At 40.2% G+C, this 144,179-nt stretch overlaps 5 protein-coding genes across 11 annotated transcripts in view; 3 read left to right on the plus strand and 2 right to left on the minus strand.

The window, feature by feature from the left end:
* The first annotated feature begins 14,199 nt into the window (after positions 1-14,199).
* On the plus strand, positions 14,200-92,540 carry FGD5 (FYVE, RhoGEF and PH domain containing 5). The gene is made up of 21 exons (XM_038148920.1): positions 14,200-14,363; positions 21,902-24,845; positions 41,972-42,101; positions 45,073-45,131; positions 45,243-45,273; positions 57,560-57,714; positions 59,554-59,710; positions 60,136-60,223; positions 62,824-62,874; positions 64,391-64,449; positions 68,602-68,673; positions 70,022-70,090; positions 75,439-75,522; positions 77,050-77,129; positions 81,374-81,473; positions 83,533-83,670; positions 84,767-84,869; positions 86,873-87,003; positions 88,686-88,814; positions 90,445-90,593; positions 91,315-92,540. Exons 1-21 carry the CDS (start codon positions 14,351-14,353, stop codon positions 91,349-91,351), a joined length of 4,779 nt encoding a protein of 1,592 aa, XP_038004848.1. The 5' UTR covers positions 14,200-14,350; the 3' UTR covers positions 91,352-92,540.
* A 5,941-nt stretch (positions 92,541-98,481) lies between these two features.
* Positions 98,482-135,146, plus strand: NR2C2 (nuclear receptor subfamily 2 group C member 2). 6 transcript variants are annotated; one of them, XM_038149078.1, is made up of 18 exons: positions 98,482-98,847; positions 99,063-99,180; positions 100,302-100,515; positions 101,964-102,047; positions 103,305-103,404; positions 109,859-109,969; positions 110,817-111,017; positions 112,209-112,311; positions 113,345-113,524; positions 115,265-115,412; positions 117,077-117,170; positions 117,585-117,718; positions 120,334-120,511; positions 120,783-120,904; positions 121,428-121,567; positions 122,885-123,022; positions 124,533-124,638; positions 126,771-135,146. In XM_038149078.1, the coding sequence occupies exons 6-18, from the start codon at positions 109,898-109,900 to the stop codon at positions 126,943-126,945; spliced, it is 1,791 nt and encodes a 596-aa protein (XP_038005006.1). In that variant the 5' UTR covers positions 98,482-98,847; positions 99,063-99,180; positions 100,302-100,515; positions 101,964-102,047; positions 103,305-103,404; positions 109,859-109,897; the 3' UTR covers positions 126,946-135,146. The 6 variants fall into 6 exon arrangements, with proteins under 6 accessions (XP_038005006.1, XP_038005007.1, XP_038005004.1 ...); XM_038149079.1 differs by lacking the exon at positions 100,302-100,515; XM_038149076.1 differs by lacking the exon at positions 99,063-99,180.
* LOC119706020 (atherin-like) lies at positions 99,051-100,294 on the minus strand. 2 transcript variants are annotated; one of them, XM_038149082.1, is made up of 2 exons: positions 99,384-100,294; positions 99,051-99,191 (listed from the first exon to the last, which is right to left on the minus strand). In XM_038149082.1, exon 1 carries the CDS (start codon positions 99,983-99,985, stop codon positions 99,395-99,397), a length of 591 nt encoding a protein of 196 aa, XP_038005010.1. In that variant the 5' UTR covers positions 99,986-100,294; the 3' UTR covers positions 99,051-99,191; positions 99,384-99,394. The 2 variants fall into 2 exon arrangements, with proteins under 2 accessions (XP_038005010.1, XP_038005011.1); XM_038149083.1 differs by having other exon boundaries at positions 99,054-99,194.
* Positions 135,147-135,659: 513 nt separating the features above from the next.
* MRPS25 (mitochondrial ribosomal protein S25) lies at positions 135,660-137,135 on the plus strand. Its single transcript, XM_038149314.1, has 4 exons — positions 135,660-135,839; positions 135,951-136,057; positions 136,369-136,456; positions 136,682-137,135. The coding sequence occupies exons 1-4, from the start codon at positions 135,706-135,708 to the stop codon at positions 136,866-136,868; spliced, it is 516 nt and encodes a 171-aa protein (XP_038005242.1). The 5' UTR covers positions 135,660-135,705; the 3' UTR covers positions 136,869-137,135.
* A 588-nt stretch (positions 137,136-137,723) lies between these two features.
* RBSN (rabenosyn, RAB effector) overlaps positions 137,724-144,179 on the minus strand; it is a 14,384-nt gene continuing 7,928 nt past the window's right edge. Inside the window, exons 8-11 of the mRNA XM_038149313.1 lie at positions 143,105-143,191; positions 142,571-142,673; positions 142,057-142,131; positions 137,724-141,184 (exon numbers count right to left, since the gene is read on the minus strand). Of these exons, the coding sequence (XP_038005241.1) occupies positions 140,102-141,184; positions 142,057-142,131; positions 142,571-142,673; positions 143,105-143,191 (1,348 nt within the window). The 3' untranslated portion in view covers positions 137,724-140,101. The remainder of the gene's footprint in view (positions 141,185-142,056; positions 142,132-142,570; positions 142,674-143,104; positions 143,192-144,179) is intronic.

Here is a 144,179-nt window from a genome sequence, read left to right on the forward strand (position 1 = left end):
CTAACAGAATGCAGGAATTGTAAGGTTGCCTGGTGGCCAGGGCACACCAAATATCATAAGATGCATTACCTATCAGCTACCATGATCAGTCACTTCAGCTGACTTGACCCATCAGGAGTTTAACTGAGGTTGATTACATAGTACAAAATAATGCAATTGTAGGAGCATGGTCCTTGGAGACAGCTGGAAGACAAACACAAAGCCAAATTATCTTACACTGCAATCCTGGCGAAGCCAATGTAAATCTGCTGAGGATATGCATGTCCTATTAGGACACAAGAGCTGTGTGCTTGCTTGGTGGCAGTCATTCATCCCTCTGTAGGGTACCAGTTTATACTCTTGATCTTTCCAGGACTTTTAGGGAAGAATTTCTGTGAAAGTCAGGGCAGATGATACCCAATTTGTCCATTAAACCTCAATCCATAGTCCTAATGGGCAGATACCATGGTTTCATTACTGTGGTAGCAAACCTTGCAGGACTACACAGCACTTGCTACAGACAGAACAGTTCTGTCTCTGTCCCTGGCTTATGCTGCAAAGGACACCTTTAGTAGCTAGGCTGTTAAAAGAAAAAGCTGCATAATTCTTTTGAGGAAGTGTCTTTTTGTCATTCTGCCTTCTGGGAACAGAGTCCACTCTAGGATCAACTACACTGTGTCATTTTACAGTTGTTCTGCTCAAAGGGTGCTTAAAACTGAGCCAATGGCAACAGAAGTAAAACAAACAAACAAAAAACAAAGAACAAACTAGCAGGGTGGGGAGGAGGATGAGGGGAGGTGAGGGGCAGTCACGAAGTGAGGGACGGGATGCCCAACAGTGTTTATCTGCTTTTGCAGTCTGTTTTGCTTTTGTTTAAGATGTCTGCGCTTTGGGCAGGAAAAGTATATTTTTCCTTGGCATGTATAACAAATAATAACAGCAAATTTCCAAGAAGGTTGGCAGGACACACTGCATCTTTATATATGTTCATACTTTGTTCTCCCAGAGATCCTACTTGTGGGTTTAAAAAGGACAGAAGTAAATTCTTGTCTTGGTAATTAAATCCACATAGGGACCTGTGCTATACAAGATTACATTTTAATTGGCTATTTTATCACTTTTTGCATTATATCTGAAAAGCGAGTTTCATGCTAGATTAGTACAGATTGAGCAGATTAGTGTCTACGTATGTGTGGGCAGTGTATGTGATTAAGGGATGTGGATGGATAAATTTGCACATATTTTTCCCTAGAATTGGATTTTTTGCAATTCACTTTCCTAAATTCTCCTTGCTGTCCATCAAAGAAAATTATTAATTTATTCATCTACATCTGGCCTGCAAGGAATCTAGAGGTTGCTGAAAACAATTTGGCAGTTTACCCCTGAAGATGGAATATGCAAATTGTCCGGGAAGTCAGGTGAGCGAGGGAGTTTTATAGGTAGGTAGATCATGTACGTCAAGTGACTTGCAAGTAGGAGTAAACCATGCAGTGAAAAAGTATTCATAGAAAAAAGACAGAAAAAGGAGTGTTGAATCGATGTGAAGCAGAAGATAATGAATGAATGAATTTGAAGAAAATAGGAGATAAGCAAGATTACCGGCTTGGTTTCATGTAGGCTGCAATGGGAAAACATGACTGTTACTAAATCTGAAAATGAAGAGGGTACAGTAACCAACAGAAAAGGTACTAGGGTCTGGGTGACTTTTCTGTCTGAAGAAAAACTAAAAAAAAAGGGACAGTTAAATAACAATCTTAGACACTAAAATTGTTCTGCAAAACCAAGTGACAATTCCCTTGTAGCATTCAGAAATAGTCTAAATTTTGTTTTAAGTTATAGTTTGTATTTGATGGAGTTACTGCCAAAGAGATTAGCAAATCCTTTCAGTTCAGAGACATTTAAATTTAGCAGCAGGAAAAAGAAGTTTGTTGAGTGTGGAATCCACCCCTGCTGCTCCAAAACAATCAGAAACAGGAAAAAGTAATCAAAAGGGAGTTTTAATGAGTTATAGAGCTATTGTTTACTGGGGAGGGCTAAAGCCCAAGCCTGGAGGACCTCTGTGACCCTGCACTGCCTCTCGGTGGCAAAATATTTGCTTGAAATTACGTCAAAACAACACAATGTGTGTGTCTGAAGGCCAAGGGGGTGGGGGGGGCCCTGAGAAAAATAGTGGAAATTCCCTGCGTCTCTGAATGTACTGAAGGCCTTCCCCGAAAAACAAGGCAATAAACAGCAGCTGTATTTGTACATTCAAGCAATATGCCACAGGCAGTGTCTCTTTTGGCTGTACCAAACCCAAGGCTTGCCCTGTCATACAGTCCCAGAAACGGCTGGACCCCTCTTTGCTCCACAGCTGCTGAGCAGGCGTGGGCTGTGGGGCTGATGGTCCCAGGCACAATCCTGAAGGGCCTCTGTGGCAGCCAGGGTAAAGCAATACTGCCATGGGCTCCTGAGACTGCCAAAGTCAAAGCTTCACGGGGGAATCTGGAAGCTCTTCTGGAGAGGGGCTGAAAATGGGCAGCTAATTTTTCCAAGGAAATAATTATATAGAAGTGCTGGGGTTCTGAGGGACGAGACTCCTGTTGCTTTCCCAGAACCCTCCCCCAGGTAAAAAAGCAGGAAATTAGGTTAGTGCACAAAGGCAACAGTTACATTACTGTCGTGCTCACCAGCAGTTATTTATTCAGTAGCATGTGCCTGAGAGCAGCACCTACATGGTCAGGGAAAGACCATGCGCCTCTCTGCCTGTCCCTATCGACTTCTTGGGTAGAAAAAGCTCTGCCAAAATGTTTGTATCTTGCATTTAATGCAAGTCATGTACCATGGTATTGGTATAGACCCCTCCAGCCCTTCCAAAAGCACCCCAAAGTAAGAGGAAGACAAGAAGAATGAAAATAAGCAAAAAGATGCAATGTTTCCCATGGAAAATGGACGCACTAAAATGAACAGCAGACCTTCATCTCAAGAAATAGCACTGATCTCTGTGAGCTCTGCTCAGACAGCCGTCAGTGATAGCAGAGGTGCAGCATGTAGTCTTGCATTATGTAAAATAACAGATGACCTGCCCAGCCACATACTGCATAATCCAAAGAATTCGTCTACCTGTCCATCGCAGTAATACTCCCAACAGAAGAAACTGACCAGGGTATAAGTCAGATCCTTGGCAAAAGTACAATATGTGTGATGGTCACCAGCTAGCTGGCCCATCTAGGCATTCCTCTCCTGTGTTTTACAAACTGCCTTAATTCCATTCAGTGGCACCATGCACAGTTATGTAGCATCCCAAGAGATTCCCTTGGCAGCTGGAAGAAACACATTTTGCAATATGGAGCTGGACAGGAAGCAACTCACAGCAGCTTCCAGGTTATCAGTCCCCATGAAAATTTTGGTTCTTCCAACACCCTATTGAAAGAAGGCTTTCCCTATGTATAGCACACACTAGCCAGCATGATGTCACTGACAACACCTAAATTTTGTCATTTTTGGCACAAGCAATCACACGGAGAAGACAGATGACAGTTACGTTCCCTACAGGTAACAGGGAATGAGACAGTACTCAATGTTTAATACAGATTGGAAGTGCTGTTGACAAACTGTCAAGCCAGACCAAATATTTTTATTTCACCAACAGCTACTACACTATCAACAGGTTTATTAAGCCCCCAGATTTTATTTCACTTTCACCTTTGTTAAAATGCAAAATAGCCATATTTTATCTGCCCAAGATCCCATGTGGTCATATGGCTTTCCAGGAAAATGTAAAACAACAGCTCTGTCTAGAGTTATGTCATTTTCTTTTCACTCATATCACTCCACCAAGAAGCTGAAGTATTTTAATTAGATAATATGTAAATTCAAGTAAGAATTTAAAAGCAGAAAAACCCCATAAAGAGACTTTTTAAGTGGCCTCTAAAATGCAGATTGTTAATTTTTTGCAAGACAAATTAAAGATTTTTAGTCCGTGAACATTCACAGCACCTACAGCTGCCACTACAGCTGTAAGACAGCATTTCTGCAGCTCAGGATGGAAGAAAATTGAAGCATTCAGGCCCACTAACTGCACCTGAAAATTTCATGCGCACTCAATAAGATATGCTTGTACATTTACATACTGGTTTTCAGGGAATGTGCGGTCATGAGCAGTACTTAAGACCCAATAAGGTCTTACACTGATAGAATTAGCATGTCTAATTATAATTGCATTTGGTATATCTATGTCATATATATAGTCATATAAATTAATAAAAAGCTCACCTTGATGTTATACATGTGTTTAATAAGAACCAAGGTGTTTGTGATAAGACACTCTGTTACAATTGTAATCTACAATAACTGCAATAGAAGTGAGCCAATAGTACACAGTTTTTCAGCTTTTACCATGCTGAAAACTTTAGGTCAAAATTTTGAATTCAGAATCAGATTGTGGATTTGCACAGACCTACCAGTACCTGGAAGAACATTGTGTTTTCATACATACAACAGACGCCTAGCTACAATCATTCTGAGTAATTTTTGTCACTTATTCTTCAAACTCACAAGCCCTCACAAGCACTTGTTCCACTGTCAAACTGAAAAGTGCCAGCAGGTCTCAAAATGTTACTTACAATTTAAATGAAAGAAATCAGTTTGACTTTTGGAGCAGGTAGGGTGGGGGCAGGAATTTTTTTTTTCTTTTAAAAGTCAGCAGCAAAATAAAATTTACTTTCTTGATGAAGAAAAAGATGTTTTGCCATGTCTTAGATCTGTTAACAAAACTGGATGTGGGAAAAAAAAGACATATAGTACTAGGCACAACTACCCCCACCTTCCTCACTGCTCAGTCTCTCTCCTGCAATTGTGTAAAGCAAGGAAGTAAAAGGCTGGTAGAGACAGAAAAACATGTTTTTCTTTGAAAGCCCATCTGCAGAAATATTTGTCAGCTGTTGGCAAAATGCATACAAAATAATATTCTTTTTTTAAAAGCCAGGAGCAAATAGGTCCTTTTTTCACTGAAAAATGGAGGACATTTGAAGTCCCAGTTGTTGGAAAATGACAAAACATGTTTTTCATTTGCTGATTTTGTGGAGATTTTTACTGCTCCCTAAAAGTTGACTAGGTCTTTGGCCAATCAGATATGCAGTATTATCTGCTGTATTTTTGCCCCTTGGTCAGTTTATCCCACAGTCCAGGCCACTGTGAAAAATGTTTCTATCTTCTGATCACGCCACTTTTGTATTACCTCTCCTCATGCAGCATAACATCACCTTTTAAGAGCTAGGTTTAAGTTTTTTCCTCCAAAGAACAAAGAAACACCCATGAACTGGGATGACCATAGCAACAAGCTTGTGTCTCAGTACATTCTTCTCACATTTGTGACTAGGCTAAAGCAAGAAAAGTTACATACAGCTTGTATTTAGCTTAAAACGTACTGGTTTCTCCCCTAGTTTGGTGAGAGGACTGAAGGAGAGCTTGTCTGCCTTATGACCCCATCAGTCAGCTTATCAAGATAAATTGCTTCTCTCGGCGAACTTTGCTTCTCCCTTTAAAATTCACTTGCAGTGAAAGGACAGGCTTCTGTGTGTATGAAAATCACTAGAAACAATGAGAAACCCTTCTGTAAGACATCTCTATCCACTATTGACAATTCAGGTAGCTTGGATTACAGCAGGCATGAGCCACAAGTACGTAACAGCTTCCCCCGTTACCCGCTGATTACCAGGGGTAGAGTCGTAGGCAAAATAATTAGTCTAGATTTTGAAGGCAGCCACTCTAGGATTAACAGCATAGCTTGCTGGCAGGAAATCAGACAGTTTGAGGGGAATCCTCCATTGTAGCACTCTACTGTCAGGAAGTATTTGGTGAGAAAGTAGCTGAATGCAAAGGAAAGGGTGACTTCTTAATGTTGCTATATCCTACTGCTCTGTTTCCTTAAGCCTAACACCAGGAAAATTGCTCAGACATCCAAATTGCTCAGCTTCATGGGTGGAGCTGACTGGGGCTTTGCATTTGCTGTGAAAACATGATCATGTAGGTAGAATTTATGTCCAAACCCAATAATAAGAACAAAGATTTCTCACTGTTTATAATTTTCATCTACTGCATTTGTTTTTATGCTCTGAAGTGCCCTTTAACCCCCTATCAGATACAGCTGGCCGACAGGCTCTTATAAAAGTACCCACCAAATCAGAGCTCTAGGGTAAAGTTTTTGACACTCTCTATGAATGCAGAATTACAGAAGTTTATGCTAATTTCAGCTATGCTTCACTGGCACTGCTAGTAACAGGCCTTCAGTGATGCAAACTGCAAACTGTAAGCATGCACCTAGTTTTCTCCACAACTAAAATGGACTGCATTCAAGCTGCAGTGATTTGCTGAAAGCTCCACTTCCGACTACTAAAGGAGGCTTGATCATAAGTGGGAAACCACTCAAAGAGCAAAGCATGAGATATTAATACTTTTTAGTCAAATGATACTTGTACTGTCATTAAAAAAATTGAAAAGAGAGAGTGGCAATGTTGCCGTGTTCCGTAACCTCTCCAATGCAAAGTCAGAGGGGCAATATTACAAATTTATATTCCAGAGATTGGTGGCACAAGATCAATATTTAATCATGAAGATGAAAAGTGTTTACAAATGCTTCCAGTGGATAGGATTATCATCTGTTGCTTAACATCCAGACTGTTTAATGAGGCAGCAATGTAAGCAGAGAGGTGGGAGCAGTGGTGCATAGAGAGGCACTTTCCAAGCTTTCGGGGTAGGTTATGGCTTGAATTATGAACTCCCACTATATCTGTTATGGCACCCCACTAGTTAATATGAGTCTTTGTCAATGGGTTGCTTCGGAGACGGTTCCTGTATCTCAGGAAGCAGGGAGAAGAGAAGTTTCCTGTTTTGAAGAAGGTTTAAGAACTACTTTCCTCCAATCAGGCAGCAGATGCCTGGGCAGGAAATGGAGAATGCAGCTGCCAACCCCACTCTGGGTCAGTGGTTGTGCTAATCAATGCAGCCAAGGTCTACCACAGCCAAAAAAGGTCCTAGTGATAAGTAGGTTGCACAGTAAAAGTGAGGATTTGTGGTGGAAGGTGCCTGGACTGAGACTTTCACTGGCGCGAGACCAAAACAAATCCAAATACTGAGAGGAAATGGGCGTTTGTCTTCCTCCCTATATGTAGCTCTCATACAACAGACTGCACCCAGTACATAGCCATGATAAAATGAGGTGTGTAATTATTGCTGTGGTTCAAAACAATGCTCAGAGTAACCATCATTGCTCTAACCTTTTCTCTCATTGATGACCCGCTGCCGCTGCATTTATCGGGGGGTATCAAATGCACGGTCCCATCACACACAGGAAACCAGTCAAAATTTCTCCAGTTGGGCGAGGTTTTTTCTCCCCTTTTTGAAATGAAATTTAGTGAGAGTGTTTACTGACTTCAAGAACTGAAATTCAGCTCTTGCAGGTCCCCAGTGCTGATGAGTTTCTTCAAGCCAAGTCTCAGCCTTTTTGACTTGGTGACCAATTTTTATTTCACTGACATCAACTTTACACCTACATAACATTTGACTCTCAATGGTATTGCTCCTCCCTTACACTTGGTTATTTTGAGTGATGTCTGAAGCACCTGTCTGCCCTCCTTCAGCTCACATCTCATCATTTGATTCTTTTTGATGCTATTTCCTCTCGTGCTTTGTACAGCGGAGAGCATCTGCAAGGGTGTGAAAGTCTGGAGAAAAACTGCAGTAGGCCAGTCCATCAAAATGTACTTTCAGCTACTTCTCTGTTTGTTGCCAGTAGAGCTCTATTGACATTTTCTAAATACAGGCACCAAGTGCTTTGGAGCGCAGAACAGTCACATGCCATTAAGCAAAGATAGACATGTTTCTGGACACATCCTTGCCCAAGCTAAGTTACATTGAACAAAGTCATACCTGGGTAAGACACTGGCAAAAAGTAATCCAGGACACAAGAATTAGGTATCTGGGCAGTTGAGTGGCAAAGAAAATTTCCTTGGCAGTGAGCAATGAGTAGACACAAATGTGGGGTTTCTCAGATTTTGCACAATTGACTACAATTATTCTTTTCTTACAATTATACTCAGCAGTAAAAAGCTCATAAACTTGATGCATCAGAGGAACCTTGATGGCACTGTGAACCTAAATGGAAACACGTAAATCTCCATCCTGAGAGGACCGGTGCTCTTGCTAGGGGCCCTCCACTGAAAATGATGAGTGAAGCAATCACATGTTCATTTGATCAAGTGACAGTCAAAGATACATTTGGAGTATTTCAGAATTGTATTCCTTTGTAAGGAATAAAAACACAGACTAGTTTTCCAGGAACTGACACCACTATCCTTGTAGCCTCCCTCTCCTACGGCATGCTGGGGTCTGTACACATCAACCATCTTTCAAAATCTAGTATCTCCTGAAGTCTGAAATGAGCTCTGTAAACTATGTAATGGACAACATGTTTGCAGTATTAGTCATTAATAACTGGTAACTGTAATCCCTTACCTTTTATTGCGAAATAGTGCTGTGAACAAATGTATGCTGCCAAGTAACAAACTGCTTGTATGGGACAGAATACTCATCGTGTAGCTATAACTTTCCCATACTGCTTTTCCTCTCCACTTCCTTGCGTGTTTGTCTTCATTCAGCTTCTCTTGCCTTTAATGAGGACGTAAAATCAGGGGCCAAGGCTATTGTGGATACGGACAGTGTAGTCAGAAGGAGACAGTCAGATAAACTTTCACAGGCATTGCCCTGGGAAGTTTTGAGAAAATTCAGAGAAAGCATTAAAGTAATCCCTTATCTTTGCAGCTGGTGATTTGAACATGTTAATTAATTGTAAGATGTTTACAAGAAAAATGTTGCTCCTAATGAACCAATGATGTGAGGGGTGTTGATTGAGGACCAGACAGGTCAAGCTTTATCAGAAAAGTCTATACAAAGAAATTGATGTCTAATAATCTCAGCATTTTACCTTCTGAGACCTTAGAGTCCATATGCCACTTTATTCACCCGTCTCAATACAACAGCGACAGGCTATTACATATACACAACACATTCTTTGCAATCAGTTCTGATGTTAAGAAGAACACAAATGTAGAGTGAAGGCAGCAAGCAAACTGTCATAAAAGGTATATTGGTACTCAAAAATAGGAAAAAATTACTGTTATATGCCAGGAAGTATTGAATTGTGCTGAGATGAGCAGCTAACGCTGTCAAATTTTGATATGAATAAGCTTTGCTTTCAGACACTTCTGTTCTAGCCAGGCAATATGGGCTCCTGCAGGGTGAAGGATTTCATCTCAGTCTCCAATGGACATGGCAACATTTGTTTTCATTTCTGTCTTTCAAAGAAATTTTCACCAATAATCTTTGAGATCTCATCTGAGCGATGGTCCTTCAACTTCCTTCCCTACCAAGAACTCTCAAGAGAATATTAACTTTGCACTGAAGAAACTTGGAGTACTACATAACTACAAATTTAAGACACATCCTGCCAAAGCAACTCCAATTCTAATACAGCACATCTCCTGTGGCTCGCCAGGCCACTGAGGGGTACGTACTGGTCAGTACTCTCACTACAGCATTGCTTACTATTCTGTCTCTGAGTCTGACTTCGTGTCAGTCAGGCTTTTGAGCAGAGAGGAAAAAGAAACTAAGAAAGTCTGAGAAATTACATGCCAGTCACTGAAGGATATAAAGTTCCATAGACACAGGTAGCAAAGACATCTGGCTCTAGTGCCACATCACAGAAAAGAGAAATGACTGAAAAGTGTTTTCCAACCAGTATTTATCGTATTTACCTATTACTATGCTCAGCTCATCCCAGCCGCCCCTATTTTACATTTAAATTTATCTGACATACCAAAGAATGCTTGCAGTTATTAAAAGACCTACAGTTTTTTTCGTCCTGCTTTAGTAAATTATTTCACTTTTTGTGACTTGCAGCACCACTTTACTGCAATAATTGAAATGCTTTTGTAGAATCACGTTAAAGTAGGCCAAATCGGCATGAATCCATGCCAATATAACAATTTTCCCCTACACATTCAGCCTTTCAAATGTCCCAAGCACACTTACAAAGAGAAACACAAGGGATTAGCTACCCTATGTATCCTGTGCTATAGATCTACACTCTTGGGTTTGCTAGGTCACCAAGAGAGATGTGCTGTTGAACCACTTCTCTCTGTCTTGTGGTTTCTTGGGTGGCATACTACCAGCTAGAATGTACCAGGTAATATCAAAATAATATGAAAATAGGTGATTTTTTCAGGCAAAAAAGACCAGATGCATATAAAAATTTATAAAGCAATGTTGGTTTCTGAAATTCTACCTACTAGGAACTAAGAAGTTTAGCCCAATGTCATTTTGAGGTCAAACACATCCTCCCCCCTCACCTCCAGTATTTTTAGTTCAATGCCAGAAAATTTCTTTTAGTAAGGCCACTGACACCGAAATAGTGATAAAGTAACTCCAAATCCTGAAATCCAAACCTATGAACCATAGAGAAAAAGAGACAGAAGAGTGAAAGGTCATGAAAAATGCCCTGAAAGACTGCTTATAAAGAAGCGGACCTCCTCTTGGCAAACACCTCTATGGAATAACATAATGAGGCTTAAAAATAACAATTAGGATGCTTAGGTAGTGTATTATGATAGACAGTCTCTATAGAGCTCCATTAAAATGCCAAAAACAGTGCTAGCTTATATTACAATGATAAAAGAAATAAGACTCCATAGCTCTGATCTAACAGGGCACTTAAGCATAGAGAGTAACCCTACTTAAAACAGATTATATTCACTTGCTAATATAAACATGTACTTAAAAGATCTGCTGGATGGGGACCTATAAACCTGGAACATTCATCTGAGTTTTAAATTAATAAAATTTCTCAAATGGGTAGTTGTGTTATGTTAATCCCTTTTATGTTATGCAATCTTTTGTTAAAAGACATCTCAGTATTAAAAATTAGTCAAAATTATTTTTTAAATATATGCTTCATTGATTGCAATAGATGACTTAAGAAATTAGATGAGTCAATTCCACCTCCCATCAATTAAGTCATGGGTTCTCCCTGAGGAAAATGATTTTTCTGTTCTGAACTCTGCTTACTTCAAGGAATGTGTTATGTGGTGTGGACTCCACCCTTTAAAATCTTAATTGCAGGATATGCTTGCAAAAGCAGAGACTCCTCTTCTGGCTGCAAAAACTTGATTTGACCCTTAAGCATCTCCTGAACGTGTTCACATGCATTTACCTTCCCATTCTTCATTTGTAATACAGATCATTCCCCATTATTTTTCAAGAGGATTACAGAGTAAACGGACACATTTCAAGCAGTTATTTTAGGGTTCTTACTTGCTTTTAGCTACAAAATTCTCACAACTTTTCAGCATTTCAGTGCAGGAAATTGCACCCTGGATTGTCTTTTCGGCTAATAATAAAAAGCATATAAGGCTTTTGCTTGCTAAGTATACTTTAGTTGCACAGTTTTCCAGGGGTTTTCCCTGTTGAATCCAAATTGTAGTCTAATTGCCCATGCAGCAGTTCTCAGAGCCCAAAATTCGTCTGAACTGTTCAAGAACACATTCCTTGGTGAAGAGTACAATATCTTGTAGCAATGCATTGGTTACATTTTTAACCACCACGAATCAGTTCAAAGTTCAAACCAATCAGATCTGACAAAAGAAAGGAGTCAGCAACTCTTGGAGGTACCCTGGCACCATGCTCTTCACATTAGGAAGCAGATTTGAGCACAGGCAGTCAGAAACTTGTGAGAAGCACTCAGCCTGTACAGAGCTAGGTCCCAAAATTAATCTCGGGCAATGTCTGCCCCTTAGCCAGGCTTTGAGCTAATGGCATGGTGTTAGGAACGGGAGTTGTCTCCTTGTCATTAAGTATAGGGTTCCACTGGAGTGTTCAGCTACTTCCACAGAAAAAGTGAACTTTTTCAGAAATCAATTGTTTGGCTCAAAACCTATAAAATATCATGGTTCTTTGTCCTACAGCAGAAAAGATTTTGTGTGAAGGGCACTATAGAAATACTATATTAATTACAACACCATCTAGTCTATTTTACAATGGCTTTGTTTAGATAGTAACATATTTAACCATTCTTCCATTATGTATTTAGGTACGAGGAAACTTTGCAGTCTAGACTATGTTTTTCATTTTATTAGGAAATTCCCCCAAATTTTGCAGCCAGCATTCTCAATTCTTCTGTAAAAACATGTTTCTTGCCTTCCAGCTGTCCCTTTCCAAACTGTTCAGTTTTTTGCAGCTGTTTAACCAAAAAGTTATTCTCCTGGAAAACATATTCAAGGAATTTTCCCCAAATCACTCTTACTGTGCTTGATTTTTTAAATTGTGCATTCTTTTTCCATTGTGTCCCATGAACTTTTCCCCAGCATTTGCAAGATCTTAAATCTGTATTCTCAAAGCTATTTCACATGCTGCTTTCTATTGACATCTTATTTATGTTGCTTGACACAGACATCAAGGCTGCAGGTGGCAAGAATAAAATCAGGGACCAATACATGAAGATGGGAGAAGGTTGCATGACAGCTGGTCATAGGTGGACCAGGGCAACCCATTTTGTTCCCTGCACCAGGGCACAGACCAGACACGTGATGCTGTGAGGGACTATCTAGGCCTTTATGTCAGTCAGAGTAGCAAGAAGAGAGCTTCTACTGTAAATTTATCCATCTCCAAAACCATACAGCACTGTAAATGCATACTTAGAGCCGTAGTGATACAACCAGGTCCTCTAGAGAATCAAAACCCAGCATTCCTGGATACCAGCCTCAGTTGCAGACACTCAAGTCTATGCAAAGAATTCCCATTTCTGTCACTGCTTGCTTTCTGTCTTGAGAGGTCTGTGCACTACAGTGCAAGGCACCCTGCACCTCGTCAGTCACAATGAGACAGCTTTGAAAGGTCAAGAAAAAGAACTTTGCCCGTACTACAGAGCACCTGCCAGCAGGATGATGTTAGTTATTAGGCCCTTTGCAAAAACACAACAGCATTTAAAATTAAGTTTCTCTGGATGGTGTTAGCAATTGTCATGGTTCCTGGGGGATTCAAAATGTCAAAGTAAGAACTGACAGCTTCATACCCTTACTTGGACACTGGGCAGGTACAATGTGCTACTTCTCCCCACAGCCAGCCTGCTGGCCTGCAGGACTCTGGGCTTGCTGCAAACAACCGTCCTGCTCCAGGAAGGAAGGGTCTGTCCCCGACTAGGGAAGCGAATCTTGAGGTCAGCTCAGCCCTCCTGAGATTTCTTTGCCGGCGAGGGAAATCTGCCAAGTTGTGCTTACTTGCGTGAGCAATACCAGCCCCACTGGGAAGCGCAGCAAGGCAATATAATGCCTCCATTGAGAGGAAGAGGGTGATCCAATTTTGTTTGGGTGTTAATGCTGCTACCAGCCCGAAAACTAGGTGCCTGCATTAACCTCTTTCAGCCAGATGCTGGCTTATGGGAGAGGGCTGAGACAGCGTCCTGCAGCTGCCTGAAACTGCTCTGAGCAAGTGTGGTTTGTATGCGAGGGACCGTGCCTGGCTCCTCTGCACTCAGATCCCGCTTCCAGCAGCAGGTGCTGTCGGCTCTGCAGGGATGCTCCCGGTTACGGAAAAACGCCTGGGGCGGGGCGGGGGCCTCCCCGAGCCTCGTTACCTGGAGGGTCCTAGACTGGGGCGGTCGTGTTCCTCAGGGGAATGGAGTGGGGGGGTGTGTATGTGTGAATGAATAGATTGAGGAGGAAAAGGACGGAGAGAGGGAAAAAGATGTAAGAAGAGCGGGGGGCAGATGGAAGCGATATGGAGGGAGGAGAGAAAGCGGGAGAGGGGATGGAGAAGAGGCTGAAAGGGACCACGTAGAGCGCACAGGGGGACCAAGGGCGGTGGAAAGGGAGTGGGGACACGAAGGGGGGGGGGAGGGGAGGATGGGGGGCACGCGAAACGGAGGCCGAAGGACCCCGCCGCGCCTTTAAATATTCGCGCGCTTGGGCACCCGTGCCGCATCCATGTCCTCCACTCCCCGCGGGGACCCCCGGACTCGCCCCGCGGCGGGCGCTGCCTGCACGCAGTCGGTCCTGCCCCGCCCGGTCCGGCCCCGCGCGCCGCCGGCCGTGCGGGGCCCCGGCGCCGCCACCGCCCCCCGACGGGCCGCGCGCGGGGCAGGGCGGAGGCGCGCGGCGCTGACCGCCCCCGGCCGGCACCGCCACCCGCCCAGCCCGCCGTCCGCGTCCGGCCGTCCCGCTGCGCTCCCGTGCCCCCGCAGGGGCTGTAGCGCCGGGCGCGGCCTCGAGGGGCGAGGGCGGCGGGGCCCCGGGGCCATGCGCTGAGCGCCCGGAGCTGCCGGCGAGCGAAGTTGAGGTGGAAAATGAACAACGCCGGTAAGTGCGCGGGCCCGCCGGGAAAGGTCTCTGCTTCTGGACATCTTTTCCCCCGGGGCCGGCAAACGCCGGGCGGGCTTCCTTCCTCCGGCACTCTCCTTCCCTCGGGCCGGCACATCCCATCACCAGGATAGACCCCCTGCCCAGGCACAGCTCCTCCGGGGCTCGCGTCCCCCTTCGTCCCGGCATCCCTCCTTCGGGGCCGGCAGGTTCTGGGCCGTGCCGCTGGGGCTGACACCTCTCCCCCGGGCACCCTCCGTCCAGGGCCGGCCCACCTTTTCCCCGCGATCCAGCAGGTGCTCAATGGCTCCCCGAGGCTGTGAGTGCCCCATTGGCTGCCCAGCCATTGAGGGATCAAGGGTGGGCGAGCTTGGGTGTTCCAGGGACAAACAGGCTGGCTGACCGGCAAGGCTGCGCTTGCTAAGGGACGGGGCTCTGCGCCCATTACTCCCTCGGATACACTCAACCGTTCACGAAGTTCCTAGGGAATCTGCCGTGACTTTCTTTCCAGGAGTATATTTTTGGGTGAAGGTAATGTTTTTTGTAGAATTTGGTCTCTAAGGCAAACCCAAACCCTTCCTCCTCCTTTCTGTTAACTTTTCAGATTTTTCCTTAATGGAAGCTGGGAAAGTGAAAGAGACAGAATAAGGGAACAGGCATTCAACAATCAAAACATAAAAAGAAGCCGCTGGAAAATTGAGGCAAACTTTAAACTGTTCGCCAAGACTTTCTGATTTTCAGGGATGAGGCATGTGTGTGAAAAGCGTAACGATACAGGAAACAATTATTGCTGACTGGAATTACTGAGAAAAATTTAAAGCTGCTTCTAGAATCAAAGATTAAGAGCAACAGATCTTTTTTGTTCGCCCTAAAAATTGCCTTTGTGTTTCCTTGCTCCAGGTAAATATTGCTGGGCACCTCACTTGCAATGTATGGGTACATCCCATACATCGTAGGTTGGACTCGATGATCTTAGCGGTCGCTTCCAACCTCATTATTCTGTGTTCCTGTGATCCTGAAGCCCAGAGATTTTACCGCTACATACCTTGCCCTACAACTGTTCTGTGTTAGGAAAGTGTGAATCATTGTTTGCCAAAGCATAGTAACATAGGATTGGAAAAGCTCTTTTCTGTCAAACCCAGCACTCCATTGTTGTATCACTGTGTTATACCACTCCTCTGAATTTAAAGCAAAAAGGTTCTCCTTCTTCTAGTAGTCCTAAAATCTGGTGATATTTCCATTCTGTTTTCTGATCCTGGTCTGGATTCTGTCCCTCCCAGGAGACAAACTCATTTGAAAATGAAGCCAGCCAAAAATAACTTCAGCAATGATGCTCCTACCTCTCTTTCTTCATGTCTCCATTATTTAAAACAGGCCAGCTTTAATCTACTCCTGTTGTCAATGGAAGTGCAGGATAAGGAATATTAGATGTATCCATTTGTAAAGACTTAAACTTTATTAGCAGTTTTTATTTTTGAGGAATGTAGGACCAAATGGGACTGCCTTCATTATCAAAAGCGGCACCCATGGTTACTACTGCTTTTAATAACTCCTCTAATTATATCCTAAACAAAAACTTTTCAGGTAGCTCTCCTACTACTCCTGGTTTCCAGACCAGATTCAACACCATTTATTCTTGTGATTACATTGTCCTTTTGCTTAAAAATAGTTCTTTTCCTCTTCTGGTGTTTACCTCCAGGTTGTATTTATAGAGTGCTCATATCCCTTCTCAGCCTTTGTTTTGTATGTTTGCACAATGCAAGGAATGTCTCCCCCATCAGCGCAAAGCAGAACTTCCTACTGAATCTGAAGGAGAGGGATATTTATTAACTGGTACAGCCTGGGCACCAGCGTTAGGCTATCGTCGTATTATACTAGGTAATGCATAGCACCAGTAAGCAGAGTCATATGTGCAGGCATATATGGCAGCCTTGATCCCACAGAACTTAAAATAATGACAGACTCAGAACAGGAAGGGAGATATGGATTATCCTCAGAGATGCAAAACTGATATGAAAAGATGAAGCAATCCACCCAAGGCCACAGGAAATCTGTGGTACGAGACAAGAGACCAGACCAGCTTCATATATAGGAATTACTAGCCTCTAGTAATTTTTTTTGCCAGGTGCTGAGATGATGTAAAATGAAAAGTGTACAGACATTAGACTCCAGATTGTTCAGAGATACAAGCAGACTGTATATTCTCTCAGCTGCTACTGAAAGTGATATAGGAAAATATGCTATATGGACCTGTCAGAGAATTTTAAACATCTTCTTTGGCTCCTAGGAAGCAACATATGAAACAACAGGTTGTCTGCCTCAGTGTTAAGTTACTATTGTGAAAACAGAGCCAAACATCGCAAACGCTTACAATTACATTAAAAATAAATGTATGGTAGTGGTTTAGAACCAAGATTATTTGTCATGTACATGTGGGTTTTCATTGCTGAGTTCACCAGCAAGACTTACATGTACAGTCTGCTAGAGACAGTGAAAACACTGGAGAATTTCTAGGATTAAGATGGTTTTGGTATTGAAACATACCACTTCCTGATTTTATTGCCTTTTGATTTTTTCTCCTTCTCAACACTGTTTCACTGTGGAATATTATGCTGTTGTATTATATTTATAGATGACTGCGGTAAAGCTATATAGTAACAGAAATTTGTAAGGTATTGATCTATATCCCTGCATCATAATGCATTGATCTAATCGTAGAGGATGTGTTCCTGTAACTGTACATAGCAGCATTTTAGTTCTGCAGAGTGGGGTGGGCTTTGACAGCCCAGCTGTTAATATTGCAGCTATGACTTTTAAGATGATAAAATTCCTATGGGAATTGTGGGGACAGTTACTAGTGACTGTAGGTCTATCTTCACACTGTGGAGCCCCCTCTTGCTATATGCAGAGTACCTTTGATCACAAGAACACATACCGATAAGACAGATGCTTCTCAAAGGTATCAGACTTACAAAGAACATGAAATACCATTTTCGTAAATATCTGAGGCATTTAGGGGCCTGCTGATTTTGACCTTGTGTTTCAAGTTCCTGAAGTCCAAATTCACAAAAGCCATGTAAGTATCTAGTACCTGTTCAAGTCAAACTAGTACCTGAATCCGGACCGAAACCCTAATTAATATTAAGACTTGCAGTCCTGTATCGTTTGAAAATCCTAGTCTGAGTACCTTTTCCATTCCAAGTGACTCCCATGCAACTGTTTCCACTTCTTATGTAATTTTTGTAATCTCAGACTTTTCTCCAGTAGTGTGAAATAAGTGATGCACTTATATGCTGTAAAACAAAGACAACTATTTCTGCATCAAATATTGCACAATTAATAATATAGAAGAAACAATAACAAATTGAATGTTTCAATGGAAGAAGCAATATTAAGTGCTGGAAATACAAGCTAGAGATATAAGCAAGGCAGCACTAACTGGAAATAAGGGCTTAATTTTTTGAATGAACAATTAATTACAGGATTAAAATATGGTGATACTAAGGTGTATAGTCTACCTTTTGCTGACTTTAGACCAAAATCTTCTAGAAAATCTGTTTTAACTTCATTCTGATATAGCTGTGTGAAATTATAAAGCTCCTGATCAGAGCTGAACAGGACTTTCTCGTGTCCTTGTCTGGATAGTCTCCCTCTACCTCTTGTTTCTCAGACACTTTCCTGCTGTGGATTTCAATCCCTTCTTCCTGGGCAGAAGCAGTGGCAGACAAGACTTGGTTTCTACCGGGATTCTCAGTTTGGTGCAGTCCCATCCCGCTGTTGCAGTACTGTCCCTTCACCTGTCCTGTCACTTCCACCCAAGAGCTCTGCAAATCCCTGAACAATGCATTTCTGCCCTCTGTCCTCAGTGCCTTTACCATTTTAACAAGTGTCTGAGTTAATTAGTGCCAAAGGCATGGAGGAAGCACAGGTCCACAAAAGTTTGTTGGTCAGAAAAAGCTACTTTCAGCATCTTAAAAGAGGCCTGAACCGGATTGCAGCACCAGTCAAGGCTGGAACCGGTATCTGCACTCTGGAGCTGTGTACTTTCTTGAGCCACTAGCAAAGACCATGGCCCCGGGACATGTCTACATATATCCAGGCAAATGTGAAACCTCAGTGTTTAGTTAGTTCTCGGTGGTGATGTTTTGTAGGTATGGTCCCTTATAAATCCTAATTAAATTCTAGGCTAAATTTGAAATCCGAAATTAGAAAATATTTGAAAGCGGGTAGTTGTGGTATTTCTGGTAATATACTACAAAATGTACTACAAAACATAGTAACATACTACAAAACATATATTGTTTCAAAGAAACACTTGAACAGTGAAGGCTGCCTGGGTTGCTTGCTGTTCCAGGAGAGCTGTACCAGGTGACCTGCTAGACTGCTGTTGACTGCTTAGAAACTTGGATGGGAGGAGACCAATGTAATGTAATTTCATATGGATCATGGCAGGAGTAGAATTATGCAGGGTTGCCTGAAGGAAGGTGGGTAAGGAGAGGAAGCGGTCCTTGTCAGTACAAGGAAGCACTGAACAATAAGGGGAGGAGCAGGCTAAAGGAATTTGTATTCCCCAAGAGTTTCCTTTTAAGCACAAGGTGGGTGTGTCTCCCTCCAACATAAAATACATCCTAAAATAAACATGCACAATTATTTGGGGGCATACACATTACTTATGGTGCAATGTTGTATTTAGAAGTTACAGCCAGAACCTTGCTCAGACAGCAAAGGAAGCAGAAATTGAAGCAGAATGAAATTGTGATAAAAAGCAAGAAGCTGTGGTTTCTTTTGTTTGGGTTATTTTTTAAACAAATGCTTGCACTCCTCCTGCTACCTCTTCCTCACACTGCCACCAAAGAACAAGGAAAATTGTTTAAGGAGACTCACAAAAGGCAAGATCAATGCACAATGCAGCTAGGAAAAAAACTGTGTAAGGAAACACTAGTGACCAGTAGCTGGCACAAGTGGGTAGAAGGAGGACATGACAATGCCTATTACCATACTGTGAACAGGGTCCATTACCATAAGTTCTCTTCCAACAGAAGTGTTACTGAAGGTAGCAGAAGGAAAAACTCAAGATTATTTGATCCTTTTGCTGTAGAAAATTATCACTGGAGGGAAGGTGGGTAATTGTTTAAGTTGTGTTTCTTTTAAGTGGATGTCTCCATAGTTATCTTACTCAAAGGAAATGAGTTCCTGTCATTATTTTATTTCAAATTTGTTTATACGACAAAGCTTGGAAGGTCCCGGCATTCCCTAAAGTCTAGTCTTTTCCTCATTATTCACTGTTTCAGTACAGACACTCTCTGAAAAGAACAAGGATGAGAATGGAGAAAGTTCAAGATTTGTCACATTCCAGGAACAGACTAATATTTGTATCCTACTCTTGGATATGTATTCCTAGGAAGGGCCGGGCACTGCAGAAAGTGGTGTAGTACCTCCAAAATGATGGGTTTTTTCTTGGAGTTAGTCCTAAAAATGTCTTATTGTGGTGGTAAAGGTGTAAAGACTAAGTTTTAGCTAATAACAAATTCATTCATTTTGCTACCAGAAAGTTAGTTTAGGATGTTCCATGATTTCAGTAACTAATTTAAAAATGCAAAAGGTGGCTCTCGCTGGGCCACCAGGCTTATGAGATACTAAACCCACTTCTATTGCCTCCCTGTTTTTAACTGGCAAGAGTCTCCAGTACTCTACAACCTTCAACTGCTGCCTGCAAAAGAAGCAATGTTACTTCAGCAAAGGTGGAGTGTTCAGCACGTAAAGTTTCTGACTTAATGGGCAGGGAAAAACGAGTTACCCGTTCTGTGATTAGACAGACACCCGGCAGCCTAAACCAGCAGTGGATATTGTGAAACACCACAGTAACTGCAGACTGGTGAATACACAGTTCTCTCTCCCTCTTTTTTCATGAGTTAAGTCTCCCACATGCAGCTGGATAGGATAAAGCTCCAGATACAGAATAATTCTTAAGCGGTATATGCTATAAGGCACCTGCTTGTAACAGACTTTTTATTCCTTCTGGGCTGAGATCACTGATTCAGTTTTTAACTTAGATAAAATCTCTCTGGTGTCTCATAACTCTAGAAAGACTGTTTTCTGATTACATCAGAATGCCAAATTGTCAGCTTCTTTCTGTGTGTCAGAAGAAATTTCAGGAAGGTTAAGAAGATCAGAAGAAACAGGCTTTTATGTTTCCCAGAGTCTAACCAAACAAATAGGCCAGTATTATTTCAGTACAAATTACTCCAATTATACTAGGATAACAATAAGAAAAGTACCGTGCCACCAAATATCGGGACAATCAGAGAATCTTTTCCAAGCGGTTTGCATTCAGTATTCCTTTATTCTCAGTACAGTGCCCAGCTCAGTTCTAACTGTCTGCACTTCTACGTATCCAAAGTCTGCATTTCAAAATGCTCTAAATGCAACAGCACAGTAGCTACACTTTCTGAAGCTCATACTATGATTTTGGATAGGATTACACATAGGAGCAGTGTCCCAGCTTTTGTCTTTTGAGATGCTGTTCTTTCTTGTGAGTTGTGCATGAAGATTATCCACAAAGAACTGTTTCTATCTTTGTAATGATGAAATAGTTTGTCCTGTGCTTTTCTTTACAACGGAGAGCTCTCCTTTTTCCACCACAATGTGTAAATTAAAATTATAATTAGAGATTTCTGATTGCTTAACTATGTAATTATCTGTTGATGGCTAGGAAGCAGCAATAGGAGGAAGCCACTTCTCCCTACTTCTTACCATCTGTAACCATTTGTTACGCTGGCTTCTTCACACTACCTATTTGATCTCATAAAAAATCTCACAAGGGAGGATCCCTATTGCTGCCTATTTATGCAGTCTTTCAGCATTTCGTTTAGTGTTTGAAGAATAATAATTTCAGGACCAAGACAGCTGGAAATGGCTGTGCCAGGCAAGCTACTGAGTAAAATGGTGATATAGATATGATTTAATTCACATAGCTTCAATCTAGTTTATTGCCAGTCTGCTTGATTTCCCCTACATATGTGTCAGCACTACCAGTAGAAATACAAGGCTGGCATTATGTTAAATACATAACAATAAATGTATTTACATAAATACATTTAAAGTACATTTTGATGTTTAGAGAAGTTTGTATCTGCAAGGGATCCTGGCATTTACAAGAGGAATGGAGGATCTTTTGACTAAAGGGCTGAAGAAGCTATACACTGAAAACATAACTTGAGTTTAAGCCAGTAACTCTGTTCATGTTTTGGGTTAAAGTATGATATATCCTTGGCTGCGCAGCTGTACATCTTTCCCCAAGTGTGTTAGGGCTGCATATAGTTCAGTTCAGATTTGACCTTAAACTATGCTTACTGGAATAGCTACAGTGTCATGTGAAGAGACAATCCATATGCTTTGCTCCTTAAGTTCTCTTTTCAGCTTTTTGTTGACTGGACTACTGCATTACGAGTCACTGATAAAGTGTATTGCAGGATATAGTCTGCTGACTTTAATAAGAAACAAAGATGACTAACGTGACCTTTGTCTCTTTTCTCCAGAAATCTCAAAACCACCATTAGCACCAAAACCAAAGATTATTGGTCATCTTTCTCCAGCACCTGTCTCCAAATTTTCTCCTTCACTGCCAAGAGCTGATATTCTTCATCACCCGAACTCTGTGTCTAGGGGTCCCAAACCACCTATTGCTCCCAAGCCAAAATTCTCAGCTGACACGGAGGGCAAATCCGGTGTTTCTAACAGCAATAATTTAAATAAATGTGCAAATGGGAAACTGGTGTGTCTTGATGGAGAGCTGTGTGCAGGAAGCCAGTGCAGTGCTGATTGCCTAGGATCTGAGGCAGATGACGAATACATTGTAGTTCCTGAAGCTCAGCTGCCCAGCAAAGACTCTAATGATTTGGAACATGAGCATGATCAAAACCTAGATTCCTCTGTGGAAAATGAAGTCTCAGAAACTCCAGAAAAGGTAGAGAAGGAAGAAGATAACATTGCTTGTGATGAGAATACCAGTAATCGAGAAGTCATCAAAGATGAGCACCATAACTCTTCAGATACGTCTGAACCAAGGGAACCGGACTCTGAGAAGTCATCCAGAGACTGTGACCAGTCCAAAGCGCTTTGTGAGGAGTCCTTAGATGCCCCAGATAGGGATAACAATGCTACCAAGAATGTAGATGAAGACGAGGATGTTGTAGGTGATTGTACTGAAACCAAAAACAGCCAAGAAACTTCTTACAACCTGGAACTGGTCAAGAACAGTAGTGATTGTGAGACTGACAGTGATAACATTTTGAATAGACATGAGAATCTAATGGGTGATACTTGTAGAGATATTGCAATGCCACTGCCTGCAGATGAATCAATCCCAGCTTGTGAGAAGGTAGGGCAAGAGGAGGAGGAGGGACTGCCAGAGATTTTAGAAATGGCAGATGGGTGTCTAGCACAAAATGATGACCGCAGTGTGCATGCAGAGCTTGATTTGAACATGGAAGGGGACTTAGAAAATGATGACTGTGCAAGCCCTGACATGCTGCCTGAGGAGGCCAGTGAAGAAACAGGTCCTGACTTAGAACTGTGTGGAGATGAACCCGGTGCCAAAAGTGGTTTAGCAGAGTTCATCCATCAAGCAGCAGCTGAAGAGGAGGAAGTAGACCCAAATGAGCACAATAATACAAACACAGGAAATGCCAGTGATGGCTGCCGGATCACTGAGAGGAAAAGTGAGAAGACATCAGAGGTAGCCTTTGAAGCAAGCAAAGACTCTGGGAAAGAGGAAGAAGAAACTGTGAATGCAGAGAATATGGATGACGGGTGTCAGGTTGCACCTTGTGAGAATGAATGTCACAAGGAAATATCTGTGGAACATTCAGATGAGAAACTTCAAACAGAAGAAGCCTCTCTGCATGAAGATGGCATGATTTCTGATAGTCTGCCTTGTAGTCTGGGGATGGAGCCAGAGCTAGAAGCTGTAACTGTTGAAGAGCATAGTGAATATACTGTGGAAGCCTCTAAGTCAGATGAGTTGCAACTCAAAGACAATGAGGTGGAAGCAAACAGCCTCAGCCAAAGTGTCCCAAGTTCGCCTCAAGAGGTCCCACTTGAGGACGACTTAGAAATCTGTAAGCACAGCAAAATGAATGTAGAATGTGGGACCAAACGTGTTTTGCATGAAAATCTAGCAGTCCCTGAAGTGGTAATTGTGACTGATGAATCGGAGGAAAGAGAAACTAGCAGTGATTCCCTAGATGATCCTTATGTGCTTCCTGAAGAAAATGAAATTGTCCATGATGTGCAGACTGATTTAGGAGCTGATCACAGTAAAAGGGGTGAATTAGGCATGGATGGTGAAAACAACTTGCTGCCCATTGATCGTAAAAGTATTGTCACTAGAACACGATCTCTCTCCGGAAGAATGCCAGGCTATGTCCCAGAAACTGTTCCAGAAGAAACTGGACCTGACACTGATTTACCTTCTTCGCGAAATGGCTCTGGGACAGAAGACTTGAGCAATAATTCCTTTTCATTGGAAGGAAAACCAGTGGAAGCCAAAAGGGCTTTACCAACCAAGTCAAGACGCTTTCTTTTATATCCTCGATCTTATTCTGTTGAAGGGAGAGAGATACCTATTTCTGTTTACAGAGAAAGTGATGCCTGTGTACTGGACGGTGTTAAAATGAAAAGGACAGAAGACAACTTGTCCTTGCCTTGTGTCAATGGTTCCTCAGGTAGTTTTTCCCAGCAAAATCATCTCTCATCATGTGGCATATCTACTCCATCCTCAGTTGTTGATATACCACCTCCATTTGAACTTGCCTACATCACCAAAAAGCCAATCACTAAAAGTTCACCTTCACTTTTGATTGAGAATGACTCACCTACTAAGTATTCCAAGAAAAAGAAATCTTCTTTTAAGAGGTTTCTTACTCTAAAGTTCAAGAAGAAAAGTGAAAATAAAGTTCATGTAGATGTTAATGTTTCTTCTTCAAGGTCCTCATCAGAGTCCAGCTATCATGGGCCTCCTAGGCTGATGGAGCTGGAAGGAAGGAGCCTAAGTAGCTCGCCTCAACTAAAATCGCATGTGGGTAAGCTCCGTGCATCTGAGTCACCCTCAGCTGTTCTTTTCTATAAGGATGGTAAAAGAAAAGGAACGCCCAAGTCCTTCAGCAGGAGTGTATCAAGGGTGGAGTCCTTCGAGGACCGGTCCAGACCTCCTTTCATGCCACTGCCACTAACGAAACCTAGGTCTATTTCTTTTCCCAATGCCGACACATCTGACTATGAGAACATTCCTGCTATGAGCTCGGACTATGAAAACATACAAATTCCTCCTCGGAGATCCACCAGAGCAGGAACTTTTACCGAATTTTTTGAAGATCCCAGCAGGGCATTATCTGCTGCTAATGAGAATGATGGCTATGTGGATATGAGCAGCTTCACAGGCTTTGAGAACAAGCAGCAAACCACAGACCAGGAAACAGAAAGGTACTGTAATAAATTATTATGTAAGACCTGCTAGCCTTGGCCAAACGAGCAAGGCCTTCCCTGTTAGGTATCATAGGCAGATTCTCCATGTTGGCTGACTTACACCCCTCTCAGGAAATGCTTACAAGAAAGATTGGAAGAATACAAGATAAGCCTTTATCAGTGAAAAAAATAAAAGACATCAAATTAACTCCTTACTTTGTAAATGAATACTGGATCTGGATCCTATGATTTGCAGGCAGAAACCAAAGAATATTCAAAAATGTTTGGTTTATCCAGTGGATCTAATTTTTGTGTCTGGCAGGGGAAATGGGGAGAGTGTGCTTTGTTCTTCAGTAAGAAAGGTTTCTGACTTTTTGACTGAATGAAAAGAGAGCCTATGTGCTGGAAGGGGTCCTGCTTATATTTTTAATTCCTGTCAATTTCTCAAAACAATAATATATAATAATTTATGTTTCAAAGTACATCAGCTAAATATAGACCAGAAAATCCCAAATCATGAACTAATCAGACTAGACAGTGAATTTTAGAAGTTGCTTTAAGGGCTATCATGGCCCTTGGACAGAGCTGCTAACTTAAAAGTTATTTAAATAGTTCTGAAGTCATATGCACTGCTAACATTAATAACAATCTTTCACCCCATCGCATTAGGTTATTTGCAAACACAAAAATGGTTTTTTTCAAAGGAACATAGGAGCAATGCATTCAACACCTTTGAATTTGAACTTGCTGTCAAATTATAACATACAATTAGCGGAATGCAGAGATGTAAATAAGAAGAGTGTTTTCTGTTAAGTCCATGTTTAACAGGTAATGAGGTAACAAGGTGCAAAGCAAATGAATGAAAAGGAATGTCTTTAATGCAGTTGCATTTTGTTAGAGCTGTATGAAAAAGATAAAAAATCTTAGAAGTAAGGTTTTCATGCCCATTTGCATCCATCATTCTCTAAAATATTTAATATTCGTGTTTCTTTGCAACATTTATTTTTTCTGGTCGTCTCTCTTGTCATTGTGGATGGAACAAACCATGGGCATTTCACAAACCCCCCTTAGGGTGTAAAAGAACTTTTCTTTAACACCTCTGAATGAGTCTTGCAAACCATTTATAAGACACAAATGATGTGGGGTAGTAAGACATGGGAAAAGAGAGTACATCAATGCTTAAGCAGTGGATCCAAATGCACCTGAAGCTGAGGGATGTAGAACACAGGCCTGTGGTTTAGCTCTTTGGAGACAATGGCTACCTGCAGTATTGGGAGCTCCAGTGATGCTGACACAGGGACATGGTGGAGTGCAGTGCAGCTTCACAGCACACACCACCACATCCCCAGAGCAGCAAAAGCTACATTACTCACTTGCTTTCAGTGGTTTGCATTTTACCCAGCACACTGACATTTGCTTTTGAAAAAGCCAGACAGCTCTTTGTGTCCATAAAACACCACCCATTGTAGGTAGTTCTTGAAGAACCAAGTTAAAAATATTAGGACTACGTCAATTGCTGTGACTTGGGCCCATTTATGAACTTCCTGTGGAAGCCTGTAGTTTCAAAGGGAGAGCCAATCCAAACTGGTTCAGGAAGTCTCGAGGTCAAGGCATGAACATAATCTTCAGCTTGCTGCTTGTTTTGTGCATGCAGTTTTTGCCACTGGAGGTGAAATGAAGGCTAGGCTCCTGTACAGCTCCTTTATCAAGATAACCAGGGTGGAGGGGAAGAGCACCAGGCAGACATAATTACTGCTGAGATAGCTATTATTTGCTGTATTTTGTCAGCATGTTTTGGACAAAGACATGCCTGAAAAGCTTTGATGAAATGTAAATACACATCCCGTGTACATAGACATGCAGTGGCATAACAGACTTGAAGAAACAGCGTAAGGCCTAGTTGTAAAGCAAAGCAAATTGTACAAGCAGGCGCACCTATTTACACATGCATACATGATGCATGGACATGGATGTTTTATTTGTTGCTAAAGTAATTTGGCCTAAAATGCCTTGCCATGGATTTTAAGATTTCTACTAAGAATATCTATCAAACATACCTCTACCAAAATGGGATAAAAATTTCTTAGAACTGCAGCTTGCTCGTATCCAGAGGCTTTTTTCAACTGATTGAGAGTACAAGTGTGTTGGATTAAACATTTGCAATACATGGGTTTTGAGCCCATGAACTTCTTTTTTGTGCATTCACCTGTAGAGCACTTGTGTTAAACATCTGGTGATACCTTACAGAATTGCTACGTTTTTGATGAATAACCAAGTTCAAGTCTTCTATCACTCTTCAGAGAACAGTGTTAAAAAAGAGTGTTACAAAAGATTATTATAAACCAGGAACCTTCCTTACTGTGTATGACTGGGGAACAGCAGGGCAGGAGGGGAGTTCACAGAAACTCTCTGATTTCACAGAAACTTCTCTGAGAAGATTCACCGTTTAAGTTTCTTGCTTAAAAGGACAGACATCTGAAGTGTGCTGCTATGCAGCCATCAGGAGAATCCTAACAGCAATACCAAGATTTTAATCAGCTCTGAGAAATACAGTTGTGGTATTACAGAATCACAGGGTTGGAAGAGACCTTTGAGATCATTGAGTCCAACCCGTTCCCTAACACCTCAACTAAACCATGGTACCGAGTGCCACATCCAGTCTTTTTTAAACACATCCAGGGATGGTTACTCCACCACCTCCCCAGGCAGACTATTCCAGTACTTTATCACCCTCTATGTAAAAAACCTTTTCCTGATATCCAGCCTATATTTCCCTTGATGCAGCTTGAGACTGTGACCTCTCGTTCTGCCAGTTGCTGCCTGGAGAAAGAGACCGACCCCCACCTGACTACAACTACCCTTCAGGAAGTTGTAGAGAGTGGTAAGGTCACCTCTGAGTCTCCTTTCCTCCAGGCTAAACAACCCCAGCTCCCTCAGCCATTCCTCATAGGGCTTGTGTTCCAAGCCTCTCACCAGCCTCGTTGCCCTCCTCTGGACGCGGTCCAGCATCTCAACGTCCCTCCCAAACTGAGGGGCCAGAGCTGGACACAGCACTCGAGGTTTGGCCTCACCAGTGCCGAGAACAGGGGAAGGATGACCTCCCTGCTCCTGCTGGCCACACTATTCCTGACACAGGCCAGGAGCCATTGGCCTTCTTGGCCACCAAGGCACACTGCTGGCTCATGTTCTGTTGGCTGTTGACCAGTACCCCAAGGTCCCTTTCTGCCCAACCACACAGTCCCCAGCCTATTAACACCACAGGGGGTTATTGTGGTAAAAATGCAGGACTTGGCACATGGACTTATTAAACTTCATGTTGTTAGTCTCTGCCCATCTATCCAACCTGCCAGGTCTCTCTGCAGAGCCATCCTACCTTTCAACAGATCAACACACATTCCCAGCTTGCATACACTATCATGCATACATAGCACAGCCTCAGAGAACTGCCTCTACTCAGACACGACGTGCTGGATCTCACCCTGGCTTTGTTTATGAGAAATCACAGTCTCATATACCTCCCAGGAAATGGTCCAAAGACCTCAGCAGATGTTGGCTTTATTAGCAGATGTTGGCTTTATTAGGAGATGGACTCCATTGTGGTGTCTATTTTAATTATCAAATTACAGTGCAGAAAAGAAGGAATGTGTACTGATCGCCCTCTTCATGTCCTGAGGGCTTTTATGCCTGGGTTGACTTCTCTGTCTTCACTGATTTCATTAAACGAACCAGAAACACATTTCAGTGGGGTTACACAAGAGGAGAGAGTCTGCTGTGCAGAATTGTCCTGGATGATGATTATGAAGCTAGAAATGCTATTGGTGTGATTTAAGTGATGCTAGCATCATTCAGAAAGAAAGCACGTGCTGCAGACAGGGTGATAAAATGTTTGCAATGGTCAGACCTTTCCCTGTCAATAACATGACATGCTATTGCATGCCTTGTTCTATGCATACCTTCCTCCTATCCCACCCCCACTTGGAGCCTCCCTGAGAAGATTAATTGAAGGAGAGATTGCACATTAGAATGCTGTAGCCTTTCCAGAATCCACTGCTCCGTGACATGGGGTATATCTCTAAATTAGATTTGTAGCAAAAGCAACAGAATGCTATTGCATTTTAAATGCAAATCCAGTCTAGTAGTTTATGTTTTGTTGTACCACCCAGCAAAGTTATTTATAGTGCACAACACATTCTTAGTTATCCTACAAGAATTCTTCTTTTAAAGAACCCAAAGAGGGGTCAATGTAAAAACTCCCTCTAAAAATTTGGTGTTCCATGGCATACAACAATTAATTTTACTTCAGTCGACCAATTAGAGTTAATGGATGGAAGAACATATTTAAGAGGCACTGTTTGTTTTGCCAAGAACCCTCTTCAAGAGCTTATAAAAGGATCCTTTCACTTGAGTAATTGGCTGGATTAATTAGATGCTATCCATTAAAAGCCTAGAGCAAACAGATTTAGACCTATTGTTACTGAGCACTTTTTGGTGCTCTGTCTGACTCGTGCTACACCAGCTTTATCAGTAACACAGGGATACTCAAACTTCTTTTTCTCAAAAGAAATACAGCTAGGTACTGATGAGCTGAGACAAGAGATAGTTGCATATATCTGCTGCACAGTCTCCATCCAGCTATTCTCAGCTATTCTCCCAAATTAAGTATCTCTTCAGTCTCTTGGTAGTTTGTCCCTATGCCTTGAATATGTTCACTAAACTTGGATATTAACCCACTGCATCCCCCTGATGGGCCCTCAGGGCAGGTGGACCTCATCAAGGATAGCTAGTTTGGTGTTTCTGATGAGAGTTTCTTATCCTCTTACATTTCAGGTCTCAATCTGCATTCTTAGTTCTGAGAGTTGGCTAGAAGAACTCAGAAAAGACTCTTCTTTAGCACACATGTCTACAGAAGTAATGGACTGCATACAGTACAACACAACTTTGAAGTCAAATCTTCTGGTCCTTAAATAGAAAAGGGCAGTATTTGAGGTAAAACTGGGCACCTCAAAAATCTTTCCTTCACTCTTTCTACTTTCACATTGCTAGCCTTAAAAAATCCAGACACTGGCAGTGAGATAAAACTACATCACAGTGAATACATCCAGGGTGAAGAGCCTCAGTGAGAGTGACATATATTAGGTTGTCAGGACAAGTAATTTATCTTGCCACTTGATTGCAGTTTTAAGAAAAAGCATTGCTTCAGTGGCTAAAAGAGAGATAAAATATGCGTGCCTAATTGAAAAGTCCGGGGAAAAAGCCCCAGCAAAATAAAGGAATTCTGTAGTTCATGACATTTTTCTGATTGTTTCATTTGCAAGTAAAAAAAAATAGATACTGAAGTAAATTCTGAACTAAACCATATTTTTGAATTGCAGAATTAGGATGGTTTTGATTTTCCACAATTATTTGGATTTGGGAGAGGGGGCAGAAGTACTTAATGGATTCATCCCAGCCAAATATTTTTACAATTACAAATCTATGTCATTTTTAATCATTCCAAAGCTGATTTTCCAATTTAAAAAAAACCTCAGCCAAAAAGTACAGCCAACTCTAATTTTAATCTGAGAAATGAACCTGACCTCTTAGAAGACAAAGGAGAGCACTTTCCTTCAGCCCTACAGATTAGCAGTTAAGCTCTGTTTCTCTCCTTCTGGAAGTACTGTTTTAACAACGGGGTGAATCTCTGAAATGCAAGAAAACTGAGTTCACTTGATCCTAGCTTCACTGCTTTTTTTCCCCTGGTTTGTCCTCACATTTGGCTGCATGGTGTTGATAAAGCAATTGATCCTGGTGGCAAAGGGAAATAACAACTTGCCTTCCATCTTAAGAGTCCTGGAGGACTGAATGTCCTCCAGGGCAGAATGGTGTTCATTATGTTGAACTTACTGTGAGTATTTTCCATGGAAAGTATGGAATAACGAACTGGCAACAGAATGAAAAGAGAACATAAAGACTCTGGTACCAAGTTTTAGTGTCTAAATTACACTGCCAAAAAATAAACAAAGTAATAATAATCAGGAGCATATCCCTAATCGCCAGTCTGTGATATGTGCCATGTTAACAGTTTCATTTTGTGAAATGTATCATCTTTTTCTAAGAGGATCCAGGACTCATAGTCAGAAGAACATTAGTAAACGTGTCATAGGTGGAAAAGTGACTATATAAGTGGAATCTGGATGATAAATGATACTATGTCAAATACTCATGTGGGGTACATTTGTACCTCTGAGGATGTGAACAGCAATTTGTGATTTGACTGCTTTGATGATTTGTGCTAGAACCTGAAATTAGAATGAGCTGAAACATTTTCCAAAAGGGAAACATTCACAAAAGAGTTGTATGTGAACCATACATCTGTTTTGACAGAATTTAAAGGAACTCCTATATGCTGTAGCCTAAGATATAGAAAACCTAGTCTCCGCTTCTCACACGTCTGCTTTTCCAGACCACTTTGAATGAGTCAGCAGTGGTAGTTAGATTATGAGTTTCTCACAACCCAATGCCTAAAACACCAGCCACAGGGAGAAGGAAATACCTACAGGTTTTGGTCACAAGACCCAAAAATGGACACAGTCCTGTTTCATTTCTAGAACATCTGAAATAATTTCTTTTCAGTTGTCCGAGGTACAGAAATAAATTCCTACACCTCAGATGTTGCAGCAAAGAAAAACAGTGCCTGGTCAAGTTCTGTATGAACTGAGCTAACACTTCAGACTTTGCAGTAATCAGAGTTTTGCATTCTACATTCTGCCCTCTTGGGCACTCTTCTTCTGCTGGATCTGAGAGACAGGTATTGTTACTGCATTGAAAGGAATCTCTTGAAGCAATACATTACAAGTGTCATTTCCATTTTGGAAATGGCAATTACAAACCAAGGGTGTCCTCCCATTCCTAATGTCAGTCTTGAAATTCCATGTTCTGCCCTTATTCTGCTATGTGCATAACCAGCTGTTATTCTACTTATGCATGAATGAAATTTAATTCAGTAATACTATAACAATGATTAGAGATAATTCTTATATTAGGACTCATTATTGTACAAGGTGATTGTAACTTCACTTCTAAGCAAGGTACTATTTGTAAGAAATTAGTATTTTGTTTATCATAGCAGATTCCGACTTCGTAAAAAGTATTGTTGCCATGTTACTGCTACTTTTCCTAATTTTGGAAAAAAGTATGCTTTTTTGAAAAGAAAGAAAAAACCCCTGAAAACTGTTATTACCTGCTTTGTAGCATCATTTTCTCTGAAGTCTAAAAGGCTCTAGAAATACTAATTTGTAGCCCAATACAACTCTAAAAAGCTTTTTAAAAAGGCAAGGTTCTCTACCACAAAAAACCAACGTGCTTCTGTCTTCCACCAGTTCTGATGTCTTTTGGAATCAGATGCCAAGAATTCAAATTTCTGTTAATAAACAGGTCACTAAAAAGTCTGTCTGCAGCAAATGATGATTGATTCAAGTTCAGTTTTGTGTTTGTGTTTCACTGACACAATTTCCAAGCTGGCATCCTCCTCTGAGTTTTCACAACTGTTATCACTTATAATTATGTTAAACTGGATATTCTGAAAGGATTATAATGAGTTACATCCATTTGCTGCTATGATGATCACATTTGCCTGACACCTAATCACATCTCATCCAGACTAGATTCCAGAATCAACAATGTAATCCTGGCTGTACTCTGAGTTTCAGGACTATTTGTGCAAAAGTACAGAGCAACTGCTGTAGTGTACAAACCTAGATTCACTGAGGAGGAGGACTCTTGAAAAGATATTCTAGTTCTTTGTAGCTCACTGTAGGCAATAAGCTCCTTGTGCAGGTATGAAACATATCTGGATGAGATTCTTAGCCATATAAAATTTTAAACCTGTTTATTATGCTTGTTGGATAGCAGAACTGTCCACCAACACAGAACATCTCCAGGGGATCCCTGTGTGGGACAAACGTGCCTTAGTTCTGCTTGGCTCCATTTGTGAAACTCCCACACGGTGATTGATGCAGATCTTTTTCTGAATTGTCCATCTGCAACGTTTTTATGAATTCTAATTCTTTGGGCAAGTAGTACTGCTTATATCTTTCATTACTGGTGTTCTTCTCCAGTGCGTGCCTTTGTGCAGAAATCACCGACTTGGCTGCCTGAAAGCCACTGACAGCCTATATATAACTCAAGAACCCTCACCGCCAGCAGAAAACAGCAATACTAGCAAGCATGACTGTTAAATAGTTCCAGGTAGATTTCTGCATCTCAGCGTGGCCATAAGAATGAAATCACTACTCTGTGCCTTAAGCATGGGCATAATCCTGGGGTACCCATCCCCCTCTCTTAAGGACAAAGTGAAATCCCTTTTAGTTTGCCGTAAACAGAAAGAAGTAAAACTGTGCCTCAAGGGAGATGGACAAAGCTCTGGTTTAGACCCTGTCAGGGATCCACAGTGTCCAAAGCCTTCAGTCGAACCTGTGCTCTAAACATGACATTGCTCTGGGATTACCCACCTTACACAACTAACTGCCAAAGCACAAAGTTAAGAAACATGCCAAAAATCAAAACAAATCATTTGTAGTAGAGCAATGGTTTCAGCTTTTCTTCCCAGACAGTGGTCTCCCCAGAGAGGCTGTACTCCTCATATTTTAGAGATGACTGTCGTGTGACCAGCTGAAAGTCACTTCTAACTTATATTTTTTCCTTCACTTTATTACTGAAGTTCTAGGTGGTTGGCTTATTCTGTCACTGATTTATAGAGAGGAGTAAGTCTTACAGAGGGTTGTGTGAAATCACAGGTGAAATGCTGCTTGCTCAAAGATCACAAACACAAAGTGAGTCCACTGAAGTCAGGGTGAATCCTCCCCAGTTTTACATCATTGTGACCAAAGTCAGACTGTCACTGAGATAAGTCATTTTATAGAGGAGAATACGGCAAAAGTGTTGGGTGGTTTCACAGTCAGAGGCCATTTGTACTGTGACTAGGGATTACTCAGCAAATAATTTGAAACCTATCCTGATAATTGGTGGATGTGTTCCTTGTTAGCTTCTGTCCCTTGACAGAAACGCAGAATGGAATTTCAACATAACGCAGATATATGGTGTGCATGGTCTGGGAAGGAAAAAGAGTTTCACAGCACAGTAATTCTGTCACTGCCAAGCACTCAGGTCTTCATTATGCCCACCTCCCTTGCATTGCAAGGATTCAACATAGCAAAAGGTTACCTCAGAAAGGGAATGATAGGGTGATGATTTAGCAAGGGAAAGAAGGAAAAGAGAAGCATAAAAAGAATCTTAAGGGAAACCTCTCCTGGGGCTGTTGGATATAAAAGCTCTGGGATGTCTGTGAAGCTAATGATTTATTGAAAGTAAAAGCTCAGTGGTGGCTGACATGTGATGTGATTAATACATTCAAAGGAGTCTCTAAAGGGTAGAGCTGCCTTTAATAATATATTATGTATTATCGGCTGCCCCATTGTACCTTCTGGCACGGTGGGGTGCTGGGTGTGGTGCAGCTCAGCGTCAGCCCTTGCTAGTTCATTGCCAGGTCATCTCTGGGGAGGAACTGTTCCCTGTTTACAGGAAATGCAGGACAAGGGCCGAAGGGCTGGGCTGAGCACAAGCTGAGGCCACCACAGCTCACTGCCTCTCTCTCATGCCTGGGAGAGCAGGAAGGGGGCATGCCACTAGTCCGAGGCCCGAGGACACTGTGTTTTGTTTCCAGGCATGTCCAGCATTTACTGCTGCTTTGTTTTACCTAGTGTTTTAAAACCACGGGACTGGGGAGAGTAATGGTGCTCACAGACAGCAGTGCACCCCAGGGTACGTCACTGAACCCGAAGTGTGGATTGGCTACACAGGTGCCTCTAAGCAAAAGCCTCAAATCTATCCATCCTGGCACATCTGGGACATGGCTAGTGAAACCTCACTCTCACGCTTTCTTTTATCCCTTCTCTACTGATAGCACCCCAGGCTGGGCCAGAGGACATTCCCTAAGATGAAGCCCAAACACCTTTTGCTCCTCACTTCCTGCATTCCCTTCCAAAACTAGACCTGCACCAGCACTGTGGTTCTCCAGGAGCAATGTTTGAAGCTGGGAGAGTTTTGTCCCTAAAGTTGTCTGGAAAACAGCAAAAGCCTTATGCACCTGACCAAAAATCCTCTTCCCCTCTCCTGTATTCTGTAACACAACAGTGCAAGAAAGAGCAATATTGAAATTGAAATGCTTGTGGAATTAGAAGGAGCACCTTTCTGGCCTTGGCAGGCAAACAGCATATGCCTCAGAGTGTGAAATGTGATTATCCCTGTGTTACCTTGCCTTGACAGGCGTGTATGTTATTAGCAGGCATCATGTCTTTCTTGACCTTTTCAGACTTCAGATACAATATTTGCCTCGATGATCTGCCATAGGGAAGTGACTGGCTAAACATATGCTGCACTAACAGGCATTTCCTTTTATTTGCTTTAAATGCATTTGGACTTTATTTTCCTTTATTAATAAGCCTTCCTTTTGCAGAATGAATTAAAACAATCATTTACAAATTGATACAGGGAAATAAATAATCAGTTTCAATACAACAGGGTACTTCAGCACCCCATTGCATCTCCCAAATTACTCAATCACTGCATTGAGTTCATATTATTTTAGTTTTTTTGCAATAAGAATGTCACTGCCTGAGAGTTTGAACTAGTAACTACTAGGCTTGGGACTTGAGATAGGGATAGGGATACTGCATGCAGAAAAAAAGTGGGATTCAATCCTCTTGGCCCAACAGTGGAGGACTGGGGTCTTTGCTAGTGTTGATTATTTTTCCTTCCCACTGGATGATATCAGTTTTTATATGTGGGTTTTGCATAACCCATCTGTGTCCAGGTGAGATTCTGGTCTTGCATCCAGTACATTATAATTAGTTACGAGCTAAGATTTCTGTGACAGGGGAGTTTAAATGTGCACAGGGTGGGGTCTGTGGATGGAAAGGTTATGGCAGCAATTTAGTAGTCATTTGTAAATTTAGCATGCGCAATCTGAGTTTAAGTGTCAAGCTCATCACCACTCAGCTGGCTTTAGGCAAGATCCACTTGTAGAGGATGTGCTCTACAGAGAAAGAATAAGTGTACCTTCCAAGGCAGTTCATATAAGCTTGCTTTGCTGACTCAGGTCAAATAATTGCTAATGCAAACACCAATACACACAGAAAAACATTTAGGGTCATAACTGTCGTTCATTTCAGAGCTTTGGTGGATCTAGGTCTAAATGAACTCAACACTGCAGCCATTCTCTCTTAGGCAAATATTTGAAAGGATTATCTTTTAGCAGTCCAGAAACACAGTTTCGCTAATGAATGGATGAAACATCCTAGACAAAAAGACATTCTGTTACCCCACAACAGGCAGAGCAGAAGTCAGTGCTTACCTCAGAAACCCAGACAGTTCACTTTCTTCCTGTTGCCACTGTGTGTAAACATTGAATATGGGGAGCCCTGTGGTGATAATTACTGACAAAAGCACCTTTAATATACTGGTTCCACTGTAGAAATGGAACCAGAGATGTGATTTCTAGCCTCTTCTACTGCGTTCTTCATCTTGTGGTGAAATCTTTGGCCAAATACTGTTATGATCTTTACTTTCAGACACTTTTGAAACCATAAGAAATTTTCAGAAAATACATTGTGGGCTCTTTGGCCTTCAAGTATATTGGTGGTAATTAATTTGCATCATCAAATTTGCAGTTTGCAACACACACAAAGAAAACAACTATTCTCTCTTTCCCTGTCCTGACACTGACTGGGAAGATAGAGTGAAAGACCACAGGGAGGCAGCAAGGAGGTAATCCAGGTAGTCTTGGTGTCTGAATGCTGAACAGATACCTGTTAACCAAATGATGTCACAGCGGTTGAAACATCAGCACAGCCTGGACACTGTTTTTGGGACACATTAAGCAAGGTATCCTTTGCTGACCTCTTGAGTTTTATGAGTTGGGATCATCCTTTAAGCAGTATGTACCTTATGGAGACGAATTATTAGTTCATTTGAAATATGAACACAGCAAAGCTTCCTTAAGTGCTGCACTTGTTCATACCCTTCTTTAGGCTGAAATACATTGAAACTTACTTCCAAAAGAAATTAATTTAGTCCAGGGAAAGTAATTCAGGTTGACTGGTGATGATAATTATTGATAAGCCACCCAGTGTCTTTCCTCTCCAGAAATTACATTTTGTAAAATGGAAATCCAATTTTAGAAGTCCCCTGTCCTGGGACAGACACAAGAAAATGCTGGAAGTGCTCGTGAGCTGTAATGGGGTAATCTGGGTGTCCTCACTGGCCACATCACACTTGTTTTGATCTGAGATGAGTTCAGTCACAGGAGTTTCCCGCTGACCTGCTCCCTCTCCTATGATTAACATGGAGGGAATCTCCCCCTCTACTCTGTCCTCCTGAGACTCCAGCTAGAGTACTGCATACAGGTCTGGAGTTTTCAGCAAAAGAAAGGCATGGATCTGTTAAAATGGGTCCAGAGGAGTGAAAAAAAAAAATGCTCAGAGGGCTGGAGCACCTCTGCTATGGACACAGGCTGAGAGAGCTGGGGATTTTCAGCCTGGAGAAGAGAAGCTTTTGAGGAGATCTCATTATGGCCTTCCAATACTTAAAGGGGGCTTTTAAATAAGAGTGAGGGTGTCTTTTTACATGGGTGGATAGTGATAGGACAAGGGGGAGTGGTTAATGGTTTTAAACTAAAAGAAGAGAGATTTAGATTAGACATTAGGAAGAAATTCTTTAGCTAGAGAGTGGTGGGTTGCTTACTTTCCACCCAGCTGGAAAGCTGTGAAGCCCTCATCCTTGGGAGTGCTCAAGGCTGGGTTGGATGAGGCCCTGAGCAACTTGATCTAGTGGAAGATGTCCCTGCCTGTGACAGGGGGATGGAATGAGATGATCTTTAAGGTTCCTTCCAATCCGAGCCATCCTATAATTCTGTTCTATGATTCTGTGATCACTGTGGCACTAAAACTGCATGACATCTGAACCCTGCACAAATGCTTACTGCTTCAAGGAGATGCTGTATTGCTCTTGACTGATAAGCAAATTTCTAGCACACTTCCACTGTCAGCTGCAGAATCCATTGCCAGGTAGAAATAGGCTATAACTCTGTCCCAACACACATGATGATACCTTATAGGCACTAGGGTGGATCTACTGCTCTAGCATTTGAAGGGACATTGCCAGCATATTTCAACAGCCTAACCAGCTGCACTTCAGATGTACAAGAAGCCACTTGGTGGAAAGGATGAATACTCCACAGGTATCATAAAGCATAGCTGAGTGGTACTCTGCAAGAAAGAGGACTCCCCTTCTCCCCTCATTATTGCTGCTGGGGCATAGACCATGAAGCAGAAGGCAAGTGAGATTTATGAGCCTTTCTTTAGGATGCGTGACTTAATTCATTGAAAGCAAACTGCAAGCAGTCTGATCATTACTGATACAGAGAACTTATATCACCCCAGTGGAAGTCACAGGCCTTAAGTTTAGATTTTCACCAACTCAGATTGTTTTGTTTGGTTTTCTTTGTTTGTCTGGTTTGGTTTTTTTTTGTTTTGTTTTTTTCATGCAGTTGGTGACTCTAAAGAAGGAAACAAAACATCACTCAGGAGCGTGGCCAAGAGATGAACATGCAGCCAAGTGCATTTGTATTGTTTTGCAAACAAGAACACATGCTGTTCATAGGCATTTATTATAATAACCTTGGCTGGGTACTTTTGCCACTGTTAAACCACCCACTTAAATCCTCGTATCTCATTAAAGCTGACTGTATAACTTCTAAAAATTGTAAAAAATTGATGTGATCATTGCTGAGGAATGGGCTAGAATTTGCAAGGTCATTTGAAGGACAGATGTGAAATTAAAAGACAGGTATGCATCTCTTTTAGAATTGTACAATCAAGCAAGAGAAAATACAGTATTTGTCAATTTGTGAATCATGTTCTGTGAGCTCATACCGATTGTGTATCTCAGCAATGCTTTCTCATGCATGCACCATCTGTGCTCAAACTTCCCAGCCTGAGTTCTGCGCGGCTCACAGGTAGTAGAGACTTGTGTCTGGACTTTATTTAAAAAGCTCTAGTACAATGATTAGTTCAGCTTCCCTCTCTGTGATGGCTTCACCTTCCCCTCAGTCACTGAGGTCACTTGAGGTCAAATGCAAGCATACTACAGGGGCAGGATAACCAGAGAGTCTGTAGACTCCAGAACACTTTTTCTGATGTAGCAATACCTGTGCAGAGGCAAAAGTACACAAATAACTAACAGGGTGCATCCATACAGCTTCTCCCTGCTCTGTACCTATCAGAAGCTCTAGTAATTATAATGTAACTGGTGCTAACTACAAAGACTTTTGCTGCACTGTATCCTCCTGCATTTATTCAGTCAATTGAATGTCAGACTGTCCTCGAAGGCCCATTGCTCCCTTTATTGTGATGGCTTACTCTTGGAATGATGACAGACAATGGCTGAAGGAGCAGTAGATAATGTTCTACCAATCTGTTCTCATCCAGCCAAATCATTGCTACAAGGAAGAGAATTAGTTTGGGATTGCTGTGTCTATTGAGATACTGCAAACTCTTGGACTATCTCTTCCCTTATTCTTCACACCCACACTTTTATTTGCATCTTCCATTGCATTTAAGTTTATCACTTCCAGTAAGCTCAGTTAGCAGTGCTTTTAATGAACTAAAGAAAAGTATCACTTAGCCATTCCTTGGCACAATTCAAGCCTTCAGAAGCTAGGTGTGCCAGGAGATCACAGGAGTATAGACATAAAAGATGGATGATGACATGTGAGTTCATTGGATTAAGTGCGTGCATGGTATCAGGAAAGGTGTACTTCCCAGGAGCTCCTGTGACAATACAGAACAGTCTCAGAAGTTAAGACCTGAGTGCTATTGGAGTGGTCAGAGAAGAGGAGAATGGAGATGGTGGCACAAATATACCCATGTCCAGGTGAGATCTATAACATTTTGAGACTTCTCTTTAAACTTTCATTGGTGCCACTGGGATGCAGGTCTGTTGCAAACAAAGCCCATGTAATAGTTTAGCAATATTGCAAGTTCTGCTACTGTATGAACCTTTAATAATGCCATTCATAATGATTACAACACTGATATCCTGAGGCATTCTTCCCAAATTATAATGTGTTCTTATATCAACATAATGCAGTCATTTATCAGAGAGAGAGAAAAGGAAGGAATACCTTAATTTCATGTCCTCATGGGACAAACAATTACAAACTGCAGGAGGACTGTGTGAGTAAGGACTGAGACTGGCTAAATTATTAATAAGTCTCCTGAGCTGTTCCTGTATTTTTCTTGCTCTTGTGCTGAGGTCCCTTTGCTGCTGAAGCTCGATAGGTTTTCAAAAGTGTGGTGATGCCACCCACACTGAAAACCTGCAGATACGAGTAGACAATGGTGAGGAACAGCGTTACTGCTTGGCCCTTTGCCCAGCCATGACAAATGCACTGGGTGGCCTGTGAGAGCTCCTGGACTCTGCGCGTGAGGGGAAAGCGGGAGGCAGAACAGAAAGGCTGAGAGCCACACCTGCATGGGAGACACATAGCCCTGTTTGCAGCTTAGAGGTAAATGCAGATATGTAGGGAGTTTCCTTTCTGAAAGGAAATAAGAACCTGGTCAGTGACCTTGGGAGTCTCATCATTGTCCTCTCACATTAGCTCGTCTTTGCCCAGCCTTCTGTTACTCTAGTATTGGCTTTGATGCCTAGGGTTTGTTCACATCTAGGATCTCCAAGCAGATTAAAGAAGAATAAAGGGATGAAGCAGCAGTGTGAAAGGAAGTTAGTGTTTCAGAGGAAATGAGAAGCATAGAAATAATATAAACTGAGTAATCCAGGCCCTCATTACAGACTGACCCAGCTGGCCAACATGTCTATTAGAAAATATGGCAATGTCAGATTTTGTTTCTCAAGACAAAAGTCTCACCCTCTTGGCTGAACACAGGAACCTTGCCCTAGAAATGTAAAAAGCTTGGGGCCACTGTGGTGTATAAGCTGTATATAAACTCCTAGAATGACCCTGAGGTCAAAAAACCAAATCTGATCCTTGAATGTGAATACTCAGTAAAGTCAGGTAGGAATAGCTGGGTGTTACAGCTCATATATACAGCTTGGTATCCATCTTTTGCCAGTGCCGAAGTAATGAGTTATGTGTTGCAGTACCAAGAGCAGTATCAAAACTGGATGGCAGCAGAAGCTGATGCTGAAATGATTGGTAGATTGAATAATGCTAATGCAGAATTGGATGAAGTTCAGAGATTTTAGAAGTATTAAATCATAAATGGCATGACATAGTAAGACACCAAAATCTTCACCTATTTCATATAAAAGTAAGAATTAAGGGACAACTTGAATACAGCGTGAGAGTACACAGTAACAAAATCTGAAAGACTGGCCACCACTTCAGCAAAGGTTTAAAAAGATCCAGCAACTGGAATTTGGAGCTAGGCATATGCAGATCAGCTTTAGTCATGCTTTGTGGAGGTTTTGAGATCACTGGCAGTTTTAATTGAATTTTTTTTTTTAATAAAATGCTGTGAAGCCACAGGCCTGTATTACACTGGCCTAAGTTTCACACCAGGTCCAGTACTCTTACTGCACACCTTTCTCTGGGTTTCTGGAGCTGAATTTATGTTCCCTTGAAACAATCCAAGGATTCTGGAACCTGAGTATCTTGTAGTTTAATTGATGACGTTGGTATTACCATTATACTTTTCTTGTCCTTTTGATGTTTTCCCAGAAAACCCATTGCCACAGTATTTAACTTCCACTTAAAAATGTTAGTGTAATTTTACTGAATCTGTTTTGAGGGGTTGACTAGGGAGGAACAAAGCAGTTCTGCTTCCAGCTAAGCATGAAGTTTTTACTCCAAACTGGGCCAGAACACTGATCTCTTGGGGAAGCTTGAACAAGTTCATTTAACTTCCCATTGCTCTTTTCAGAGTCTTCTGCTTGCCTAAATGGTTGCCTTTGAACGCAGCAGCCAAAAAAACCTCTGCTTGATAAATCTTTCTTTCCAAGCCCTGCAGTTCTGCAGGGGTTCTATATGTCTGAGCAACAATGAGTCTGGGAATAACACCATTGAGCTAATCTGTTCTGTTTTTCTGCAGTGCCTATACTGAGCCCTACAAGGTGTGCCCAGTCTCTGTGACACCAATGGAAGTAGTCACATCAGATGAGGAACAAAAGAGTTCAGAAGATGATGACAGCAGCCTTGGTGATCCCAGTCTCACCAACAAGGTAAAAAACCCTAAAAGTGGTTAATGCACAAAACCTGGAGAGGGCAAAGCAATTTGCAGAAGATCCTGGATTCTTAGCTCTCTGCTTTTTGTCTGGTGCTCATTTAGAAATGGCAGAGCCATCAGTCCTTTATTCCCCCACTGCACTAGGATTAATTTACCTCTACAGCACATGACAAAGGCAAAGAATGTAGTCAGAAGATGGACAGTGGAGGCAACATAAACAGCAAGAAAGGCCTGACTTGAATGTCAGGATAAAAGTCTCACTCCAAAGCATTTAGTTTCCATCTCGAGAATTTAAAATTACATTGAATCAAAAAAAGACATATGGAGATGACCTGCACTGTGCACAAACAGGGACCAGTAAGCAGAATATCAAAGGTCTCAAAACAATCAGGGCAGCTACTGACTCAAAAGCAGCAGGACATAAGAATGTCTTTGCTGCCCCTTACACATTTCCACTGGTTTCCAGACTCCAGGAATCATTCTGTTTTGCAAACCTTTTACATATTAAAATATGCACTTGTGCACATACACAAAACTGAAATGTGCTGCAGTTGGGAACTACAGATTTGTGTGCCTTGAGGAAGTACCCACTTCAGATGCCTTTCAAGGGACAGCTCTTGATTTATATAATTATGCTGATCCTCCAGGACAGCTGGAATCTAGCTCTTCAAGGATGGATCTGGAAGACAAATATTAACTACTTTTCCTTCAGTCACACTGATTCACAGAGCTAACCTGAAAAAGGGAATTGTTCTTGTAATGTCTAAGTTTACTTTCCACTGGCACTACCATAAAGTGCTACATAGTGCATAACAATTACAAATGAAGCATTATGAAGTCACTCAGATACCAAAGCTTATAAAATTGCTATGAGCCTCTGATTGTGACAGTAGCACTCTTGTCTGAGTACAATCAAGCTACAGTACACTCTGAAGTACAACACACACGTAGTAAAATGCACGAGGAGATGCAATTTATCCATGGCAAGTTAGTGGCACACACAGCGATGGAGCTTCTGCTTCCATGTTTTCACAAGCTGCCCTGCTTTGAAATGCAGAGGGTACTCTAAAAGAATACTCCACAGAAGTGGCTTGCACAATGCTTCTGGTTGATAAAATTGTTCTATGATCTACTTGTGCAGCTTTTAGGCCAAACAACTCCATCCTAGCCCCATGGAGGCAGTTTTGCCCCAAGCCCCACAATTTTTTTAAGCTGGCTCTGTTTAGTTTAGTTTTTAAAGGAGACCAGTGTGGTTCTGATCAAGGTCATGCAAACAGCTGGGTCAGCACAACTGAGAGCTGGCACTATGCTCAGAGGGGAGTGACTGGCACTGTCACCAAATGCCATGAATCTTTATGATAATATGTCATAGGCAAAATTCAAGGACTTCAGTGTCATATGGTCTGTCTAGAGCAAGTCTGAGAGTGTCTCTATGCATTGTCTCTCTTAGGTTATTTAATTGCTGTTTGTTTAACCAGGAAATTAACTCTGAGATACACAACAGTGTCTGTAGACAGATTTCTGGGAACAGGGGATAGAGGGGGTATAGGTCCCTCAACTATTCACGCTCTGAAACAAAGTCCAAGTGATTATTATAAGACTGCCAAGCTACCAGCATTTTAGAAATCTATAGTCCCTGCAGCCAGTCATGTGCCTAGTCCTGTGGTATAGCTCTCTCCCAGCTCCCTCTTCAGAAGCTGCTCTCTGGGCCTCACTCCAAGCCTTTGCTTAGCAGATGGAGGCCATGGCAGCCATGTAGGGACCCCTGACTTTCTGCTTCACTGAGTCTTCTTACCGGCATACTTGGTCTGGCAAGCAATGTCACGAAGACTTGATACTGCACTCATTTCCCCTGAGTCCACTTTAGGTCACTGGGGGCTGCATTTCTTTGCGACTACTAGACCACTGTTTTAGCTCCTTCATCACTGCTGAAAAAGTCAAACTTTCCCAGTACATTCCTTTCAGTACATATTTCTATGCTTTGGCCATCTCTTACCATAAGGATCAATCATGAATTAGGAGCAAAATACTATTAGCCACTTGCACCTCAGAGCCATACAGTTTGCTTCTTTGACAGTTATCTGTGTCTTCCAAGATGCCTACCAGTTAAATAGATGCCTCTGATAGGTCGAACAATGTTGTCTGGTGAAGTACTGAATTAATTCTGGAGATATTTATGGCCATTTAGTTTAGACACTTTTTTTGGTACACAATAAAGCCCTTTGTCCCATTTGGTCCACAGGTCTCACTGACGGCAGTCAGAACAGTTTGGAATATGACCATTTTGATAAAGAACTACCCTTTCCAAGTGGTATATCCTCAACAGCTGTGAAGCTAGCCTGTTCAAAGTTAAGCACTTTCTGCTTCTTTGACAAATTTTGAACCTGTAAAAATCCACAGAAGATTTCACTCCTCCTTCAATAACAGGACATTTTTCAAACTTGCCATCTGTATTAGCAGCTATTACATTGTACTGTATTACTAGTATTTGAATTGAGGGAAATGGCCTGTCTTGGAAAGTCCAGGATGCCAGACACTGAACAACAAAGAATAAAGTCTGGTCACTATTTTTACTATAGAAATATGTCAGTTTAAAGTGCTCTCTTGTCACTATAGGACATGAAAGAACACAAATGCACACTGTTGTTCTCAAGGTGAAGAAAAAAGGGAACGCTTATATTCTGACTCCAACACTTATAGTTTTCCAAAAGTGACAGTGGATTGGATTGTGACAGCGCCACCTCTCCAATGACACTGGACAAACCAACAATCCATCAAATTTCTCCTCCTCTATAAAGGAATGCAAAAAAAGGAGTTATTTACAGAAAGTATGTGAGAAAGTTTGTTACAAGAATGTAAGCATCAGAAGGCTTAGAAAATCTTAAAAAATCAGGGTGACACTCTCTAACACTGCTTTACTTTGCAGAATGAGAAATCTCTTAATTGCCTCTGACTTCTGTTGACAGAAAGAAGGCCAGTCGAGAGCTTACCTCATTGCCCAGGAACTAATGTCTTCAGAAAAAGTGTGAGTTTTTTTTTTATAATCTACCTGTCACGCTTCTAAAATTAAAGCTATGCAGTCCACCCTTCAGTATTCATTTGATGGCAGTTAATAAAAGTTTGTCTCTCTCCCCAGATATGTGGAAATGCTCCAGTTGTTACGTATGGTAAGTAAATAATTTTAATCACTGAAACCTAGATACCCTTTTATTTAGCACCAACTTTAAAGACATAAAAGCACTGAAGGGATTTAAGTGAATTTGAGGAAGAATGGCTTACTGTGAACCATTCAAATCTATTATTTGTCATCTAGAGGGAAAAGCATTGGCCAACAGCTGGGGCTTCTTGAGGCTGAGACTAGTGTAAGATGCATAACAAGACTAGTGCAGAGAAGGAGATGGTGATAAACAGGGGTGAAAACTCTCCCTTCACAGTGAGACAGATAGGAATAGAGCTGTGAAGCATGGGGATTTGGTTTCAATGGACTCACTCTGCTTGCATTTAAGATTCTTTTTTCCTAATCAGTATTGGTAATAGCCAGTGTGCCCTGGGTATCCACACTGTGTCACAGTGTTTTGGTTTAAGACAATTTTAAGAGGCAGATACTCTAAAATGAGTTACCTCCCCATTGATTTAACAAATCCTTTTCCACCAATAAGGAGAAAGGAACAGGAGTGGATGTAAGTGAAAAAATAGCAGTCTATAAAAAAGAAACAGCAACAGACAAAAAATAACAGTAATCCTCACTAGTTACAAAGTTGCTGAGCTCTCACGGACTATGGGAAGCAAACATAAACTCCAAAGGGCAGAGTAACCCCTCCCTCAAGACCGTGCCCTCCGCAGCCCAGAGCGGAGACAAAAGGAAAATGTCAGACAAACCCCTAAGACGGCGCCCTCCTCAGACAACTGCATGTGGGGAGACAAAGATGGCAGCAGCCCTCCCTTCCTCATCTCTCCAGCAGCAGCAGCAGCTCCATTGACAAAGGTGGCCAGCACCCTCAGGCATCTGGAGCTTGGGAACTGAAGAACTCGGTGAATCTGCAGTGCCAGCCTCTCTGCCTGTCCCTAGGCTGGCGGTATCCAACCAGCATCAGCATTGCATCCTCCAAGCCACTGGTGCTGGTGCTGTACTGCTCTCTCGGGTCCCTGTTCTGATGGGGGCTAGGGAGAAAATGAACTCTCAAGAGCAGAAAGATCAGTGGCTCAACCCCAACCAGTGCCGGCCTTCCGCTGCAGATAGATGTTATAAAATTCACTCTGAAAGCTTTTCATTTTGAAATGCAGCCCAGAAGCAACTTTCTCCTAAGGCCAGAGGGAAACAAAAACAAACCAAAGCCTCTACCTACACTGCCTCAACTATCTTGCCCTGCAAGAACAAAAGGGAAAAGAGCAAGAGGCAAGGGAAAGAGAGCCCTGCCTGGGTAATGTTAACATGAAAAAGACAGGCACCCTCTGGTTCTGCTTCTGGCTGCACCATGAGGTGTTAATGAGACAGTAACAACTTTGGTCTCAGGTAGGTATGGAATACCAAAACATTTTGGGTTAGCCAAGACACACAGCTAATCACCATGGGGAAAATACAAATTCTGGTCTCAGAAACATGTGAGAGAACACCCAGAAATAATCACTTTCAGTCCCTGATAGAGAATTCTTGCATGGCATAAACTGACTGGTAACTTTGTCCTGGAATACTCTGTGTCCCTTTAACAGATCTTCCTTTGCTTCCCTAGAGACAGGTACACAGCTTAGATGGCCTTGTTGTCAGTATCTTTCTTGGCTGTTAGTTGAAAGGTAGTAAGGAATAATAGCCACTACACAAAGCATACTGCTGCTATTTCCCCTGCTGCTTGGAAAGAAATTTCCTGAGAAGGAAAAAAGTAACGCCAAGTTGTCCTTGGCGGACACCTCAAACACTAGCAGTGGAACAGGAACCCTGATGGGGACATAAGTAATGAGGTTAGAACTCAAAGGATGCTTAGTGTGACAATGTCACTGAATTGGGAGAAGCTGTTGGTTCCCTGAAGGGCAGAAAGGCCTTGCAGACAGGCCTTGACAAATTAGATAGATGGGCCATCATCAACCACAGGAAGTTTGACAAGGACAAGTGCCACATTCTGTGCCTGGGGCAGGGCAACCCTGGCTGTATATATAGACTGGGGAACATGAGACTGAGAGCAGCACTGTGGAAAGGGACCTGGAGGTTCTTCTCGGTGGTCAGTTGGATCTGTGTTAGGTGTGCCCTGGCAGCCAGGAAAGCCAACTGTGTCCTGGGGGGCATTAGGCACAGCAGGACCATCATTGTCCTGCTCTGCTCTGGTATGACGTCACCTCGTGTCCTGGGGGCAGTTTTGGGGACCACATTATAAAAAAGACATTAAGCTATTAGAGAGTGTCCAAAGGAGGCCATGAGGATGGGACATGTTTGGAGGGGAAGCCTTATGAGGAGTAGCCAAAGACACTTGGTTTCTTCAGCCTGGAGAAGGAGAGACTGAAGTCAGACCTCACTGAGATCTTCAACATCCTCTTGAGGGGCAGCAGAGGGGCAGGTCCAATCTCTTCACTCTCATGACTCAAGAGAATAGCTGGAGCAGAATCAGCAGAGGTTGAGGTTGAGTATTAGAAAAAGGATTTTCACCCAAAAGGTGGTTGAATACTGAAACTGGTTCCCCAGGGAAGTGGTCTCAGCACCGAGTCTGAGTCTAAGAAGCATTTGGACAATGCTCTCGACCACAGTGTGGAATTCTTGGAATGTCCTATAAAGGCCCAGGAGTTGGACTTGACAATCCTGATTGTCCCCTTGCGACTCAGCATATTCTATGATTCTGTGATATTGCTTCCTGCTCATTGTGCCTCTCAAGCAATCTACCAAAGCAGCAGAACCAGACACTTTAAGGGACTTAGATGCTTAGCTAATTAATTTGCTAGTACTTTGATAAATTGGTGATAATCTCCCTAGCCATTTTCCTCTTCTATCCTGGCTTTCCTCTGATTTCTGCACACTAAACACATTATTTGACACCAGTGAGACAAAGCTGTAGTTATCTGCTGTTCCCTGGGGAAGTCAGAGTGCTTTCTTCACCTGTGGGATACAGGGCTTCTGACCATTGAGAACATTCAAGGAACTCCTTACTGAAATTAATTATTTCCTAAAGTATCACCAAGAAGAAGAAAAGGCTCTGCCAGCTTCAGAGAAGATAAATATCTATACAGGAAATTACCTTGCACAGAAAGTATTAGTCACTTTGCACCTTAATTGAAATAGTCTTCATCTATTTCATTTTCCATTTCCAAATACATTTGTACTTCGGTACATTATAGACAGCATGTAAAAGGAGACCTGTAAAAGCATATATACAGTGGAGGGAGAGTATTTAGTGGAGGTGTCTAGGAGAGGCCTCTCATTTGCATTACATCTGGCATTTTCCATACACCTCTAGGAGATAAAAGTGACTTACTAATGCCAGAAAACTTCTCAATATATATATCCGAACTTGAAATGCCTTTCAGTGCCTTTATCCACAGTATAAATGGCTGCACACCCTCATGGCTGCTATAGCACCAGTCTGCATTGCCTATGCTATTACTGGGTCAGGGAAGAAATACTTCAGGACTTTCCCCATCCCTTCCCTTTTCTGCTTCCTCGGGTAAATCCCTGTGTAGTGAAATTTGTTTCCCTGCCTGCCCATCCCACTGGATTAAAGGGATCTTATGAATATTTAGCATGTTCTCATTATTTCCCTAGTTATGAAAGAAATTAAGGAAAAGAGAAAGAGGGGGAAAAAAGGCAAGTTAATATGTCAAATGAAAGTAAGAAACGGACCAAAGCAAACCTTTTAATGAATATACTGGTGGGCAAAGTTAAGCCACTTATTGGTTGTGAAGTGTCAGAATAACTGTAACCATGCACTGTGACATCCCCTGTCCCAATTCCCTGGGTTAGAAAGTTTAATGAAATCTCCTCGATTTTAGAACTGGAAGGAGCCATCAGACAGATGAGCAGTCACCAACCGTATGAAGTTTAAGAAGGGCAAAATCACAATTTTGATTAATTATTTCCTTATACAGTGGAAAAGTTCTTACGAGTCTTTACCCATACATTCCTTTAGGGGTTACAGGAGGCATTCTTCAGCAGAGCCAACAAGCAAGTTTCTCAGATAAGATTTAATTGTTTTTATGAGTTGGCTTTCTAACTAGTGAAGATGTATGAATGGAACCTGTGTCAGAGAATGAGGGAGAAGAGAGAAACAGGCAGCCTGTTTTCACACTTGTCTGCTAGTTCAGGCAGTCTTTGTTTTAGAAGTCAAAAATCTTTATGGGAAAAGGCTCAGAGGGTATGTTTCTGAGTTTCATTGATTGTCTCTCACCCTGGCATACCCCTTCTCTACTGGTATAAGCTATCTGTACGATACCTAACTACTGCGGTGGCATTCAGAAATAATCTGCAGGTTGCTCCAAATGTTTGCGAACACATTCAATCTAGAAAACACTGTCACTTTCTCCATCCCAACTAATGTTGGATCTTTCTATTCACCTGCTGTCCAGTGTATTTTTCAGAATATCTAGAGAAACTGTTACCAATATTACAACATGCAAGTCCCTTAGAATGTAGGGGTAATGTTGGTTATTGCCTAACCAAGGCAATATTTTCAATACTGCCATAACACTAAAAGTTACAATAATCTAATTGTTCCTTTTTCCATATTTGAATAGTTTTAAGAATAGTCACATCAGCAAAAAATCATGCTTTCCTGTGCACTTGCTGTTGACACAAGTTCCACTGGCAGATTTCGGAAGCAACCAAGAGTGCCCACAGTCACCAAATTGCTCTCAAGGTACAACACACCATTCATGGCCAGTTAGGACCTTCCTTGACAACATTCCTCAAGCCAGGCATGCATTTCTGTTTCCCATCACCAACTTTATCAAGAAAACAGTTTCTAAATGCTTAGCATCAAGTCTCAAGTTTCATCTTCTCATGTAAACCCACGTATTGGTAAGAAAGGCAAAAAACTAAACCACACCCTAGCTGCTTTCAGAAAGGAAAAAAAAGGCTTTTCTTAAGCCTGCAGCAAGAGCAATTTTGCATCTCATTTCCAGGCTTGGCTAGTGCTGCTGTTCATTCAGCATAACAGATTCTGTTTGGCCTTTCACTGGAGACTTTAATAAACTGATTGATTGCCAAAATGATGACATTTCCATACACCCACTCTGCTATTGAACTGAAAGACTGGAAACATTGTGTTAGCTCACAAACTTGGTATCCGTTGGTGTGGTAGTAGTGATAACAATCTAAAAGGTTAGCTGTTACTTGCCCTACTCAAAGGTAATGCAGTTCTCTGGAGCAGTCAGTTCAGGACCCATTCTGGTCTGAGCAGGTGGAACTGGCAGGGTCTTCTAGTCCAAGTTCATGGCCTCTTGGTACTCACAGTTTTTCCAAAGTCGATTAGTCTTTGAATTTTCTTCAGGATCGTTTAATCTTCAAGCTTTATCATTCTGTCTCCTGTTATGCTTCCCCAGCAGTGCAGGCTGCACTTCACATCCTTTTCTTAGCACTTGCTCCTGAACAAAATGCCGCAGGTGGCTTTCTCAGCGTAAAATTTCACACATCACCAAGATGGTTTATTTGCTTCCCCTCAGCTGGTCTGTTTCAAATGGCTTTACAAGTTGAACACAAATGAAACCTAGTGTGACTCAGATTGCTTCAGGATCCCAGTCTGTATGGGACCAAGCATTTGCTTGATAGTGTATCATGACCACGTTTATTTTGCCTTTCATTTTTAATAGTGCGCCATGTTCATGCTTATTTTGCCTTTGGCTGTTGTACATAAAATCTTTGTGTGTGCATAAACCCCTTTGAAGTTATTGCTTCCCTCCAAGATATTTACTGAATTAAGGACAGCTCTGCACTGAAAAGACATCAGCCCCAACATCTCCTTTGAAAAAGAAAATTGACCCTGTTTCCTGGTTTGCATTTTCCTTATAACAATGGACCACAATTGTTAGAAACAAAGATGCCCAGATTTATGCTTCCTAAGCATTTGTAGATATAACTATGAATATGATAAAGATCGATATGTGCTGGTACTCCAGCCTTCAGAGCAGTTTGGAATTCAACCCTGCACTGGACATTCCAGTGTTCATGACTGCAAAATAAATCTTAAGACAAAAAAAACCAACAAAATAATCTTAGTGCTCAAGCCTCTAACTTAAGATTAAGCCTCATTGATTAAACTCTGCTTTCAGAATTATTGTATGTGGCACATTCTCAAAACCAAAAATTAACTGCCTAATTTAGGAACCACTGCTACATGTTAGACAAAACAGAATTCCATCTTTCTAATTATTTACACTTCCAGTGAATGATTTGCTGAGCCTTTTTTACAACTCTGAATTTCTTGGATGATGTTCAAAGTTCTGCTGGACCAATCAAGTCATTACTTTCCTAATAAAATGTTTTAGTGAATGCAATGTGCTGGCTAAGCAAAGAGCTAGCTTGCTATTAGGCCCTCTGAAGCTCTTATAACAGCTTAAGGACACACTGTTACAAAAGAATAGCCTGCCCTCACACTAGGCTGATTTTTTTTCCTCATTTCTTTATTCATTGTTGTGTTCATCAGCAGTGGGAAAATAACTATGTATTGGCCGGAGAGCTTCCACAGTGGGAATGCTGAGCCAAAATAGCTTTCAGATAATCTGTATATCTCTTAAAAGGAGAAGGAAGCCATAGCAGCACATCTGGACCAGGACAATTCCCTGGTAAAAAGCTGCACTGATACAGTATTCTCAGTGCATACTGTACAGTCTGCTGGTTCTGAAATTCATTTGCAGTGTTTTGGATGAATGTGTCTATTTGGCTGCATGTGAGTGTGTGCTGAGGTCAGGGTTCCTGACCTAGATTGTACCCTGTATGGCAGGATAAGGGACTAATTGTGGCTGCTGCAATGCTGTTCATCTAGCATTGTTTCTGCTGAGTCCAGTAGTGAGAAATGTGAGATCACTGCTCCATGCAGATCAGGGGTCATTCAGTCTGCTGCAGGAGATGTGCCACTTTTTAATTCAGGAGTGCCAGTTACATCATTCGGAGATGGGCTGCTGACTGTGATACAGATACCCCCAAGAACCTCCATGAGTCAGACTCGGTTCATAGGGTGCTGTATAGCACCTTGTCTGCACTTGGCTTTAATATGGAGGCTGTCTTTTCCCCCTTTGAACTCTTCACCCTCCCCTCATGTATAATGCCTGCATGTCCAAAGGAGCTTTGGATTCTGCAATATGCAGAATCAATTAAATCCACCTTCATTCTAGAAGTGAGAGTGGTTGTAAAATCCTGCCCCATTTTATGCAATTAGTGTAGACTTAAATAATTTGGGCTGCAACAAGATTTCCTGTTATCCTCCCTAGCCGCCTTATCAAGTGTCAAATATGATGACTTCCCATTAGTATCAGTCCATTAAAACACCAGCTTGACTAGGGAAGCAATTGCCATTCTAGATACACATGTTAAATTATTTTGTATGCATGTATGTTGATATATGTATGTATTTTGCTGAAAAGCATAAAAGTCTGGATGCCAGGTGGGTGTTGTGGTGTGAACAAGGTAAAAACACACTGTGTGCAGACATGATTTCTGTAGCTGAAGTGCCGGTATCCCCATATGAAGACAAAGGCAGAAAAATAGCTGCAGTTTTCCACTAATGCATCTGCTCTGTACACTCACTCCCTTTTCTTTTCTTTTTTTTTTTTTTCAGTGTTATTCCCTAATGGAAACTCACACATCTATTTTAAAATTTGTAGAAATATCCCAGGGCGATTTATTCACCCGTCAGACCACTCCCTTTTCTCTAATACAAACTAGAGATATATGCAGAAAAGCTGATTCAGCCATGACAGCAGTAGAGGTCAGACCTCTGCTTCATATAAATTTACATAGCTTTTCTCTGGCAAGAACAGCAGATGATTAACGTCTTCAAAGCATTGCATTGCATCCTTTTGAGTTAAGATTTCTTTACGTTGTTAACAACAACATAAAGCTAATTCAAAATTTGGGAAGCAGTTCTGCTCTAGTTTGCTTAGTATGACCTTTGTTCCTCCCAGTGAGACAATGTAATAAAGAGCAAATTGAGACTTTGTTTTCAAGACCTGGAGTCAAGGTCACCCGTAACCCTTAGACTGCAGACATCAGAGCTTTTCTAATTCAGCCACAATCTAGCAATCTGTTCCTTCTAGTACAATGTGCGCTTTTTGTTCACAAAAATGCTATTTGTTTCAGATATTTCTCTTGGCCTATTAAAGAGTGGCTTTGCTCTACAATCACCATTTTCTACTAGAACGTCACAGTTTCAAGCTCAAATGCAGGCCTGATGCTAGAAACACAATGCTGTGAGCCAGTGAGAAGGAACCTCAATCCCCACCTGCAGACAAACTGCTGGTCAAACCATAGGACTAAAAATTACTATTGGCAAAGACAGCATTAATGGTGGTGTACTCCCTTCTCATTCTGTTCTCCTGCCATTGTGGTCAATATGCAAAGACTAGGATTTTCATTATGACTAGACTAGAATTGTCTATCCTAGTGCTTTAGAAGATGAAAAATAAGAAACCCAAGCAAATCTGGCAACTGATCAGCATTTCTTGGACAATTCTTAAAGGCCTTTCAAATAGAGCTGTCTGTTTAGCTACACCTGTAAGTCAAAATCCCAACTTTCTTTTCTTTCATGTACTCAGCTTTCTAATATTCATAGTTGCTTTCAACCCATTGCAGATGGCAGAACCATTAGCTTTTTACAGTAAAGGTAGAAAATAACTTCAGTCCTATCATTTTCTGACTATCTCTACTAGACTGGTTGTAATAGTCCCCAGTTCCCAGGGATTCATTCATCTCTATTGGATGAACTGATCTAATTTGGCCTGTTCTATTATATACAGAAAAAAAGAAACAGACATTCTGATTCCAGAATGAATTATTGCACTCCAAGTTATTTTCAAGTAGAAGTTGAAGAAAAGGAGTCACCCAACATAACATATACTTACATGTATGTATATATGTACAGAGAGGCAGTTTTTTTCTCCAGTAACCTACCTGCCTAATAAGTCATTTAGCTGACAAGAGGTTGGTTTTCCTTCCTTTCACTAGGGTCCTGCAAGGTTAAATGTTCTCATTTAACTAATTTAGCTAATAAGGCTAACACGTATACAGGATTGCTACAGTTGAAATTTGCAGGTGGACTCCAAAGCACATTCCACCCCCATTGTTGGAGAGAAACGATACACAAACTCACTGTTTCTGCATCTGTTCATAAAATCCTGGAAGCTAAACCCAAAATTAACTCTTGTCCAATTAACTACACCTCTTGCCCTTTTATTAGAATATCACATTTCATATAGATGTTGAATCTTGTACAGAACTTTCTTGATAAGTGCTCTACAAAAAACCTCTGGTTGCAGTCATTGCTGACTTCTTTGAAAGAGTACCTGGAAATAACTACCTGCTACCAAAGTATCAAGGTTGCTGATCCTAGGTAAATTGGGCTACTTTTCTGTAGCCTAGAGCCACACACCTGACTTTTTTTAGCCCAAAACCTCACACCCTGTTTCCTGCTAGTGTCAGCCAGCACTCCCAACATCAGTAAAGCATCTCATATCCCAGCATCCTGCAGGGAGGCTCATCACCTCAAAGAGGGCGTCAGATTCTCTTCCAAGAGCCAATCGTGTGCCAGTTAGGCAGAACTCCATATAAACCATAGGATATTGTTGAAACCCTGCATTCCTCCTGGTCTCATACCCTTATAACAAACTCCAGGCTACAGTCCCCATTTACAGCAGAGAACAAAATTCTTCAGAGGCATCTCTGGAGGGAAAAGATGTAACTGGTGTGTATTAGTGATGTTCACAAACAAAAGAAAAAAACCCCAAGCCAACAACCTTTGTGGCTGTGGGGTTTGATCCTCTTTTTTTCACTTCATTATTTGTAGGGTTTATATCAAGGATGTTAAGGATACGGCCATTTGATGGCTATGAAGGGCTTATTTATGGATGCCCAAAATGTAATTAAAAGGTTTATTTTTCAGAAATGTATTGTCGTAGCTGAGTTGCTAACCTTCTGTGTCACTAGGCAGCTTGGGTTATGCATTCCTATGCTCATGCAGGTACAGGCATAAGACTGGTGTGAGATCTGTAGGCTCATCCAACCCTGGATGAGATTGAGCTTTGTAGCTATCACACCAGAGCCCTGAACTGAACAACTTCTGTTCATGAAGCTGTTTTAAGAAAGTTTTAATCCATCAGGGAATTATATAGACTCAGTGTTTAGTACCTCCTGTACTTATACATTGGGCTTTTGGGAGAAACTTGGAGACATTCAGGTGCCATGACTGATTACAGTTAGTGAGACTAGAAATGCACTTTGCGTTTGATTAATGGCCTCACAGACACTCAGCATATTCAACAGTGACATAATTATTTTTAATGGATGTTTATAGTGATTACTGTTATGCTGCAGGGTTTTTGTTAATCATTAGAAAGCTGGCTATCCAGGCAACTGGAATTTAATTATTTGTCTGAGAATTCATTATAATCAAGGGGACAGACAATTAATAACTAATTAAATCTAGTGAGATGCTGTGGGAAAGGAGTGTTAATCCTGTTGCTTGTTGTGGTGGAAAGTGGACAGATACAGAGCTGTTTGATGTTAATTTGGAAAAGATGACATCTTTGTAATGTAATGGATTACTTAAGCACATCACTAGTGAACTACAAGCTATTCACTTGTCCAGGCACAATAAGCTGAGAGAACCCTCTAGATTCTTTCCCTTTTCCTGGTCTGGTTTAATTATGATGACTGAGGACTTTGAAAGGTTGCAGATTCCTTTGAGTTAGTAAAAGCATCCAGAAGAGAGATTGATTGGTTTAGTTGCTTGAAAAACTTCTGGATTATACACTGGCTGAAACATGAACTTAGATAGGCCAAGTCGCATCAGAAAAAATTGGAAATTTAATAGCACAACATAGGGATTATTTATGGTACTGGGGCAGGACATGTTGCAGAAATTAGACCCAGATAATTAGGAACCATAGTAATACTTTTTCAGAAATCTTTATGGTATTGTTTTGTCCAGGGTATAGTTAAACAATAAGAAAACTGTCATCATGATCTTTTTTTTTACCTCGTTCTAGTGGCTTTTCAGAAAACAAATGTTTCAGCTGTTATAGTTGCTAAAAAACCCCAACATTGTCTTTGTGTGACTCTTGGCTATTATCAATTAGATAATCCAGTCATCCCAGTTCATAGAGAGCCAGTGTGGACATTGCAGTTGACAGTAACAACAGAAAAGCCAGGAATTAATCAGAGGTAATGAAAACCTGATCTTGCCGGGAGTCACTCCCTGTTCTCGAGAGAGGAATTTTGAAGTTCTTTAACTAGATTCTCTCCTATTCTGTAAGACCAGAATCTTTCAGCAGGATCACAGTCATACCAACCAGATCTCACCCTGCTGAAGTCAGTACAGCAACCTTGATTTAATCAGTCCAAAGTGGACAATCCAACATAAAGTATAGATTCACAGTGAAGCATACTCTGATGTGTTGCTCATACCTGGACATTCACAAGTTTTATGGAAGTCTGTTCTTTTTAGACTCCTCAATAATTCTATCTACTTAAAAAAAAATTAACTAGACAGAAGCCAGAGTCGTGAGAAATGCCGTGATAAATCCCACTATGGCCCAGGGAAGTTCATAAGATTGTCCCTAAAAGTTCAGGGGACAGAATTTCATTTCTTGGCAACTCAAACTTGGGAAAGTATTTTGCTATGTGCTCTGAAATAGGTGCCCTATTATGTACTAGAGTGAGCTGTATTTTAATATAGAGAAAATTGCCCCTGTGCCTACATAATTTATAAACCACTTCATGATGAAAACCATTGCTAAGATGAGGAAGAAAGACTCAGGTTTCATAGGGAAAATTATTTGTTCCATACTTTAAATTTTAAGTTCACAAGTGTAGCTAGTGCAATTTCTAGCACAAGGCATGTAGTTGTTAATATTTTTTCCTGTCAAGATGTTGGATCCAATGAGGTGAGAATCTCACCCTTCATTTTCAAAAATTATGTTCCAGGTTAAAAAACACTGTAAAAATGAGACAAACCAGACCCAGGAAAGCAGGGGGAAAAGGAAATAAAAAGATACAATATCATTGCATGCATAAGGGTCTTATAGCTTGATCTGGTGAAATGTTCCATTTTAGGTTGATAGCATTGTGGAATTCAGCTGAAACAGTGTATGAACTAATGGATGAAAGAAAACATTCTATGATCTCCTTGCTGTACTGAACACTATTGCTGTTGATAGCATATCTTTTAATTCTTAGAAAGCATAGTTTAGGAGTTAAGAAATTGTAATAATATTTTCAGAAAAGATATTTTAAGTCAGTTTGCCTCATTTCAATGCTGTTGTTCACAGGATTTCTATGAAGGTATCTTGAAAGTGCTCAGAGATGATGATGATGAAAATGAAAAAGAGGAAGTTACACTCAAGCAAGGTTTAAGTGAACTCCCTGAAATTTATGAATTACACCAAGACATCCTGGAAGAACTGGAAGAGAGAGTCCTCAAATGGCAAGTACAGAATGGCATAGTTTGATGGCCTTAACATACCCTCAACAGCAGGTGGGTGAACTCATTGATGTTCCCTTGACCATCCCAGCAGAAATGAAAATAATAGAATCTGAAGCACTTTGGCAGATTTTGCTTACAGACAGGAAGGAAGTAAATGTAGAGGCTGTCAGGCTAAGAAATCAAGTACTGAAATATGTGTGCAGTGAACAGCCCATGACTTTGAAATGGCCCCATCAGTCAGTGTGAGAACAGCCAGCTTCATATGTATTATCTCCTGCCACTTCTCAGACATCACCAAGTGGCTTCACACCCATGGCCTGAAGGTTACAGACTCATGCTGTGGAAAGCAGGAACAACTTACATCAGAACTGATCCTAAAGATCATCTGCTTAAAGAAATCTACATAGCAGTTGTGTAGGTCTCAGTTAAGGGACAGCCCCTTGCTCCTAGCACCAAGGCCGAGATCTGCTGCCCTAGGCTTCCAAGCCAAATGGACTCTGGCAGCCTGTTAATGAGACTCCATCAAACATCCCTACAGGAAAAAGTCTTTCCATGAGAGAATAAGACCATGAATAGGACAGACAATGCTGCAAAATTCATTCAGCTGAGGAGGTCCCTGACTTAAGCCAGGCTGCCAGGTTCTGTTGAATGATGGACCATGATACCCCACACCTCCAACTTGCCCAACTCCAGGAGGCACTGGTCACTGAGAGTGGATGATCCTATTTCTGCACAGCCACTGAGCAATTAAGGAAATCAGTTAAACTAGTAGAATTTTTCAGTAACAATCCTAAATGTAGGGCACAGGCCTCATTGCAGTCCTGCTCTTCCCAATCAAAGCATACAACAAGGAAAGGAGAGGCTAAAGGGAACTGTATTTTGGTTTGTGCCCGCCAAGGGACTGTTGAGAGAAAGACTTAAAAAGTGTCACCGAGTCACCGATGATTTATGATTTATACACTTAGAACGCATACAGACACAGTGTTTCTGGGATCTAAAATATCTTGGGTACTAAAGAAGCCACAACCCTACTCTAACAGCATGCTGCCAATTCCCTAAGACAAAAGGAATGCAACCATAAATACCCTGAGAGTTCTGTCCAGAACTGCTCTGTGGCTGGGGGATAATGCTGCCAGCACAACAGATATACATATGTTATATGCCTGCACTCAAATAGGTTCCTAGGTCATTACGACACCTGAAGTTTCCAGTAAGCCCTTCCCTGTGCCTGCACTCCCTGAGACACTCTGTTGCTCTGGACATCCCCAGGAACTCATGTACCTCTTTTAAGTATGATTCCTCTTTTGTGAACTCAGATTTTGTTCTGCTTTGTCCTTGTACATGCTTTATAAATATTTCAACACTGTGCACCTGAATACTGAGACAGATGACAGTGAGGCAGTGCTGAGAAGCAGGCAGTGAAGGAGAGCTGAAGATCTGATATTACAACAAATGTTATATTCTCCCCCACAAACAATGCTCAAAGCACTGCAGCAATTGGAAGGTCTATTTACAGGAGCAGGAGCCATGCATGTCCTGAAAGGAAGCCTCAGAGGCTTCCTTTCAAGACATGCTATAGCAGAGGCACAGCCTCTGCTGTATGTGCTATAGCAGAGGCACAGCCAAAGGACCAGCCCCCATGGTGCCCATGCTACAGCAGCCTGTGGTGTTGTCAATCTGTCCTGAAGCACTCCTCCTTTCCTCCTGTTCAGCCTAGGCTTTAAGTGCACAGTGTATAGAGCCCCTGTGGGTCCAATACAATAAGCAAGAAGTGTGGCTCTACTTCTTTACTTTTATTTATTTGTTTATTTGCTGCTTCTTTTCTTTCTGTGGACTTAGGGATGAACACCAGAAAGTTGCTGATGTTTTTCTCTCCAGAAAATCAAGGCTGCATCACCACACATCATACATTATGCAGTTTGACAGGAATTTGGCTTTGCTAGATGAAATGTGCGTTAAATATTCCCAACTGGCTACCATGATTCAGGAGTTTGAGGTAAGGCTCACATGGTTTTTTACATGCACTAATGCATGGATTTGCAATGGGGATTACTCAAGGATTTATTTTTTTCTGGAAGTCCACCAGTGTTCACACATGGGGTAGAATGGAAGAATAGTCTTTTTTCACAGACCTGGTGCTAAAACTGAAGTGAGAAGTTCACTTGTACACGATGTGTTTGTTTCTGTCTCTGTTGCCCACACGCTCCTGTGTGTGCATACAGAATTTATGTTGGTGAATCTACAGATCCATGAGTATATTTTGCTGAAACATATTGGAGTGATTTCTCAGTCACTAATTAACTTATCAAGCTCTTGAGGATGTGTTAGAGTTAATAACTAGGATTAAAACTAAGATGACAATTTGCTGCTGAGCTTGCATTCCCCCTGATGTCTGTGTTTCTTCCCTTCTGCTGAGGACAGCAAAGCTCCAGTGACAGCCCTTACAGTGTGAAACACCAGCTTCTGAAAGTGGTACACCGTGTCTTCCAGTATCGTGTGATGCTCACAGGTCAGTAAAATCACTCTCAAAAGAACCCAAGAGAAACACTGCCCTGATGTTCTGTGCCTCCACTGTGCTACATATGGATGCCATAACAGCTAAAATAGGGCTAAAGCAGTATGGGATTTCCTGGGAACTTCAATATGCTTAGTTCAGGATTCAGGGAAGTGTCAGGCAACCTGGGAAGATGCAGGCACTTCTACAGGACAGCCATGTTGAAAGGTCACAAAAAAGCATAGTCAGATGCTTTTAGCCATTCCTTCTTGGCATTCTCCTTCTGTGAATCAGGAGAGGCAGAGTTCAGCCTCACTACCAACAAACAGGTTTGATTTCTTATTATGTCGAGGGTAGTTGTCAGAGACACTAGAAGACAGGCGACCTTGCCAAGGAGTCTCCTGCACTTCATCCTCTATGACAGTGGCAAGCACCATCTTCTTATCAACAAAGCGGTTGTACCCAGCACTGCACCATAAGTCCTATGCACAGTATACCGAAAGCTAGTGATTAGTAAAAAAAAAACCAAAAAACCAGTCCAATTTTGCTGCATTATAGGAGGCAGAGATATAAATTCACATTAACAATACACTTACAGATTTTACATTTACAGTTATACCTTCCCTTTACATTCAGGATCATATGTATAACTACTACCTGAGTCTCTCCAAGGGGGGTTATGTTCCTTCTCTGTAAGCCACCCCAAATCTAGTAAGTCTGAGCCTGTTAGGAGAGTAGGCTTTCTGAAGCAGAATGTGGCCCCTAGAAAGATTTGCGAAGTTTAGAACTGGCTAGGGAAGGAAATGGTGAAATGTAACAATGAAACTCAGTGTTGTCACGTAATTTAGTCAGAACACAGAAGAGCAAGGTTCCATTGACATAAAGATAGAGAAATATTTTGGAAGTATGCATATGTGTGGGTGGACAAGGCTGCAGATAAGTTATGCATGCGACAGTAAAAGGAAGCCATAAACCCTGCCCATACAGCCAATGAAGGGCACAGTGTACTAGAAGGGGCTTCTACAAAAACAGCAGAACAAAGTGACCATATGAAAACTTTAAAGTAGCCCTTCTATCCTCTGTTTTCCCATTTCTGTGGTCCACAAGATAAATTGCAAACATGCAGCATGGTATTTTGTGAGAAAGCTGGAAGGGCTTCAGTGAAGCTCCAGTGATTGGATTCTATCTATGCTTGAAACAACTTGAGCTCCTCCTTGTCCCATGTACTGACACTAACTGGCAAAATGAAAGCTTTTGTGTATACTGAGATGAAGTCTACTGGATTAAGATACTACACAAACTAGTTTTACTACTTTAGTTCTTCACCTCAAGAAACCAAGCCCCTCTTTGACTGCTAGGACAGAATGAATCTGGAACAGTGCAGTCCTTTAGATTCTCAGGTGTACTTGTGCGATAACTGGCTGCTTCTACCAGATAAGGAAGGGTATTTATGAGGATATTTGTTACCACTTCTGGCACCACAACTGAAAGGATTTGTCCACTCAGTCTATAGCTGAGGACAGAGCTTACAGTGGTGAAAAGGAACACAAAATATTGCCTGATGACATCCTACGACCCCTTCCTGCCTGCCCCTGAGTACAGGCAGATGCTTTCCAGAATGCAGGTAAAAGCCAGGTGAAGTTCAGGATGCCAGGGAAGGCATAGCACTAGAAAGAGAAATGTGTAGGGATAAGACATTCAAGGGAACAGACATCCATGCCCAGCACCATTCTCAGCACAGAGGTCTAGTTCTTTGATGCAGAATTTAGGAATCTGGACTAATTAGCAAGATAAGAATGAAGTATTTCCAGGCTAGGGTCTTTAAACTGTAGCACTTACATACTACAGCCTTTAAAAGCATAAAGACCCAGACACAGAATAAGCAGGAGGTCCAAGAAAAGTAGTCCAAAATAACACTGGTTAAAGGTTTGTATATAATGCAAATATAATTGCTGTCACACTAAGCACTATTGTATCTATCTTACAGAACCTCTTTTCAGATTATGATTGAGTTCAGTAGTAATTATTTGAACCCTGCTTGTACAGAACTAGTGTCTCCTTCCTGTGCCCATAAAAAGCACATGATTCATTTAGTCTAACTGCAAGCATAGCCAACAGCATTCATTCAGATGGGAAATCAGAATTAATTAGAATAAGAGTTATTTGTAAAGTGGTGCTACTCAACAATTCTCTTGAGAAATGTTTTTGACACAGTTTATTTATACCTGCCAAGTTATGTGAGCCCAAATCGGTATCAATGCTCTTGCATTGATTCTCTAAGTAAAATGCCATCAAAGATGAATTTTGCTTTGGAAAGAGGCTATATATACACTTAATGATTTGGGAATAAAGCACTGTGGGACATTACTGTGGATGCCCCATTCCTGGAAGCATTCAAGGCCCAGGTTGGATGGGGCTTGGGGTAACCTGGTCTGCTGGAAGGTGTTCCTGCCCATGGCAGAGGGATTAGAACAAGGTGATACTTCATGTCCCTTCCAACCCCAAACAGTGTCTGATTTTGTGATTAGGATTTAATGTTTTAGCTAACACTACAAATTATGTTGATCTGAATTCTGATTGTTGGATGCCTGTGTTTGTTTGATCATTTACTACAGATTACTTGAATAATCTTTGTCCAGATTCTACAGAGTATGAAGCCACACAAGGTAAAATGAAATTGGTAGAAGAAAACTTCTGTTTTGCTAACATTGCTTCTAAAGAGGTGCAAGATTTCTATACTGGTAGTATATATAAGATGATTCTTTTCAAGATTTTACGTTAATGGGTTAGATGTAAGATCTATAAGAATTGATTACTAATTTAGACAAATTATTTAGGACAAGAATGGTATATTTTTATTTTTAATTGATACATATGGGTTTCCTATAGTTTTGGCATGATGGAACTTAGGGAAGAAGAAAACATCTATACAGGCATAGTGCCGACACTGTAGTTTTGCCCCAGTCATTGAGGAAATCTTAGTCCGCTTTGGCTTTGTAAATATTTGGCCTGGTCATTGTAAAATCAATTCAGATGGCTCCCCCTCCCTGATTGTGTACCATTAGCTACGGTATGCCTGCTGTGCTCTGTGAACTTGGGAGAAACCAAGGAGATTTGAATTGCACATCTGTATTCTGGATTCCTTAATGCTACATAAAGTTGAAAGACTGCATAAAAAGCAGTTCTGCAAAATCAGGAACAAATCCACTGCTAACATCATCCTTTACAACACACGAGATAGATAAAGCAGAAGTCTCTTACTCCCACTGAAATCATAGCAAGGTTTAGTTGTGATGGCTGTAGGAGTATTTTCCAGGCTTGAGTAAGCAGCAGTAACATTGTATTAATGAAATCAATTCAGCCCTCTTACACTGATTATAAATTCAAACCAACTCATAGCAATAAAGTCAGTGGTTGACTGAAAGTCAGTTTATTCTGCCCAAGAGCAGAGACTCATTCAAGATTTAGGACCCTAGACACTGACGGTAGAACAACAGCTATACCAGTAATTTAAACAGTAGCAGGGCAGACGCTCAAGCCCTCTGACCACAATTGCCTATCTCATTTTGGTTACTTGTGCCATTCCTAGCCAGCATGCTCCCAAGTTATGGCCAGATATTGATAGAAAGCCCTGTGCCACAGGGGAAGGGATGTGAAATAGGGACCTGAGCCATGTTATGCCACTCTTCTCAGTGCCAGCAAACATGTCCTAGCCCAGGTTATTTGCCAGTGGAGTATCCAAGAATTAATTCATGTCACCACTTCATACACATTTCTATCAGAAAGGGATTACATGTCCTCTCTCTCGGCAGTAAGAGGTACAGTTTAGACTGCCATGCTATTTGGTGGCTAAAGTGGGGTTACATTCATCTCTCTATATAACAAGACATGGACAAAAATCTGCAACTAGAAAACATTACAAAAAAGACTTAGTGCCATCCTTGGTGCTTAAAAGGGGCCTCATAAGCTCTCTGGATCAGCACAAGCATGATGCAGTTTCACACAAGACAATGATGAAGGGAGGAAGGGGAGACAGCACCATGTGCCATGTCAGAATTGCTAGGCTGTTGCATTATGAAAATGACAAAGAAGCCAAAGGATGCCCTTGCAATCAAGAGGGACTTGAGTTATATTTCTACTCTTTTGTGTGATGTATGGTGTTTGTTTTCCTTCATCCCTCAGCTGCCTTATTCATTGTTTCTGAAATCACGGACCAAGCCAATGACAGCATGCTCCAGGCGGTGAGTCCTACCATGAGGCATGCTTCCCTGATCAATAGTGTGTTTTTTGCACATCTGTTAAAGTGAATACATATGTCTGCTAGATTCTGAAGCCTCCTCCAAGGTGAGACTCAAGGGCTTATACAGATCTGGTTTACAATACTGCAGATGTGGAGTTGGTCTGTGCCCTTTAGTGTGGCTGTGCAAGATGTAAGACACTATAGCAAAAAGCACAGAGGAAGTTTTTTCCCTCTTGGGTTTCAATTCACTTCTATATTATTTCATTTTCTGATCAATGAGAGGGTTGTTAATAATCATTCAGGCATCAGAACATGAAATTCAAGAGACAAAGAGAAAAGGCATCACATTAAGATGATGTAGATGAAGGAAAGGAGTGAAATATCAATCTTCTTACTAAGAGCTTGTTTTCAGGTAGGCTTTTAAGGCTGAAAAAATGAATGCACTTGAATTGTTAGGGAAAAACACAATAATCGGTTATGAAGATGAAAGAACAGATGTAGGTTGCATGGAGGGTGTCTAACAAGCGTAGAGTTTTATCATAAAAAGTAATGTAATCTGACCCCTCTGTAAACTAGACTCTGAAACTACAGAATTAGTAAGCAAAGTTTTCAACTGGTTTGATTCTGATTTTCCTTCTCCTCAGGCAAAGAATTTATAATCTTATTTTCCCATTACTAAAGCAGTCTTTGTACCAAAATAAATATTTCATCCAAAACCTGAGATCTCATGCAAACCTTTCAGAAAAAATCTCAGAGCTGTAGAGATATCTGTATTAGAGGTTCAGAACTCTTAGAGCTCAGTTCCTAACAGATCAAGGTCACACATTCCTGGCACCTCTGCTTCCTTAGATTTCACTCAGGTATATGGGATATTTATAGAAATACTTTTCTGAAGTCTGAAGTATATGTAAGTGGCCAAAATCAAATTTGGGTTGCATTGCCATGAAATCATTTTGTCTCTACTAAGCCATGCTTCAGCTTGAAGAACATCATTGTATCATCTGAGTCTTACACATGTCACAGACTGTGTAATAATTGCTATTAATAATGTCTGTTATGGAATAATTTCATCACAAATTCCAAATATATTTTTACACTTATTTTTTATCCTATCACCAGAGAACATCTATTATTTTTCAAAACTTTGGTATGGAAGAGATTAAACAAAATTTTCTTCTTTTCCTTTTGTGTGAATGTAGGGGTTTTTATGAAAGCACAGGTTCAAGAGAAACAAAGTTCAATTTTCTGCTAAATCAGAGGTTATCCTCCTGAATTAACATCCCAGACACAAAAGCCACAACCAGCACTTCTTTTCTTTCTCTCAGTTTAAAAAAAACAGAAAACATAAAAGCAAATAATATTCCAATTACATAAGAAAGTGAACAATGCCACTTATTTTAGAGCATTAATAAATTGTCATGTACCTGGCTGAATTTCTAAGAAATAATTTAGACTTGGCATATACCTAGAAGGAAGATGATTTCTGTACCCACATACCAGCTCATCAAACAACACTCCAAAAATCTCATAGGAGCACTGAATTAGGATCTACATTTTCTACAGAATATCAATGACCCATTATTAGGTTTTTTTTGTTGTTTTATGATAAGACTCTAGCAGTTTTTCCTGGGGGCTATTAACCCAGGATTTTCAAGCAAGTAATGACCATAACTTTCTCCACAGCATTTTCACCATGCAGGAAAATATTACTTTCAATTTACAGATGTACAAAAAGAAGTACGAGGCACACCATCACCACAGAGTATTATGTCTATCTGTAATTCCAGGAGATGAACTAAGCAGGGTTTGTACTGCTCTCTGAATGTCTACAATCTGTTAGAGGCCCTGAGATGCTAAGAGCTATAAATCACTGCTGCCATTAACAGCTGGCGAATTCCCTGGGGAGGTGTTCCTGCTGCATAGACATCATGATAAAATTATGGAAGCTACAGTTCACTGCTAAAATGGCCACAGCAGCATTTCTGACACCCAATTCTGCAGTACTGTCTGGGTGGAGCTTTGCTTTTATTCCTTAATTGTAGGATTGTGAAGAATCTTAGAAAGAAAAATAGTGATAATTTTAAGACCAATGAAGAAAGCTATATAAACTCAGAATTTTGGGGAACTGACAGGAAACTATGGCCCTCCCTCAGCTGTCCACATTCCCAGATAAACCACTATCCTTCACATGTGATGGGTGTTTGACTTCCTTCAGGAAATGAGTTCAATACTTCTCTGTCTGTTTCCTGGTGAACATGTGTCCATATTGCAAACATCAGCATTTCAAGAGGTTCCTCTGCCAGCAGTCTGCAGCAGAGAAAAGCTGGGCTGCTGCAACTTCTCTCGCTCTGATAGAAACACAGATGAGTAGTCCTAGCGCTGGCATGAGTGTGCTCACAGGAGAACACTGATTTTTCTGCAGATGAAAATGAGGTTTTCATTGTGGAAGCTGTCAATTGGACAGGTTTTGCCAGGCTAAGGTACCCTTCAGTAACAGGAAAGTCCTTTGCAAATACCTTTTGCAAAAGTCAGCTATCCCATGATCCCTGATATTTCTTATGCTGTTGCTTTATATGTTGCTTCTATTTTATTTGCCTTAAGTATTTTAGAAGTGACCTGGAAAAATCGATTTGTGAATTCCTACATTGTAAAAGAGATACCTGACATCTCAAATTCTTGAAAATGTGTCAACTGTCAATTATGTTCCATGGGCACAGTGAAACCCTGTGCTGGTCAAGCCTTGTAGGTATTTCCATGTATTTGACATCCATTTGCTGATTAAGAACTAAGTATCATGCTAAACAAGTGCAATATTTCACTAGGGCAGTAAGATAGGGAGATTTCAGGCTTATTCAAAAAGCAAGCCTGGATAGGTATGTGAATTGTGTTAGCTGAAATCCAGAGTAAATTAGCCTTGACATATCATCATGTTAACTTGGATATGCTCCTTCTGGTATCTGTGATAACTTTCTTAATTAGCTGATCCTGTAGACATGACTGATTTGTATCAGGCAGATACAGTGTATGATCTAATGAAGTCTCACTAATCCCAGAGATATATTAATGCCAGTCAATGGAGCAAAGGAAAGCATTGCCTGTTGAAGCAGAAGACTGTTCTAAAAGGCTGTCAGGTCACAAAGCTGTATCAAGTATGGTCCTTAGTCTGTAGTTATCTGGGTGCATAACTGAAGATACAGGATACAGTGGCTGTATAGTATAGGAGACTTAGGTAGGAGACTCCTAATTTTTAGGCATATTCCAGTGAGGACTCACTGCTGCTGGGTAGCCCATTCTACTGTACTGATCAGATAAAAACCACAGCTGAATCCCATGCACAAGCCTATGTTTTAATGGCCTCATCTGCTAAACAGAAGGAGATTTGAAAATATTAGCAATATTGCAAAGGTACAGACATCCCTTCTTCCTTCTTACATTCATCTGGTTTTCTTTATGGGAGCACAGACTTATCTAGGTTAATCTTATTTACCATCTTTGTGGATAAGTTCATGCCTTGTTCAGGCCAGGTAACTAGGTAATAGTATCAGAGTTGAATCATAAACTTCCTGGTTTTTGCAAAGCATCCAAACAGAAATGCAGCTTCATTGCCTACTTACTAGCGTACCCTCTAAATCCCCTATTGCAAAGGCATTAATCCATTATCGCAGAATGTAAATCTTCAGATAATTCTACCAACAGTCTGAAAGTATCAAAGCATGCTTTGGATTATCAGTGTCATGGCTCTTACACACAGGCCTTTGGAGCAGATAATGTATTTTGTCCCTATTTTATTAGTTCACAGAGCCAGAAAGTCGGCAAAGAAGCCAATGCATAAATACCATATGAAGTTAGCAGTTCCTTTGGAAGGTACACTGGGGAATCACAGGTAAAAGAACTGTAGAGGGTCACAGCAGATGTGAATGCAGGTGATGAGGTTTTGTAAAATCCATAAGGCAGGAAGAAGACTTTCTGGGTGTAAATCTTTGGTCTCAGTTCTCTCTGAAATCTAATTCTAATAATATCAGTTCTATCAGCATAATATCTAGTAATATCAGTTCTAAAGAAATAAAATGGTGAGGAGGGGTGAGGGAAAATTTGCCTGTTTGTATAAAAACAGTCTCCATGCAGCCTTCTAAATGCTGTTTTTCTCTCCCAGGAAAACTTGCAGAAGCTAGTACACATAGAGCACAGTGTGAGAGGGCAGAGCGGCCTCGTCCAGCCGGGAAGGGTGAGTGCTGCAGGCAGACCTATGCTGGTAAGGGCATTCTTTCTGGCCAGCAATATCTCTGTGTGGATGGCCATGGTTCAGTTGCCTACAGGTGTTGTTTATTGAGCTATTGTGATACAAGTTGGAGCACTGGTTTGTGTAAAAAACATTATTCTGACAGTGCACAAGAAGAAGATCGTGCTGAGAAAGACGTGCATTGTCTCTGCTTTTACACAGAGCAGCCTTTTGGCTTTTCACTTCAGTCCTCAGACACCCCAAGTGTAGTGTATTTTGATGGAGCAACTGCTTTCGTCCTTATATACTCCTGTCAAAAGGCTGCAACTCTAGCAGGAATTGCTTTGAGCTTGAAAAGCCTCTGTCCTTTATATAGCTGGCTAAGAACCTTAAATTAGGGCAATTAATTTTTTTCAACTTTATATTTTCACCATTCCCCCATGGTGCTTTTAATAGAAGATGCTGTTTTTAAGCAACGTATCAACAGAAACATGAGAGTGTACAGCTGTCTTGCTATCCACATCAAATGCAAATTTCTTCTTCTGACTTTCAAACTCGTCCAGATCTCTCAGCTCCAACCTGCTTCTACGTTTCAAAAGATTTCTTTCTTGAATTCTGCAACTCTGAATTTCCCTTCAGTCCACCAATATATTTAACAAAATTCATGAATCAATTTTCAAAGCATGCCTACTCATAGCATAAGAATACTCATCAGCCAAATATTGCAAATATTTGTTTTTCTCTCTAACATCAGTATTCTCATATGCCCTTACCAGGTAATGCTTTAATAAATTCTGCAAAGCCCAGCATACAGATTTTACAGGATTTGTATCTCTGATTATAAACTATTCTAGAGTGGAGAAGTACACTAGATTCTGTTCTCCATCTGAAAAGAGCAGATGACTGTTAATCCACTGATGTAGTTCCATTAGTTATGGCAGACTTTTTCAAACATTACTGCAATGAAGTTCTAGTGTGCTGGTTTAGCTGCTTTTACATACACAGTCCTACGTACATACTTAGTAACAAGATGGACTGAAAAAGTATTGTGCTTGCAAAATTATGCAAATTATATATGGAGGTATAGTTAAGATGGTGTGGCATACTAAAACCCAAGGTTTCCAACCCATTTTGTACTGACACAAATGCAAGCCATGAAGGGTAGCAGAGCTAACCCCGGCAAAGACTAAGCCAGATCATAGGGAATAAGGCTAGAAACAAGTGCTGAGGTTCTCTCTCTCTTCTTGTGCTGATGAATGGCATTGGAGTAGCTCCTTCCCCAGGAGAAATACTCTTTTCTCAGTAAGATTCAGAATGAAATCTCAGGATTACAATCTGTTGTCTTCTCCTTCAGATCTTTGTTAAAGAGGGAACACTGATGAAAGTCTCTGGCAAAAACAGGCGTCCTCGACATTTGTTCTTGGTAAGATTTTTTTTATTTTTTTACTGTTTCTCTGATATCTTTACATCCATTTATGCAACCCTAAAGCCTGGGAGATTTTAGGCTGCAAGTCATTTTACCATCAACAGTGATGTAGTGAGTTAGTTCCCATTTCTAACAGGGCTGTAGTCCTTTCATGCATCCCATTGGCCCCACATACAGGAATACGTGCTGTGCAACCCTCCAGTTGTGCCACAGTTACATACAGCCTTCACCAGGATGGAATTCTGCAAAGTGCAAGTTTTCAAGGGGATGAGGAAGATGAGAACTCCCGAAAACCTTCAGGAATTAAGCTACACACTTGAAAGTCCTAAGACCTTTGAATATTTAATCAGGAGCAAGAGAGAATGCCCTACTGCTAAAGTAGCTGAAAACTTCCTTTGGTCACACTTGGGAGGGATCTTTGAAACTGAAGAACTTGCATTTAGCTCCCACTGTCTACATATATGTAAATTACCTGATAATTTTGTGCATTGCCTCAGTGTAGTTCCTCTAAACACACACCTCCAGCTTACTGTGGATTAGAACAACAGTTTTCAGTGACAGTTTGCAACATTCTTCTAGGATAATTAGGAAAAATGGACGTTTCATCACTTGGCTGGAATACTCCTTACAAGGATCCACAGCCCTACTGCAAGTATTTGCAAATCAAAACAGATGAAACCCCACTGTTTTGGAGACATGCTATAAAAACTTATGCTTTCTATTTTGCATCACACGCTCCATTGAGCAGGTAGAGAGTTTCTAAGACCCCAGGCTCCTGAGCTCTGTTCTCAGCTTTTCAGGTAGCGTATTTTGTAACCACACGTATTTGTATGCACTTTTCAATATTAAGGGGATTATGATACTTGCCCATGTCTTAGGACTTTGTTACCTGCTTACCTGTTAATGTTTGAAAAATTCTTTAGAGCTCCCTCACAGAAAAAAGCCATAAAGAACTGAGAATTACTGCTGCTCTTAACATTACAATATTGCTTGCAGATTTGATTTTAAAATAAATTAATTATATGCCAGGAACACATATTTGCTGTTGCCTTTAAGTGCTGACAGCTTTTCACCATGGGATCAATGTAAGGAGAAGAGATGGCTTATTACAGAAGCCATATATTTTGCATAAATCCTTTATACTTCTCCCTCTTACTTCTAACTCCTATTTATGCATGAGTTTACGCACAAGCTTCTTTCCCTCCTTACTCACATATTGCTATCATAATCAAAGATCAGATGGGATGGGATGAAGTGCTGGTGCTGCACTTTTTTGATGGTTTCAGTGGTTTCTGTGAAAATTCAGACTTTCATGTACTGAAAACTATGGATTTCACGCAAATCTTCAAATGTGAGAGAGCTGCAGTTCTGTTTTACAGAGTCAGCATCAATGGACTGTAACAAGTGCAATAAATGTCAAAACCATGACTTTGTTGCAGTTACAGGAAAAAGGCTATGCCAGAAACTCCAGGAGCTGGCCTTAAGAAACAGCGTTCTCAGCAGCAGTAACTCTGAAGTCTAGTGATGACCACTTAATAACAGAGGATAATTACATCCCTACTGATCTCTCTTCTGAAACACTTGCCTTTGCTAGTCTTCAGAATTACTTTGGAATTGTGGCTAAAGCTGGGACAAAATTCCAGGACATCGCTACCCTTTAGTCTTCCAATGTGTTTGTTGCTGCCATCATAACCCATTACTATAGCAAAACCTGTAAGTGCTACAAACTTAGCTGTTGTAACTGACACAGAGAATTTTAAATGAAGATCAGAAATCAAGTTGATAATAAATGCTGAGAGGAAAGTAATTTAAACATGGGATAAACTTATATAAATTTCAAGTCATCCAAAATGGTTTTATCAGTTGAAGGTCATAAGTCACAAGAGGCCAAAATTACTGGGAACCAAACAAGCACAGAAATTACTTTCTGGCATTCTCTAGTTTAGCAACTTTTTCCTGGGGAAAGTTCAGATGCTCAAAGTCAGATGTTGACTGCAGAGAGAGAAGTGTCTCTTGACAGCTGGAGACATTGCAGTAGCTAGCCAATGTCTTGTTAATATAGACGCTCTCACTATCCAGAAACAGTGGTTTTTTTCTTCCTTTCAGTCAGCAAGGCAAATTGTTACCAAATGTGCTGTCATGCAAAGAATAGGGTGGAGCTAGCCATAATGGTCACTTTCAAGAACCAAGAGACACATAAACCTGTCTTCTTTCCTGGTCTAACACACTGAAGTTGCAATTACTTCAGGCTTCCTGTATTGTATCTCCAGTAGGGTCAGGGAGAGGGTGACTGGATCATTGAAACTACTTGAAACTTATTGGCAAGTATCTACCTTCGGGTTCAGAGATTTCTGTGGAAGAAAAACCCATTACAAAACCCTAAGACTAGAATAATTTCCTAAACATTGTCTCTTAAAACTGACATTTATTTATAACCTTTAACTTCTAAGGGCCATATTATAATCCTTTGAAGCCCCTTGCAAAATTCAGGTTTGCGTATTAACAAAAACACCTTTCAGAATTTCTTTTTAATGCTTCACATGTTAGCAGTGACTCAAAAAGATCACCAGAAGATAACATGTAATAGATATAGTTTGGCTTATCTTTGATGGAGTGAGTGTATTTACCTTCACTATCCCAAGGAGATTTTTACATGAGTAGCATTTTCTGAAGTTCTTAGTAGCGAAGCTGCTCTATCTGAAGCTAAATCAGGACCAGGAACTGGAGAGAATTTCAGAGCAAGAGTACGCACTGAATGATAACCCTGACCCTAACTTCATCCCTACACATCCCAGGAGATGAGTCCATCAAACTGAAGTTGTAGCTAGAATAGGCTGTAAAATTTGGGTGTGTGCCAGACTTCTACTTGGCCTGTGCTTTCAAAGTGTGCTTTAGTGGTGTGCTCTGAATATATCTCTGCCCATAAGGAGCGCTGTATGTCTGTGCACAGCACATATATGCATGACAGTGTAAAGATAAATTTCAAATGTTTCTGCAGGTATATGTTGCCTGTATCAAAATGTTACTTGAGCTGGCTGTTTTGTGCAGGCTGATGGTATTGTTGAATCTGGTGTTTCCTGGCAGGATGTTTTGTGAGTTTTGCTGTGTGTCTGTTTCCTGAGTCCAGTCTCTGTTTACAAGGATGTTGTGGCCTCTGTGCAGCACAGTATGGGCTGCTGAAACTGGCAGGTCCCCTAACTGCCCCTCAGCCACAGGACTTTGCAACTCAGAGCCTGTCTCTTATCTCACCCTTCTAAGAATTTCTCTACAAAGACCACTTGTTTTGAAAATGGATTGCAGGAAGCTGCTATCAAATGGGAGACTGTTTAATGCTGTATCTGGCAGGGTTGGAGTATAGGAGATTTTTGGAGTCACAGCTTGAAAAACACAGTTACATTCAGACTGGTCCATTGACACTCAGGGCATATTTAACTCAGACTTGAATAGAAGAAGGCTGGGTTCATAATTAGCTAGCCTTTAAAACATTCAGAAAAACCAAACGTGGTAGAAGCTTTTAGACAGAGAGTATATTACATATGGATGCAAGCAGTTCAGCAGGGCTTAAATTTGTTTGGATCAATCAACTTGAACACTAAGTTAGAAGACTTGCATTGACTCTAATGTTACTGGGTACCTGTCATAAGAGAGAGAATTATAAAAAGAAGGTGGGGGAAAGGAAAGCAGTGACAGAAAAAAGGGAATAAAGGATGAGACATATCCTTCTTTCTCTGTGCAGAAAAAGGATATGTGCTCCAATATCAAATTCTGAGCAGTCTGGGAATCCCAGTTATCAAAAGTATTCTGGCAAACAAGAAGTGTGTCTGAAGCTCAAAGACTTGTGGGAACTTCCCACAGGGTTCTAGCAGTCCATCTCCTCTACTGCAGATTTCTGAGGGGCTGCAAGATCAGCTTTTATCATCAGCCAGTCCTCACTGCTTGAGGGAGCAGTGGACAGTTGAAGCAGGAGAATGCATGAAACCACTGGTACTAATACTAGTTCTGTCCATACCATTCATATGGCCATCACTAAGGTCAAAGTGTTTCCTTTGCAAAGGAAACAGCAGTGAGTGCAAACCCTTTCTTTCTTCATGAATATATTTGCCTTGCTTCACAAGCTTTGAAATATTTGTCATGGTTTCACTGTGTCAAGTTGTAGCTAGTGAGACCTCCAAATCACAGCCTACTGCTAAATAGGGGAGAAAAAAAGGAGGGAAAAAAATAATGGGCAATTAAAAGCAAAGTAACGTTTAGTAAAATCTTGGGATATTAATCAAGGTTGTCATGCTAATGGTGTGCACCATAGTGTCATCCTTTATCAAGAGTACTAAAAAATAAGCAGGTTTTTTAAGAGATATAAAACTTTTAAAATAAATTTTAAAAATTTAGTTTGCTATTCAAGAAGCCTCATAGCAGGCTCTGTCAGGATCCTGAAAATATCTCTCAGGAGTTCACTTCCTTGGGTTTAGTGCCCAGGTGCTGCAGGGCCCATTTTAGAGCCAGTGCTCTTTATTATCTTCAGGAACAACAGGGATGCAGGACTCAAAGGGATAAGAAGTAAGTTTGCTGATCATGCTGAAATGGGAGGAGCTGTTGACTTCCTCAAGGGCAGAGAGGCCTTGCAGAGAAACTTTGACGAATTGGAAAGATGAGCAACCACCAACCGTATGAAGTTTAACAAGGACTAGTGTTGGGAAGGGGCAAACCTTTAGTGTAGACTAAGCAATGAGATGCTGCAGAGCAGCACTGTGCAAAGGGACCTGTGAGTCCTGGTGAGCAGAAGTTGAATATGAGTCAGCTGTGCCCTGGCAGCCAAGAGGGCCAGCCCTGTCCAGGGGCGCATCAGGGTCAGCATCACCAGTTGGGTGAGAGCGGGGATTTTCCTGCTCTGCTCTGCACTGGGGCAGCCTCACCTGGAGTACTGTGAGCAGTTTTGGGCACCACAGAATAAGGAGCTAAAACTGTTAGCGAGCATCCAAAGGAGGTACACAGAGATGGGTAAGGATCTGAAGGAGAAGCCATACAAGGAGTGGCTGAGGCCACTTGAATTGTTCAGCCTGGAGAAGAGGGACTGAGGTCAGATCCAATCATGGTCTGGAACTCCCTCAGGAGGGGCAGTAGAGGAGCAGCACCAGTCTCTGCTCTCTGTGACAGGATCCAAGGGAACAGCATGAAGCTCTCAGGAGAGGGTTAGACTGGATATTAGGAAAGGGTTAGGGTTAGGTAACAGTCCCAGCAGTTCATCAAGTTACAGCTTGTTCCAGGTATACTCCCCCAGGAGAATGGGAAAACAGGCAAGCCTACAAGCCATATTGCAAATTATTGATTTTGTCTTTCTTTTCATATAGATGAATGATGTTCTGCTGTACACATATCCCCAGAAGGATGGCAAATACCGACTGAAAAAAAATTGGGCTGTGTCAGGCATGAAGGTAATGCTTCATCTGTATTAAAAGCTTGAATTAAAGTTTTATAGGGAACTGCTTGTGCTGTGCTGGTTTATGTCTCATGTCCAGCAAGGGGAAAGAGGGGATGGACCTGTTATCAGGGCATTCCCTTATCTCTTACAGGAGACAGAAGGAAAAATGGTAGAAAACAAACATAAAAAGATTTTCTCTAAATCTGTGACTTAGTATGACAGACTTATTCATACTGCATAAATAATACAAGCCAAAATCAGTTACCCTCTAAACATGAAACAGGAAACAGAAAAGATTTATTATCTCATTTTGTCTCCAGCCAATGCATTCTTGTTCCCTTCAATATATTCACTAGAGCTTAGTCTGCCTGGTTTCAAACTCCTGCTACTCAAAATTTACACATGGCTGGTTTTCATATGCCTTTTAGCTGTTTTCATCAAAAGCATTAATGGTTCAAAAAGCAATTAGCCAACTTTATGGGGGAAAGGTGTATTGGGAACAATTTCCTGCAGTGATACGAAACCAGCTTCTTCTTCAATAAATTTATACATTGCAAACACAATTAAGCTGTCCTCACACTCACTCTTTCCCTAAGTACTCATTGGCATCAAAACCTATGCAACAGGAAATATTGGACCAAAGAGGTCTATTGGACCTTCATAACTGTTCTATAACTAATATTCCAAGTTGTATTTATGTGAAAGAGGATTTGAAGTGACAAGTCAAGAGTCTGATGATCTAGAAAACACACAAGATGAGAATTACTAATCATTAATTTCAGTGGAATGACATAGGAAGTTTAAGGTGGTGTGAAAACATGGCAGAGGTTGATCACCCCAGGGACCTGAGAGTTTAAAACTAACTCAGGGATCCCAGAAATTTCTAGGAATTGCCAATATATTCTACTGTTTAGTGAAAAGGAGTTGTGGAACAAGTTCTTACTGAGGTACATTTGAAAGACTGAGTCACTAGCATAATGATGCTTGTTAATAAAAATGTATGAAGCTATGAACCTATATTTCTCCTCACTGGCTGTTGCTATTAACAGGCTACTAATATACTCCATGGTAGGGAAAAGATTTTAGCTGAGCTGTAGCTTTTAAGTTGGCTTTTTTTTTTTCCCCTGTTAAAGAGCCTTGATGCAGACAGGCATCCGCTGAACTGAAGTGCTTCACCGTATAATGCCCACATGTCAGAAAAAAAAGTGATTTCTATTCATTACAAGCATAGACCAAAATGCACTTGGCAGACTAAACATCTCCTAAGTTTGTCATATGAAAACTGAACCCTCATATAGATACTTCATCCTTACAGGCTGGATTATGTTATCTTTTCCTTTCAGCACACCATCATATTGAAATAGAGATCATACCTCATTACAACAGCAATACAAAAAACCCTAATGCCCATCTTTTTGCATTGAAATATGAAACAGATGGTAGGGGTGTAAGAGGTCATATGCACTGAGACTTGTGTGGTGTACCGATTATAGACAGTTTAACTCATGTCCATATTCATGTTCATGGCATTTGTTTCTAGGTCAGTCGCCCAGTGATAGAGAAAGCCCAAAACATCTTGAAGATTGAATATGATGAACATTGCCTGACCCTGTCAGCAAGGTACTGTTCCCAAATGTCCATGGCAGAGGGTATTATATTCTAGAGCTGTATCTCTAGTCCAACCAGTACCCAAGACTGAGATGGTGTCTCATTCTTTTTTCACTAGTGTTTTTCAGTCTCCTATTGGTGACAGACAATGTCTGAGTACTTGATTACACAACAACAACATTCAACATTCATTATAAATGCAAGGCTCATAAACTGTAACTAATTCAGTTAATGTGCTCCCTAAAGACTAGAAGTTGGGTCTTGATAACATCTTAAAAAGAAAGGAAAGAAGCCTGGGTACTTTCCATTATCTTTCACATTATTTCCCTGCGACACTGGGAAGTCTGTTATATCTCCCTTTTATAAGTTCCCTTGTTAACCTCATACCTCTAGGGCTGCAAAACTCCTGAAGAAAATAGTAATTAGGTAATAGCATGCAACAGATATAAAAGTATTTAATAGTGCTTAAGCATCAAAGTCAAAATTAAACCTTACTGGCAACTTCATGGGTTTTTCTAATAAAAGGAATTTCACTAATTAGCTTATGTACTGCTAGTATTGATTGCAACTGGGAGTCAAGACCTCCGTCCTAGGATCCCAAGTCAGTACCAAAAAGAGATTGTAGATCAGTTTCTGATCAGAAGATAGCAGTGTACTGTATTTTTCATGGTTCTAGCCCAAAACTATCCCGCTAATTTACATACAGCTATAGCAGAAAGGTAACTGGTTTGTTTCCCACATGTAGCTTATTACAAAAGATATAGCACACTACAGTGGTATTAAAATTAATGCTTCCAAATAACAAGGTCTTCAGTGCTTTTAAGTACTGACTTTTGCACCATCAGTCTGCAACTACAGCATGCAACAGAATGCCTAGAAACACAGCCAACTTCCTAAATTACACAGTGCCAGAGAAAGACAGGGATGGCACTTTCTTACTCAGAATCAGAATTTGGAGCTCTCATCCTTCCCAGAGCACTTACCATCTGTGGGGAGTGCTCAGCTACCAGTTAAAGCCTTTTGGCCCATTTCCTTTTATAACCATAACCATATCTAAGATTTCCATAGACCTCCATACTCTTCACAATCCTCAAAATATACTCACGGTAATTATGAATTACCTGCCAATTATAAAAGCAAGATGTGTACAGTCCTTCTGTATTGTAGAGGGGAAATTCTGGTGTATGTCCCCTTTCCACAGACCAACTGAAGTTGTCATCCCTAGTGAGCAGCTTGGGATGCATTGCTTGCATTATTAGGATGTTTCTTTGCCTTTTGTACTTCTATCAAGTCCATGCTTAATTTGGATAAACGAAGTATGTGAGGCAACTGCAAGCTGTGTTTATTTGTAGATAGAACTAGGACCTGAGACTAAGGTTACCCTTCTGATAACAGACAGGCAGAGGCTGGGATAGAGCCCCTTCCCTCTCCTGGTGCTGCTCATTTTGTGACCAATCTGTCATAAGTCACCCAAGAACAGTTATTCCTCCTCCTTTTTGTACTGGCCGGCAGAGCTAATGAAGTATCAGTGAGCCCGTAGCCAGCACGCTCTCCTAACTCCATTGCACAACATCCTTGGCCTGTTACACTCACCAAAAGAAGCACCAAAGACAGAAAAAGTGCAGAAGGCTTCAAGTATCCCTAAAGACTGTATATTTTACTGCTCACACTGAGGGGCTGCACTATAGGCCAGTGGTTAACAACCAAAGTGCAAACCTCAAAGCCTTTATAATTGTATGAGACAAGGTGGGTGAACTGAGTAAATACAGCATGAATGCCAGGGACTAAAGGAAGTAGACCAAGGATGACCAAAGCTCAGAAGTCAGCATGGCTATATGAGCAGATAGCACTGTAAAGTCTTTCCATATCCTGCTGAAAATGGTTCATTCACCTGAAGAGCCATTTTATTGATTTAGCAGGGAGCTGCTAACAGATTTGAGCACAGCACCTTTATGGAGAAGGCTCATATGCTCTTATATCTTTATTTGCATTTCAAAAATATTAATCTTGGACACAGGTGTAACTCTGTGGTGCTTATATAAAATACCAGAGAAAATATTAGGAAAACACAGTCAATATTACCTCCTGAAATGCTAATTTAGAGTGATAGTGGTAGCACTCTGACAAAATCCTATCCTGATCCAATTTCTTTGTTCCGTGGATGTCCCCTGCTGTTTAGTGAAATGCAGTGGCAACTTGACCCCTCTTTCTGTTTGCTTAATGATGAATATATGAGCTGGCATGAATAACTGATAGCTCAGCACAGAAGATGCATCCCAAAAATCCCACAAGGACCAAATGTGGCAATGGTGGATCAAGGGCTGAGCTTCTCTGAGTGTCAGAGGTTCAGCAAAAACTCCACTGAGCCTTCATGCAAACAGTCAAATATCTAATTAAGAACAGACCTATGCAAATTGACATAATTGATCTTACTTATCAACATATGGGTGTTATTCCCACATTTAATCACTAAAAACCTGCAATTACTTCCTAGATATTTTTAATTGAGTGGAAAAGAGGCTGAAGGGGCCAGTTAGATATCTGACTCTTGCTAGCATGTTGTCCTTCTTACCTGTCTTTCCTAAAGTGGCTTTAATTTCCACCACTATATGGGCCATGATTTTCTTTGTGTTTCTTTTGGGTTTTTAAATCATATCTTAATTCTCAAGTGAAGAGAATTTCCATTAAAGAATTCGCAAGACAAATGTTTAAATCAGGAAAATCAGGACTTTTTTTGGTGTTTTCTAGGCAGTGGACATGATTGGTCTGGAAGATACAGACATCTTCAGATTTCTTAGAAAGTGTAATTTGACAGGTGGTAACTTTGGTAGTAATAAGGAGTGACTAGGCTAAATAGAGCTCCGAGCAACCTGGTCTAGGGAAAGGTGTCCCTGCCCATGGCATGAGATGATCTTTAAGGTCTCTTCCAACCTGCACCATTCTGGGATTCTATGACTAGTAGTGTGATTCTTGACAGACATGATCTCCTGTAACATAGCTCCTTGGCTTCCAGAGGAAGCTACCCAATTTGTAGTACATACACTAGCTCAGAGTTTCTGCTCCAGGCTTGTTGAATTTTGCACAGGCTGATGTTTGTCAGATAAGGGCTTATGCTTATAGTGCAGAGGGATGCCAAGTCAAAGATCATCAAGAAAATCTGGAAATCTGGCATTTCCTCTCTTTTTGTTCTCTTTTTTTTTTTTTTTTTTTTACAACCACAACACACAAGTTGTTCTCAGATGTCTTCTTTGGTGGTCTTCATGAGGACAGTGTGAGGAAATCACAGCTGAACAACAGCTGGCAATGATGCCACTGCTAATTTTTACAACAAAGTCTAGTGGATAGCTTTAATTTGAGTGGCTGGTATGATCTGGAAAGGGGAGACCACACTGAGTTGCATTTTCTCCTGTGACTGAGGCTAGAAACCACTAGAACTGTGCAGAGTTTCAGATGAACAGGAAGTGCACAGTTTGAAGTCACAGCAGAAAAAACCAGCTAAAACAGGCAGGATACCTCACAGCTGTAACAGAGCAAATGCATCTGTAAAATAACAGGAACCCACCCTGCTGGTGTTTGGGGAAAGCTGGACTAGCAGGGAAATGCGAAGTGCTTGCTGGTTTGCCTTGTCCACAGGGGGCATCTAGGGGCCAGTCTGGAGAATTACTGGCCTCCACGGGTAACTGCAACTCCAGGGAACACCCAGCTTCCTTCACTAATTGTTATCCTGGCTTCTTCTGTTCCAGGAGACTGGAGGTTGTGTGTGAAGAAGCTAAAGGAAAATTGAAACATTCACATCTCTACCATAGGCAATAAACTTCTGCATTTCCCAATATGCAATTCACCTAAGCAGCCCACCGTAGAGATGAGCATAAACATGCTTGCTTTGAGCAACCCATATATGCCAACATGCTGTGCACTAGAGTGCCTAAAAGATAGGGCAGACAAGGACAAAAAGAGACACTTCATATTGTCCTCTGTGATCTAGGATTGAGCAGCTTATAGCAAAGCCAGAGGCTACTTTGAAAATTTTTCTGGGCATTTGGTTCCTTCTCAGTCACAGTCCTAAGCATGGAGCTACACTAATCATCACTCTATATGTCCAACAGTCAGTTTTGTTCCTGGTCAGAAAATTACAAGTTCAGTGCAGTAGTGGGGAAAAGCAAACATTCATGAAGTGAAACTTTCCTCCTCTGATCAGTTTGTTTCAGTCCCTGCTGTACATGGCATTGACTGCTCTGCTGTATTTTATTCCACAGCTCTTGCTCAGAAAGAGATGACTGGTACAGCTGCATCACCAAACACATCCCAGATGACTGCAAAGCTCACAAGACTTCAACTTTCCACAGCAGCGTGGAGGTAAAAGGAGGCCAAATCTTTCAATACTTGAAAAGGGAAGGGAGAGAAAGACAGACATGAAAGGAGGAAGGTTGTACAATATGGAGTTCCTAGTAGCCATACATTTAAATAAGCATGCCAAGCTTGAACAATGAAACTCATCACAGCTCATGGGCCACCTCTGAAATATTAATCACACTCCATACTCTGTGACCTTTGCTTAATTCTTCTGGAGGAAGATTGTTTTGTCCTAAACAACAAACAAGTAGTGATTTTAGATTTATTAAAAATAGCTACAAACTTCATAGATTTAAAAGAAAAAAAAAAAGCTACGCATTAATTACACTAATATCATATACACAATAAAGTTGCTATCAGTGCAAACCCCATCAGCAATACTGAAATTATACCAGTGCGATTATGCATATTATCATCTCTTTTTTTTTTTTTCAGTTATTCTACTCCCAGTTAAGGAGGCAAAACCTGCATCTGATAAAAAGTAGAAAAGCTATTTTAGATTAAGTAGAGCCCCAGTTTTACTAAATAAGAAAGAGCGCTGGTGAGGCCACATCTGGAGTGCTGTGTCCAATGCTGGGCTCCTCAGTGTGGTGCATGGAAACCTTGGGAAGTGTCAAAAAAGGGACTAGAGCACCTCAGATAGGAGAAAAGGCTGAGAAAGCTGGGACTGTTTATCCAGGAGAAGGCTCAGGGAGCATCTACTGTATGAATATCTGGAGGGCACAAAGAATAAGAAGCCAGGCTCTTTCTCAGTGGTGTCTAGTGACAGGACTAGAGGCAGTGGCCACAAACTGAAACACAGGAAATTTCTTCAAACAGCAGCACACTTTTTCACCCTGAGGGCAACTGAGCACTGGCACCCAGGGTTGCCTGAGGAGGTTGTGGAGTCTCCATCCTTGGAGATGTTCAGAAGAACCCATACACAGTTCTTGCCAACTGCCACTATGTGGCTTTGCCTGAGCAGAGTAGTTGAACCAGGTGACCTTCAGAGTACCTTTCCAAATTCAACCATTTTATAAATTAATTTTTTAAAACCTCAAAAAGTAAAAGATGAATTTAAAAACAAATTGGGCTTTTTTTTCTGGCCTGTATCTAATCTACTTTTAAATACTTAACAGAAAAAAAATTTGAAATTAGTTGGTTTAGTAATCTAAACCAAATCCTTTTTCAACAAATGAAACAATAATTTATTTTGCATCTCTGCCATAAGCTTGGATATGCGCATGGAGAAACTTGGAGGAATTTGATTTGTCTGTGTTAGATCCTGTGTGTCAGCAGAAGTCTAATTTCCACACAGGAAACAATCCTTTAAAAGCACAAAAGTTTGTCCTCCTTGTGCCACATGCTGAGCTGTTGTGAAATGACAATGGGGCAGTCATAATACTTTGGTGCTGAACCTGAAGTAGCACACCTTATTAGCTTGCGTTCAGTTCCGCACCAGTCGTGCTCCCGGAGCTTGGAGCAAAGGCACCTGAACATCACTGCCATGTGGTGCATTTCAAGAACTAGGAACAGCAAATACATTTTCTAAAGCTGCTTACACATACTAAGATCAACCAGAAAGCATGGATTGGAGTGGGGTAAATTCATCTTTGGTTCTACTGTTTTCTTTATTCTCCCTTCCCTTATCACACAGCGGTCCCAAGGTGTAGTGACAGAGAGCTCAGGTGCTTTTTTTAATTGAAGGTTGTAGAGCTTTTTATGGATATTATTTCAAAAGCTGCTAACAAAAAGAAGCTTTTAAGTCATGTTCCTACCTGCAATTTTCATATGCAATTAGTTAGATACTTTTCTGATGTGGAAGAGTGTCATGTCAGGGCAAAAATAGATTTATGTGGATTTTACTTTTTGTGACTCTGGCTTTAACAGCAGTGTGTACTAATCTTTCAATACTGAAGCAGCTGTAGGTCACTTATATAAGTGCATTAAGAATGAGAAAATTTGGGGATCTTAGCAGGTGAAGGTAGACTGAAATGAGAGAATTATGTGTAATGCAAAAGGGCTGACTAAGTGGACTTATGAAGTGTGAATGCTTCTCCATTTATTCTTCTTTGATTTTAAGCTAAGGGAAAGGCTTGGAATACCCTTGGGTGAGAGACCTCCTACACTGGTGCCTGTGTCCCATGTCATGATGTGCATGAACTGTGGCTGTGACTTTACCCTCACTTTGAGGCGACATCATTGCCATGCCTGCGGGAAGGTAAGAGCTGTTTTAGCTTCTCAGGGGAGTTTTATTCACACCTCTAGGACACTGGCAGCCACTGCTGTAAATTTGTAAATCCTGAAAAATTGTAGCAACATCACAATCAGAAGTCAACTTCTTACAGAACCAGTGAGTGCTTTGCTAAATTAGCTGGTTAGGTTTCTAATGTTACTAGAAGGAATACCAGTAACCTTGCATTAAGGTCAAATTACCTCCCATAGGCTAGTTGTTAAAGGCTGACAGGGTAATTGTTGCTGAGTGCAGCCCTTGTATCTAACACACAGCTAGCTCTAGAGACAATGAAGAAATGGACTAAAAATACAGGCTCTGTTCTGGACCAGAGCAGTAGCACAACTGCTCCATGTCCTGTCCCTAATAACAGCTGGCAAAATGATCTTCCAAGGAAAGTGAAGAAACTCAGCAGCAGAGCATGGTTTAATCAATGACTGAAGGGAAGGTTTCCTCTGTGCTCTAAAGAGCTGTTGCCTTTTGCCCTAAATCTCATGGGTTCTATAAGCTTTCTTGGTTTTATCCCTTGACCTCTGACTAAAGAGATTTGCCTATATACATACACCTGCAGTCCTGTTTCAAACCACTGCTTTCTTTTAACCTGATTTTAAAATTTATTTTAATAAAACTACCAGCAATTTTTGATAGGATAAAAAAGCATTTAACCTAATCTTTTTTCCTAATTCCACTGAGAAAATCAATCTGTACATACACAGGGTTTGGAGGTGCACACAAACTTGTTTAAGAAAACAATGTTACTAACAAAGCTACAAAAAACAGAAGTCATATTAAAGTGGTCTTTCTGTGATTCAGTGGTAGGGAAGATGTAAATTCCTGGAGAGAAGGACACAGCAATGGTGTGCAACCAAATACAGTGACCAATTCTGCTTGCCTTACAACAGTGTAAAGCTACAGCAATCACATTTCAATCAGCAGGTGCTTCCTGACTGCCACAGATCCAGGAGAGAGTCATGTCTGGTCCATTATCCAACTTCCTCTCCCAGCCAGCTCAGGGGATTTGTTTTGTATGTGCATATCTCTAAACTTATATTGTATTTATGTGCCTCTCCTCTTGCTGAAACAGATTGTATGTCGAAATTGTTCAAGAAACAAGTACCCTATGAAGTACCTCAAAGATCAATCAGCCAAAGTCTGTGATAGCTGCTATGTGGAACTTAAGAAAAGAGGTAAGATTCCTTCATTCTTGACAAAATTGACCAATATATTTCCTGCTTGTATAATGGGGATGATTTAGGACCTGCCTTCTCTATTGTGTTTTGTTAAATAGTACTCCTCATTTCAAGTTTGAGCCATGTGTACTGAGGTTCTGGGAGAGCCAGGCTGTATAGCAGCTAAAACTGTTTAGTGAGCCATAAAATCAAGTTTAGCAAACTGTTTTTTCAGACTGGAACAGGGGAAACTTAGGTTAGCTCTACAGAAGAAATTCTTTGCTCATAGGGTGATGAGGCACTGGCACAGGTTTCCTGGAGAAGCTGCAGCTGCCCTGCCCCTTGGAAGTGTTCCAGGCCAGGTTAGATGGACCTTGAAGCAACCTGGTCTAGTGAAAGGCATCCCTGCCCATGGCAGGGGATGGAATGAGATGAAGTTTAAGGTCTCTTCCGACTCAAACCATTCTGGGATTCTATGAGTATAAGCCAGTTCTCTGAGACCTCCCCTGGCCTTTTGATAAACCAGAATAATGATAAAAACAATGTCCTACGAGGAGCAGCTGAGGACTGAGTTTGTCTCCTTTGACGATAAGGAGTCTGGAAGGTGACCTCATTGCTCTCTGCAGCTTCCTGAGGAGGGGACATGGAAACAGTAGTGCTGATCTCTTCTGCCTCTGCTCCAGTGACAAGACACATGAAAAAGATTGAGCACTTCAGCAGGGAAGGTTCTGACTTGTCATGAGGAACCTTTATTTTACCAGAGGGTGGCCAAACATGGAACAGGCTTTCTAGAGAGGTGGTCTATACCTCCTGCCTCTCAGTGTTTAAGAGACATTTAAACAATGCCCTTAATAACACGTTTTAATGTTTGGGCAACCCTTAATTGGTCAAGCAATTGGACTAGATTGTTGTAGATTCTTCGTAACTGAACTATTTTATTCTGTGATGTAATTATAGGTGATAACTATTCCCTGTCATTTCTAATTAATTATCCATTAAAATAAAACATGTCTTTGAGGTTCTTTATTGTCCTCATCCGTGTTGAGGCTTTTACAAAACTAAGTACTGAGGCTAAGTGCAGAGTCACTAAGAGCTGTTCTAGAAGGCGAGTTTATCTAGTTACAGATGAAAGTGTGAATTCAAAGCAGAAGAGCTACTGCCTACCTAGAACTGCCTATCCTACTATATAAGTCTCTTCTGATATAAGTACACATTCAAATAAAAGACAAAAAGGGGAGAGGGGTTACACATATATGAACAGAGAGTGAACAGGAAATAATTTTCTTGCACAACTACTCATGTAGAGTCTCTAAAAGTAAGCTTACTACATTGCCAGGAAAAAAACGGCGTGAACAAATGAAGTTTCATTTTTCCCTTCTGATTAAAGAAATTCACGCTAGCCAAGAAAGCACGTAAACAGATGCTGTCACAACAGCCAAAAAAGCATTCCTGAGCCAATGTGCATCCAGAAAGAGTAACTCAGATTTGTGCTAAACTAGTGCCGTGCTTTACTAAGAGCTTTCAAATAATGTGTTGCCAGAAGTCAAATCATGAAGATATGAACTCAGACATGGGGGCCTAATGGAAATTTTCAGATACTGAATAACTGTCTCCCATGTACAATTCAAAGAGAATGAATGGTTCATACAGAAAGAATGTTGCATTACTGAATTTATCCTGGAAAGGTGTTACAGAACATAAAGGAGAAAGATGTCCAAGCCATTTGCTTAATGCTCATTTTAAATAAGAGGACAACAAGCTGTGTTTTGTGCTTTGTCAGCTTTCTTGCAGGCCTTTTCAAGAAACTTTAGGTTACTACGATTAACTGAGGGTGCCATGAAGCCCGCTCATCAGACCTAAAAAGGTGATTTGAAAGAAAGGCTAAAATAAAAACTGTGTATAGAGGAGGCATTGCATGTTCCTTAGTTATTTAAATTTGTGTATCATGTCTCTACCCTAGCCTGATATATACCAACTTATCCATTTCCCCCTTCCCTTTCTGAATTTTCTTAATCTTGCAGAGCGGCCACTAAGTGTGAGCTTCCCTCCAGCTTCATCTAGGTGTTCAAGCAGTGCCTTCTCCTCTGTTTTCCACAATATTCATTATTCATCTTTTAAGAAACAGAAGAAAATCCCTTCAGCTCTCATGGAGGTAGGAACCAAGTTGCCTGAGAAAGGCAAGGAACTATAGAAAACTGTGTGCTCATATTTCAGCAGCTATGATTTTAAATTATGCTGTGTGCAGCAGGCTCAGCACATGCCTTGGTTTATTTTCATCAAGCAATTTCTTTCTTTTGCTTTTCACAGTAGTGTTCACAAAAATACTCTGAGCTCTAAAGATACCACAGAAGTGTCTTGAGCCCACTGAGAGAGTGGGAGTGTATGGTACTTTAATTTGCTCATCAGCCTATGAAGTCTTGAAAAAACTAAAATGCTTTCAAAGTACTAGACAGAACAAGAGGGCAGATCAACAGAGCACGATATACTGTTCACCAGTTGCCTTTCTTAAGGAGACCCTTACTTCTGAAATCTTACTTTGATTTAAAGAGAAATAAAATAACACTTACTCTAGGAAATAGACTTAGTGAATAGGCCTTGCCAGTCAATTCAAGAGCATACATGTTTCACCAGGCACTTTCCCTCCAGCTCAAGCAAAACTATTTCATAGCAAATGGGTAAAATCTTGACTTCACCAATGTAAACACAATTCCCACCAATTTCAATGGGGCCATGATTTCTCCAATTGTGTTAGTTTTCTTTCCAGGAAGAAGGTGCCAATCATGTTGATGATTGATTCTAGGTAGCTAAACTGCCCAATGAACTTAAGTACAGTAAGGTACTCCCATTTCTGCAGGCATTTATCATTGTATTAAAGAGACTAGGGTGCAAACATCTTGCTGAACTCATTGTGCAGTCAAGACACTGGAATTTCTTGAGGTTTGTTCATGAAACTGTGCCAAAGACACAAGCATGTAATACAAACACACAAATTGAGTACTAAAAGAACTAGCAGGAAGAATTTCAACCCCATGAGGAAAAAAGCATCACCTTTCTATCCACAGGGAAGCAGCACATCTTTATTAACATGAACTATCTCACAATAGCATTACTCTATGTCCTGGAACATTTCTGTTCTGCTGCAAAACACTGCTATATTAATTCTCAGTCATCTCTTTGTATCACTGTTACAAAAGCTGGTTTTGAATCTCTGCCCTTTGTTTCCAAATCCAATACTACTACAGTTTACTCCTGCAACTAATGATGTACACTGCATTCTATGAGTGCATGCATATAGTTTCATCTACTCAAAACCTGTATTTTTAAGAACATTAAGCCCTTAGACCTCAAAATATTTCTATAAGAGGAGCAAATCTTCTCAGAAATATTATTTCAAAAATGAAACCAAGTCATTAACTAAGTGATTAACATAAATTAATATAAAAACACAGCAAGGCCCTATATATACCTACGTCTTAAAAGTGTTCAGCCACAAGACTGTAATTCACTTCTGGAAGCATGTACTTTTAAAATATGAGAAGCACCCAAAAACGACCAGATATGGGAAAAGGGACAAGTTTGGCTTTTCAGAACACAACTGTAATCTTACTGACCTCAGTAATAACTCAACTGCATGTTTTCCATTAGAGTAATTGAGAATTAAGTTTAACTATAAATATTCAAACAGTTTAAAAGAACCATAGTATCATGCTTATATTTTTTCTGTATCAATACTTTTAAGGTTTCACTTAGTGGTTGATGTGATGCAAACATGCCTGATCAGGAGGGGAAAAAACTTAACTATTACAAATCCTCATTTCTCCTACCATGCTCCAGGTGGCAGCCTCGGGAGAGGGAGCTACCATCAGTGGTTACCTCAGCAGATGTAAGGGAGGCAAAAGACACTGGAAGAAACGCTGGTTTGTTATCAAAGGCAAAGTCCTCTACACCTACACAGCAAACGAGGTACTGTGCAATCTGTCTTGAAATAGTTTTCTATCAGACTCCTTCTTTACTTCCTACAGGCAGGGAAAGGTATAAATGGTAGTTCTTCCAAATACATGCTTCTGAGACCTGGTCCTAGCAGACTGACTCGGTCACAATCCTAGCTGGACCTGTCGCATTCTGCCCTTCATTATTTAGTTTCTTATTATTCATACTATTATAAATTGTCAACCACTGGGAACCTTAACATACATATTTACACCTAAAGACTTCAAGATCCTTCAGTGTTCTCTGGTGCACATAGTAACTGTCACATATTTTTATATAGAGAGAATACTATGATCCATTCTGGGTGGGGAGGAGAATCTTGTAGTTTAGCAAATATAAATAAGACATGCTTGCCCTACTAGCACCAAGAGGGAAAGACAGGAGGCAGAAGTGAGAAAAATGCCTTCTGTGTTGGCCTGCAAGCTCTTCCTTGCAGTCAAGGAGACTGGGTATCAGCTAGATCATTTTTATGTATTTTATCCCTTTTCTTATTATATAATAGCTTAATACAGATAAACTTGAAATGTGATATAAAGCTTGGTTATAATTGATAGATTTCATAAGCAAAACCATAAAAATTAATTTTGCTTAAATAAAGGATATAGAATGCAAAAACCTGTCAAAGCAATGCTTGGTACTTTAAGCGTTTAGAATACTTTGCAAACATCAGATATTTAAACTTGCATCACCATCACCCCTGTGATGGTTACATGAACCAATGTTATCCCCTTTAAACAGATGAGGAGATTGAGTCACAAAATGATTCATGGCCAAAGCCAGAAGTTCAGACCATTAGCATCAAATTCTGTATCCAACCTTACCTCTTTTAACCTTAAAAGTGATTATTTCTGGTTCAGCAATAGGAAAAAAGCAACAATGGGTTACTTTACATTCTTAGACTGCAATTTACCTTCTAAAAGCAGAGGCAAAAACAATATACACATATAATCTACCTCAATATAGTGACCAAAACTGCAGCTATCAGTAACAGCTAAACCACAATTTCATTAAGGCTTATGGTGTCTTTAACTCGTACAAAGCTGTGTCTGCCAAGCAAAATTCATGGAAGTATCTTGGGAGTAAATTAATGATTAATTGCATTACTAACTAGGAAATTTCCAAGCAGCCTTTTGGAAAACATGTGCACTGCTTGAGAAAGAGCAGATTTCTAAAAAAGTCCCTAGTGCTGTGAAAAGAAATGACAAGGTACCAAAAGAACCACTACTGGCAGGCAGCAAATAAAAATAATTGAAAGAAACATAACTGGAAGCGAGTCTCAGGTTTTCAGAACTGCTGCTGTACTCTTAGTAATCTCAAGTTTGCCTCCTGAACCATAATGTCAAAGGCAGCCATCAAAGGAATGCCTAATTTGACCTTCACGGCCATGTGGATGAACATGAAGAACTGGACTTTGTGAGCTGTTATTCAAGACTCAGACTAGATAAAACGTTTGCACTGCTCCTGTTTGGGTTAAAAGCCATGCATCAAGCAGACCATCCACACTTCTGACTCTCACCGAGAGGTTGTATCATTTGCTTTGCAGAAAGAGCCTTCAAACTGTTGCAAGTCTTCTCTACATTTTGGTTCACTTCTTTACTTTCAGGACAAAGTTGCTACAGAAAGTTTGCCTTTGTTGGGTTTCACCATTGCCCCAGAAAAGGAGGAAGGAAGCATGGATACAGTTTTTCATCTCTACCACAAGCAGACGCTCTTTTATAGCTTCCGAGCAGATGATAACAATTCAGCACACAGGTATGGGGAGAGACTTCCACATTAGCCAGTGAGCTTATGTGGGGATTTTTCCCTCCTTCATTTCAGAACGCCTTTGTAACAGATGAAACAAACAGCTTTCAGAATTTTGATTAAGCCAGAATGCATGTGACTGGCCTGACTGACATTAAAAATCTACCTGCTACTTTTCAGCTCCTTCAGGAAGGAGAATTTGCTCCCTTCTGTAGGTAAAGAGGAGACTGAGACTCAAGAGTCATAGATAGAAGTCTGTCAAAAGTGATTACTGTAGAAAAACTTACATTTTATATGTTAAATTTACCCATTTCTTAGTTTTCTCATCTGCAAATAATTGTTTGGATTTCCCATTCTAATGTTACTGCTTTCACATAATAAGATAGTCACAAAATTTGTAATAAAAATGCAGCACTCCAAGACACACAGAAAAAGAAACGAGTATTTATAGGAGGTTTTGTTGCTTTAAATCATGCTTCACCAGATTCATCTTTCCTATTCTAAGAAAGCATTATCTTTAAGATTTGACAAGAAATGACTGGTCAAGATTGTACTAGAAAGCAAGAGTCCCGGTACTCAGCTCCCTGCTTTAATCACAGAACTATTGTTCCTCATTAGAGCTGGGATGGAAAATATAGTCGTCTTCATGCTTTATGTTCCTAAAGTACTTATTTTTCTTAAAATGAAAAAAAAAATTTGTATGCACATTTTTCTTTCCTCTACTTTTTAGGTGGATTGAAGCCATGGAAGAAGCATCCATATTATAGCAGCTTTCACTCAATGAACTTGGAATACATTCTCAGATTTCTATATATTTCCAGCAACCCTCTTCTGACTTACAAAACTGAACAGTGTATTTCAGGCCCACTGGCCACACACACTGGATCTGAACTGTTTCCAGCTTGCTCTTTTTCTTCCTTCTTCTTACATACACATTGTTGCAAATGAAAATATCAAAATAAGAGATTATTTATGGTGATCTTTATGTCTGTGCAAGTTCAGCCTATACTATTGTGCAAGTTCAGCCTATACTATAAGCTTCTGTTCTGATCCCACAGTAAACTAAGTCTAACATCAAGACCAGAAAATACATGGAAATATTGACTACAGTAAGTAACAAACTCAGTTTTACTTATTCCAGAGCACTATTGTATTTCATTGGGTTGGTTTAGATGTCTACTGTGACATGAGAAACAATGCAGTAAACAACAAATGATCATTTAAAGCACTTTATCATTTTTTATTGAACTACAGCTTCATTTTCTTCATGTTTCTAAGGTGTTCTGTGGCCTGATTTATAACTTGTCCATTAACAGGCACCAGCATGAAATTATGCCCTGCATATGCTAAATTGCTTCCACAGAAAATGAAGGAAAAACACAATTTACCTGGTCTACCAACACTTCACTGACTATGATCCAACATAGTTACTTACTATCAATTTGTAATTTTACACAAATCGCCATATAATTTATGTTAAAGGTTTAGTTTTGTATCACTGCAGTATTTTGAAATGCACTCCAGTAACTCTACAGAGCCAGATGCTGAATTATATCTCTCTAAATACTTCAGACTCAAACCCAAAGGTTATTTTTAATTTATTATTAAACTACGGACAGTTTTTATTTAACACAGCTACCTAGTAGTGTTAAGATTGTTATCATCTATTTAAATACTATATCTTTATTTTCAAATTTCCTGTTGTTTCTGCTGTTCTTGTTATGAAAAATGTCATCAAAAGCTTAAGCCACATAACCAGCACAGCATTTGAAATATGCTGGGTGGACTGAAATGCACTTGTCTGAACCTGCTCTGCTGGAGTCATTTGGAACTCCTGTGGCCACACCTGTCCTATGTCAGACTGCTGTGGTGTTTTACACCAGCTGAGGATACAGATCTCTGGAGTTTGGGGGGTGGGGTTTTTTGTTTGGTTTTTTTGTTGGGGGGGGGGTTTGGTTTTTGATTTTTTTTGTTGTTGTTGTTTTTGTTTGGTTTGATGTGGGGGGTTTTTTTTGTTGTTGGTTTTGCTTTGTTTTGTTGTTTTGGTTATTGTTGTTGCGGTGGGGTTTTTTAGTGTTTTGGGTGGGAGTTTTTATAAAGAAGATTGAGAAGTGATGTTCTAGTCATTGCAATACAGTGGTTTTGTCCTCAGTCATAATATTTAACTGAGGAACAGAATTGCATCTATGATTAAAATATATCTTTGTATAAAAATAACATGCTCAAGAATTTACTTACATTAAATTATATTGGTGGGAATTTTTATTACTTTTATTTTTCTCTTTCTTCAAGAAACTTAATGGAGATCTGAATTTTTGACCCTAACAAATTTTTTAGAATTTTCCATATTTTTAAAGGTCTATAATATGTATCCAAATGGTAAGGTAGATCAGTTTATCACCTGGATAAACAAGCTTAAAGAAACAAATACACATCTACCACTAAATAAAAAGGTCATTTTTGTTTGTTTTTTTTTTTTTTGATACATCTGACTCTGACCATTCCATTAAGCATATATTATCATGTGCAAACAGAAACCAAGAATGAGAAAAATAAAACTTTTGTATTCCTTAGTTAACAGATGAACAGCAAGGTTAACTTTGTTTCATGTAAGAGCCATGGCCTTGCTACCAATACACTGTAAATGTTTATCCCCCCTTGAAAACATTTTGCACTGACAAGAAAAATAAGACAGCATTGAATACAGAGCAAGATCTCTAATCATGGTTTGAAACAAAACAAAACTCACTACAGAATGACAATATTATGAAGATTTAGGTGCTGACATGTAGTGACTGTTGTATGAAGCTTTCAGTTAGAAGCAGGAAATGAACGTGAAAATATTTTGTAAAAAATAATATACAGTGCTATTAAACATTGGTTTAAGTAATGTAGAGAAATAAAGGAGCAAAACATAACTGCAGTTCTACAGGCTTTTCCTTTACACCATTATTACCTTCTTTAATTCCAGCTTTGCAGTTCCAGTTACTGTTAACAGACACTTGCCTATTAAACAGTTCTCTGACAAATAAGGAAAAGCATCAAACCAGAAGATGGTACTGGAGGCCTTCTGGTAGAAACAGGATTTAGACCTAATTGGTACGATGACATGTTTCAATCACACTGATTTACCTTCTGTAAAACCCATCTACTTTACCTCATCTTGACTTCAGTTAAGACATATACAAATGGTCTCAATGCAGCATAAAGAGGGGGAAAAAAAAGAAAATGTCCTCACAATTTCAGTCCTACTGTTAACTGAATTTGAGCAAAGCTAAGCACCAGAGACAGAATTTTTAATTTCAGAGTTAACCTAGTAATCGCCTTTTAGAAAATGCTAACATTAAAATAGAGGTCTATACTCGGTTTACTACCTGACATTTACTTACACAGCTTTTTCTTACTAATTTATCACTAGTACTACTCCTTCAAAACAAAGATTTTGTTCCATGTCTTCACAAATATGATAAAAAATTTAGTAGTAAGTCACAATGTACAAGCTGCTCAGCCAACACCTGGGATCAAGCTTCTCCCTTTTGTTGTTTCAGAGTTCTTCTGTTTATTAACTGATTTATTAAAAAACATTAAGGTTATTAGTTATTATCTGCAAATAATATTTAGACCTATTTTATGGTATATGCCTAGTTAAAAATCTCGGTTTTTAAACAATTATTAAATTTTTCTTCAAATCAAAGTACAAGTCATTTGGAGATGGAGAATACCAACACGACAAGATCCTATACCACTTACACAAGCACTGCTGGTCAAGACCTTGGACTGCTACCCTTCCTGAGCTGGTTCTCTGCTGCTTTTACCACACAGCTATGAATACCAGCCAGGCTTTCCTATTTGCATGCTGCTTTGATACAAAAGTAGTAAAAACTATGTTGGCTGTAACAACATTAAGCGACTATCACTGCTTGTGAAAGAAGGAGACAATATTCAGTGAGGGGAAAAGGTATTCCTTTAAATACTAAGAGAAAAAACACTAGTCTAACTCTACAAGTAACATAGGAACATAACATACAAACTTCTGTGTATTAAAAACAGTGTGATTCTTCAGCCTGGGTAACACTATGACACCACTTTTCATCAAATTTTGACAAGAAAGTCTCTAGACTCCAGGGCATTGTGGTATGAGGTCAAAGGTAGAACTTAATGATCATGGAGGTCTTTCCCAACCTTAATGATTCTATGTTGTGATATTTTTCTGCAATCAACAAAACCTACAGCTGACAGCAAACTCACTTTTACTAAGAGACAAACAGAGAAATGAGGGCAGACCTCCCACTTGATGGAGGTCACCAGCTTCCCTCTGCACTGCCCAGCCATGTACAAACCCAAATGAAAGGCATTAGAGCTCATACTTTAAAAATCATCTGCTAACACTTAAAAGAGAGATTTAAATTGAATGTGGCATTAACAAGACCAAACAGTTCTGTTAAAACCTTGTCAGTCACTTGTAATTGTTGAGTTCTTTTATACTAAGTATTGGCTCTTCTCTGACAATTTACCTTGAAAGTTCCCAGAAAAAAATAAGCAACTGAAATGAGAACTTTATAAAAACCCCAAACAACTGAGCTCTACAGTACCACTTATCCCAAACATTCAAAACACATGAAAAACCTCAAACCCTAATTATATTTTATACTACATGGCATGCACCGAGTTTTGATGCCTCTTTGTCTATTAGGTACTTTTACTGCAACCACCTTGGCCAGAGAGAGAGCTTTGGCCTCTTCCAGCCCACATGTTCTCTCTAGAGGTCCTCTCCTAGCACACCTAGAGCCTCTTTTCCTCCCCGCAAGTATGCGCATCTTACCTCTGTTCCATAGGGAATTTAGTCTGTTCCTCTGGGCAGGGAATAATTTCCACAGGGTCTCTTCCCTTCTTTTTGCATGGCAGCTTTGTAGCTGCCTCATTTTTTCCTCTGAGACAACTCTCCTACTTAATGGGAGGAGCTAAAACGTCCTTGTTACCAACAGGTGCGTTTGAAACTGACCACCACTAAAAGGCTTGTTACCAACAGGTGCGTTTGAAACTGACCACCACTAAAATCCTGTTATCAGCAGGTGCGTTTGAAACTGACCATCACTAAAATCCTTTCTCAGCTAAGGCTGGGAGCAGTTCACTCTTTCCGGGCAGAAACTGCGGCCTGAGGAGTAGGCCTCCTCGGGCCAGCCCGTGCTCCGTCAGGAAAGCAGCCCGTTGTCCCGTGAGGAGGGCAGCTCCCTGGGGAGAGCAGCCCGTTGTCCCGTGAGGAGGGCAGCTCCCTGGGGAGAGCAGCCCGTTGTCCCGTGAGGAGGGCAGCTCCCTGGGGAGAGCAGCCCGTTGTCCCGTGAGGAGGGCAGCTCCCTGGGGAGAGCAGCCCGTTGTCCCGTGAGGAGGGCAGCTCCCTGAGGAAGGGCAGCCCGTTGTCCCGTGAGGAGGGCAGCTCCCTGGGGAAGGGCAGCCCGTTGTCCCGTGAGGAGGGCAGCTCCCTGAGGAAGGGCAGCCCGTTGTCCCGTGAGGAGGGCAGCTCCCTGGGGAGAGCAGCCCGTTGTCCCGTGAGGAGGGCAGCTCCCTGGGGAGAGCAGCCCGTTGTCCCGTGAGGAGGGCAGCTCCCTGAGGAAGGGCAGCCCGTTGTCCCGTGAGGAGGGCAGCTCCCTGAGGAAGGGCAGCCCGTTGTCCCGTGAGGAGGGCAGCTCCCTGGGGAGAGCAGCCCATTGTCCCTGAGGAGGGCAGCTCCCTGGGGAAGGGCAGCCCGTTGTCCCGTGAGGAGGGCAGCTCCCTGAGGAAGGGCAGCCCGTTGTCCCGTGAGGAGGGCAGCTCCCTGGGGAGAGCAGCCCGTTGTCCCGTGAGGAGGGCAGCTCCCTGGGGAGAGCAGCCCGTTGTCCCGTGAGGAGGGCAGCTCCCTGAGGAAGGGCAGCCCGTTGTCCCGTGAGGAGGGCAGCTCCCTGGGGAGAGCAGCCCATTGTCCCTGAGGAGGGCAGCTCCCTGGGGAGGGCAGCCCTCGGTGCAGCTCGCGCTCCGGGCAGGAATGCGGGATGAGGACAGGAGCCCTCCGTGAGGAGCAGAAGGGCAAGCAAGAGCTCATGTGTGCCGGCTAGAATCCCCCATACCCCGAGGGCCGGATGGGAGAGGGAGTGAAACTGCCCTGGGCAGAAAGCGGTGGCTAGAGAAGGTGGTATTTTGATGTTTGGTTTTCTCACCATCCACATCCCTTTTAACTGGCAGTTAGCTACCTTTCCCCCAAGTCTGCTGTGCCCACGACAGTAATTGTTAAGTGATCGCTCTGTCTTTATTTTGACCTGTGAGCTTTTTTATGTCATTTTCTCCCCATCCTGCTATAAAAGAGGAGGGGAAAGTGAGTGACTGGGTTATCATGTGGCTGCAATCCACAGTCAGCTCACCACTGTGTGGTAGATAGATGCAATTATTTCTTTTTTGCTGCCAGTGTAGTTATTAACCTTGACTTGTAGAGTAATCTGAATGTTCTTTGATGCTTTTCACCTCTGGCATCTTCTATTAATTTCTCTCCAGTCATAGCTATGGTCAAAAAGCAGTTTTTACTAACACTCCTTTATATATGTGTATATAAATTTAGAAAATTTCACCATTATCTAATACAATCTTGCTTATTAAATAAGTTAAGGGCATACACTGTAGTTCTACATTTCATTGAAATTGTTGCAAAAACCACAGTGAAATTTGTCACAATGTTAATGCAGCTTTCCTCAACCTTAGCATACGTGGTGGAGCTGTACAGCAAGTATGATTGCTCTCCACCAGAGCTCAAACTGCTGCAAAGCTTTCTTCTGGTGGCAGAAACAAGGAAGATGGAGGAGACAAACCTTCCTGCCTTCCAAACCTTTCCTCAACTTGCCCATCAGGAAACACTGAGGGGGAAAAGCAGCCATTCATATTTGGCTTTAGCATTTTCCATTTTTCCTTTCATTCAGTCACACTTTTATAGTATATTTTATGAAGTTAAAAGAAATATCTGCTTCTAAAGGTATGCACACGTCCATATTTTGAGAATTTGAAATTTCTTCATGTATTTAACATTATAATAGTAAACACCCAAGACATTTTTGAAATGTTTTCCTTTATTTGTGTATTGCAAACATATCTGCACGTCACATGCTTTACTAATTCCTGGTCTGTGAAAGTAAGGCTGTAATTTGTAGGTCTAGTACATTAATCATACCCTTACCCCAAAGAACCAGTTCTAAGAAAAAACTACAAAAAACCTTCCAAAGAAAAAAAAAATAATAACCCTCAGCATACATACTGCTGTTGACTATTCAGTCAACAGCACCTCTTGTTTCTGTGATTGTTGCATTCAACTGCTAGTCTTCCATATGCTTTCTTTCAGGTGTTATCTTATTCACCTAACTGCTCCTTAAATTAGCTTCTGTAAAAATTATTAGACTCAAGGGAAACCTACTAGAAGCATTAAGAACATTTTAATAGGAGTAGGTTAAGAAATAGCTAGTTATGACAGGGGGTGAACATCTGATAGCCTGTAAGAACACAAGCTTTGAAAGGTGGTAAACTCTTAAACCACCTCAGCTACACCCAACCCTGTTTCGTGCCTATCATTGTGTGTTTGAAGGCACAACATACCTCACTTACAGCCATAAGAGCCCTAATCAATAACATTGACTTTACAAAATTAAATAAAAACTCGACAGTCTGGCGGTGGCATTTGTGAGAGCTTGCTCAACTGTGAGCCCACCTTTGACTGCATCGTCAGCGAGAACCAAGATACACCTGGAACATCAATACCATCAGCGCACTGGACAGCCACCGCCAACCCGCTACCTCGGGCTTCCGGCTCCTGAGGAGCGTCCCGAGCGACAGGGACAAAGGCGGTGAACGTACCTCCCCCTCGCTGCCGCGGAGGCCCGCTTCCTCCCGCAGTCCCCCGGCCCGGCCGGAGCGGTGCCGGGCTCGGGAGGCCCAGGTAGCCCGGTAGCCCCTCCCCGCCGCCGGCCCCGCCCCGCGGGGGATGGAGGGGCCGCGGCCGGGCTGGCGCTGGAAGAGGAAGCGGGGACGCGCTACCGGGCGGCGGCGGCGGGGTCACGAACTCTGACCTGTCACAGGGCACGGCACACACAACAAAACACGCCCGACCCCAACACAGTCCCGGCCCCCTCCCCTCCGCGGGCCCCACAGCCCCTTGCAACCCCCGCGGGGGGAGGGAGGGCCGCTGCTGGGCACCGGCCTGCCCGGGCCCGGTCGGGTCGCCGCCACTGCACCTTTGGCGCCCATTCCTGAGGTAAAAATCATTTTTTAAAATTGAAGCGGTCTACTGGGTTTGTCTCGTGGGGGCCAGGACGAGGGAGGGGGCGCGGGGAGGCGGCAGAGGGCCCTACTCTGGACACCCCCGCGAGGGGAGGGGTGGGGTGACGGTGGGTTTAGGGGAGGGGGATTGCACGGCTCCCGTATTTGTCTGGTAAGCGAGCACCGGCCGTGGTCTGGCCTGGTCTACAGCTCCTGGAGAGAGAGGAAACGACCACTGTGGCGTGCTGGGTCGATCGGCGGGGCAGTCCCGTGCCGGAGCCGCTGGTTGCAGCGTGGGCCGGCTGAGGTCGGAGCTGGTCCGATCGCGGTGAGCAAAGTCTGCTGTCCAAGGGGTGTAGGGCGATGGTCGCGGAGATGACGAGCGCGGGACACACAGAGAGACAGAAGATGGAGTCTGAGCGGGCGGAGGCGGCGGCTTGAACCCGACCCTTTTACCTTTGCCACCGGGAGGGCGGAGGGGAGGGGGCGGCGGGTACTTTGCATACGGGGCTGAAACCGCCGCCATCTTACCGGCCGCTTCCTCACTGCCATGCCTGGGCCTCCTCTAGGCGGACGCAAGGCTGTACCGGAGGGGAGGGGAAGGGGCCTAATGGCGGCGGCAGCAGCCCCGCCTGGGCTCTGGCGGGCGGCCAGCGCCGCCATCTTGTGCTCAGTGAATCCCCGGGGGGCTTTTCCTCTGCTCGAGGGGCGGTACCGCCACTATTACAAGCGGGTGGTTCGGCCAATGGGCGATCTGCGGGCAGCGCTGCGCTTGTCGTGAGGTCATTGGTCGGGCCTGGGGGCGGGCCGGGGGCGTGGCTCGGCGGCGCGCGGCGGTGAGCTGCCGAAGGCCCTTCAGCAGCGGACGGGGCGTGGCGCAGCCAATGAGGGCGGGCGGCGCGCGCGGCGCAGCCAATGGGGGCGCGGCGGGCCCGGCGCGCTGCCCGCGCCGCTCGCGGCGCTCCTGCTCGGTCGCGGTGTCCGGGCGTGGGCCGCGCTCCTGCCCCGAGACGATGTACCGGAGACTGCCCGCACGGCCGGAGCCGCTCCCCGCCCGTCCCGCCCATGGCAGCCTGCTGGAGGCCGCTCCGTGGAGCCGAGTCGAGCTCACAGCGTAAAGAACCTCGTTTCATTAAGACAAAGGAACAAAGTTCAATAAGTTCGAATTCGGCCTTTTGCAATGTCTTGTCAGTAGGACCATACCCTTAGAACCTCTCAAGTGGAATTTATGACTTGCTTCTGAGGTTTCACTGCAGCTTAGGGAAAGATTAGAGATTCTACACTGTGTTTTGGACAGCGTATACTGAACTGGCTGCCACCCTATTATGCTGAAAATAATTTCCTGTTGCTCCAGGTGCCTCTTCCTAGTTTTTAAACTTCACCTCTTGTGTTGATTTGGGAGGTTTTGTTGTGGTTGCCTTACAAACTGTTGCTCGGGGCTTTTTCTAGGAAGCTGATTTTGCCTTCTGGGAGTTGACACCATTAAGAAGCTTGGCGTGGCTGTGTATGGTCTCTGTGCTGCAGCTGGATGTGATCAGATAGCCTCAGCTTAAGGTTCTTTTGTGAAGGTCGAAAGTACAAAAAGCCTTGGTGATAACACCAACAACAGCAAATCTTTTAGACTCATTCTACAGCACACCCTTGTGTTTTGTGTCTCAGAAAGGTACTGTTATGAACAAAGTATCTATCTGAAGGGCTTCTGTCATCATAAAGCACTGAGAAAATAGCATATTATGAGCGTATGATTATGCTTCTTGTGCGTCTTGCTGGAAAAAAAAAAAAAAAGGAAACACTGAATAGGAACCATTGAACAACTGAGAAACCATCCATAAGCTGAGTTTGGTGGAAGTGGTTCATAGTCTCAATCAACTGCAATACTCAATAAAATAATGACAAGCGGTTGGAGAACCTAGCATAAATACAGTTTCCATGGGGATGTCTCAAGTTTGATTATCCATTGTTACAAATAATCTATACTTGACATATACAAAATTACTTCCGCATTTGTCACAATATCAGTGAATCCATTTAATTTAATGAAATTTGACATATTTAACAATGTTAGCTTTGTAGAAGTTAATGGGTACTAGAGACATGCATACATTTTTCTGTTACCTGTGTTGCTATCGTTTGCTGTATTTTTAAATTTTATGTTAAATGACTGCTTTGCAATTTTAAGCAGAGGTTTCCAATGAAACATCTAATAAGCCAGCATTCAGGAATGCCTTTTTATTACCTATGCCTGAATCAGAATCTGAAGTCTAGTCCTGTAATTAGGAAGTCACAATTCAAAACTGAATGCATTAATTGGAAATCTTAATTAAATTTACCTTGGAAGAAATACACCCCTAATAATGATAATTAAAAATACATTGCAAGTGTTTTTTTGTTGTTTCTTTGTCTTTGTATTTCTTTGTATTTTTTTCTAAACCCTAAATTTGAAGGTGGAGTTACTTGGAATAGGATGAAATGATTCTGCAGTATTTTCTTCTCATTGTGAAAATAATATCACATTATAATAAAGAAATAGTTTAAATAATGGAAGATACATTTTAGATGTAACTGTTTATTTCCCTTATTGTGTAAGATTACTCTTAAGAATATGGAAGTACATGGTGGTTTGGCAGAACGACTCAATGAAATTTTATGCCGAGCAGCATTCTTAGCTTGCTGCTCCCTGGTTCAGCATGTGGTGTAGAAGCAGTTTAATGGCAAGGTTTCTCCTGCCTGAGCTGAGGAAAGTGCCTTTGAGATCTACGAATTCTGCAAGCTGCATTAGTACTTTGAAATTAGTCCTTTCTCATTTATGAAATTAACATCTCTTCTTTACAGCTTAAATAACGGACTGGAAAGAGTATATTAGAGGCATAATAAAGAATAACTGCACCTCAGCAGTTTGAACGGCATGGTTCCAGTATGCATGTCCCATATATGTATATGTGTGTGTATGTATGTGTGCACACACACACGTCAATGGCACCTCCTCTTATTTGCTAGATATTTCAAGCAGAATTGTAAATTTTCAAAAAGTCAGAGCAGAGCTTTCTTTAATACTAAGAAAAAACCCAAACTTTTGTGCCTGATGCAAGTTGCTGGCATCTTTCCAAACAGGTTCTCTAATGGTCTTGTTTCACCATGGCAACCAATATGGAGGTGCTGGCTCAGCAGGTAGTGGAGACTCAGCAGGTGGCTGAGGTGAGTGACAGATGATATCACAACAGTTGGTATATGAGATTTTGAAATTAAAAACTTATTAGGGAGTCCCTGCTGTTTACAATTAAGCATAAACAGAACAGAAGATCATTAAAGAAAAGTGCTGCTTTACACTTGGGGACAAGCATGAAACCAGTCCAACTGGGTCACGTTTTATTCACCCTACTTTGTGCCGGTGGCCCCCATATTAAGAGTGTAAGTAGAAAGTTCAACATGAGCTATAGAGAAACTTGGCTGTATTATAAATTGTTTAAAAATTAATAAAACAAAATTTCTTGTCATTTGATCATTAGATTGACCATTTGGGACACAGAAAGCTTCTGCACCTAATTGGAATTGTAATCTAGATCCACCACAGTGTTTGAAGCTACCTGTTTTACTTATGCGCTATACTGAATTTATAGCAAGGTGGTTAACTTAAATCCATTTTATATATTTTGTGCCTACACTTAAAAGAAAAAAAGCACAAAACCTACTTAAAGTGATATTAAGTGATGTCTTGATGCATATTCACTAACACTTGGATGTTCAACAGCTAAAAAGTTTAAATCAACTCATAAACACAAACTGCAAGTGTTCATGGCCATAGAAAATAATTTATCTCCCTCACTATGCAAGCTTCAGTCAAAAAATAAGCTAGATATTTTGTTTGATTAAAATTATTTGGTTTAGTATCCTTGAAGTTTACTGTGATTTTTTCATATGGTTACGTAATTAAGGGATTTAATAAATAATAAAGGGCAAATGGGCTGAGAGACATCTGTAGATAAGGCCACTTTTCAGACATTAGTGTGGAGTTTTCTTTCACCTATTGAGCTAAGATTACACCTGTATATTAAAAATATTTTTAGTTCAAGAAGAAGTCCTATAAAAGAAGAAAATATAAGTTTAATTCTGTTTTCAGAAGTGGATTTGAGACTCCCTACTTAGAAGTACATTTTTAAGAAAGAAATTTCATTCTTTTTAACAAAATGGCCAAGTAAGTGTCCTGAAAATAACATCTTGGAATAGTTTCAAAAAACTTCAGAAGTTTAACAGTGAAAAACAACAAGAAATTTTTCACTCTAATTTTCTGTACCAGGTATGAATTTGGCAAGCTGCATATTTTAAAAACTCTTCCAAATATACTTGGAAAGAGAAACCTGTAATGGAAAACTTTGTACTATTTTGGTAGAGGTTGGGTGCTGTAATAACATCTAAATCACATAAAATATGTGACATTTGTAATTCCTCGTGCAGGAAATGCACCGTGGTAACATAGTGTGATGGTTGTATCTTGCCACTGGAGAGATCGCTCCATCTCAAGAGTGTATGAAGCTCTGTGATTTCTTCCTGGCCGGTGGGTAAATAGAGGGCTTCATCTCTTTATAGTATTCAGCTGCTGCTTAAATGATATGCCTGTCCACTGCGTAACACCATGAAAACTTTGTTCATGGAAAACCAGTTGTAAGCAGCATTATCACGTTAGGAATTCATTAATACTATGACCGTGTTAATATTGAATTAATTTCTTTATGAATGGCTGGCTGCCTGCTATTTGTGTCTTCTGTCAGATAGTTTTTAATACAGGTAAATACATAATTAGTTTTCTTTAAATATGCTAAAATTCTATATTTGTACTCAACATATCTTAGAGAAAATGAATCAAAATTTTCACTGGCTTTAAAAAATGAGAGATTTTCAGAATATCATATTTTTTATCAATGAAAATTAAATGGAAGAAGAGGGTCATTGACGATGCACTGAATTTCAGGTTATGAACTGTGTGAGACAAGTTGCAACCGGAATAACCTAATGCAAATATCAGTAGCTTTACCTATAGCGCCATCACTTTTTCAACATAACTGCCACATATGTAGTGCATGGGTTTATTGAGAGCTGCGATGCCAAGCACCAAACCAGACTGTCATGCAAGTAGGCTACATTGTTTCTCTTTCTTGAGCAATAGTACATCAGTTTTTTCGTAAAATGGAGTGTTTCACAGAAGTTGCTGAGTGTGCTCCAGTGTTGCATGTATTTTTGTACTTACTCTATTTTTAGAACTTTTAAAAATTGTTCTTGTAATGGTTTCAAATTGTTTCACTGCTTTTGCTTCCTTGTGCTTTATATAGTGTTGCTTGTTTAATTTTTTTTCCAATTGCGCATTTCTGAACAGATTGGATGAGAGTTCCATTTTTAGTGTTTGAAGTCGCCATTACTTACAGTTCTTGAAACTGAAGAACAGAGAGCAGCTAGGGGATTCGGGGGGAATTTCACCAGTTTCTCCTCATCCTGAGCAGCTTTTGAAAAGCAGGAAAAATACTTAAGCCTTAATACAAAAATAAGTAATGCTGCTTGTCTGAAGTATTTATTTAGTACTGTCACTGTACAATATGCAAGTGGTCTAGGTGCAGTCCCAGCACCAACTTAGATCTGGTTTGAATACTGTTTAAGAAAAAACATGTTTGTTTTTAAAGTGGAGGTGCATTCCCTATGTAGCACCTGTGGCTTTAATGCAAAATTTAAAAAAGAGTTAAACAGAGCTGTTGTGGGCGGGGTGGGGGGGAGGAAGGGGAGGGAATGGGTGGTGGTGGAAATAAGGGCTATTTCGTATTTCTAACAGGAGCCCTGGTGTAACCAGGAATAATTTTTAGTAGTTGCTAAAACTGTCCTTGGACAGCTCTCTGGCAGCCACAAACTATTCCCGGTGCATCCTTTTTCCTGTCAGAGGCTTCAGGGAGAGAGTCACATGAGGTGACTCTGGAGCCCTGTGCTTCCTGGATCTTGTTTATGACAGCTGCATTTCTGGAGAGTTTTCAGTTGCTTTCAGTTCCCTCAGTGTCCTGATAGGAAACTATCAAAGTCTGGAGCCTTTTGGAAAGCATGTTTTCTCATGGAGCTCAAAAAATACTGTGTATCTTTGTCATATAAAATATTTTCTTGACCCTCTTCCGTTACCTCTGACATGTTACATCATAAGTAGTTCTGCAGTTCAGATTTTTGTCCCAATGAAGATAATGTGCTGGAAAAGGAGAGTGGTGGAAACACTGTTGTTCTGATGGAACAAGTTTTTACTTATTTTTTAGAATTAATGAAGTGTGGCATAAGACCCTTTATATTTTTTGCTATCATTGGCCACTTGCTCATTTCTGATGATTTTTCAAAGTGGAGTTTTGATGCAAAGTCTTCTTAACCAATTTTTGGTTCAAATACAGCTTTTCTCAAGTTCCTGTTAACGGTAAAAGACCTAGGCGTACCATGAGCCTGAGAGGTATCTCACAGAAAGTGCAAATGGGAGTCAGGAGATTGTATCTGGTTTAGGCAGTTGGGCAGCATTTGAACTGAAGACTGTTGCCAGATGTGGCATAACTGCTGGTATAATAGAAGTGTGGGGTGTTCCATAAGAGCTGATCTGAGATTTTCTTTAGCATGCAGATGTGCCAATTGCAGTTTCTTCCACGATTGTTGCCTTTTTATGTGCTATACAAGATCTCGCACTGGCATCCTATTAGGGCAGTTAAACTAGAGTTCTTCTAGCAGTGAATTCGACTTTTATTTGCCATCCTACAAAGGGCCACTTGGGAGTGGTCAGGAGAGCTAATTCCAAGGAGAATAATTGAAATGTTTTTCAGATGTGTTTAGATGTGTCTTACACCTGTGAAAGAAACATATTTGGATATACATTTTTGGTGAAAGCCTATTATTAATTTAATATCTAAAGATACTCATTAGGAAAAATATCTATGGAAAAATAAGTCTTTCTGATTTGATTTGAGTTGCAGGTGTAAAACTTGGTACCATATTTTTCATTGAAATTCCTCAGCTGTTTTATGGGTGTAGTTAAAAATATTTGGTCTGTGATTGCTAAATTATGCTTTAATTAATATAGGAAAGAAAATAGAAATTATTGTCTCTGTAATTGGTTTACACATAATGTATTCAAGCAATACAATTACTTTGGCTTTTACTGGAGTGAGTATAGAAAGAAAATGTTTTTCTGCTTAAGTTAGAAGAGATTAGAGGCTTTAAAAATTTCACTCTATGTGACCAATGGATTATTTCTTCAATTTATTTCTCAAATACTGCTTTTATAATCAGTGTGGGAGGGGGAAATAAGCTACAGAAAGTATTGAAAATTTGGTTAGTCAGGACAAATATTTATTATATCTGTACATATGCTCATACAAACACACATAGATGCATATGTACATGGGCAAATCAGTAAATTGCTGTATAAACACAACTATATGCCTATGAAGAAACCTTATTTATTTCTAATGACATAAAATAATGAAATGCACACACACACACACACATATATATATATATATATATATATATATACCCATCTACTGGAAGTTTAATATGACTTCAACTAAAATTTGAAACTGAAAAAAGTAGAAAAAATAAGGTAATTATACAATTATATATATTTATGTTTAAAAATAGAAAAATTATTAATACTTGAAACAGGAGAAACCAAATTTAATTTTGCCAGCCTTCAAAATGCACCTAATTGCCAAATACTTGGTTTTAGTTTAATGATGAAAAAGGTAGATGCATGTATCTTTATATTTCTTGAGCTTTGTGCAGATTTTATATGTCACTTAAGGCAAATTATTATTAATTTCTATAAACTTCAGCATATGAAATTATTGCTAGTAGTACTTACTGGTTTGAGAGCCCAAGCAATTTTATTCTAGATACAAATAATAATTTCTTCTAGACTAGATCACAGTTAGTTGACCTAGCATTTATGGTGTACCCCTGCTGTAAATATACTCTTGTAGGTAATTACAAATGAATACTATTTTTAGAGAGATGTACAATAGATGATTGTGTTTTCTGTCAAGTAAAGTGCTTAATTTCAATAGTAAGGATATTTCTGTGCTATGGAATCCTTGAAATTAGAAGAAAATACTAATGCTACTTAGATAACTAAGCTATTCATTTGCTGCAGAAACTTTTCTTGTGGAAGTTCACTGGATTTTGTTGTTTATTGTTGTTAATAAGTTTATTGTGGTAAAACCTGTCGAGTACAAAGTTACTTTCTCAAAACTTCATGTACCATAACTTTAACAAATTTAACTTTTGAAAATCTTAAAAATATCTTCTGTTTTCATCCATTTGTCAGCTTTCACTATAGCCTCATAAAAATGTTTTGTTGTGGAATGAATTTTTAGAGCTAAAGATGCTCTACAGGAAATCTGATGGATTTTCCTTTCAATTTTACTAATTTTAAATTTTTTTTCCCAAGTGAGATCACATGGCATTCACAAGACCAGGGGATCAGGCCCAGCTAGCTTGGATTTAGGAAAGGCAGGTCCTGGCTGACCAACCTGATCTCGTTTTATGATGAGGTGGCCCACCTTGTGGATGCAGTAAAGGCTGTGGGTGTGCCTACCTGTATTTCAGCAAAGCCTTTGATACTGTCTCCCGGCACTGTCCCAGGGAGGCTGCGGCCCATGACTTGGACAGGTGAGTCTTCCTGGGGTTAAGAACTGGCTGGGTGACTGGGGCCAGAGAGTGGTAGGGAGTGGTGCCACATCCACTCTTCAGTCACTAGTGGAGTTCCTTAGGGCTGTTTTGGGCCCAGTTCTCTTTAATATTTTTATGGATGAGCTGGATGAAGGGATTGAGGCCAGGGCAAACATTGTGAGGTTCAACAAGGCCATGAGTCCTGCTGTTGGATCACCACAACCCCACTCCAGGCTTTGGCAGGGTGGCTGGAAATCCACTCAATAGGAAAGTACCTGCAGGTGCTGGTCGACAGTGGCTGAATGTGAGCTGGGTGTGCTCAGGTCACACAAGAAGGCCAGTGGCATCCTGGCTTGGATCAAGAACAGCATGGCCAGCAGGACCAGGGTTGCTGGCCTGACTGTTGCTCGGTACTGGCCTCTGGTGATGCCCCACCTCAAATTTTGGGGTCAGTTCTGGGCCCTGCAGTGCAAGAAAGATATTGAGGGGCTGAAGCGTGTCCAGAAAAGAGCAAAGGAGCTTGAAGAGTCTGGAGAGTCAGTCATTGAGGGGTGGCTGAGGGAGCTGGGTTTGTTAGGCCTGGAGAAAAGAAGGCTCAGGGGGGACCTTTTCAATTTCTACAACTCCCTGACAGGAGGGTAGAGTCAGGTGGGGGACAAAAAGAAATGGCTTCAAATTGTGCCACTTGGGGTTCAGGTTAAACATACTTTGCAAACTCAGAAAATGACGTGGCTATTCAGTTCCAAAATGCTTAAAGAATTTCCATGCAGGTACCTTATGTCTGTCTGTCTGTCTTTCTCCTTGAACAATACAGAAGAATAGACTATTCTTTTTTTCCAAGCTGCCTGCAGTACATTGTGGTGTAAGGTCTGAAGATGCATCAATGAAAGGCTGAGGATTCTACAGCTGCACAACTGTAAAACAATTTTAAAAGACCTTCTTGCTCTAATTTAGATCTTTTAAAGGGCACATAGATTTGTTAATAATTTGCCATGGAAGACCAGATCATCAATTAAATGTGTCCTCTAAGAGTCTGGATTTTTGGGAGTCTTTTTTTCTCACCTAGGTATCTTGTTTTCTGCAGCTGAAAACTTTGAATCATCCAATAATTAGAAGACACCTCTTATTTCTACATCTCTCCTGTCTGTTTTCCTCATTTAGTGTGCAACTTTTGTGACCTGTATTAAAGATAATTGGAGATTGTATGTTTAATTTAGATTACACTTTTACAGTATGTAGAACTACTTATGGTACAGGCAATAGGGGAGTAAATGGTATGGTTTCATTAAGTCTTGTGTATTTTAATACCTCTGCTTCCCCAAAGAGACTGTCGTTCATGTTTCTTGCTATCCAAACTGTTTTTTCTTTATGTCATAAATTAACTTTTCTGTATATTAAACAAAGATTTTTCAAATCAAGCTGAAATTGAAACTGTCCTGTTGTCCAGCTGTAAAAATTCTGATACAATTCCAAGATTGTTTAGAAGAGGATTTGATAAAAACAGCTTGTGACCATCCTAGTTTTGGACGCGTTACTGCAGATACCAGGTTCATAGAATGGTTTGGGTTGGATGAGACCTTCAGGATTGTCTAGTCCAACTCCCTGCCACAGGCAGGGACACCTTCCGCTATCCCAGGATGCTCCAAGCCCTGTCCAGTCCAGCCTTGGACACTTCCAGGGATCCAGGGACAGCCACAGCTTCTCTGGGCACCCTGTACCAGGGCCTCACCACCCTCCCAGGGAAGAAATTCTTCCCAATCTAAATGTTATCATCCATGTTTAATTCAACATTTAATATTTTTGCTCTGAAAATGGCTTTGCAAGGGATGTTTTTTGGGCTAAATATTCAGAACTAAATTTGCATTATATTTTGGTAGTCTAGAAAGGTATGGAATAGGACAGGAAACAATAGTATTCAGAAGCAGTGTGAAAGTTTATCTCTGTCATTCAAAAGCACTTTGAAATTATAAAAAGGAGAACTACTTAGCATTTTACTTACAGAATAAAAAAATGTGACAAGTGTATAATTGAAAGTTGATAAAAGTATTTCTGCATGTCAGTAAGCTAAAGGATCATACAGTACTTACCCAGTGATTAATTTGAGCAGAGGGGTGGTGGTAGTGGTGGTATGGTTTTGTCAGGTTCACTCCATTTCCAGAAAAAGAAAATATTCTGATAATTCATTGAAAGCCAATCCAAGTTGGTTAAATGACTGTAACCTTTCCAGTAAATTTAGATTCTAAACTGTAGGGCTATCTGATCTTTTATAAATATAGGTATTTTAAAAAGTGTTCAATACCTTAACATTGAATTAAAATTCTCTATGTTATTTACAGGTGCCGACTGTTCAGACTTCGCTATCTGAATCTCCAGTGATGACCAGCCCTTCCCAGCGTATCCAGATAATTTCCACAGACTCCTCTGTAGCTTCACCACAACGCATTCAGGTAAAAATCCAGTAATTAACCAACTATCATATATTTTCTTTTTTTATTCTCCTTCTACTTAGCTTTATACAAAAGCATGCTAAAGACTATGGAATACTTCCTTTAAGTCTTGTGAGATTAGGTAATTTTTAGTGAAAACTGAAATTCTTTTTCCCCTCAGTATTGGTGCTGACTAAATGGCTGTATATAATAGTTAGCCAGTGAGGAGCATCAACACAGGTTTAACCTTGCCTACACAAGCAAATCTCCTGAGCCCTGGCCACAGCAAAGGGTGAGATATTGTCAACAGAAATCTGAGATTGTCTCCAAGTGGATTCCTCTTCCACTTATTTAGGAGCCAGTAGGAGATTAATCTATTTAGCACAAAGTTGGCTTTCGGGAATGCTGCACAGTGGGACTTTGTTACTGGTAGATAATAAAAAGATGTCATTAATGTATCAGAATGTATTCAATGGCAAATTATATAAGACTCACTAAATTTTAATGAAATACTAGTGCATATTGATGTGGTTACTCTACCAGGCAAAATAGAGATCATGCTACCGGACAAGTGTATCAGAAATAGAAACCTTCTATCATAAGAGAATCTTGAGAACTGGCATGTGAAACAATAAGGCTGCCTGATTCCATCTTTTGATGATAACTTTAAGGAGTAGCATCTTGTGTAAAATATGTAGGTAAAAGATGCATTGGTAAATGGTAACTGGGGAACATCTCCTTAGTGATATTTATAAAGAAACTTTGAGAGAGCTTGTTGTAATTTTCTGCTAATATAATTCTGAGATGGAATGAAAGGTTTTAAAACATAAAATTGACTGTGGTCACTAATTTCTTCAATGTTTTACAGATTGTGACAGATCAGCAAACAGGTCAGAAAATTCAAATAGTGACAGCAGTGGATTCAGCTGTGTCTCCAAAGCAACAGTTCATTTTAGCTAGTCCAGATGGAACTGGTGCAGGAAAGGTGATCTTGGCAGCACCTGAGACATCTAATGCCAAGCAGCTTATCTTTACTACCACAGACAACATTGTGCCAGGCAGAATTCAGGTAAATACAGTAATTTAGATAAACCATGGAATTTTTTTTCCTGGGGGGGGGGTTTGCTGGTTTTTGATTTTGTTTCTAAATTAAGTCTAAATTGTTTTAAGACCAATTGCAGTAGTTTTCTCATGACATGGAGCAGACATACAATTATTAGGCTTCATTGTTCAATCATAAATCCTTCAGTTTTCACTACCTCATGTATTCCATTGCACTTATCATCCCTCCTCGTGTGTTCTCATTCAGGTTCCAAAGACATAAGGGAATCCTTAAGATAATGCTTGTGAGAAGTGGCAGGATTTCTCAGTCTTAGATTCACTGATATACAGAGATACAACTCATCTGAGCAAATTTACATGAGTTCGTACTTTACATTCAGTATCAAGACATTGCAATAAAGCTCTATTATGTTTTTTATGGGTCTTGAGCATAATCCACATGAACAAAGTTTTGAAAAGCCAGTGATGTAACAATAATCTACCTCTCATGAAATTTCAGATTTCTTCCTAGCAGTCTTAAAAAAAAGAATAAAACAAACAAGAAAGTGCCTGGTCTCTCTTGTTACTGTTACAATACAGAATATTTTACAGGAAGAAGAGTAACTTTTACATAAATATTTTAAAAATTTTATTAAAAGTCTCCTAAAATTCATTTTTCCATGCTAAATAGGAAATCTGACATTACAGAGGGGTTGGGTTTTAAAATTTTTTTTTGTTTGAATATTCAGAATAAAATTTTTGGACTCCACGGCCTTTGGAAGCTGAACTGTTTCTGTGGTAGATCTGAGCTCCAGGCTATCCCCTCTGAACCATACATCCCTAATAGCTAGAGAAGAGATAGATGGGGTCAGCATCTGAAAGCCAACTGTCTTTGGCTAGAGTATAGCAGCCGCTTGAGAGTATTTGGAAGAAGGGAAAAATACTGTTGATTGCACAAGTGAAGAAACATTTGTAATAAATAAAGCTAGCAGTTTTATTTGTAATTTGTTTTGATATGACTCTTTCAAAAGTTTTTCTGTTGTCAGTAAGAACTCTCATTAAATTGCATTTTATGCCACTTAATTTCATTCCATGTGCCATACTTATTAATAAATTCAGTCCCCTCTTCTTAGCTGATACACCAATCTTGTTTTATAGGCAAGACTCCTTACCTTTATATCTGGCTAATTACATCTTTTTTTCCGGAATTTTGCTTTAGATAGTGACAGACTCTGCTTCAGTAGAACGTCTGCTGGGAAAAACTGATGTTCAGCGGCCCCAGGTAGTAGAATATTGTGTAGTCTGTGGTGATAAAGCATCAGGTAAGGAAGCCTACAAAGTGGTATAGAAGAAACTTGCTTGAAAGGATGACTGGGATGAAGAGATGATTTTTCATGTGCTTTAACTGATTTTAATTATGCTCATGGCAAAAGTAATTGAGTTTTTAAATAGAAAAATATACTCTGTATCTATACACAAAAAATAGCTAAACTCTGCTGGGAAGAATATTAGGTTTTCTCCTTGAACTGAAGCATATGATAAATGGGCTTAAAGATAAAATAATTATTAAATTGATCCTGGTAATTGAAAAAGACTGCTTGAAGCACGTAAGTCAAGTTCCCCACAGTGATGTGCAACCATGAAATAAACATGCCACCTAAAAATGTCTAACTACTCCAAGAAAATTCTTCTTAGTGCTCTCTAACAAACTCAACACTTCCTGGTAGATTTTGTTCTTGTACTATTACAAAACAAGGCAAGCAGAGATTACGTGAATCCTCAGTGTTTCAGATCTATGCAGTAACAAGGAATCTTAAGATAAAATTTTTATATTCGTCAAGGGGGTGTTCTGTGCTTTCGTCCTAGAGAGAAGACACCCTTCTGTCTCTTTTTCTCACTTTCTTTTACTTCTTTAAGCGTTTATGAAATTAAAACAATACCAGAATTAATATGGACAGAAAATTTATATTAAGATTGCATTTTAAATTTTGGTGTAAAATTACTTGTTTTCTGAAATTACTTGAGCTCTTAGCTGATATATTCTCTAAATGTATCCTATAGTCTGTAACAGCAGATAGAATTGTATCTGTACTTACACAGAGTGGGAACTACACCTTCATCAACTGCACATTCAGAAATAGCCTGAGCCTTCTCTCCACTCTCTCACCAAAACCCCTGACATTAGGTAAACCAGAAATATCTTGTGAGACTCTAGTAATGCTATCATGGTCCAAAATGCTGGTGCAAATCCAAAACAAATTTATAGGGTGACTTACAGTGTTTTACTTGGTTAAAATGAATATTTCTATGCTAAAATATAAGTAATTTCCAACTGATAATATATGTGTTTCCTAGGTCGTCACTATGGTGCTGTCAGTTGTGAGGGATGCAAAGGTTTCTTTAAAAGGAGTGTAAGGAAGAATTTGACCTACAGTTGTCGTAGCAACCAGGACTGTATCATCAATAAACACCATCGGAATCGATGCCAGTTTTGTAGGCTTAAGAAATGTCTAGAGATGGGCATGAAAATGGAATGTGAGTGTTAAGTACTCAATGTGATATTGTGCCTACCAAATAACAATTATGTGGACTACCACTTGTTAGTGTGTTCTCTCTGCTTTGGTATATGTTGCTTGAAGGAAACAGAATGCTTTGGCAGCATCTAGTGTACCTTTCTTTCATCACCATTTTATGTTTGAAGTGCAGTAGTGGTTTGTTTTGAACCACGTCTCTAAGTAGTGTTGTCTTTGAGGAGCCCAGTTACAGCCTCACTTACAATGTGTGTGCCAAACACAGTGTATGTTTATAATAGAAAATATTTTGACATGGATTGATATTAATCTGAGTCTAATATTTTGTTTTGAGAATCTGCTTTCCTTCCAGTTTATTTTTGTGGCTTTTTTAGCCAGTGATAGAAAATAGTCAATCTTTTTTTTCCCTCCTTTTAAATTTTTATGTTAATTTGATAATTTATGAGCAGTGTTTTATGAGGCATTGTATAAACTGTCATATGTTTTAAAATATGCTTTCTTGTTTGTATGTAGTACTTCATACATTTCCAGAGCTAGCAGCCAAACACTTGTTTCAATATATTTTTGTTTTCAGTTAATATCACCTGTTCTTCAATTTAGCACTATGTGAAACAATTACAAGTTTGTTTTGTGATCTGATCTAAGCAGGGTTAAGTTCCAGCCACTGAGTTCAAGGGAGGCAGAACTTTAGGCTGTATTAGGAAAATAATTGTTGTATTTGCACTCTGAAACTCCAGACCTGTTGTGATGATTCTGCTGCTTTGCGCACAATGTGCTGAATATATGAGACATTTGTACAAGAAAAACTGCTGCAGTTCCAGAAGTAAACCTTTCTTATTCCAATATGATTAGGGTATATGTTTATTGACTTCACTGGCTTTGGGTCAGGCCTCTGATTAAATGATTTGTATTCACCAAGCCAGTAAATTTGATATGCCATCTTTGAAGTCCCTAAATTTTGCTAATAGTAACAACAATAATAAAAATAAAAAAAGGAACTAAGTAACTCTTGCTGGTTGTGAGGATAACTTTCTCTAATATGTTAAATAGTAGTATATTAATAGTATAAAGATGCACTTTTCACTTTCTAACTGCTTCTTGCTTTTTTTTTTTTTTTTTTTAATTAAAAAGTTTGCTACACTTGTTCGGGACTTCAGTGACTGAACTTAGTTTGTTTCAATTCTCAAGTATAAATGTAGATTATGAAAGGGTTAGTTTTGGAACACTCTTCCCTAACTGGGAGGAGTTAATACCTGTGAGTGAAGTGTATGTCATGCAGAGAGTATCCTCTCAAGGAATTAACCAGCATCTCTCAGGTAACTTGCCTCTCTTGACTTTTTCAGGGTTCCTTCTGGGTTTGCATTGTTTTGTGTCATCCAGAATAGGAATCTGCCTAACATTTAGATACAGCTGTGCCTGTAAAAAAAAATACAAATTGAAAATACAATTTGTAGAATCTTCCATCTTATCAAATGCCAAAAAAAGAGCAATATTTTATTCCAGATCAGCAAAACTTGAAGCAAAAGGATCAATCTGTGACTTTCTTAGTTAAAAAGTGTATGTAGAAATACACATACTCACAGATATAGTAACGTTGGAGCCTGCGTTTCTTCACTCTTGGTATTAAATTTCCAGTTTTGAACTGAGCTGGTACACTATCATAACTGCAGGAGTTTTACTTACTTTTTGTATTTTTCGTTTGAAATATTTCCTTTCAAATCTGTATGTTTCTATCTTTATGTAGCGGTTCAAAGTGAAAGAAAGCCTTTTGATGTGCAACGTGAAAAACCAACCAACTGTGCAGCTTCTACTGAAAAAATCTATATAAGAAAAGATCTTCGAAGCCCTCTAATAGCAACTCCAACATTTGTGGCAGATAAAGATGGGACACGGTGAGTACCTCAGTTCCAGGTATCTTTTTTAATGTTATTTGTGCATATTACTTTGCAGTCACACCTATATTCTTTCTCCCCTCTGCTCTCAGAGGGAACAGAAAAGAACTTTAATGCACACATCATCTGTCTCCATTACCAAGGCCAATGTAGGTTCTGCTTCTCATGAAAGTTTTTATGTCTGCATACAGGTATATGGTTTTCAGTTCAGAGCTGGCTCTTGTCCAGCCAGGACAGAGCAATGCAGAGCAACTGAATGATAGTCAAGCAGAGAGCATGTAGGCTAATGCTGTGATACATTTGAGTTAGCACTTCTCTGAAATCAGATCTGCAAATGGCCAACTCAGGCTCGCTTCTCCTAAAGACAGTAGTTAGAGAGACTCAGTGACTGCTGATTCACATCCCAAGAGACTGGTTTCAACAACCGCAGAACAGCAGCTTCCTTTTAGTATATGGAAGATACTCCAAGGTGGTTCCTGTACCCCGCTGCTGCAGCAGTTCCTGCACTCTCAGGCATCGCCTTAGGCAATGGGTGTGAAAATGCACATCATTACAAACAAAGGCAAGATTATTTTTTTTTTTCTGAATAGAATAAAAAAAGTCTAGGTTAAATAGGACATTTTTAAAACCGTAGTTTATGAATGGTTGAGAACTACGTAAAAAATCTGATATTTTTATTCAGTTTTCATATGGGGGGAAGTATGTGTGTGTAATTTTTCATATACATATTCCTTGTAGAACAAATGACACTGCAGTTAGGAAGTTTGGGCTGCAGGTTTCTTGGAGAATTGTTTTTCAGTGTTCTTGTTTGAAAGAAGTACTCACAGAGACATTTTCTTCTTAAGAATTTCCTTGAGCTACAGATCCATTATAGACCGATAAACACTACTACAGTCATTAAGAACCACTCTGTTATTTATGCAGGATTCAGATTTGCATAACGCATGATAATGTGCTGCCTGTGCTTGTTCACAATGATATCTGTTAGTGTCAGACCCCTTGTACTCTAATGTCCTGCAGCCCTGCACCTGTGTTGTGTGTGTTGGTATCGTGTTATGCACACTTGGAGTGTCATGTAAGTAGCAAGTAAACTTCTTGCTGACTGCAAAGACTTTCCACTGTCTCCCAAAATCAGACACAGGAGAGGGGAAGGATATTTGGTCAAAAAGCAGCAGAAGGCAGGAGACATTTTATGCAGGCTTGGATTAGGTGACTGTTTCTGACTATATTTTGGAATGTAAAAAATATTTTTATGACTTTAATTTAGTGCTGGACAGTGTCTTGCTTGGAATACAGAGTTTTACCTTCCTCCAAAGTCTAATATAAAACTAAAAGTTCTAGGTGACTTCTGAGAGCATGAGATGACAACAGCTTTCCTTAAAGCAGAACAAACCAGAACAAAAAGCAAATGAGAAGATATTCATTTGGGAAGTTGTCACTGTTTTTGCACTGAAAATTGTAAGATCTTTCAGTCTTTCTGTCTTTCAAGCTACTTTGTGGGAACTGTTTCAGAAAGACTGAAGTCGTGTTAAATAAACTGTAAGTTTCACTAAATTTTTTATTTAAAAACTGATAATTCCTTTTATTCTCTCATAAGTTGTTACACATTCATCTGATTAATGGAAAATACTGTTGATCATCAGATGCCTTACGCTTTTGAACAGGTCAGCCAGTCTTCTTGATCCAGGAATGCTCGTGAATATTCAGCAGCCTTTGATCAGGGATGATGGTACAGTCCTCCTAGCTGCTGATTCCAAGGTATTGCTGGCTCACTTCAGTTCTGAGATATCTATTAATTTGTTCAGATTACTTCATCTATTGCACATAGTCTCAAATAGTTGTTGCTCTTGAGAAGATGAGGTTGTGGTAAGTGTGAAGAACTATATGAAAGGATGTAATAAATTGATCTATAGGATTGTGGTTTCTTTTGGCAAGCATATTTCTGCAAAAGGTCAGCCACAGGTAGTTCTCAATATGATGTCTCATCTGGGACTAGGACTGATAATTAGAATAGGATTTAAAGATAATTGAGAACCATTGTTCTTTCTGGCATTCAGGAAGAAGGAAAATGTGCATAGGGGAAAAGGAACAAAAGGATTGAAAATGAGGAGGAAATTATATATGATATATTAACTATAATTTTGATTTACTAGTACAGTGTTTCCTTTTTAGGCTGAAACAAGCCAGGGTGCCTTAGGAACACTAGCAAATGTTGTAACATCTCTTGCTAATCTCAGTGAGTCCCTAAATAACGGAGATACTTCTGAAGTTCAACAAGAAGAGCAATCTGCAAGTGAGATTACACGGTATGCATTTATATTTACACCTTCTTTAGTAATTTGTGTTCTATGTGGCGTATCCTTGCACTCATTCATTAAAGGAATGTGCCATTGTTACACCAGACACAGTATAGATTGCCAAATTGCCCCTACTTTGAAACAAAATACCAGTTCTTTAGAAATCAGTTTTGGCTCTTGACCTCTTGTGAAGAACTGTGTCCTGTGTAACCAATGTAGTGTTCTAAAGCTAGACCAGATTTGGTTCTCAGAAAAATAATAAGTGACTGGTTTGTGACCTTGAAAGACTCTGAGAATAGCAACATTTCAGTGCCATTTTATTTCACAGGTGTGTTTTCTGTACGCTTCTCCTGTGCAATGCTTGTGCCCTAAGCCCTGCTCTTTAAGAGTCTGTATTACAGCAGATTTACTTTTGATATTGTGCTACAATAAAATCTGGTAATGTAGATTTATAAAGAATTTGAAGTCTTTCTTTTCTTAATGAAAAATATATGAAACAGGAGCATGGAATATTAAAATTTCCAGCACAGCTTGAGATTTGCAAGGCTGGAATTTTTTTGTTGGATGTTTTTGGTTGTGTTTTTTGTGTGGGGAAGCAGGTTGGTTGAATTTAGCAGTATAGGTTAATAAGACAAAATATTTGGACTCAAAACTTTTGAGAAACACTGTTTCTCAAAAAAGAGATTTTTAGGAGGAGCTTAACTTTCGTGGTTTAAGAATGGTATTCTCCAATTTAATGTTCACACTTAAACTATGCTGCTACTTGCTCTCCTTCCATCTCCAGTCAGAGGCACAAAAGGCACAGATCACAGGTTGAAATAGGAACAATTTACTGGAAACAGCATGAGACTAGCAAACAAACAGTAACAGCAAAATGAAACAGTAATAGCAACAACATTAATAACAAAATGTATAAGGAAAATTATTTACACAGAAAAGCCCTTGACAGTAAACAAATACACTACACTGACTGGAAAACACCTCTCTGTGGGGAGAGAGCGAGCGCGCGAGAACAAGGAGGACATTAATTAATGTCCATCTGGCTGGCTGGCTTTAAAGGAAATATAATGGATAGTTCCACACACGAGAAAAACAAGATACTGTACCCAGAGAAGGAAAATGCTCCTTTATTTCTGTTAATTAAGGCTGCTAAGTCTTTCATTTGAACTCTTCAAGTGAAGTGAATTAATATTTTAAAATACTTGACACTGCAGTGTCAGCTTATGTCAACCTCTTACTCCTTCTTTAAAGCAGAAAAAAAAAATTTATAAAAATATCTCTCCCAAAAAAACATCTTCACAAAAAAATGGCAAAGAAGCACTATACCATAATAATGTCCACTGGTATGAAATTGGAACACAAAATTCTTCTTTACATTTAAGCTCTGTTAATCCAAAGGGAATTTACAGTGAACTGTTTGGGTAATGATCCAGCAACAGCTTGAGTATAAAGAAGACCAGGGACCGGTCTCTCTTGTGTTACTGTCATAAGGCTTTTAAGGCTCTATGTACACTGGGACATCAGGAGTGCCTGCCCATACTTCATCTTAAGGGAAGGAAAATTCTGGCATATTATCTAGAAGAAAACCACACTGTTCTCCACTGTTACAAAAAGCTGGAGATCAAGGATGGGGACAATGACAGGGACTTCATTCTTCAGAATACATCTGGTCTGTAATCCTCACCGAATCTGTGAGATGGGGGAATAGTGAATGCTAAGTGCAAGAGGACTGTTGAGGTTTATGCCCAGCAGACACCTGCTGCCTCAGTCCAGTGATGCTGGGAAGAGAATCAGAAGGGCAAAAGTGAGAAAACTTGTGGGTTGAGACAAACACAGTTTAATAGGTGAAGCAAAAGCCACACACACAAGCAAAGTAAAAGAATTCATTCCCTACCTTCCATGGGCAGTCAGGTGTTCAGCAACCTCCAGGACAGCAGGGCTCCAGCATGTGTAACAGTTACTTCCAAAGACAAATGCTATCACTTCAAAGATCCCCCCACTTCCTCTTTCTCTTCCCTTATTTATATACGTGTGAAATCACAAAGTATGGAATAATCCTTGTATCAGTTGAGGTCAGCTGTCCTGGATGTGTCACCTCCAAATTTCTTATGCATGCCCAGCTTCCTCACTGAAGTGAGGACAAGAAGCAGAAAAGGCCTTTACACTGTGCAAGCACTGCTGTGCATAACAAAAACATCTCTATATCAACATTGTTTTCAGTACAAATCCAAAATACAGCCCCATACTAGCTACAGTGAAGAAAATTAACTCTATCCCAGCCACAACCAGCACAGCACAAGGCCCCTTTACTAGTACAAATACTAGGATAAAACTATCAGAGCAGGATTTACAGTATGAAATCATTCCCTTATAGGGGATGATTGCTGGTAAAAGGATTCCCTTTTACCAGCAATATGTGGGCACATCTATTTGTTTTGTTAATGCCCAAAGAATACAGAGGGACCAAATTGTAATGAAATGTCTGACCTTGTGTCATCGTAAAGAGTTCCTAAAATATGTTGCCTCTAAGTGGAAATATTTTACAGCATTTAATTTGAGCACTATGAATTTTTTAAGATCTAAGGAAGCACTCTTTCATTGTTTACTTATTTTTTATTTTTTAGGGCATTTGATACTTTGGCTAAAGCACTTAATACCACAGATGGTACAACAGCTCATAACTTGGCAGATGGGATGGATCCTACAGGAGGAGGGAATATTCATGTAATCAGTAGAGATCAGTCAACACCAATTATTGAAGTGGAAGGACCCCTACTTACAGATACACATGTCACATTTAAGGTAGATGCTTCTTCAAATGTCTTACTAAACAAGCTAATGCTTAAGATGTATGAGCTCCTACATAATTTCTTGTCTCATATTCCTAATTTGCATTCCTTGCCAGTAGTAACGAGTTATTTAGTACAATTTTCCTTTGACAACTTCTTGTCACAGTGTTGATTGTGATGGACTACGAGAGTAGTTTGAATGTTTTTGCCGGTTATTTCACCAGTGATAAAAACTAGTTTATGACTGAACTATATGTCTTGTACTGTACTTTTATTTTTTGCAGCTGACAATGCCCAGTCCGATGCCAGAGTACCTTAATGTGCACTACATCTGTGAGTCAGCATCACGACTCCTTTTCCTCTCTATGCACTGGGCTAGGTCCATACCTGCGTTTCAAGCTCTTGGGTAAATGGACATACTCCGTTTGAATGGTTTGCTTTTGAATGAATTTAAGCACTGATCTGAATGCTTCCCAGCTATTTTGAACTTTTTAGTTACAATTTTTTTTAATTTTTAATTAATATTTTAAACTATGTGAAGACTATGCAATATTCCCTATTTTGAAGAATAAAATAGAAGATGGCAAAAGGGAGGGTAACTACAATATCTGATGTTACTATGGTTACAGAAATTAAAGCCAAATCAAAAGCAAGCATTAATTTGTAGAAATTAAATGCTTGCTTTTGATACCTTACTAAAGAATTGATGAGCACCATTTCACAGATAATCCAAAATGGTTTCCCACAGTCTATAATTTCTTTTTGTTTCTTGAAGTACTTGTAATATGCTAATATATGCTTGTTACCAAAAAGTTTTGCAATAGATTAATCCTTATTATAAGTTGTTATACATAACATAATTATACATAGAGCAATACCAAGCTGATATGCAAACTACCTAGTGTTGTTTGATTTTCTGCTATTTATAGGCAGGACTGCAATACGAGCCTTGTGCGTGCCTGCTGGAACGAACTGTTTACCTTAGGGCTGGCACAGTGTGCACAGGTGATGAGTCTGTCCACTATCCTGGGAGCGATTGTCAACCACCTCCAGAACAGCATACAAGAAGGTATGTTACCAGTACTGCTAACAAGACGGGGATGTTTGGATAACGTTGCTCACAAGGTGTTTCCCTATCAGTGGCAGAATTGTTCACCAGGAACCAGGAGAAGGTGAAGCTTTATCTTGCATAATTATCTTTCCCCTGGTGATTTACAAAATTGTTGCACTGTCCTTACAGAGACGTCTCTGGGATAGAAGTATCCATAGAGGCAAGGGGATCTTCTATGCCAGACTGATATTACAGAGAAGGACAGTACATCCTAAAATACTCCTTGGATGTGCTCAGAGAGTTTTCTTCCCATCCAGATGTATCTTTTTTTCCTCTTAGAATAGTGATATCCTCTTCCAAACCACACCATACTTTTTCCTTCAGGAACTTTCCTTCTCCTCTTTGCGGTGTAAAAACACAGCATTTGCCAGTTATCACAACAAGCATATTCTTGCATGTATAATGGTTTTGGATACTACTGTAATACAGTAAGGATTAATGTATTTTGAAGATTGATAATAGCAATTATATATTAAAAAAAGTCTTAATGTATTCTCTAATGTTGTTATTCCTTGACTAATTTGTAGATATGCAGTCCAATATAACGATTTCTATTTACCAAAAAAGAAATCTCTCCCTTCCTAGGTTAGCAGCTAATACCACTCACTTGTAACAGATCCATAAATAAAATACATTATTTTAATTTAAATCTTAACATAGATTATGAACCCAGTATAAAGAATGTGATCTTTCAAATGATGGAAGACTCTGTATGTGTATTTCAGTGAATTTACCCTGTCAGATGGGAAAAAGTCTATTTACCATAGCTAATGAAAAGTTCACTCCTAGAAGTACAGATAGAGGAAAAAGTAGCACTGTCATTACTGTTCTTGCATTCACTTTTGTGAAGGCTAATTCAACAATATTTGAATTTAAAATTAGGGTTGCACGTTAGCATTTGCTTTGTGCTTCTGTTCATTCCCAGAATCACACTAGCCATTTGTAGAATAATGCAGCATCATTTCAGAATCTCTGCTCAGAACAGTACATCACTAGAAAAAGTTTGGTGTGGCAGATTAAGCTATCCAGGCAACAGGATAACATTCTGTTGCTAGAATGTTCTTAACATTCTGTTTGCTAGCTCTGAGTCTGACTCAGACTTTATAAATTTTAACTTTAATTTTCATAATAATTCAGGCCATTCTTACATGTTAAGTGGTTCTAAGACAGCAAAAGCCTTGCAAATATCACTTGACTTGGTTTATAAAACTTTATTTGTTAATATATTAGAAATGCTTGAGCTCAGATGAAATAGTAAGCAATATCTTTTTGTAGATAAACTTTCTGGCGACAGAATAAAGCAAGTCATGGAACACATCTGGAAACTTCAGGAGTTCTGTAACAGCATGGCCAAGCTTGATATTGATGGATATGAATATGCATACCTTAAAGCTATAGTCCTTTTTAGCCCTGGTAAGGATTTTAGTAACCATATCTTTTTAAAGAATAAGCCCGAATATGTAAATTCTTTAGCATTTTTAAATGAGACTAATGTCTTGAGATAAGACTCATCTGTTAAGTTGCAGATAAAATTATTGTTTCATAATGATTATCATAATATGTGTCTTAAAATAACTTCAGAGCAACGTATCCATGTTATTTACAGTTCCAATCTGTCAGGTGTTTCCTGTACATCCATCCTAGAAGATTAGATTCTCAAGTTACCTTCAGCTGAAAATTTGAGTATTAGATTATCTGGAATGTGTGCTAGCAATATTAGTGAGGTAAATGGTGAGAGAGATTAGAAGAAATTAGAAGAACTTTTCTGAGTGACAAAAAGAAATTTGCTTCAATTTTAGTATTTTTAATATACTTATAAGAGGAATAGCTGAAATATGAGCAGAAATACCTATTTTATATGAAACTTCCACCAGATCTCAAAACCTGAATGTAAATAGGCTGTCTTCCATTTGTTACTAAAAAGTGACAGAAGATAGCTAAAGCAGAGTCAAGTGTTTCTGAAATATGAAAATTTACGTGAAGAAAACACTTGAGATTTTCTGGAATGATAAAGAAACTGGAAGTGGCACTCTTTTCAGCAAAGATGGCAAATGTTTCAAGGACACACAAAGGTTAATCTAAAACTGCTGACAGGCTGAGTAAAAGGTAAAGTTTTGCTCAGAAATGCATTTATTTTAATTCAAAGGCATTTACCACTTTGTATTTAATAGAATACAAAGTAAAAGGATATATTGTTATTGGTGTGTTTGCTTGGGTTTTTTTGCATTGATAACTATTTTTCTATTTGTAATAAAACTTAATTAGAAGATACTGGTGTCCTGAAATGTTCTTTTGAATTTTTTTGGGGGAGATTGTCCCATTAGAGTTAGGTTTATTATGGTTTTATTTGAGTTGGAAAAGCAAGAAACTATCCAAACTCTAGGTAGCTCTTTCCTATTTCAAGGGACAAGCAGTTTGGATGCAAGAGTGAAGATATTTCAGCATACTGAGAGAGGTGGTATTTTGTGGATTTGCTTTTTTTTGCTCTGATCACATGGCTGTGATGAACTGAGCCAGCTGGAATTAAAACAAGAGACAGACTTGAGAAGATTAAGACATTGATCTATCAAGAAAATAACCCTAGATACTGCTTAGCCAGCCTAGTTAGAACAAACCACAGAGGCGAACATGTTTACATTTAAACAGGCAAAGTTAAAAACAAATTCTGTGTCATTGCCTGGTACACACATACAGGCTTAATCTTTGTCCACTTTCTTATGGATACACACAGCTCTACAGAGAAAAGTGAACAAGCTAATTCTGAAGCCAGGAAGGAAATGTTTACCTTTATACAGCTAGTATGTTAAACATCACAATACCAGAGAAATATTTCATTGAAATTAAACGTGAGAGTCTTATAAATACATTTATTTCACAATGTATAGGGAAACAATCGACATACAGAAATGTTTTGTTTCTTTAGATCACCCTGGTCTGACCAGTTCAACCCAAATAGAAAAATTCCAGGAGAAGGCACAGATGGAATTGCAGGACTATGTACAAAAAACCTACCCAGAAGATACTTATAGGTATTTATTTCTAAAGTACCCAAAGTAATGTTGTGGGCTGTAGCTAACAGAAGTACAAAATAATGTCATTGATGTTTTTGACATCTGGGGTTTGGGGTTTTTTTTCTGACTGTTGATGACAAAGAACTAAAACCTAATTCATAAAAGCAAGCAGGTTTGTTTAAAGATACGTAGAAACAAGAATACCTGTCTGGCTTCCTCCATGTAAATTAAATTTATTAGTACTTTCTTGGTTTTTGAGGGGTTTTTTTGAGACTCTTATAGTCGTGTTTAGAAAAGTAAACAGACTTATTTTTTTAGAAGTTTGGGGGATAACTGCACCAACTGGCTAATTCACACTGCTTCTTTTTTCAAGTTATTATTTTAAAGTCTCTTTGACAACTAAAAGGTGATTATCATCCTTGAAATGTTTTTAAATTGCATATGCAGAAAAATATTAAAACTGTCAATTATAGCCCTTGGAAAAACAATTATACATATACCAAGGTACAATAACCATTTCTCAAACTTCTGTTTATAAGAAATTCCCACATCCTACTTATTTTCTCCTCTGGGTTTGGTTTTGTTGTTTTGTTTTGTTTTTTTTTAATTTCCAAGGACTTCTCTGAAATTATCTAGCTTGTTTTTTTCACTTCTCAACTATTCTGTTTGTTATGTGCTAGAAACAATTACTATATTTTCTATCAATCTCCATCAAAACTCAAAATTCATCAACACAATGATTCTCTGCACTGTCAGGGAACTTCACACCTCTGTCTGCAAGATATACTAGAACATGTTCTTTTTTACTGTGAAAGGCATCCTCATATAAAGAAGAAATCCCATACACTTAAGCACTGTATGAGGGTGGAGTAACTAAAAAGAAGAAAAAACCTGTCTGAAAAAGAGAGCGTCTCCCATCTCTGTTTCTGCACTGATCTTGCAGAATTAACATTGTGGTCCAATGAAAATAGGGTTCTCTGCCTCAGACATATCCTCAAATCCCACATTCTTCCATGTGCAATTGAGGCCTTCTGGTTTGATTAGTGAGAGCTGAATATCTACCATAAAACTAAATATAAAATTTTTTCCATATACTTACTTCTCATAATAGCGTCTCAGGGAAGAAAATCAGAGTTACATTCCCTTGTATTTTAACTAATAGTGTCTCTATCTCCATGCTCACACATAGACAAGTTTAGAGAACAAATCTGATTATTTCTGAGCAAATGAATGCTGGTAGAAATTGAGATAGGGAACAAGTGTTACAATTTTTATAAAAACAACAGCATAGTTTGAATCTTTTTGCCCTGAAGTTTACAAGATATGGTATATTAGCAGAATGGACCATAGATATTTTCTCCATAAATATTCAAGCATTTCCAGAGCACCTGTGGTCAGTGCTATCTGAGGTTTGCTATTACATGGTTCTGGTTCAGAAAATTTATTTGTTTTAGCATTTGTAATGCACATCTGCCATATGAATGGCAGCAAAATGCTTTCATCACTGTCCTAAATTTCATATTAATAGGAAGTCTAGCATTTCAATTCAGTCACTTCATTGTATTGGATATCTGTTAACATCCTGGTAAATAAAACACCAGAGCAATTTGGGAATATTTAAGCTTAACAGTATATTCCCCCAAGTTCCTTCTCTCATTAGAAGCCAATTCTCTTTTTTTCTGTTTATATACATCCAGTCCCCTTCCTGCTATCTCATCTGGCATGAAATTGTTAGGCAACTGAGGACTATGCTGTTTATGGCTGAAATTTTAATTAAGCATTGTACTCTTAAAATTGTGCAAATGTTCATACATTGATTAACATAAATATTAGTCTCAGCATTGTTTGTCCAGAGCTGGGAATTTCAAAAGCAGGCCAAGAAAATTGTGTGTTTGTACATACGTGTTCTGTCTACAAAGGGCATTAACATGTCCCTTTCATTGGAAAACTCCAAAGCTACTTGGCTTTCATTTTGCTTGCAGGATAGAACAGCAACCATTCTTTTTGTGGTGTAACCAAATTAGCTTTAATTGCCTCTTTACACCTATTCATGAATTATGGTAATAATAAAAGCAGATCCAGCTCTTTAGCCATAGAGTATCTTAAACTGGTCTTACATGTATTTATAATCCACTGAACTTCTTTTTCAGGCTAGCCCGGATCCTAGTTCGCCTGCCAGCACTTAGGCTGATGAGCTCTAGCATCACTGAGGAACTGTTTTTCACAGGTCTCATTGGAAATGTTCCCATTGACAGCATAATCCCCTACATTCTCAAAATGGAAACAGCAGAATATAATGGTCAAATAACTGGCACGTCTGCATAGAGGGAACAACAGAATTTGAGGGATTGAAGTAATTTTCACAAAACCCATATAATTACGAAGTTAAAAGAGTAGTGTTTTGGTATGTGCAGATTATTCCAATTTGTTATCAGTTTCCTGACAGATTTCTTCTCGTCTTTTTTTCTGATGTTGACAAAATTTAAAGCAGCTATTAAAAGACCTACTATAGGACCTTTCCTTCCACAAGGAATATTTTGGATGCCTTTCATTTAAAAGGCCATAGATTACTGAACATACTTTTCACATGCTTTGTATTTAGAAACTATCAGTGGTTAAAGAGTTTTATAATATCAGAGTAGTAATAAAATTACTTTAAAAGTAAAAAGAACAGTATGTATATATTTAAAAATATCCTTGGAATGAATGTCTAGCAAATGCCAGGGTATAATACTAGCACTTTGTAATCACTTCTTGTCAGAGCAACAGCATCATCAATATCCTGCTTATGAGTATGGAAAATGAAAAAAATGCATATGTCCTTAGTAAAATGCTAGTGATTTTTGTAAAAATGTAGAATGCTAAAGGAGACAATCATTTAATCTACAAAAAGTCACTTGCTGTTATGTTATGCATGAAATATTAATGTGGATTCTTAAATCAGATATCCACATTATATAAAAATATATCTGTTAAATTAGTGCAGTTGTAATACACGGTACAGTGCAGTCATAGTGACTATTATGTGCTACAGGAATTCCCCACACTAGAGAAAAAAAGTGTTTGCCACAATAATGATTAAATATGCAGGCTCCTTAAAGTGTTTATTCAGACAAACACAATCATGACAAATGTTATTCTAAGAAGCAGCCTTTTGACTTTGGGGAAAATCAGTCATTAACTGGAAGAGCAGTAATTTTCAAATAGAGCTGTGTGATGCTCTTTGAGTATGCTCTTTGTGTGCTTCAAATTTACTCCTCCTCTCTGTACTCTGAACACCCTCATAATGTAGCCACAGGTACAATTTAAGACCTGAAATGTGTAGAACCTCTGGTTGTCAGCAAGAGTTTATTACAAAGCTCTCTCACTTTATTTCTCCCTCCCATCCCTCACGGAGCACTCCCAGTTTTGCAGTGTTCTCGACTTTCCTGTCACTCACTTTGAAACCAAAATATAGTTAGGATTTACTCTCACTCATGTACAATTGCAGTTGATGACTGATGCACCATAGAGGTATAAAATGAACTACTTTTTAATTAGTAGGCCCCCCACTCGTCTCGAGTGATGGGCCATCAACGTGTTTGCTAGTAGTACTGGCCATTAGCTGCTAGCATAGGTTTCATTTTAGTATAATTTATTATTTGGCTGCTCGGTATTTTAAAATCAAAGATTTTTTTTTTTAAAGTCATGACAATTAATACCTTCATCTGATCCTGGCACATTAGATGCATTAATTATTTTAATTATTCGTCTGTTAGAGGCATTCTTACTTTAGTAGATTTATGTGACAAAACTTATCTAAGGGTAAGTTCAGCACTTTGGTTTTTCTTCTGTTATTGATATTTATTTAGAAACATCAGTTTAGAAACTAGGTTGATGTTTGTGACTTTTCAGAGTCTGAATTGTAGCCAAAAGACCTTAAGCAGCTTTAGATGAGGCTTCTAAAGTAACAAAAAGAACTTGTATACTTCATGCTTGTTCGGAGGCTGGTATTTGTAGCACTTACTGTGACACAAAAGACTATTTAACTTTAGCTTCTGGATGCATTAAAGTCTTCTATAGTTACTATTTTTAGCACATTCAGAATCTTCTTGTCTCAGAAGGGTATAATAGAGTCCAGTATCCATGCAGAGATACTCCACTAGTATCTGTCTCAGCTTTTGCTATAGCAAATGAAATTGTCATTGTTCATGCGATGGAAAGTCTGCTCTCTACATGTGAAGTCAGCTGGACTTCAGCTTTTAGTACCAACCATTTGATTGTAGTGGGATTGTAACTTCTGTGGGATTGTGTCAGCGCTTCTGCTGCACAGTCCTTATGTTAAGGGTATGTAACTTAAAAATTAAAGATGATTAATTAGAAACAGTAGCTACCTTGGAAAAAGTAGTGGCTGCTTTTGTTAAAATTTAACATTTTACTGGATTATGTCATTGTTCTACAAGAAGAATGCACTGAACTGTTTTGATTTTTTTAAATTGCCGAAAGAATTGCAGAACTTAATTTGCTTTCAGAATTTAATAAAAATTATTTAAGCAGAGAAGAAAGCATTTTAATGGTAAATTACATAGTCCTTAGCACAAAAACTAGCCATTGGAATATTTGGTTTTAAATCTCAATACACACCAGCTAGCTTTTTCTTGACAAACATCATTTCAACTTCCAGTTTTTCAAGTAAAAGTGCCCCATTTCCTGTGTGAAAATTTGTTTGTAATTTTATTACTTGAGATCATAACAATTCAGGAAAGAAAGGCATTATAGTTTTTTGGGAACAAAGCGATCACACGAAATAAAATGTAAAATGTGTGCCTTGCATTACATATGTAAATAGAAACAAATAAATATCATGCAGCTCTGTTTACAAATAAACTTCCCTCCCCACAAATGCAAGGCCACATAATTATATCGTTGCTCAAACCCTGCTAGTTACTTACTCTGCAAATAGTTATTAGATAGCTTATTAGGAATAAAATATTAATTTTTGTAAACTAAGTAGAAACCATGCAATCCACAGTTGTGCATGCATTTAATAGATGAAATGAAGCAGTTCCATCCTTAAGATTTGGATATTACCACCTAAAAGCTATAAAGTCCCTCTCTGTGTAGCATCATTAACATGATTTGCTGGCTTGCAGAGGTCAGAACCAAGTTACTTGGTTCTGATGCCATTTACAAAAAGTACTCTTTCTAACTATACACTATTTTGATTCCAAGACTAACATTTTGGATTGTAGAAATTTGAACTTATGTGCGTGCCTGGGCTGTTTCCTACCCAGGAAAAGGACTTTGTGCTTCCCCTCTTTGAACTTCACATGGTTCCCATTGGTCCATTTCTCCCCATAACAATCTCTCTCAGTGGCAGTAGGATCCTGTGATGCATAAAGTGCAGCTGCACAATCAAGCAAGCTTTGCACCGTCTCTGCAGAAAATAATATTGCAACACTGACAAAGTTCTTGGAATTTCTGAGGTTTGTTCCATCCCTCCTGCAGTGACTGGAAGATGGTAATGGGCTAATCCTAGTAGCTTTACTGTTAAATTAATTTTGGTTTTTTTCTCCTTTGAAAGTGCAAACTTTTCCTTATGAATATGGGACAGGAGAGTTTTTTAATATTGAAACAATTATTGAAGAACTATTTTTTGAGTCTTAAATATAGAAATAGCTTGTTTTCATAAAGGTGAAATTTAAATGCCAAACTTGTTTTCACAAGAACTTGTAGTCTAACTATCACAGTCACAAAGTGATTCTAGGAAAAGATCATCTCACTGAAGCTCTACTTAGTGCCAAAAATTATTCTCTTCAGAAGTTTTGAGGTTCTATTTCTGCTGCTCTTCAAATGAAAATATTTTAACTTGGCAGAAATACAGTAATAAATTATCTGATTAGATTTTTCTGAAGCTGAGCAAATGCGTACACTGGTCACAATTCAGTCAGACAAATGTTAGAATTCTGTGCTGACTGAGACTAGGGCATGATAATGAGGCAATGCAGGGAATGATAATGAGGCAGTAATGTCCACTGTGCTTCATTTGTTTTTCAACTCTTTTGCAAAGGAACTGGATTTCCGTCTTGTAGATAAAAAGCATTTGGGACTAGCTTTGTCATAATGATTTTAATTGCATTTTTGACAAATGTAGGAAGGTATACTCTTTTCTTCCTTTTATTTACTTACATTGGACTGTAGAGTCAGAACTAATACCATGCGCAAAAGTAATCTTTTTCAGCCTATTTACGTTGCTTATAAATTGTCTGCAATGCTTTTGGTGTCTGTGGAGTTCCTCTGGCATGAAACTGGTAGAAGAGGAAAAAATTATCTCCAAGGAGAGATCCTTCTAAGAAGTCATGCAAGGCTTTCTTTTAGCTGCCTTAAAATGTTAGATCATTAAGAAGGCTTAGTTTTCAGAGCACACCATGGCAAGAAACTATTGTTGCTCTCCACTGACTAGTTGGTGTCATTTGCCAAGTCTCATTTCACCATCTTCTGAAGCCCATGGCGCCCCAGACAGCCACGATGCCTCTGGTGAGGAGCTCTGGTTCCAGGTCTTTGTGCAGAATCCAGCAGCTCTGCATGGCCATTACAGTTCCCTTTGGCAAAGGGAACATTCTGAGGCTGCCACAGAGAAACCAAGTCAGGGCTGAAGCTCCCTGGTGAAATCAGTTTCCTGACTCTTGTTTCTCCTTTGGCAGAGACTGTAAAACACTTGTGTGTTTTTTGGTTGGTTTTTTTTTTTTAATTGTTCTGTATAGTACACAGGACTCACAGATTCCTGAATTATTTCATTCAGGATACTGCAGGTGTCAGTAGATTTTCCTGCCCATTAAAGTTTAGACAGTAGTTAGGATTCCTTCTTGATTACCTGTTGTTTATTTAGTAAAAGACAATTTTAAAAAAATAGCACCAAATAGCATGACTAGCAAAGGGTTTCAGGAATACAGTTTAACCAGGAAGACAGAACTGAAAATGAATGGGCTGAGGGTACTGCTCAAGCAGTGACAAAGCAGCTTCCTGCACTAACAGCACCAGTCAGGGCTCTGTTTGAAGAAGTAGAACTGGCAGGTCAGTCAAACACACAGGTGTACCAGCACACATCTACTGGATGATACCATGCTGGAAAGGACAAAAATGTTGATTTTCTATTTGAGATCTCTCTCTTCCTTCCCTGTTACTCTTAATAGTGCAAAACCAGGGGATGTTGGGGTTTTTTTTCACCTACTCTTGTCCATAAGAGGAAAAGAATAAATGCCAGAAAACACAGGCAGATTCCCACCTGTTCCCAGGGTTTCCCACACTGGCCATACAGCAACAGAAGAGCTTTTGCAGTAGTTGCCTTTGGTGATAAGCATGGGCCAGCTGACAACAGCACACAACGGTGTGCAGTCCTAACACCTCCAAACATCCAGGAGGGATCAGCGAAATGAGGGCATGGCCACCCTAGAGAGGAAAGTGAGGGGCAGAGGAAGGACAAATTGCCAGCATCTACTGGATCTTGAATGACAGGAAATTAGTTTAGAAACAGCTTTATATGAAAAATTACCAAGAGGGGATGGCAAAGGAGAGAGAATGAAAGCATTTACTTTTTGCACCTTTTAATTCTAAAGCTGCTGAGTCATTTTAACAGTAAGTACTCCTGAATTAAGTTCAGGCTTATTGTTTGATGCCATTAGCCCTTCTTTTTAGGTAATGCTTCAACCCTGCTTCAGCTGCAATCACTGTTATCAACATATGGGAAGTTATTTGTGAAAAAAAAATTAGGACATTATTTATACTGGTGTTACATGTTAAAGTAAAATTATTTGTAAAGTTTAGATACTCTAAGTTTAAGCATCTGAAGTTTAGATGTTTTTTATTGTGAAGTCATGCTAAGTTCATTACAGGTAAAACTGTTGTAATGTTCCATTAATGGCCACCATCTGTTCAGTCCTCTGAGTTACATGAATGCTTTGAAAATAGCTTATTATTGTGAAATTCCTGCCTTTCTTTTTAAGGGCTTTGAAAGAGTTGTACGTGTCTATTTTGTGCCTCCCACCATTGTGCATTTCTGCATGTTCAGTTCTAGAACTCACTCAAGCAGCTGATGCATATGTACATAGCTGTATGTATGTGTGTATGAATGTATATGTTTATACCTCTCTGTCTAAATATATTCTGTACAGTGTATAGGAAATGTGTAGTGTATGTATATATGTACAGATATGGAGCCATTACTCATCTATTCTATGTGCTAAAGTTTTTTATTCATTTGCTAATCCAGAGCTTCCTAATTTGGTGAATCCTCACAAATTTCAGAGCTTTGCACCTTTTTTCTAAACCAGTCTGAGTTCACGATTTGCTGTTCAGAACTGACAAATATATTCCTTTAATTTTCTGGCTTTTACATTACTCTCTGTACCTTTTCTCATTTGACCTATAGAGGTCTGCCAGTCAATAGTTAATTGAGCATATAATTCCTTTTTAAAATAATGAATAAATAACTATAGTCATAGAAAATGCTTCCCTGCTCATTATATATTCATTCTCTTCCAGCCCTCCTGAGATACTTTTGTAAAGTTGTTTTTTTAGTGAAGCTTGGTAAGAAACTGATTTTTTGGTTTTAAGTCTTCATCTGTGGCTAACTGAAAGTAAACCAAGTTGCCATTTATCACTGAACTGCAGCACACAGAACAGGAGGTAACGGATGCTGGTTAAGAAATCAATAGTCATATTGTCATAGTGATCTCATGAAACCAGCCTGTGAGTTAGAGACTGTGTGCTCTGGTCAGTGAAACAGCAGCTCTGGTGCAATGGTAATTAAATAGTAGGGACATTGCAGGTAGTTTATTTCTTAGCAAGCATCGAGACATCTTCACGATTTTCACAATGCATTTCAATTGTATATTCACTTTCCAAAGTTTTTATTTTTATCTTCCAGCCTAAACTGAACACAGCTGGTTTAATTTAGTTGTCAGACTAATGTCCCTTTCCACATTCTGTCCTCTCCTGGGTCTGCAATCTGTGCAGCTCCTGCACTGCCTGTGACTGACCCACTGTCCATGTGGGACCTGGACACACAGTTGGGAAATGAGATGTGGAGTAACACAATTTCTTATTCATAATGAGGACTTGAACATTTACATTATCAAAGCTTGTTCGTCTTCCCTTTTGATGAAGTTAAAAAGGAAGCCTTCCATAAAGTAAATCTGTTAACTGTGGATTTTTTAAAAAAGCATTTCACAGACCATGCAGAGCAGTTCAGCAAGTCTTGTTTGTCATTAAAAAAGTGAAATAGAATTTTCTGGGCATTTATTTCCACCTTTTGTGCTCATTGTGCCAAAGACTTGTGTATGTTTAATCCAATAATAAGACACTAATCAAAATAACATGAAATTTGTGCATGCTTAAAGTGAACCACAAGTCTGAGGAAAGTTTGTAAAGTTTGCTATGGAAAATGCTGAGAATGTTCTCTTTCTTGGTGTATTGGTTAGTGAGCATTTGTAAGCTTTTATTTCAAATATAGGAATAAACCTGTAGCATTTCAAAACCTTATTTCTACGATTTTCAGCAGGAAAAATATGTAAATTAATGTCAGGAATTTCTATGACAGATGTTCCTTCATTGGTGTCTGGACAACTGGTGGTGTTTGAACACTCGCTTTCCTCTTTAAAGGTGAACAGAAACCTGAAAGTCTATGAAAGTCACTGTACTGCAGAAACAGTTTTAATGTTCAGGAAGCCAACTGGGGCACAAATGCAGGATTGATTCTGTTTAAAAACTCAACTGTGAATTCGGAAAAAAAATAGGCAAAGTTCAGTTATATCCACATTTGAATTGTTTGTATTCTGAAGGACAAAATGTGCTCAAATTTAATGGCAATAAAGGCTCTGCAATAATACAACACAGGTCCATTTTACAATATTTTCATGATTAAAGTAGGTGGGTTAAAGTAGGATTGAATAAATTTAAAACAAAAAAGCACAGTCTTTAAGAAGAAAACATTTTACTTATAGACTGTATGTGTTAAATTTTCCATATATGGAATCAAGATCAAATGTTGGAGTATTTTTAATAATTAATCAGTACTCTACACTGGAAGCCAGTGTTCATAGTTTCCTAACTGAAAACTGCACAGTTGTATCTGTATTGGCATACAAGGGAGTGCTGAGCTCCTAAAAAACAGCAAATTTTTATAAAAGGAAGCATTTACTTTTAGTCCCTTGGGATATTTTCTGGAAGTCTCTATTCTTTGTAATTTGGAAAACTATTGTTTATTTTAAAAACTGCAAAAGTTTTTAATTTCTCACAGCTTCTTTTGTGAAATCAGTATTGTTGTGTGTGATAGCATTTAAAAATAGCATGTTCTTTTTTTAAACTAAATTTTATATCCAAATAACGTCTTCAGTTGCAAAGAGGAATTTGCATTGTTGTGTTTGTATATAGAGTATTGCAGTGCATGATTTAGGTTATGCATTTTATTAAATGCAGTTGTGATATTATATTGTTGCGGTTAATACTAGTAGCTAAATGAGGTTTCTACCATTAAAGTGAATTACAAATATAACTGCATTCTTGAGTTTTACTTTGAAGTCTATTTAAGGTTCTCTTGAACAGGAGCTGTCTAAGCCAAATACATAATTTACTATCTTTTAGGGAGAAAGAGCATTTTGCCTTCACCAGTGATTATCTCACGAGAGACTTAACCGGGCCTGGTATAGAAAAGAAATCCCGTTAACCTTCTGACTCCAAGGAGCTTCTCTAGGAGGAGAGAGGGCTTTTCCTAAGGTTTTAATTCATGCTGAACAGATGAGCTCCGGGTAGCCCCAAGGCTGTCGCTCCAAGGCTCGGGGCCCCTCACGGCCTCCCGGGGCCCCTCGCGCCTCCCGGGGCCCCTCACGGCCTCCCGGGGCCCCGCGCGCCTCCCGGGGCCCCTCGCGCCTCCCGGGGCCCCTCGCGCCTCACGGGGCCTCGCGCGCCTCCCGGGGCCCCTCGCGCCGCCGGGCCCGGCCACAGCGCGCGCGCCCTCCGCCGCACGGCCGGGGACGGGACGGGCGGGGCGCCGCAGCCTCCGCCAGGGGGCGCGCGGGAGCGCTGCCGCCCCTTCCGGCCGCCGCCGCGATGCCGATGAAGGGCCGCTTCCCGGTGCGCCGGACCCTGCAGTACCTCAGCCAGGGCGACGTCGTGTTCAAGAGCTCGGTGAAGGTGATGACCGTGAACTACAACACGGCGGGAGAGCTGAGCGAAGGCGCAAGGTGAGTGCGGGGAGCGCGGGCTGCCCCTGCAATGACACCAGGGCTTGCGCGGGCCGCGCCCTCCACAGCGACAATGGGCCAGCCCTTGTGTGCTTTTCTCTTTCTTTACAGAAAGTTCGTGTTTTTCAACATCCCCCAGATCCAGTACAAGAACCCCTGGGTGCAGATCATGCTGTTCAGGAACATGACTCCCTCGCCCTTCCTCCGGTTCTACCTGGGTAGGTCGCGGGAGCCGCGGAGAGCGGCCGGGTCGCGCCGGCAGCGTGGGCAGCGCCGCGCTTGTGCCGCTCTCACTCGGCCCCGCCTCGGCTGCTGCGGGGAAAAGCTGCTTGATCGGAAAAGAGCTTCAGCCGTTAGCAGCTCCCCTAGACTCACCCTCATGGAGATTTTGCTTTTCCATTTAAAATACTACATTACACCTTAACCGCAGGAGGGAAGTAGATCATTCCTGTGCATTTAAAGTCTCTCTAAATGGCATGTAGGAGGAAGTGGTATCATTTGATACACTGTTATGAATTTTTCTTGACAGACAGTGGCGAACAAGTTTTGGTTGACGTGGAAGATAAAACCAACAAAGAGATAACAGAGCACATTAAAAAAATCCTGGGGAAAAGCAAGTAAGTAGCATGCAATAAGCTAATATATCATCTAGCATACATATTACAATCTTTTGTGGAATACAGAAGGAAATACTACTTTTCCTGGATAAAACTGACACAAGCAAGGTAAAGTCCACGAGGTAGGAACTGTAAATCCATCTTTCTGATAACCTGGGTCCAGGGAAGGGAGAGGAAATATTGCAAGTCAGACCTCTGATAGTAACAAACAGATCTCTTTTCCAGAGAAATGCTTGCAAAAGAAGAAAGAGAAAGGGAAAAACTATCACATCCAGCAACCTTCGGGCCCAAGAAGTATCATCTGCGAGAATGCATGTGTGAGATTGAAGGCCAAGTTCCCTGCCCTGCTTTTGTACCATTGCCCAAAGAGATGAGGGGAAAATACAAAGCTGCTATGAAAAATGAGGCATGAACCTGACATTTCAAGATCTCAAGTCATGCAGCTCTTTTTCCTCAGGGCTGCATAATGAAGGTGCTTCAGTGAGAGACAAGAGCCAGCAGTTCCTGGGAACAGGAACAAGCAAGTTCGTTCAATACAGACAACTCTGCCTCATAAGCCTTCTTACATCTACAACTAAAATAATTATGTGAAAAATAAATAAAAGTTAAAACTTGTACCAAAAAAAGCTGGTACTGCAAGTCAACACTGGAAAACAAAATTAAATAGTCTTATTTCCTGTTCATGCCTGCAGGTAGCCAATTATGGCAAAACCAAGATCATGTTTTTTTGGTATAGAGAGGCTAGACTAAAAAGTTAAATCTAAGAAGTAACACAGAATTCCATAATTTGTAGAAAGTGGTGCAAAAGTCCATATTGTACCAACTGAAGACAGCCAAATGATAATGTAACTCCAGTCTCAATTGAATTTTCCTAATTTATGAAGTTACAAATCAGAAACAGTTCAGAGTCTCATTTCCAGCAAGAGACAACTTTTGCAGTTGATGCTGCAGCTCTGAGAAGCACTAATCAAGTCAGGAATATCAGCAGGAAAGGAGAATGGGCAAATTGCTATAGGGAAGGCAAGTTTTACAATTATCAAAAAAAATCCCTTCTAAATAATCACAGTTTCTGCCTCACCAAACAATTACACCATCCCTGTTATATGTATAAACACGATAGATTGTACTTTACTGTACAGACATATACAGCAGGCTTATATGTACAAGTCTTTGTAGAACTGTATTGCAGCATTTCTGAATTCATGGCTGAACAAAATTTCACACTGATGCAAGCATTCTGTACAAATTGTCAACGACAAACACAACACAAAATAAACATGTTGTTTTATTTCATCTCTTTTTACAAAGTTTTCATATGGAGCAGCGCATGCAGTTGTAACAAAAGTCAATGCTAATTAGTTATTGAGCTTTATGCTTAAGACATCATTCCCTTGTGCCTTGCAAGCCTCACAGCAGTCCCTATACCAGCAGAGGTCTTCACATTAAGAGATGATTTTCATATTGGCTGTCTAGTCTATCACAGTTAACACTGACACAAGATCATGAGGTATCCTAGTATGTTACCTGCTTGTAAAAATAATGTATTACATATACCATAAGAATACTTCAGTTATTAGTATATTAGTGTTTCTTTAGCTGGAAAATATAAACAAGGCAGGATAGTTGCAACCAGGATAAAACCACTTTTTAATGAGAAAGCTGAAGCCACTGAAACAGTTTTTCATGTTGATACCTAAAAAAGCATTAGGTTACAGTACAGGATGCAATCCTCCTGACTAGCAACCAAGTCTGTCCTAAATAACTGCCTTATTCTATCTCTTAAATAATTCTGTTTAGCTATCAACAATTTTTGCTGCCTTCATGAATCTGGTGCTAAGCACCTATGTTCTGTCAAGACCTTTCAGAATCCTGTGTTCTTTCTTCTACTTCTTGCAAAAGAACACTTGGGGACTAAATCAGCTCTAATAAAACATCAGTATAAGAACTTCATGGTCTTAAGCCAACGTCTACACACCTTGTAAACCCAGAATTAGGCTACACCAGACAGACCATCAGGTATCCTTGACTGGCTGGTCTGAGTTACTTCAACCCCTTGCTAGTTGTATTAAGTGAGGATATAGGTGGTTTGGTATTTTTAAACAACAGTTCCACAAATCCCTACCTCCACTTACTCACAGCTAGGAACCAGAGTTCCTGCTCTTTAGGTAACAGTTACTTATCTCTAAAATTAAGCAGTGTTAGGGTTACAGCTATACCAATATCAGAGACATAATTAAAATATATGTTCCATTCCACAGAACTTCACACTTCTGAGTAAGCCCACTATTGTTGGTGCTATACAGTGTGTTCTGCCTGATTTTCTTCTATTTCAGTTCTCAATAAACCCTTTAATACTAACTCACCACCACCACTCCACACCACTCCACTCAAACAGTGATTCCTGCTGATGCGTCTGTGCCCCTCAAAGATAAAAATCAAACCAGTTAGATTCCATCTTTCTCAAAAACCCTGCATGTGCCCAGCTGTAGGCCCTCCTGCATCACAGGTACTGGCTGTCACCAGGTCATCCCCCAGGCCACAGGATCACAAGAGGTCTTCAATCTGAAGTTCCTTATTTAAATTAGGTATGCCTGATTCCCATAAAACTGAGGGGAATCTAACATAAGAGAGAATTGCCATTTGGCACTATTGCAGCCAGACTTTGTCTCCCAGCTTTCACAAAATTCCAGTGGCATCTCAGCTTCCCATTATAAAGAAAATTTTTGTTGCTTGGGTGCTACAAAATACTCCAGTCTCACAACAAACATGATCATTCTGTCACCCAGAGGATTTAAAGGAATGTGTAGATTCCATAATGCAATTAGCAATTGGAGGTTCACCCTTTATATTACAGATAGAAGTGGTGCTGGCCTGATGCTCCTTTCCCTGGAAATGAGCAAATGCTTGCTCCCTCATGAGCAGGTCTGAAGTCAGCATGATGCTATGACTCCATTGTTTTCGCTCAGAGCAAATGGGAAACCAGAAGTGATGAAAAGAAGCATCCAAATTTTACTTGGGAGTTTTTATACAGATAATAAAAAGTTACTCATACTAAGATCAGTTAGAAAGTTTTTCTCAGTCTTAAGATCCCTTTTACGTATTTATTAGCATTGCATAAACTTGATCTGCGAGCCTATACATTCAGCACCTCAGAGCATCACAGTAGCTCTGTAACAGCGCATTGCCAGAACACCATTAGCAGTTCAACTACCCTGGGTCAGGAGAAGATGAAGAAGTTTTAGAAAAGTTTTCATCTCTTTTTAGTCAAAGCCACACTTGAAAGGCCAAGACTACAGCAGAAAGCAGGAAAGAGGGCAAACCAACATTCCAACCACTTCCACATCATAGCTCCCTATTTGCACTTAACCCCTGGACCAAAATAAGCATTCAGTAAGACCAGTCAGCATTAAAAAGTGCTGTAAAAAGTTACTTTAAAATTTCTTACTCTAAGCTTTTGAGACCAGCAGCATTCCTCAGTAATTCTTTCTTCAAGACTGTGTAGTAGTGGCAATATCTAAATGAAAGTGCTTTAAAGTCAGGATTCTCCCAATTCCCTCTTGCGATCTGTACTCCTTTCTGTAAGTATCTGCTTTACCTTCCCATATTTAACAGCAGACTGAATTATTACACAGCCCTATTGCTGCTTCAGCAGTTAGATTTCTCCTTCTGCTTTGCTAATGTGTGTTTCAGTTCCTTTAAGTTCTCTGTCAGTACCTCCACCTCATCCAGTCGTCCACTATGTTTGGCATCAAATATATAAGCTTTAATATTATCTATCTGTTGGAGAAGCAGCTCTTCCTCTATAGCCTCCTCTCCAGAGATCTCACTGCCATCCTCCACTTCAAATGGATTGACAGAGGATCCCTCTTCAAATGGATTCCCTGAACTCCAACTGCCCCCAGGTTTTTCAAATGGATTTTCATCCTCTTCAAAAGGGTTTGAAGTACTGCCAGGTGCTCCATTACTTTGTTCATCCTCCTCCTCACTTTCAAATGGATTATATTCTTTTTTATCACTTTGCTGAGCTGTGTGAGAGAAAGAAGCCACTGGAGAGGTGTCTTTGGCAAATGGATTAGCAGGATCTTCTACCTGAGGGGTATCTGCTTCATCCTCAAAGGGGTTTAGACAGGCTGGCTCATCGCGGTCTTTGTCACATTGTGGGACGTTCTGGGGTTTGAGTGTGAAGGTCGAGTGCTCTTTTGCTGGCAGCTGCTCAACAGCAGGAGTTTCAAAACTCGTGTCCCCTTTGATCCAAGTAACATCCAAATGTTGTTTGACTTCTCTGAAGTCTAAGGAGCGTGTCCTTGAATGTTGAGACATGAATTTATGGTGCTCTCTTTCCCACTCTTTTTCACGAAGGACCTGAAGTTCCTCCCTCTGTATCTCCTCCTCTTCTGCCTGTTTTTTAGAAAGCTCAATAGCTTTCAGAGTTTGTTGTTGATCATATTCATCCTGAAGCTGCATCAGGTTCTCTTGCAACGTATGGACCTCATCTATCCTATTAGCTGCCTTTGCTTGCTTAATAAAGGATGTGATATTGTCAATCTGCTGAAGAAGTGGGTCTGCTCTCTCGCTCTCTCTCGAAATGCTAGATGTGGGCAACCAGCCTTCAGATTTTTTAACTGTTCCTTTTTTTATGTGAGTTTCATCACCATTAACTGCAGATGCAGATATGGAGATAAACTCCTTCTGCTTTTCCTCTTGTTTTCCCTGTGTTTCAAGAGCAACCTAAACCAAAAAACATGTAGTAATAAAACACTGCAAGCCTGAAAAATTTCATTCTAAGTATCCATAGGTACAAGTTAGCTGATCTTAAGACATTGTTGGCTGATGCTTAAAGGGATCAGCTGCCATTTTCATTACTTTGCAGAAGATTCTTACTTTCATACCATTCCTTACATGCTTCCCTTGAGTTTGTGATGATACTGATGAAAAATCCATGACATCTGCCTCTACAAACTTGATGGAAGGTAGGAGCAGCAATTCTCTTTATAGAGGAAAAAAATGCCTAATGCAGCTGTGCAAAGAGTGGTCTAGATTGATCAGGACATCAAATGTATCACATAGAACATCAGTGTTGAAGGTCACTGATATCACTGGCTTTTGGAGTGGGATTATTCTTATTTCTCAACTTACACTTCAAGATGAAGTTGGCTTGAGTTTATAATTCAAGATACCCTCCCTCCTAAAGGAAAAAAGCTTCTCTCCCTGCAGAGGCATCCTTATTCTAGTATGTCCTTTCCCACCAACAAAAGAAATTCTACTTATGTGAGTGAATTCCTGAGCACAATTTTGAAGTCAGTGTAAACTAACACACTCACTTCAGGTCTTGCGCTGCACGCACTGCAGCAGAAACAGCCCATGCACCCAACTCCCTGCTGCTTCCTAGGAGTGTCCACTTTTGTGCCCACCCACTTCTGTTTGGGCAGAACAAAGCAGCAGCTAGGCAAATCCCTGGAAAAGGGGATGGGACGATATGGATGAAAAAATAACAAACTGAAATCCAGTGTTGAAGGCAGCTACTTATATTCCCACACAGCTCCCAGGCTTATATCTAAGAGAAAGCCTGATACAAGATGTAACATCCCAACCTGTCTTACCATATGCAGTCTTCTCTTCTTCAGCTCTTCATACTGATCCTTAGTTGGCAGGGACATTAGGCCAAGCAGTTTTTCCTGGAAAAAATTGAAATATTTACAATATTGCTTGCAAGTATTCAGCCCATTTTTCAAGTCCTTGAAAAGAGAGATACTACCAGCAGAAACCCCACAAACACATCAAAGATGCTTCTACACTGCAGTCCCTGCTGCAGGTCTCCACGCACCTCTGCTGCCACAGATGTGCTGCTGGGTGGGCTCATACCTAAGCAAGAGGAAGAGCTAAGGCTCACACACCTCTTGGGTTCCCCAGGTGCAATGCTGCTCTGAGTGAAAGATCTGTGTTCAAGACAGCTTATTTAAGGCTATCATAAGTCATTAGGGGAACTACAGAAAATGCAGAAAGCGTACAGAATTAAGGCCCCTGTCAAAATAGCTTCAAACCACAGGGACGCCTGGCAAAGAAGAGAGCACAATCTAAAATGTAAATTCATCTCACAGCATATGCTCTATTTACCTGAACAAAAAGTGTAGCTGAATATCTTATCATTCGCTGAAGTTGTAGTATTTTAGGATGAGGTTGAGGATCTTCCTGCAAGCCTAGACTCAAAATCTTCTTACTGAATCAAAGAAAACATACAGCCTCATCAGTTCAAAAACAAAATCAGGAAAAATGCCAGAAAAGCGGAGAGACAATATTGGATCAAAAACTTCTGATGTTCTTTTAGATAAACAGTTTTGGATATTACAATTTGCAACACTTTTCACTCCCAGCCTTAGAAAAACAAAGAAATCCCAAACAAACAATTCCTTTCCCCTCAATAGTGCTGCTACTTGTTTCCTCTATGCTTATTCCTAGTGCAGAAGAACGCATGAATTTTAAGGCTGGAGAAGAAAGCAGAAAGTGGTAGTGTACAGGAACAGCATCCACCTTTTCAAATGCTATTTACAACTGAGCAGACAAATTGACCATCCATATAATCAGTTAAGTCATAATAGAGATACATACATGCAGGGGGGAAAAGGGAGAGAGAGAGAGACAATCTTTTACCTTAACGCATCTATAAATTCATACATTTTTTGAATCTCCACCCTCAAGTCATTAGCATGATCAAGGTTGTAGGCTGACTCCCCAGCACTAAAGAATAAACAGAACTTTACTGTAAGTCATGCATCCAGTTAACAACATGTACAACACTACTAGTTATCCAAGATGACCAAGATTCAACAGTGGTAAGAACTGCTAACACTAAAGGGCTGAATGGTTTTATTTCAAGCTCATGTTTAAAAAACCTTTTTATTGTGACAAAAGTAGAAAATTATAATAATTTTGTGAACATGAACAATTCATAGAAGTTAACTGTATTTATGATTAAATAAAAATATTTAATAATATATATAAAATTATTATTACTTATATATTTATACTTACTACTCTAGGAAAAACTGTATTCTAACACAAAAATGCTACTCTACAAGTAATATCTAAAATATACATATGCTTAGCAAATGTATCCATTTTGTGGGGATTTCTTTCGAGACAACCTGGTGGGAAAAATATCTGAGTAACTAACGACACCATTAAAACACAATAGTTACCTCCACTGGCATTTGTCGGAAAGCAAAATACTATGCTGGACAGGGTGTAGTATTTAAAATGCCTGTCAATGACAGTCCACATGGGGATACAATCATTACAAGCACTTTACTAGAGTCTCCACTTTATTGATAAAACAAACTAGGACTTAGTGGGGAAAACTCTTCACGAGTTTTTAGCTTCCCTGTCCTTCTGTATCACAAATATAAATTATAAGAATCACTTTCTCAAAAGCAACTTCACTATCCACAGGATTCCAATTTCCAGGACACACTACTAGTCAGAAATCTTTCATGTCACTCATAACAAGCCTGTTGTTTTCTGACATTTGCTTCCATTATCCAGGGCATCTGTATTTTTACTTTTCTCCAGCTGCCAAGCCACATAACCCAATCTTTCATGAATTCACGACAAAAAGCAGTAACGTCTTAGCAGGTTTCTCACCTTCGGTACTTCTTCCTATTGCGAGGAGTGTTTTTACAAACACTTTCATTACTAATTTTTCTACAACCATTATATCTAAAGGACA

Source organism: Motacilla alba, chromosome 12 (assembly GCF_015832195.1).
Source record: "Motacilla alba alba isolate MOTALB_02 chromosome 12, Motacilla_alba_V1.0_pri, whole genome shotgun sequence".
In the NCBI taxonomy this organism is placed as follows: Eukaryota; Metazoa; Chordata; class Aves; order Passeriformes; family Motacillidae; genus Motacilla; species Motacilla alba.

What these genes read in the sequence shown, in the direction of transcription:
- FGD5 (XM_038148920.1), top strand. An exon ending in CTTTCCACAGCAGCGTGGAG is followed by an intron (nt 81,474 to 83,532) that starts GTAAAAGGAGGC and finishes TTTGATTTTAAG; the next exon opens with CTAAGGGAAAGGCTTGGAAT. An exon ending in TCCCTTCAGCTCTCATGGAG is followed by an intron (nt 87,004 to 88,685) that starts GTAGGAACCAAG and finishes ACCATGCTCCAG; the next exon opens with GTGGCAGCCTCGGGAGAGGG.
- LOC119706020 (XM_038149082.1), bottom strand. Translation starts at nt 99,985, where the DNA reads ATGAAACGAGGTTCTTTACGCTGTGAGCTCGACTCGGCTCCACGGAGC.
- NR2C2 (XM_038149078.1), top strand. Translation starts at nt 109,898, where the DNA reads ATGACCAGCCCTTCCCAGCGTATCCAGATAATTTCCACAGACTCCTCT. An exon ending in CTGTGGTGATAAAGCATCAG is followed by an intron (nt 112,312 to 113,344) that starts GTAAGGAAGCCT and finishes TGTGTTTCCTAG; the next exon opens with GTCGTCACTATGGTGCTGTC. An exon ending in ATACACATGTCACATTTAAG is followed by an intron (nt 120,512 to 120,782) that starts GTAGATGCTTCT and finishes TATTTTTTGCAG; the next exon opens with CTGACAATGCCCAGTCCGAT.
- MRPS25 (XM_038149314.1), top strand. Translation starts at nt 135,706, where the DNA reads ATGCCGATGAAGGGCCGCTTCCCGGTGCGCCGGACCCTGCAGTACCTC. An exon ending in GAGCTGAGCGAAGGCGCAAG is followed by an intron (nt 135,840 to 135,950) that starts GTGAGTGCGGGG and finishes CTTTCTTTACAG; the next exon opens with AAAGTTCGTGTTTTTCAACA. An exon ending in CTTCCTCCGGTTCTACCTGG is followed by an intron (nt 136,058 to 136,368) that starts GTAGGTCGCGGG and finishes TTTTCTTGACAG; the next exon opens with ACAGTGGCGAACAAGTTTTG.